Raw genomic sequence first — 144,179 nt, forward strand, 5'->3', positions numbered from 1 at the left:
ACCGAGCCACCCCAGCCCCAGATGTGCCCGGCTGCTCTGCAAGGGTGGAGGATGGAGCAGGGGCCCCCCCAAACGCCGAGGGTGCCCCAGCAGGGAGCGGAGCGCGGCTCCCGCACCGCCCGGGGCCACCAGGAGCCGTGCGAGGCGAGCGGGCCCTCCCCGGCGGGAGGGAGGGCGGGAGGAGGGAGGGAAGGAGCGGGAGAGCCGGGAGAGCGGAGCAGGAGCTGCCTCAAATGCTTGAAATAATTCCGCTTCCGTTCAGAGCCGGGAACAGCCTCCCACGGCACCGGGGCCTCGGAGCCGCCTGCTCCGTCCCGCAGCGCCGGCGGCGGCTGGCCCAGCATGGCAACGTCCCCGCAGAAGTCCCCTTCTTCCCCCAAGTCCCCCACCCCGAAATCTCCCCCCTCCAGAAAGAAGGATGACTCCTTCCTGGGCAAGCTCGGCGGCACGCTGGCCAGGAGGAAAAAAGCCAAAGAAGGTAAAAATTAACAGGTTTGCATATTTCCTGGGAGTTACCTTACTATGGGGGGGGGGGGGGGGAGGGAGGGAGGAGACAGGGGTAGAGGAAAAGGCTCAGGGGAGCGGGAGGAAGGGGCTGGCGGGGAAAGACGTGCGGGGTGGGGTGGGCAGGCAAGCGGCGAGGGAGGAGCCGCCCCGGCCCCGGCGCTCCGCCGGCTCCGTGAGGGGGCCGCTCCCGGGGCCGCTCCCGGGGTCTGTGTCCAGTGTTTGTGTGCGGGGCCGCTCCCGGAGTCTGTGTGCGGGGTCTGTGTGCGGGGCCGCTCCCGGGATCCGTGTCCAGTGTCTGTGTGCGGGGTCTGTGTGCGGGGCCGCTCCCGGGGTCTGTGTCCAGTGTTTGTGTGCGGGGCCGCTCCCGCGGTCCGTGTACGGGCCCGGCCAGGGAAGGAAGGAATGAAGGAAGGAAGCGCTGCCCGCAGCGGGCCGGGCGGCCGGCGGGCCCCGCAGGCCTGGGAGCGCACGGGGGATTGTTTTGGCCCCGGCAGGATTTGCCGCCGCAGCTGGGGTTTGGACGCCCAAAACCCGGTGCTGTAGCCCTGTGTGAGTCATAAGGCGGCGTGTTGGTGTGCGGTGCGGCCAGCACGCAGCGCTCCGCGTAAGGCACGGCACTGATAGGAGTTTGATAGCAGCGATCGCTCCTCGGCGGCTCGGAACGCAGTTATCCTTGTTATCCTAAGCAAAGGACTTGCCTCCCGGCAGCGAACCTTCACAGAACGCCGAGCGTGTACGGCAGTCTGGTTCTTTGTCCGTACTTGTGAATTAACACCCACCCCCCCGCTGGATTTTCCTGTTTGAAATCCCATGAGAGAGAGAATTGGAATTTAACCTTGCTCACCCATCGTTTTCACTGCTGAACTTAATTTAAATGTGATGCAAATAGAGACAACGTAGCAGTCACTTCAAAACAGTTCTCCGAGCAAAATTCATTGCTTGCGGGTGTGAAGAAGGGTGTGAGGCTCAGCAGCCCCTTGCTCCTCGTGTGCACATGGGCGCTGAAGCCTGACACGCCGTGTTTCAGAGCAGCACCAGTGCTGTGGGCAAGGGTGACACAACTTGGGAGAGTACAGCTGCTCATTCTGTAACTAGCACGTCATCTTTCTGTGATGTACGGTCTTGCTTTTCAATTAAATCCACATTGCACGGTTGTGCTCACATTATTTGGCTTTTTCTGGTCATTGCAGATGGGCCAGATGTTGATGGAATAGTAAAGAATGACAACTCCATTAATTACCTATTTTTAAAAATTATTCTGTTAGAGTATTTATGACTATTAGCAACACTGAACTAGCAACAATCTTCCTTGATGAGTCCATGCTGTAGGTATCTTTAGAGATTTTTAAGTAAGCCTATTTGTGGCAGTTTGAGTATATCCATTATATTGTTGTTAGTACTGTTTTTACTATTAAATGCTTTTTTCCTTAGTGATGGATATCTGAAGTCACAAATCTCCAGCAAACCATTAGAGGCAGTAATTGCTTTTATCCACCATCTTGTAATCTTACAAAAAGATCTCCTGTGAAATGATACTTCTTCTTATTAGTGTATTGCATGTATTGATTAAAACCTGCACCTGCCATTTCATTATCATTGTCTATGCTTTTGAAATTTTGAAACTGCATTGTCCTTGTCTTTTGTGTTTCCCAATTTTCTAAGGTCTTATCTAAAAATAACTAGTTTAGGGAGCTGGGATTTTTTTATTAACTTTGTAAGGACTGTTATTTGCTGATGGACAAAAATGTATTGTGTTAAATTCACCTTAGTATCCTTTTTACTTGGCTGTGTATTTGTGACATTTCTCTGGTGGAAGCACATATAGAGGTGAAATTGACAGTATGCTATCTTATCTTTCTGTTTATTGATTTATGGGTTTTAACACATTCAGGTGGCTTCAGCCTTACTGTGAAGCCTGTCCTCTTTCTTACTTCCTAATTTTTTCTCTACTAAAAAGAAATACAAGTTTGCAAAGTATTAACGAGCATTGGTCTTGCTGGCTGTGGCCCACCTAGGTTCCATCTTAAGTTGGGCTGATTTTTTTTTTTTTTGGTAGGGCTCCAGGTGTTTTTGAAGCCTAGCTAGGAATTTCAGAGGTCTGATTGCTTGTTTGTCTAGGATCTGAGCTTTGGTGGTTTTTTCCTGCTTTAACCAACCTATGGCAGGTTTCCTATGGAGTTCGGTCTTGGTCATAGAAGTGCAAGTGGTTTTTCAACTGCTTACTCACAGGATGTATAGGAAAATGTTCAGAGTAAGTCAGGATAAATGAGGGACAACTGAAAATTTCCATGTCTTTCAGTTGGTGTAAATTCTGCTGTTACGTAGAGGACAGAAGCATACTGATTTCCTCCAGTGTTTTACCACAAGGTCTAAGAACTGGTGGTTTTTAATAGTGCAAAAATGTTTTGTCTCTTGCAGGGACTATGCTGGTTACACTTTAGTACCATCTCTGCTATATATGTAGTTAACTGTTGTAGGCGATCCACGATTACACATCTGTGAGTTTTGTATTTTTGTCATCAACAGGTGTTGTGATCATTGTCAAAACTACGTTTTTTGTATATTGCAACAACAAAATATACGTTTTTGTATATTGCAACAACAGAGCCAGTGCCAAAATGCTTCACCAAATGAAAATCCTTTTGGATCTGAAGTGACTCTATGATGCAGATTATTTATGAAGAGAGTAAAGTTTATGTAGTTTTAGGTGTAGCAAAAGTAGTTTATGATACAACATAAAATGCAATTTCTGTATTGATATTAATTTATATGCATAAATATATATATATATAAAATATATAGCAAACCTTTGCTTATGCATTTCAAAGTTCTTGGCAATGGTAAGAGGTCCACCAGTGGAAGAGGTGAGGGAAGTCTAGATAAGTGAAATGAATTCTCTAATATCAGAGCACAAGTTATTGAGCAAAACAAAGAGAGTAACCTGAGATACCTGAGATATCACACATGATGTAAGCAGGGATTAGTCATACCATAAGACATATGTTAATATGGAAAATACATTGCCATTAAATATTAGAGAGTATTTGATAAAATCTGGAATTTGTTGTTGTCTGTCACATAGAGCCATAATCTGGTTTTCATTTACAACATCTCATCACCAGTGGTGTAATTCAAGGATGAGAACATTCTACTTTGGTCTTCCCTGTGAGAGCATCTGCAGCTGCATCTTTAAATGGAGCATACATTCTGTTGAGGTAGCAAAATTACAAATTATTAAGTATGTTTGGAATTAATTAAATTAGCTTTTTAGGCATTGAGAGAATTGTGAACAAAGACTAGAATACTTGACAGCCTGTCTGCAAACTGAACTGCAGTATGCAGAAGTTATTTGTGGTTTTTAATAAGGTTCTACCCCCTTCATTGATGAAAGGCATTTAAAGACTGGCTACCCCATATATGCTAGTGAAGGATCCCAGTCCTTATCTATCAGGAGTTCAGATACATGACAGAGCTCATCATATGAGCAAAAAAAACCCACAAATCAGTTTCTGTAAGCTTGTTATAGTATTCTGTACTGTGTACTAAACATGTCTTTAAACACATGTAAGAGGATAACAAAATGGCCTTTTTTAACAAGATGGGGAGGGAAGGGGGGATTGTGTTATCTAATGAATTTTTCATGGTGGATTTAGTAAGGTCATGTGTTGTCCTCGAATTTTCCTGGCCTGGCAATTATAAACACAGAAAATTTCCTCCCCTAATAGCTTACCTTAGTGGAGAATGTAAAGAATTGGCCCCTGACATGCTGATAAATCTGTGACACGTTTGGGTACAGAGAGTGAAGTTCAGAATTGCTTAAATTGCAGAGGAGCAGATGGGAAACGGACAGCTTGAACCCGTGAATTTGGTGGAGAGCAATTGTACAGGCTCAGTCAGTTTTCCAATTGATGTGACATCAATTTCGGTAATTTGACTGCTCTTCTGCCTGGTTTATTTGGGGTTGATGGGCAGGAGAAAGAATGAATTTTCTGCTGTCCACCACTTAGTATATTTCTTCTTTTTGTGTTTGTATTGTTTTGATTTAATTTTGGTATGTGGGGGTCACAGTAGGCAATGTGCCTCTCTGTGTGCCTCAGGGAGGAGTATATTAACAGTGTAAAATATTGTAAATTCTGGTGGTTTTTGATAGTAACCTTAACTTTCTTAATCTTTACTTCATGTATTTTATGGAATAATAAGAAATCAGAAAAATCTAAGATTACAAAGTAAGAGTAAATGTAGGCTGATAAGAGCTTTTCAGGTGTTTTATGTAAAATGGTTGTCTTTCTGCAATCCATGAGTAAAACGCTTTGCTGTGTGGCTCACTGACAGAAAGATCATGCCTTGGTCTTGCTCTGGGTCTTTTCCAATGGAAATAAATTTATTTCTTGGTGTAGAAGAAGTGTTCTGCTAGATTCTTATAGACTCATTTGCTTTGGACCTGTTTCTGCAACTTGCTGCACAACAACTGCAAATGACTAGTTTTTGTGTCAGTAGATGTTTGTGCTTGTCTGTTTCTTGTGTGAGAGATTCCAGGCTGGCTGAGACACTGCAGGCTTTTCTTTTTCTCTGCTCTTCCCTGATGCTGTATTTAAAAGCAGGAGCTGGAAGAACTGATCTGTGTCCTACCATCATATTTGCTAATGCATGGCATGAATGATGAAAACGAACCACTGGGCGCTAATTTCATACTGGTGTTTAGAGGATGGCATGTGGTGTCTCCTGTGAAAAGGAAGATGTGGGAAAGGCTTTATTGTCACTCTTGTCAATGCTTCTCACATTCTGCCTTTCACTGCACATATCAGTACATCACACCTAGGCCTTCTAGTGCCATCAGAGTGGCTGAGCAGCTGGTTTTGCTGTCTGACACGAATGTGTTTCTCCACCAACCTCACTGCGCAGGAACTGGAATGTGCTCAGAATCTTTTCCCTGTATTTTGTGCCGCACATTTCCGTGTTCCTGGTGGTGCTGGGCAAAACCTGTTAGCGTCACCACTGAAGGAATTATTGCCTTGGAGCAAGTTCTTTTAAGTAGATAAAATACTTCGGTTCTGTGGAAGTGACGTGGACAAACAGAAAAATGCTCTGCCCGCATGGAGCTTTCTTTATCCCCCCTTTTTTAATAGCCTCTGGCTCCAGTTGGTTCAGGGAAAGACATGAAAATACTGTGAATGCGTTTCTGAATCTCAAAAGTAAATGATAATCCTAAAGTTATTCTTTAAAATTCCTTATTTCAACCAAATATTTGTGCAGGGCCCAGTCTGGTTGTGCTCGGTCCGTGTATTTCACATACAACTCAAATCTGCAGGAACATGTGAGTCCCAGGTGCCAGCTTTTTTGCCAGACATTATTGAGTGCATATGCAGAGTTATGCTATCATGGTAGAGCTGAGTGTGTGCAAGCCTGCTTTATGTGAGTGCCTCCCAGCAGGTGCAGAGGGGTTACATCACACAGGTACGGGATTGTGCTGGCAGTGTTGAGATTAACAAGCAGTGCCAACCTCTTGTGAGCCAGAGAGGAGGCAGAGGAGCCCGTGATGGTGGCTCACTGGAGGCAGGAGGAGTCATGCATGCAGGGAGGGGATGTGTGTGAGGGGAACATAGAGCCAGGCTGTGCATGATTGTTTTCTGAAACTTACTCCTGTGAGGTGTTTTGGATGCCAGAAATGTTTTTTTTTTAAAGGAAGGGGGTGTGGGGGCTAAAAGTGAGTCTGGGTCTCCAGTGTCTCCAGTGGCCCACATGTGAATCACGTAGGTCATCAGAGACATCTTGTCTTCAGAAATCATAAAATACCTCTTGTGACGTCTGTTAGGATTATGAAGCTGTTACGAAGCTTACACCAAATTCTGTTGGTTTGCCCTTCCCTGTTAGTATTGTAAAGAAGGCATTTCTGCCAGGTACCAGGGCCCTGGGCTTTGATCTTCTATTCTGACCCAAAACAGCCATGAATTCTACTGTTCTCTGACTACCTGCATGAGGGCAGCAGAGCCACTGGACTCCATCTTTGCATTTGACTTGCAAAAGCAGCCTAAAAAATGCCCTCCCTGCAGAACAAATAGTTTCATACTGGCCTCCGCCTTTCTCACGGAGATTAAGATAAGGACAGTTCAGTTTGTTTGTTATGTCACTGTATCCAAGATCAAGTACTTCCTACTAACTTAATCCAGAGTTCTGCAGTATTTTCGAGCAAAATGTTCTTGCTGTGGGTGAAATCAGCAGCTCCAGGGACACAGTTCTTTGTGAAGTGAAACTTTAGAAAATCAGTGGTTGAGGTGTACCTAAAATTGTGTTGCTTTTCCACCTACTGCTTCTGTCCTGCTCCTTTTCCTCCCCACACCAGTTCCTATTCAAATAGAGTTGTTGTTGTTTCCCTAACAATAAGCTGTTTTGTCAGCTAAACTGCAGCCAACCCCAAAAGAAGACATCCTGAAAGGCCACTTGACTCTGCAGGTGGTGCAGTCAGCGCTGTGCTGGAAGCAGTGTTATGCCATTTTGCTTCAGAGAGGATGAGCTGCAAGGCAGGCTATTTTGCAGTGCTTCACTTGCAGCTCTTCCAAATGTGGGGCTGGGCTGGGGTTGAAGGTGTAGCTTGCTCTCTGCGTGTTCTGTGTGCCTTCTCTAGCTCCTGGTAGTTCCTGTGCTGCTCTTGTGTGTGTGGCTGTAGTTGGAGCACTGAGTAGCAAAGCCTTGCTCTCCACATGTATCATCATGCATTTTCTGCTTGGTGTGCTAATACTTGCTAATAGATAACGTTATTTGGCTTGAATACCCTTGTCCCTGTTGGAATTGGGCGTGTATGTGTGTTGAGTGCCCCAGAGAGTTAATTCACTTTAGTGACCAAACTGAAATACAAACAAAAGATGTCTTGGACCAAAAGCAAAATCAGATCAATAGCCTTTTGTGAATCCTTAGTCTACTCTGCAACTACCCCTTGAAAAGCTGTGCTCAGGCCAGAGAAAACCAAGGGCCAGAAAAAATGCAGGGATGTGACTGGTCAAGAGTGAGTTGTGCTGGCAGTGCTGTATTAGGAAGATTAGCCACCATCTGTTCACCCAAATCCTGCACCTGGCTCTAGACTGTGCCACTGTTCATCAAGCAGTGATCTTTCTCAAAATATCAAAGAATTGCAGGATGAAATAACAAGGCTTTACAGTCTCCCAAATGCTCTGATTTCCTTTCAGTTTTGTAGCAGTCCATGGAAGGTAATTGCGTGTAGTGCTATGAAATGTTCTGATCATATATGTGAATTTAATACAAAATTAGAGAGCACGTGGGTCCTGACTTAGTGATACTGCTTTCCTTTTAATCCTTGCACTTCTCTTCCTGACTTCTTACTGATCTTTGTGTCAAGCAGCACACAGTTTTGACAATATGTTACTTTTTCTTGGGTAATTATTTTTGTGAAAGAAAACACCTGGAATATGAATTTCTGTGAGTCATTCTTGGTAGTTGCAGTTGTGATTAAGTCCCTATGGCTTCTCTGATTCTTGTTTAGCATAGAGCTGCTCCTGTTTGCCCTTCCAGTGGAGTGCTAGAGCAGTCTGTGGCACTGACCCAGTGATGGGTGATATTAGCCTTTATTCATAGTGAAACCTATGAAATCCCACTTGGGAAAAGGGACTTTAGGAGGACAGGGGGTGCAACAATTGTCAGTGAGCACTGTTCTCCATCAGAAGCTCTGGACAGAGACTGAAGGGTGTGGTGGAGAGAGAAACAGCTCCAGCCCATTAGTGATTTCCCAGACATAAAAATACAATCTCACACTGCAAAAGCTTTGAAAGAATAAAAAATTCCAAATGTAACCTAAACATTATAATTTCCTGAATATTCCTTTAACATAAGATTGATAATTTTTTAATGGAATATGTGTTCACAAGAAGAAAAAGTCTGCCACCACATCTATCTAAATCTCCTTGGGAGTTAATAGCTCTTTTCCACTAGCCATGTTTCTTTGATCATTTTCATACAGTGCTTTCCCATATCTACTAAAAATACCTAAAACTCCACGTTACCAGCAATGGTCCCTTTTCAGACAGCATGCAGGTAATGATTGCTGGGTTCTTTTCTGATAGAATTTAGCAATCCAGCTTCTCATTTACTGCAGAGGGAAAATTGAAGTTGCTTCTGATGATGGGGCCATTTCTGGCCTTTCTGGGTTCTAAGAGGTGCATGTTAATGTGGCAGTGCTGTCTTGCCATTGCACCTGCAGTTCTTTAGCCCACGCTTCATGGTTTCCCTGGAATTACAGTAGTGGAAGGCTGGGTGTTAGCTGATTACAGGGCTATGGCTGAGCACCTTCCTGGGACAGGGACAGGCAGGTGTCACCCTCAGCAAACACAGGGACAGGGTGCAGGCAGCCAGCAGAGCATGTGTGCTGCAGGGCTGGAAGTTCAGGTCAGAATTTCCCAGACAAGAATGCCTGAATTGCCATGCCCTACTTATCCAACTGTGAGCTGGATTAATGAAAGGGAGAGTTTAGACAGAGTACATTTAGAGTTTAGACTTTGGGTACATTTAGCAGGAGAAGATATGTTTTCTTTTGTGTCTGTACAGGTGGTCCTTTTGAAGCAAGCCAAAATAAGCTTCCTCACCTGGGTAACGGCCTGAATAGGTTGGCAGGGTGTGAATCCATTTTCAACACATGTAAAGAAAAGTGTAACAGTTTGCCAGTGCAGAGCCTTTCATTTATTTTTTTTTTCTTAGCAGGTTTTTTCTTTGGCCACTGAGTTAGGCAGAGGCCTAATTTTTTTCTTCTTTTTAACCGTAGGCAGTTCTAAAGTAGCAAACTATTAATAGTGAAATATTGGTTTAGAAGAACACTAATGCACTGGGGATTCTAGAGCAAACGAGGCAATGCTGTCAATGGTTCAGATTGTTCTTAATTACAATAATGGCATTATAGGAGCTGCAGTTGCTGTTGGGCACAAAAGAAGATAATGATAATGTCAGAGTGCTCAGAGTAAATGCAGTATAATGTATTGCAGAGCTGAATTCAAAAGATGATATGCCTAACTTGTCGTCAGAGTGCATGAAGAAGAAGAATGGTAAAAGGTCAGAACACATTTTGTTGTAACTGTGTAGTTCAGGGGTTTGGATTTTGTGGTTTGTTTGGAGGTTTTTGTGACCTATGCTTTCAGGTTTAAGAAGAAATGTCAGGTCTCATGTGTTTAAATGGTAAGTATTAATTTTATTAGAAGGTGTGATCACATCTGTCCTACCCACTTGGAATAAAGAACATCACTCTTGCTTTGAGAAGGAAAGGAGATAGCTATTGGCTCAGTACCCTCATATCCTCAACACATTTCATATTGATCCTGTCAGAATAAAAGAACAGGAATATGGCAGATTTGGCCCCAAGTCAGGATTTGCCCCAGTAGCCTCTGGAAGTTTGTCCAGTCCTATTTGATCCATGTGATCCCTATTTTATAATGAGACCAAATAAATTCAACTGTGGCTTTAGGCATGTTTGAAAGCTGCATTAGAATTTTATGGCTAGAGGCCAAATCTGAATTGCAGCACTTCTAAACATTCTTATGCTGTGCACTCAAATTCATTGCTGCAGAGGAAGAGACTTTGCTGTTTGACTGCAAAGTAAAACTCGCAGCAGAGCAGCTCGTGGTCTCGCATTCTTGTCACTGCTTTGTTAAAATTCTCAATCACACATAAGGACACGTAATACACTGGAAAATAGTGGTGGTATTCCTCATTATACCACGAGTGTTCCAAGTGACTTCGTGTCTTGCATAACTCGTAAATCCTCACTGCAGTGGTGGGTTGAATTGGAAAAAAAAAAAAAAAATCAGCATCCAGTTTATTTGCAGCTTTATTATCTTGTTCATTTTTAACTGCCTTGAAATAATTACCCGCAAATAAATCATCTTTAACACATTTGATATGGTTACTCCCAAACGAAATGGTTTATGTAGAATCCGAATAAATGTTTTTTAGGAGTTGTTGTCCCATGCAGAAGATGCCAGCATGCTTTTCCTCGGCAGACCGGAGGGTGCAGGTGCTCTGTAGGGCACAAGGTGGCTCCAGCTGACGAGGAAAGCTGGTGTGAGCAGCCCAAGTGCCAGGAATGAGTCCAGAGGAATCGGCTGCTGCTGTGTCAGAATGGGGCTCAGCAGATCTGTGTGCACGCCTGGTATTCTGAAAATGAACTGAATCTTTATGGCCTTTAGCAGAAAGCCGTGTCCAGCCTTAGAGTCAGACCAGTACATTTAGATTGCATTTGGGGTCTTGTATTTCGTTCTTGAAGGAGTTCCCCCAGTGGATTTTATCAGACGTTCTCCTTTTGCCCGAGTAAAAGGTAACAATTCTGTGCAGAACAGCATTCCCAGAGTAAGCTGTCAAAATAAACAGGTGTACACAGTGAGAACACAAATGTAAAGTAAGCGAGGCAGAAGATAGGACAGAGAATGAAAGCTTAATGAGAAGGGGGTTGGGGTTTTTGGTTTGGGTTGTCTGGGTTTTTTTGGAAACAGGTCATTATAATTTAATGGATAGATGAGAGAACAGAATAAGTTGACAATAAAACCCCATATTATAAACAGACAATCAGAAATGCATTGTGTCTGTTGTTGGTCTTGCACTCTGTAAAACAGCATTTTTGTTTTCAGAGTCTCTTAGAAGCAAATTGCATGTCCATTGCTATTTCTGACATAATATTAGCTGCTAACAGTCTGCCCTTACACAGAACATCTTCGTCTGACTGAAACACCTGAGAATTTTAAGGTGAGATCAGAAAAGGAAAAATGTTTGTTCTCCCTGCACCATCTGCTTGGGCAACTGAGGCAGAAAAGGTGAATGAATTTGCTCATGTGCTTTTCTGCAGGCAAAGAAGTGGAAGGAAGCAGTGCTCTCCTCATTTCTGTGTTTAGTCCTGCTCCATTAGGCAGCTTTGTGCCATTCACAGTTTTTGCTGGTTTTTTAACTCTGATGTGTGTCCTGATACAGTTTAGATTTTTATGTGAAACTGAACTTTTAAGTGGTTGGGTTTCTTTTGTTGGTTGGTTGGTTGGTTTTTATATGTGAACTAGGTAGACATTTCCTGGGGTTTGAATTTTTAAATATGCTTTACATACAGTAGCAGCAGGAATTCTATTTAATAGATATATGAAGAAATAACATTTCTTAATGTGATCTTTTGACACTATCCCAAAGAAGGAACGCTTGGTTTTAAGAGGTTTAAGATGTTTGACTTAATAACAGTCTTTCTCAAAGTAATGTCAGGTGTTAAAAAAAAATTATAAATCTAACTTCGCTGTATTATTTATTTTAAAAGTCTTGAAGTGTATAGTTTTCTTCTCTAACATCTAATGTTAAATACAGTGAAATAGATTAGGTACCAGACCTACATAGAGTTAATGTTAAAACAGTGCAAAGCACCCTTTTGACTTTATAAATTCTTTGTATTTTCATTTTTACAAATTAATTTTATTGAAAGTTAGCTGTGGGCATGATTCTAATTACTAGCTCCCCATATTAGATGTTATCCCTTTGTTCTTCATTCAGACAGAACGCCCATTAGGGTCAAAGAAAGTTTTGACTGAATAAGGAATACAACAACTGGCTGTAGTTTTAGTACATGTAGGGCCAGATTGTGGGTCAGGGCCAGCTTAAAGTGTACAGCTCCAGAGATTCCACATCTTGTGCATAATAGGCAGATCTTTCACACTGTTATGATGGTACTTTATTAACATGTCAACTACGGAAGAAAAAAAAAACTGACAGTGTTTTATGGCCGCTCAGAATCTTATTAGCACATCTTGGTGTTTTGTGTTTCTGAACTGAAATTATGCAAATATGTCTTCAAAAATATTTCCCTGTTTTCATGAGAGAGCAAAGAAAATAGAAGTAATCAAAAACTGGTATTAAATACTCAAATAGTTCGGGCAATTAATAAATCTGCCGTTGCAGAATAGAAGGTCTGTGGGCTGGAGCTGGCTCTTAACTTAATGTTAACTTACATTTAATTAGCCAGACCAGATGGAAGCTGGCTAAGCTTCGCATGAAGGCTTGTGGGAGAAAGACATAATCTTCCATTTTGTCAAAGGAACTAATACCACAGATTAAAGGTCGGTGTTCTTTTCAGAATTTAAAGACTGGATGCACTGTGGCTGACAGCAAGAAACAGCAAGGGCACTAACAAATTAGCTTAACCCCTGGATGACTGGCGAACCAGCTCTGCTTCATTTGCTTCCCCAGTTGAAACCATCAGTTTCCAGTTCCAGTAATAAATCCCAGGGAGATAAGAATGTCTGTAAATTTTATTCTTTTGTCAGGGAAGTAGAGTTGCATGTAGGCAGTTATCATGGCTAGAGAGATTAAGTTCTGGGAAATGTTTTCTTACTCAACGGAGTAAAACTTCACTGTTCAGATGCTAAGCACTTGGGATCAGTCTGACAAACCACTTAATTCCCCGCCCAACAATGAGCGTCCAAGGAGACAAGTCAAGGATGCAAGTCAGGAAACCATTCATGGCTCAAAGAGGTACATACATGGATCATGTCAGAGTAGGCAGAGCTTAAGGACTAAATCAGGCACATTCTCTGCTAAGGCTGGGAAATGTAGTGCAAAGAGGGAATGGATCTATCAGACAGCCTTAAGGAAAGCTGCAAGAAATGGCACATTTTTAAAAGTGGGGAAATGAGAGTCTATTAAAAAAAATGGGAAGGGAAGGGAACATACCAAGAAATAATAAAAACTTAAGAGTTCCTATGAAACATCCCATAATTCTGCAGAAAATAGGGTACCCTCAGCAGTAAGTAATAATTACTACAACTTTAGTCTGCCATCTTTGTGTATCTTATTTACAGTGGAAATACCTGTGCACAGTCTAGCTTGGGAGAGGAAGCTGGGAAATAACCTGCTGGATATAAATGAAATGACCTGGAAGCTGGGAAATAACCTGCTGGATAGAAATGAAATGATGAAATAACCTGAGACTCAAACCTGCTGTTTGAGTCAGGTTTATGCCTGTGTTCATGTACAGCAGTAGAGAATTAAATACCTGTTGGACTTTCCCAGCTGGAATGCAGGCACCTGTAGAGCTGGTAGGTGTCTTTTGAACACCAAAATAACATAGCAGATCTAGGTGCTTAAGTTCCACAGCCATAGCCAATTAAGTTCCCACAATATCTAAAATCCACTGGTAGTCACAGTGTATTTTTAAATACTTAAAAACAAGCCTTTCAAAACATTCTAGAGCTTGCTTCTGCATTTGGTAAACTTTTTTGCTACTAGACCACCTTGCCTAGATTGTTGCGTATGGACTTTCCCACGATGGCCACTGCCCATTTGGTGGTTGTATCACTGAAATGAAGTCCCTTGGATGAGGTGGGGTCAGTTCTTACAAAGAGTGGAGAATTTTGCACATCTCAGTTATTAAATTGTGCTTGCTGACAGTCCCAGGAGAGAGGGCTAAGTATCTGAATGAACATGAAAACTATGGAACTGTGCAACCTATTTATGATTGCCTTGTGCAGATGGAGATTTGATATGCTGAGGTGAGAAAATCTGTGCTGCTGTTTAATGTAGCTTTTTTAGGATGTGGGTAAACGTAAGATTCCAGTACCACACTCTGTAAGGTGCACAGAGCAAAAAAAATATTAATTTTACTGTGGAAAGCTCTTCTACTGTGTCAGCTAAACTGGAGATTTGGAATCCCTCTGAGTACTCTGAAAGCTGTATGCACACGTATTTATGTTGATGCTTTCATCTCTTTTCTCATTTTGAAATAATTGCATCCTAGGGATGGAAGAATTATTTCACTAGTGCCTTCTTACTAGACCACATTTATATACAGTTACCAAGTGGTGGCGATGGAGATACCACAGTTATTTTCCATTCTGAGTTACTGACACATTTCAGATACTACTTGGGGACAAAATATTTGAATGGAATGCTAAGTTTTAAAACCATTGTTGCTACAAATGACAGAATTAGCATTTACTTATCAAGTAGCTCATTTCAGCTGTTATAAAAGCAGAGAAGTGTAAGAGTAGGTAGTGCACTTCTGGGAGAGGTGTAGGTAGTATGAAAATCTTTCTTTTGCTTTCCTTGTCAGGTAAAACTTAACAGTACATATCTAAACTCTGAGAAATGCCCATATAGTGCAGCCCAGTAGGATTTGTCCCAACAGGTACATTTGAAGAGAACCTTTCTGAGCAAAGTCATTCATCTGCCTTTGATAATTGTGTTAGACACCTTCAGGTGTGGATCACACTCAGTATTGTAAGGGCACGAGTACAAATTCTACTTTCATTAAACTGAAAAAAAAACACTGCTGAAAGCAGAAGAGTTTGGGAGCTGCCCTTTTCAGGGAAGTACTGTGCAGTATGAAACTTGCCAAAAACTAATGGATTGTTTGCAGGAAATTGGAAGTTAAAGTGCATGAGTCAGTCTACTTCAAGGCTGAACAGTTTCCACTGAACTTAAATAATGAATGCCAAAACCTAGAGACAGTACAAGCAGCTGCAGCAGTTTTCTTTACTTGTTTTATCCAGGCACTGTAAGGGATTTTATGTTTAGCAGAGTCCTCCTCATCTTCTAGTTCATCAGGCTTTAAAAGTGTTACCTACATTGTTGTTACTGACATGGAAACCTTTGCACAAGAAGCTGTAACCCAAGGATTTTTATTTTTGTTTCAAAGCAGCTACTACAGCGTACAGACTAGAATGTGCAGTTTCAGGGATTTCATCTGCAGGAAACAACTACCTACTTTGTAATGACAACCAAAAAAGGAGAGGATAATTTTTTTCCTCAGAAGTATAGATACATGTTAGCTTCACACTTGTCAAAATATTCAGGCCATTTCCTTCCTGGTGTGTACAAGGATTTCAGTATACCTAAAGAAATATATCAAACATTAAGTGAAAGACAGAATCATTCTCAATAATTTTGATTTGTGACAGATCTTATGCCCAGAGCATATTTGTTCAATAGACTACTTTTTACCAGGCTACTAAATGAATCTAGTAGGAGTATGGGAAAGGAATGGGGTGTTTGTGTATATGCATGTGGCTTAGATTTCTTTAATTTGAATTAGTTATCTGATGTCTGTGCACGTAGAGAGTAGTTGAGGGTATGGATGGCTGAGCAGATTCTTTGTCCTGTTCTGTGCTTCTGTTCTCCAGTTCTCTCAATATTCTCAACATTTCTGACTTGGAGTGCACCACAGCTTTGGGACTTTGGGTCTTATCCTCATGAGAGATGCTCCAGGTCACCAAGCACCTTTGTGGCCCAGAACTGGGTACAGCACTCTAGGTGTGGAAATGCAGGTGCAAAGCTCTCCCCAGTGTCACAGTTTTCCACCATGCACAGCATCCATGCAGCTCTTCAGCTGTGGTATGGACAAGAGTATGGGCATGAGGTTTTAAGAAAATCTCAAGTATCTTAAGTATTTTGCTACATGAAATTCATATGTTGGCTAAATGCTTCTTGATGAGATTTAGTCTGAGTAACCTTAGCATTATTTAGAAAAGCAATTAACTACTTTTTCAAATAGAGAACAGTCCTGAATCAGGAGGAAAAAAAATATTTTGGTTTTGTTTTCTTCTTTTCTCTCTTTTCAATTAGATGGGAACATGACTGAGGTTTTCAAAGGCAACTGTAGACTTCCATTGTGCTGAGTCAATATAGCACTCTGTAGCCAAGTCTAGAAAGGTGCCCACCTAGAGGCACCTCATAAATAATGGCTACAGACTTATCTGTGTTCATTTACATGCATGTAATTCCTTTTACCCCTCAGTTTTAATCTGAAGCTCTTTTCTGGCATAATTTACCATAAAGGCCACATGAGTACTTGCACAAGAAATGATGATCATGTGGGAGTGAGATTGATTAACAAGTTTGGAGCAAGGTGCCTCTTTCAAAAGCAGTGGCCATGGCAAAGGTTCTTGCATTAGTTTGGGATATTTAATTATTGTGTGCCTCAGTTTCTAGATGTGTGAAGTGGAGCAGTGACGGGGATTCAATTTGGAAGAACCTTTGAGCTTTCTTGATGAAAAATGTTAAGGGTTATTAAGTGTGAATGTGGTGAAAGGCTTAGCAGACAGGTGTGGATTAAAGAAATGGTTTGAAATCCAGTAATTTAGTTCTAGGTTTAATTGAAAGTTGTAATCCCAGCAATTGGTGCCAGTGTCTTCTAGGATTTAAATCCAGCGCAGTGGAGCGTGTAATTTAAGGCTTTACAGAACAATATTAGTGCTTATATGTTTATCACTCAGCACGTGTTAGCATTATTCCTGTGGAATGCTCTTAATTAAAATCCAGGAGCTGCTTACAGTGCATTTGATGCTCGCTATCATGAGCACTCAGTCGAGTTAGCAGCAAAATAAATTTAAAGGAATGATTTTTCTCTGAGCTACAATACAAGTGGCAGGAGCTTTTGTAACCGGTGTTGTCATGAACGCACGGGAGGTTTCAGCAGCAGATTCCTTGTTAATCAAATGACTTCTGTTTTCATTTTTCAAATCCTAATATTAGCTCAAGTAGGAGGAAGGGGACTTTCAGATGGGACAGCAGAAAACAGGATGCTTTAGCAGTAAAAAAATAGCCCTTAGGGCAAGTCTAACATCTAACTCTGACATGCTTCAAAGCCAGATTTGTTTTGGAAGAGTTACACCCAGAAAAATCTCTTGATAAATGGGTGAAATCTGTTGCTCTGTTTTTGAAGGGAAGCAGCATGCACCAAAATAAGTGTTTGGTAACATAGTATTGCTTCTTTATGAAATTTTGCATTGTTTTTTGGGGCCTGATGCTTGATAGATAGAGTTAATTGTTTCAGCGTGAGTAACCAAAGTTTTGAACATGAATTCTAACTTTTTGACCCCATTAATCATAAAACTGTCTGATCTTGCTTACTGTAACATTGCTTTTTCTTTTCAATTGATGAGTCATGAGCATATATTAAATACAATTTCTTTTAAAATAATTTTTTTAAGTCCTTCTTGCATCTTAAAATGATTTTGTAAGCCAAGAATTCAGCATATGTATGTCAGAACATATTGCAGTGGGCTTATGATATATTAGCTTCAATGAAAATTAGATCTAAATCAGAGTAGACTTTGAAAAAGGGTTGTGGGCACATGTTTTTGGGAGTGGCTGGAAGAACTTACTGTAGGGGAAGGTTCAGACCTGTGTGTGCTCTACCTAGAAACCAGATAGGCTGATGTTTCTAGTTAAAGCAAGATGCAGAATTTAAAGCAAAGAACCGCTGAATATGAAAATTAATTTTTGTGTTTACACAAAAAGAAAAAATCCGACTATGGTCTAATTATTTTTCTTTGCTTTCCTTTCCAAAAATATGTCTAGAAATTAAATAAAAAGCATTGAAGTATTTCAACAACCAGTTGGTTGTGGGGTTTTGGTTTTGTTTTGGATGTTTTTATTGTTTTATTTTGTTTTGGTTTTTATAATGCCATTAAAACTTCTTTGGAGGATAACAACCCTCTTGAGGACCAAAGCCCTGCCCTGTTACAGCCAACGCTTCGGGGCTTTTTAACCCGCTCTGTGCAAAAGAAATCACAGAATTGAGAAATCAGGGAGCTGAGTGAGTACCGAACAGAGACCCACGACAAAATCTAATTGTTGCTCAGTTTAAAAACAAACATGTCTTGAAGTCTGTGGCCTTTTGGAAGTGTAAGAATGTTTAACTCCTGCGTGTCTGTTGTGCTGTAAGCCACGAGCTGGCTGCCATTCTGTATTCCAGAGCCTCACGGAGCTGAGGTGAGCCCCGGCACTGCTCCCCTGGGCTGCGAGTCCCCTGCTGGCTGGGGAAACTGAGGCACAGAGCCATGGGCTGGCCCCTGGAGGACGGGGCACAGCCAGCTCCAGAGCTTCCTCTGCTCTTTGGACTTTCGGGATCACTGTGCTCTCCCTGCTGCCTCGCCCTCTTCCAGGTTGTTTTGTTCCTACGCTGCTTTCACATTCTTCTCCCGGAGACCAGCCACTTGTTAATTTATCTACAGATAAGAAATTGTGTGTACAATTAGCAAAAGCCTTCTTTGGTCGCATTCACCCTTATCCCTCCCCTCTGTTTTCCTCTAGTTCCTGGTGACCCTTCTTTGACTTTTATTACCTTTTAAGAAGTGGCAGAAGCAGGTCATTAAGTTAAAGTGAATTATGAAATATTTAACCCTCTTGTCTCCCCTCTGAAACACCAACCCCACACATACCAGTTCCAGAAGCCCATGGAGGGCTTTTTTTTATAGAAAAATTTGATGTCTGAGTGTTTGTATGTAGCCTGGATTGCAACATACATAAGATACAAAAAGGATATAAACCAGAAACTGAATTTTCTCCCTGTCTGAATCCTTCATGCCTCCAGGACCTCTACTTTTACCATTTTAAAAATGAATTTTGGATAGGAAAAAAAAAAAAACACTGCGGGGTTCCACACTTTATTCAAGGAGTTAAAAGTCTGGAGCTGTGCTTGATGAGCCAGATGGTCTTCAACAGTAACATTGTTCATATTGTTTAGATTATCCTGTTGCAAGTACAGTGCCTCGTTTACCTTTTATGGAAGAAAGTGTGGAAAATTGACCACAGATGTAAGTAACCAAGAATGATGGCTGAGGCAATTCTTACCAGGCCTCCCTCTCTAACACGCCTGATCCAGCAGATAAAAATAAATAGAGAAATGTGAGGCAGCATGAGAAATATCTAGTGTTACCTATTTAAGTGTTTAATTTGAGCTGTGCGAGCTACTAAAATCTTTATTTTCTTAGACTGAGATTTCTCCATATTGAACTGGTTTCAGTCTTTTGGTGTAGGCAGCCTGAGTGTAGATTTTTATCCAGGTACTAAATAGCACATCATTATAGATTTTTTTCCATCCTGGTTGTAAAAAAAGGGTGTGGGAAGAAGCCAACTACGCTGACCTCAAACACAGTTTATGGTCCAAAAATCTTCATGAGAAGATCGGTACCCTTTTTGTGCTGTAATGAGAGAGCACAAACTCCCCATTAATATTGATTTGATTGGTATCAGAAGCAAAGGCTGCATCAAATTAATTAGAGGTAGCTCATTGTTACTCCTGATAATGGGCTGTTGAATTAGTGAAGCATCTTACAAGTCAGTTTCAGATTGAAATAAACTTTTTTAGACAGGTATCTCTTTTGTGCAATATCTGGAATTGGAAGGCTCAACAGAACAAAGGGAAAAATGCTGCAAATGAAAGCAATAAAGCCCTGGTTTATAAAGTCCTTTTGTCTCCTATCACTTTTCTTTCTCTCCCTCATTTCCTTCCTCTTATTAGGAGCTGCTGTCAAAGTGCATTTACTTATGGCAAGTGGTTCCCTTCGGAGCCCCTGAGCTGATGCTGCTGCATTTGCATGCAGGTGCTGCTGTGGTGGGGCACAGCTCTGGCCTGGCCTCTCCCCTGCCCTGGTAGTGCAGAGAGAGCTGTGATTGTATAAACTCACAGGTTTGCTGTGCGAGGGGCCAGGCACTGAGAATCTCCTCTTTGCTCTTCAGCTCAGCTTGGCTGCCTCTTTCACAAGGTGGTAGATTCCTCTGACTATTAAAGGCAACGTCTTCCCTTTCTTGAACTAACCTTTGATTGATCCAGGAAATATATATATATTTTTATTTTTTTTTTTTGCCTGTGCAGTGCTTTTGAATTTGGTTCTGCCTACACTGGTTTCTAGAAGCATAGACTATCAGATTCTCTTGCTAATATTGTTTAAAGACTTTTCAGAAATTGACAGGAAGAAATGTTTTACAGGGAGCAGAAAGGGCTAGAGATTATGGTGAGAAATACTCAATCCAGTAATGTAAAATCAGCAGTTAACTCTGGGAACAGATTTCTAAGGCAAAGTTCAAATGATCAGTCTAAGGTGCCACTAAGTGGGACGAGAGATAATAATTTTCATATTTTTAATACCTGCATTCAAAATTTGATAAATTAGACCGACAACATGGGACACTGTTTTTCATCATTTACCTATCTGATTCTGCTCCCTGTGGGATCTGGAAAGCAAGATCACTTGGACATAACAGCTCTGGCTCTATGCCTGCAGCTGTAGGGTGCAGAAGGGGGAAGCTGTGGGGAGCAAGTGGCAGGAGCAGCACCAGAATGGGAGATGGGAAAGGTGATAACAAACACGGGCCTTGGAAGGGGAGATGGACAAGGCTGGAGCAGCGCTGAGGAGGTGACCAGCTTGAATCAGGACAGTGGGTGAGGGGAGAGGGATGTGGGTGAGAGTGATGGATGTGGGGGACTGCTGCTGAAGGGGACCGAGCCTGTGCCTGGGAGCCAGCAGCCTCTGAGCACTAATCCTTTTCTGCTCTGAGGCTGCATGCAAATTCTCTTTCTTTTCTTTTTTTCTTTGTGTCTGTTCTCATATTCATGAAATAGTGATAATGGCCATTGTCTGCATCAAAGTGGTATCAGGAGGCTTAAAGTGCCATTGTAGTTCTGAAACAGCAGAGATGTGTTGACCTTCCTTTGTGCCCACAGTCGATAAATGCTTACCTCAGTGACAAATTAAGGGTTTGCTTTCTTCTTCCTGAGCTACCACGGCTATGAAAAGGGTTTGGACACCATCCTGTACTACGGCAGACTTGTTAGCTTAATTGCAATCGGGCTGCACAAGTAACAAAGGGCAGGATTCGCCTGACATGCCCTGAAGTACTAATGAAAATGGAAACATTTGAAGAAAAACAGAAGCTTTCAGGTCCTGCGTTAGGATTAACTTGCTCACTGATGTAACATTTTGCAGCCGACTTCTAAAACTGATCCAGATCTGTCAGGTCAGGTTTTGTGCTTGAGCTGATTATCCAGCAGGGAAACTTCACCTGTGTTTTAACTCATTCAGCCTAAAACTTATTTGAAAGATAACTGAAGTCCAAATGTTACAGAAAATCGTTTTATAAAACAAGGCTTCCCAGGGATGAACACAGATTTCCATCTAAATAAAGCACCTGATTCACAAGACCCCAGAGATTTTCCATTTGATAAAGCAGCATTATTGATCTCTGTTAGTACTCTAGAGAGATGAAATGAAAAGGTTTTCATTGTCTGGGCAGGACCAGTCCAAGAGAGCAAAGAGGATAAACACCAGTGTCACACAAACTCCCCAGACTCTGATGAGTGAGACACTTTGCATTTGCTGTCTTGAAATATATTACAGAGGCAAGTGCTGAAGACACAGAGCTGCAAAGAATTTATCTGTGGAGATAGATTTTTACACCGTTATTCAGTGAAAGGACCCTTTGCTGAATTGCACAGAAAGTCAGGCAAAGAGTGCTTAATCAGTGGCAGCTCACCACTACAGCAATTCAGAGCTGGTCCCTGCATGGTCAAGTCACATATCCATGGCTAGAGCTGTACTGTGGTTCTCATGGGGCTGAATCACAAGGGAAGCAAATTATCCCTTTCAGGTAGACCCTCCTCATAACCTTGCAGCTGTTGTGGTAAAGGTCAAATAGGCCATAGAAAATGCAGGTTTGTGGATCCAAAAGCCCCACTAGTAATGCTTAGAGAAACTGAAAAGTCAGCTCTTTTGCTGGTTCTCTTCAAAGCTTGAAGAGAACTTGTTGCTCCTGAATGAAGGGAAGTCTGGTGGAGCGAAGCTGTGCTGCAGAGGGACTGTGAATACAGAGAGTGGTTTCTCAGCAGGACACGAACCCAAAGCTCCAAAAAGCATCACTTGATTTGTAGAGCAGACTAAAGCCTTCTAATGAACAGCCCTATGCAAATATTACATTTTTAACTGGTGTACCCTATTACTCACAGATATGCTGGGAATTTCCTTTTTAACAAACAATGCCTGTCTTGGTGGAAGCCTGTTTCCATGACTAAAACTATGATGAGAGCATCAGCCTAGTATGGTTCCAGGAATAACCTACACATTCAGCTCTACTCTGCCAAGAACCCAGAGACTGGTTATTGAGATGAATGGTTTTGGTTAATGTGCACCACAAAGTAGGAAAAAAAGATGCCTATATATTTTAGATAGATAATTATCAAGAAATTGTGTATAAAAAATAATAATGTATGGTAGGGGAGTAGAAATATAAGCCTTGAACTTCCTATCCTGAAAATATAAATCACTGCAAGTTTTAAAGCACTTGCATGACTCATATGCAGAGGTCATAGACCAAATTTGCTGATGGAGGCAGGATGAAACAAATTCGGCTGCATTTTTATGATATTTTTCCTGCTGCTCTTGGCTTTTTATTTACCCAAAGTAATATAATTTTCCAGAGAAGTGTAACAAATCCAACATATGGAACTGCTATCCAGTTCAGTGCTTAGGTGCAGAACTGAATGGGAACAGTGGTGTGTCAATAAATAGCTTACTGCATGTCAGGCAAAGGAGTCTCTCAGGAGCCGTATTGCCAGCTTGGCAGGATTCTGGAAACGGAATCTCCAGTGGAACTGGGGTAGTAATGCAGGCACTGAACAGGGCCCAGGCCTAGAGGAAATCCAACTCCAGTAACATGAACTCTAAATGGAAGGCAGAGAGAGAGTAACAAGAAAGAGGCACTTGTTAATGTGCAGGTCTATAAATCAAGGGTTTTTTCCTCTTGCTCTAGCACAAACTTTGAGCCAGTTTAGTGCATCCCTGAAAATCAGTGCTTTTTCCACTTGAGAAATAATGTCATAAAACTGAGTAAACTGTTTGGTAATCATCTGTGTTGCCTATTTCTTTTGTGCCACAAGAGAAATCAGCAGGAGTTATGATTTAGGTCTGATCTGCATACTGGATTTATGCTGCTGAGATTCTGCTGACTTTGAGGTTGTTTTTGTATTTTCAGTAGCGTTGCTGATGTTTAGATTTTGATCCAGCATAGCTTAGAAAATGAGAGAGTTATTCCTGCATCCAGTTTAAAATGTCAGCACATAGGAAGTCAAGAAGTCTGGCTCCAGGTGAAGGTTTTAGACCTGAATGTGTCTTAATCTAATGGCAGGGAATGAGGCTGGCCTGTTAAGAGAGAGAGCCTGTATTATTGAGTGTTCCAAATGATCCCATTTTGTGTGCATGTATGGTTGTAGAAAAGATGTTGTTTATGATACGAGGCATAAAAAAGTGTGTGTATTTATAGGTACAACTTCATTTTCTTTCTCCTGTGTGTTTAGGAAAAAAGGCAATGGGCCTGCCTGTGTTGAGTAACACTTGGACCTTGCAAGGTGCATTGCAAATAATAGTAACATTCTAGGAGAGCTGGAGTTCCTCAGGTTCTTGTCAATGTATTTTTTGCCATATGTCAATTATATTATAGGTGAACCGTGTCACATCAGTAGTATGTTATTTTTCAAGAGTCTAATTTTCTTGCATTTGCAGCTTAGATCTAGTTGGGATTGACCCTTCTAAATGACTTTTGTCAGCATTCATGTGTTATTTGGGAAGGACACCATTTTAATTTATGTCTAAAAACATAACTCTGATATCTACCTTCTCCCTTTGCATCACACAGCCACAGTGCTGGAATTCTTCACTTTTGGATTTTAGCCCTGGTGAGTGGAGAGGGGAGGTTAAATGTCACCCATGCCCTCAGTGCCACCCCTGAAGCCCCACGTGCCAGGCTCATGTCATCCTCTGGAGGGCAGGGGAAGGCAGAAAGGCAGTTTGGAGACACCTTTTTCCTCACTGCAGTTACACCAATAGATGCTGGCACTGCCAGGGATTTCACCTGTAATTTCTTGGTAAATGAGCACTTTGTGTGACTCCCAGTTTATGAGACTCTCATTTCTGCTTATGTATAACATGCAAGGTCTGTCATCTCTTCTTCCATTTACATTATTCCTGGCATTTTAAATTCAGGTAGATTAGATTTAGACATTTTGTAATGAATCTGCATCATTTTGTGTTCTGCTTGCTCCTGAAATAGCCTGGGGGAACCTGATAGACACGATTTATGTGTATCATTTAGAGGCATAAGAAAGCATCTGATTGATTTAGTCTTTCTTTTGTTAGCTCTTTCCTATAATTCTAATCATCATTTTACTGTAGCATTACACTATTGAGGAAAGTATGGGTTTTCAAAGGCAGGATGCTTCCATATTTAGAAGTGGTGATGCCTAAAGGAGAATGGCTTGGAGGTCTTTACAGCAGATTCTCTGCTGGTTCTGGTGTAGCTCATATCGTAGTTTGCAAGGTAGAAAGATGTCTGGCATTTATTTCACCAACAGTAACTTTAATTAATTAATTTTTTGTATTATTTCCTGACCTCAGCAGAATATGCTGTGGGTAGGATGCTTCTGTGCAGCACTGAGCTCTGCTGCTGCAAAGCTGTTGGTGTGAAAGCAGACCTGGGTGCTGATGCTGCAGCGCATTTCCCGTGGCAAGGGGGAAAAGGGACTGATGAGATTTGGCAACGTTTGTTTCTGTGCTGCTGGGATGCTTGGAGTATTCCATGTGGGTTTTAGTCTCTGTCACTTTTACACAGAGCAGAGCAAAGGAGACAGAAACATTAAGGACCTGACCCTGTAGTTTTCCAGTTGGAATCAATCAGTATAAACAGTAAGGCGAATTCTCTTCTGATATCAGTCAGTGCTCTTCTGTTGGCTTTAGTAAGGCTGTGCCCATTTGCAGCAGCTGAGAATTAAGCAGTTGCTCTCCTCCCAGCCTTTCTGATGACTTAACATCATTTTTGAAACATAAAAGTCCTGTTTCAGGTCTGGGTTTTTGGCTTACGTGTTTAAATTGAAGGCTTGTCAGTTCTCATGTGACCAGCACTCTGAAGATCTACAAGTGAGGTTAGGTGAAACTGTGGGTTTTTTCCTTACTACTATCTGGATTTTCTCAGAACCTAGATAATTTTATCCCATTTGCATCAAACATTCAGGTAACTTTAGAATCCTGCATCTGTATTGTTTCTAGGGAAGCAAAATAAAATTACAAATGACAGTAATTGACATTACATGCTTTAATTGAATTTCCTCCTCTGTGAACCAAAACCTTTTAACCAAGTATTGCAGTGCTATTTCTGTATTTATTTGTTACATGGGTTAATGTGCTATGTGGCAGATCCAGTATTTATCCATTTTCACAAATTAAGCTATCAGTGTCATGTTGCCTTTGAATTGTTTCCTGTATTGATGGCCAAAACGGCTTGAATAAGACTTTAGTCCTCCCTGGCTATATTTCTGTTTTTCAAAGCTGAAAATTGCAGGGTTGAAAATGAGCCCTTAGGAACAGTTTGGGAAACTCTAGGCCCAAAGCATCTTACCAATGTGCTGGATTTTCTCCCTGCAGTGATCTCTGCTAAGGGAAGGGAGAAGTGCACAGGCTTTTTGAAAGGTGATGTTGTTGTTGTCATATAACAGGAATTAGAAATCAAGCCCTGCTTGAGTTTATGTTTGTGGCCAGTGAAAATGAATTGCTGAGAGAAGGAGTAGAAATTCCTCTACTGGGTCCCCAAGCTGTGCACTTCAGACCTGCTGAAGTTTTCAACTTCGTGCCCTGTTATACCCTCTGAGAAAAGAGCTCTGCTTTAGCTAATTTGCAGCTTTCTTGCTCTGCTGTAACCTCACCTATTATCTGGGCATGATCTTTTGTCTGCTTCTGTAGGTATAAAAACTCAGTGTAAAAGAAAAAAATTTCATTTACTATTTTTTTGTAAAATAATTACTTTTGCACGTGCAAAAAAATACCACTTTATGAACAGATGTAAATAATCACTTATAAAATAGGTTGAATTGATGATGCAGGTAGCTGTGACTTCAGACTTAATGAATTTTCTTAATATATAATAATTTTCAGCATCCTTCTTGACATTTCAAGTGAAGCATTGTTTTCCTTTAGCTGTACTTGTGTCCCAAACAGGATTGCCATAATAAAGTATGTGGGACACTTATGATTCTATTCAGAAATTAAGAAAAGGAAAGCTTGGTAAAGAACTGCCAGCTCAGTGTTGTCTGTAACTGAATGCTGTTATTCAGCAGTCCAGCAATGCAGATTTTCAGTGCCAGAAGGCAATGGGGCTCCAGGGGTCAGAATGGGGAACCCCATTACTACTTGTGAGTGCAGCATGAAACAGAAATGTTGGCAGGGAAAGCTGCTTTTAGGAGTGACCCAAAAGCTGCAGACCAGTGTGTATCAGCAACTCCTTAGAACTGGCAAAGAATGTGATGTCAGAACACTGATGAGAGCTCTGAGGCTTCTTCTGCAAGGAATCACATCTGATAGGAAAGCCGGGGCAGGAATGTTGTGAAGCACAGCTGAATAACCCTAAACAGTAAATATCACTCACTTCTCCATACTTGTCTTTTGGCACAGGTATTTTAAATGGAGTTCCATTGGAAATTAGAAAGGTAACTACTTTGCATGATTTAGAAACGAGCCAGGGATGTGTCACTTCCCTCCTCCTGCTCCAAGCTGAAACAAGCACTTAGACATTTTATAGCTTCTGAAAAGTTTTAGTCTGTAGAAAACTTCATAGGAATCCCAAGTAAGTAATTGCTTTAGATTACATTTTCATTACTGTCCCCCTTTGGAAGAACCCATAGACCATAAAACTAGTTTATTTCTTACCAGTAGTTTCTTATTTTTTTGATGGCTCATACCTCTCATTTCCTCTGCTTTTTAGCTTTTTATATGCTTTTGCCTGTTTCAGGGCTTAGTCCTTGTTCCATGTGAGTGTTGCTAATTATTTCAGTAGGGAAGTATTTGTAGAGAAAAAATACTGTGATCAGGATCTGAATTTGGTAATATTTGGTAATATCATGCGTGCATCTCAATTCAGACAACAGGATTCAAGTAACTCCTGTTGATCAGATTTTGTTTCACAACAACAAAAAACCCCAAAAAATTAAAAAAAAAAAAAAAAAAAGAGAACAAAATTTCCCATCCAATGTTGCAGTGTCTATGCATAGACTTTTCCTATGCTTTGAGGGGACCTGTGACTTTATTCAGTTACAAGGGGAAAAGGTACAAGTTACCCAGAACAGAAACAGCCTGGGATTGCTAAAAACGTGTGTTTGCACTTGCCCTTTGAGCACTTTGTTTAGTTGTATGACTGATAACAAAAGCACACAACCACAACTGCATCCCAGCCTTCAGAACACAACTGGCCAAGCTGCAAAAAGCAGATTTAGTTTCTTTTGCAGATGGTCTATGAGTCTCATGTGGCATCATATTAAATTATATAGGCAGTCAGTCGCTTGCTCTGAAGCGATGCTCTGAGCCAGGAGTTGTGATGTGCTTGGACCATTCTGGTGGAAAACAGGCTCGAAAGCTAAACCAGCTCCTCTGAAGAGAAGCAGAGCAGGGCCCTGCCAGGGGCTTCAAACACCTCAGGGACTGCAGTTCCCCATGGGATGCACTATGAGGGTGGCCCAGCGACCCTACGATGGGCTGTGGAGCATTTTGCCCTAAAGGTAGGAGCCCAGACCGACTCATCTGGTTGTTTTGCTTTTCTGGTTATTGCTTTCTGACCCTGTATTTTTACAATGGTAGTAATTTTTGGTTTGTAATATTCTGAAGATAAGAATGAGAGTTTATTTTCTTCTTGCTCCTGTCAGACTTTGTTTTTCCTGGGTAAAAGAAGAAGAATATACAGCAGTCTGTTAATGTTATTCCATGAAAGTATTTCTGCAATATGAAATAGAATTAGCTGTATTGTCCTGTGATGTTTCATAAGATTTTATGTTTCTATTAGCTTCATTTTGGTACAACTGCAGTCTTTGGGTAACACTGGCTCCAGTGTGAAAATAGTGATTTTTATCAGCTGAATTTCCACTCAGGGCAAGTTGTCATTTGTAGTCAAAAGCATGCTTGGGATAGCAATTTTCAAATGGACTATGTCTTATGCAGTCAGTAAGTTTTAATATTTGTGCTTATTAAAATGAAAACTGCATGGTACTATGCACTTTCTAAGAGGAATAATGACACAAACTCACAACATCAAAGCTAAAGGCTGCAGATTATTTTGGGGAAACTCTAAATGTGTTAGTGCCATAGAGTAAAACCCATTTGAGGTTATTTATGTCGATGATTGAGTTGCAGGTTTAGGTTTGCCCACCTGCAAAGTGAGACAGGACATAGAGCCACAGGTACTGTTGATGTGATTGTTCCTCATTATGAAATTGATGCATTGGCAATGACAGCAACCCAGGAAATGCATTTAACAGGTAGGAGTTCACCCAGGGATGTTTCCCTTGTCTGACAGCTCTTGACAGGTGCTAGCAAGTGCTGCTCCAAAATTCCAGCGTGTTTGAGATCTCTTGGAAGAGACAGTGGCACTGCATGTGCAGTTCAGAGCTGGGGCTTTACCCTTACGATGCTGGTCTTCAAAGAAACACCTCCATCAGATGAACAGTTCAGTCAGGTGGTTTGTTTTAGACAGGGCATTTGGAAGTTGGAGCAGCTGTTTGATTTTATAAGGAAATAAGCAAAATTAGGAATGCACGGAGGGTACCAGGCAGGGCCCATGAAGGGCAAGCCACAGGGCTGGATGAAAATCATTACTGGTTTATATGGAAAAAAGGGTGTTTTCTTTGCCATGACAGGGGTTTGGAAAGCAAAAGGTACAGGTATTCTGGCTGCTCTGTCAGGCTAATGTACATTACAGATGAGCTTTTAAGGCTGTATTTTAAGTGCCAGGCGTCCATTTTACAAGTGCAATTTGTCTCCAGAAAGGAAACATGTAGATGTGTTCTTTAAACTAGAATTGTGTTTTTTTCTATGCTGCAGAATAAGGATACTGCTGTTTTCTTCTGTTAAATTAATTAATTCTGATTAAGGGATTTGAAAACCTAGGCTGGGAAGTGTTGATTTATTTCCTGTGCAAATTGAGAACAAATTCTGCTTTCCTAAGCCAAACACAATTTCTAGCTTGTGCTACCAAAGTCCTGTCTTGCATCATCATCTTACACTTTTGTGTAAATGTGTTTTAGGAGGGTAGCACAGCTACACTATTGATCACACCACACTGTGATTTATGCCAGCTGACCAAAGTCCTCCCTCTAGGCAGGGATTTCTACAGACAGCCCTGATATATCTCATCTCTGAGCTAGCCCTTAGTGCTGCATGGCTGGAAAAGCAGAGGGGCTCCACACATGTGAGTGTGCAGCTTGGTAATGCACACTCGTGTTCCCTTTCTCAGGTCCTTGCTGTAGCAGTCAAAGCCTGAAGCTTTTCTGCTGTCAAATGCACGTTAACCTCAACATTGGCCAAGAGAACCCTGAAGGGCAGTTTAGTCTTCAGGATGCTAGAAGATATATTTCTTCCATTTTAAGGTTTCACTTGCAGCCTGTTACCAAATCCACCCCTTTTTCTTTCAGAATGTAGCTGGGTTTCTGTTGATCCAGCCAAAGCCACAGCCTATTTTTGCCATGTTGAAGGCCTGTCTTTAGATCCCAATTCCCAAATTAGATCCTGGTTCTGTCCTTGACTACAAACTCCAATTCCCTAGGACATACTGCAGATATTTTAAGAAACCATCTGTGTGTTAGGCACAAATATTAAACATGGCAAGAAATTTAAAATCTTTCAAGTCAAGGGGAAAAGCAGAAGTAGATGTTGCAAGTCAATTCTGCTCCTGAATCTGAGAACCATGGTTAGATACTCAGGACTGACACAGAAGGCAGCAAAAAAATGGACTCCAAACTGCCAGTTATGCAAATAAGTAATATATCTACATATTTGTATTAATTATTATTTCAATTTCTTATCCCATCTTTCTTGTGTTTGGTGTTTCTCCTGCCTTGGTGTCGACCCCAAACTTCATCCTGGTCAATTTTGATAGTAAAAAAAGATCTTGAAGCATGAGAAGCTTTCATAAAATACTAACGTGGTTTTGGTTTTTTTGGGTTTTTTTCCTTCTGGGACGTAGAAATGCTTGGCCACTTATTAAAAATCTTCTAATCCTTAGTCACAGAGTCTTTCTTTGAAGGTGATGAGATGCTTATCTCAAAACACAAGTAGTTCCAGTCACTGCAGTTTAAAAATGGGGACAATGTGTGACACATAAACCAGTTTGTAGTCTCTGAGAAGGAGCTTTAACTTTCCAGTAAAAGTAGTCATTTTTCTATTTCTTTCAAGAAAAAGCACTCATCTAGATTGCTGAGATGCAGTGGGTCTCTCTTTAACTTTTTCTCCTTCAGAAACAAGGCTTATATACACAAGAAGAAAAGAGCAAGAAATTCAGGAAATCCTCAGCTTGCTACTAATGTGCCCTCACATTCCTGAGAGCTATTTTTGGGTTTTCTCTTAGGAATAGCTAGAACTTGTTGAGCTGGGAAAGACTTCTTGGAACAGATCCTTGGTTTTGTCTTCTCTGCATGAGCTCTTCTTGTTGATGTTGGAATAGCTGCTCTTAGCTGGTTGGTGATTCACAAAATGAGGCAAGTCAGCCCTGTAAAATCTGCTTCTCCTCTCCACAATGTTTGGAAAAAAATTGTTGCAGCAAGCTGGTGAACATGTAAAAAGGACAATTGCCTCCAACTTGCACCAAAAGGTCTGTCTGCCTCTCTTCTGGGTATTACTACCTGCAGATTTGTTGTAACTTGAGAAATATCAAAATGTCAGTGAGGAGGATGCAAATGCTTTCCCTTCTGCTCTGTATGCCCCCAAGTACTCTGTGTTATGCTGAGATCCCTCAGTAAATCAGTTCAGAGATCTCTCAGTCCATACCTCAGTAAGCTGGAAATCTTAGCTGTCAGAGGATTTGTTTCCATAAAGTACTTTGCTGTCAAAGGATTTATTTCAATAAAGTATTTTGCATGTAGGGATACTACGTGCAGACCAGCTAACAACCTGTACGTTTCTGTTGCACAAACACCCTACCAAAGTATCTGGGGCTCCTTGGAGTTTGTTTTGGGATCAGATTCCACACAGCACATTTTGATAAGAACTTGGAATGGTCTCAGCATTTCTCATATGCGTGGTTTGTTCTTCAGTGGGAATAAGAACCAGCATCAATTGAACTCTTGTCTGTATTTGATCCCCAAATTGCATTTTGGGATTTTTCAGTAGGGTTTTAAACAACTCCTGTAGGGTGACAGGATTTTCAAAATGTCTGCAGATACTGCTTAGGTATTTTAAAAGACGTATTGAGAGGATGTGCAGAAGGAATGAATGGAATGATTGGCATCTGTGTTAGCTTGGCACTTCACTGCTTATTACCTCTTAGAAACTAGAAGGAAATTCTGGAGTTCTGAAAGAACCTTCATCCCAAATGAAATGAGAAAGCACGGAAGGCTTAATGAAGCTGGCAAAAGAGAATCACATGTACTCTTTTGAAAAAGGACTGAGTTTGCTTCCTGATTGTTTTTTACCTACCCAAAGCAGACATCTGTCTGTCTGTGGAGGGGTTCTTTCCCTGCCAATTGCAAAAATAGAAAGGAACAGCAAACTAGTCACTGAAGTTCTTGAGCGTGGTTTTGGACTTCAGAGAAAGTTCAAGGCAAAAGGCATTTAATTTGTTTTGCATACATGAAAATCAAATCATAGCATTTCTCCCATCTTTTATTGTGAACAGCATTACTCCTGTTCTTTTTGTGTGCATGCCTTGTTTGGTTTAATGGAGAAATAAGAAAAGAAAATAGATTCTTTTTTGGAGGCTGAGTACTAATGCAGAAACACTAAAGGCAGGCACATTGTTGTCAGCCAGTTTGCATATTTATTTACTTCTGCAAATGGTTGGCTTGGAGTCAGCAGTTAATGGAATGAGAATGATGTTCCTGTACAGATCATTTCCTGAGAAACATTTTCAATTACAAACATATCTCTGCTTTTCTTCCCTCATTTGTTATGTCTTGGAGAATAAATGGGGAGTAGCATTTACAACTTAAGGTTTATGTTCTGAAGACAATTTTAACAATGATCCCCACATAAAAAGGCCCTTTTGTAGTTGCAGACATATGTTTATGATGTTTTGTGCTGTGAATATCAAATTTCTGGTGGACGCTGTGTCACACTCTGCAAACTTGTAAACATCTATAAATCCATTGGATCATTTTAGTACCATGTGTAATGCAGATTTATTGTCTTTTGTGTGGATTTCTTTTGTTTCGGAGTTAAAGCTGAGCTGCCAGAATCCATGTTTAATGAATTATGTATTCCAGAAAATTAGGCAGTACTATTTTAGATTAATATTTTCTTTTCCCTTTGTGGATGTATTGGGTGCACATGCACGGGTATTAGAAATTAACATTTTGGATAGATGGCCCAGAAAGTAATTATGTACATTTGCTTGACTAAATAGTATAATTCTATAGAAGCCTGAACTATGACTTTCTGAACATGTTTTTGTTTTCTTTTTTTTTTTTTTCTCTCATTCTATAGCTGTCTTAAGTAATTTTGGTCAGTTTGCTCATTTACCATTACAAATCCAGAATTACTGCACTGGAATTATATCAGTTTATAGAACTAGAGTATGTGAGAGGGAACAGGAGTCATGCTGAGCCAGTGAGCTGGTAGAAATCATCACAAATCCACTGAGATCTGTGTGGATACAGTCATTTACACTCAAGTCTGTATTACAGGCTATCCAGGCAGTAGAAGAACTAAAGCTGCTGTTGTGCACGAGTGGTTACAAAAGCAAACCATCAAGGTCATGGGCATTTACCAGAAATTTGCACCCAATAAAGGGAATGTGAAACCAAAACCTGATTCATCTAAATTTGGCTCAGCTATAATTGAGTGTTTATCTTATACAAGAGCAGTAAAGACATATTATGCTGAAAATCAGCATTTTTCTAAACTGGCTGTAATTTCTGGCTGCATGTCTAAATGTATGTAGCATAGGCATGCATGTTTGAATGTGGGCATACATACAAATATCTAGGGTTATTCTGGCAATATGGTGTCTGCAGCTAGCCTTCCAAATGGTGCTTGTTCCAGGAAAAAATAGCTTAAGACAGAGACATGACATGTAAAGCTGCTACCTACTGTAGCAGTTTAAAATATCAGGGAGATTTTGACTTTCTTAGAGAAAGCTTAAACTCTTGGAGTCATATGAATGTCAGCAAATCTCAGCTTCCACAAAAAAAGAAAAAAAAAACCAAAAACAACAACCAAAACAAACAAACAAACAAACCTAACCCAATGTGCATAAAACCTTAAAAATGCTGAGGATCTTGAATGGAAAACCCTTATGCTAGAGAAAGAAAGAAAATTGAAGACCTGCAGAAATGTTATATATGTATATATGTCTGTAGGTGTATATGCATCTATCTAAACCTCCTGGATTTGAAAGATTTGGGTTAGAAGCAGTGTGGCATTGTGCTCCTCCAAAATGGTTTAGTTCTAGTTAATTGCATACTTTCAGGATTCATCCATTCCTGTCATAGCATTTCACTAATTTTAATTTGGTAAGTACAGAACAGTTACATGGGGAAGACATGGCTGCAGCACTCAGAGGAGAGGCTGTTTTACTCTGCATCTTGTTGTATTTGTTTCATGATTCTTCTGATGGATATAAAATACATCTAAACCACAGAGAGCGTGGTGATGTGGCATTGCTGAGCTCAGTTAAATAATGAGATGTGTTTCATTCAAATCAGAATAACTCTAAGCCCTGAATACTAAATAGGGCAGCAAAAAGCCTTCAAGCACACAAAATAAATGAGTAAAAAACCCAAATGAAACTGTCTAATAAATACAATGTGGAGCAACAGGCTGCATGTACTGGAGGAATTAAGGCAATTTGAACCGTATGGGCAGTGCTGCACTCTCAGATGTGCAGCTCCAATGGCAGTTGGATGCACACATCACAGGGCAGGCTCTGGCTCGGAGCACACGCCTGGATTTGATAGCATAGGTTTATGACCTCGTAATCCTAGAGCATCTAAAACAGTAAGAATTCCATCCAGCTTAAAATAGCTGCTGTAGTTGCTGTTGATACAGGCTCGAGGGCTCCCCGGCTCTGGGGCCAAATTTGGTGCTGGCATGATGGGAGGAAGTCTGTTGACAGCTGATAGCAGTGGAGTTGCACTTGATTACATCATAAGAAATTTGGCACGTGGAGCTGAATCAGAAGTCTGAGCAGAAATGTCCATTCCCTCATCCAGAGTTAAAACTGGGACTTCCACATTGCCAATCCACAGAGATTTGTCTGGCCCAGATGTAGCTGTTGCTTTTCAGGGTCTTGCTTTAAAAGTGCCTTCCCCCAGTTCCACTCAGCATGGTGACTGAAAAAAATCCCTGAAGGACTGGATTTTGCTGTCATGGCCAAAGAGATGAAGTCCCTAACCTTCCCAAGGCCAGCACGATGAGCGTAAGCCCCGTGGTAGCGGATGAACTGGGCTGGATCTGGGTCACAGCAGAGGGTGAGAACACAAAGGGGTCTTAGCTCTAATTGCTGGCCTTGTCCAGTGGCCAAGCATGCCCTGTGCCCAGCACACAGCCCTGGATGCTGTCCTTCACAGGAACTGCCACAGCTCCCAGTGCACTGCTCTGGCTCCTGGCAGCCTGTGTGGTAGAGATGAGCTGCTGCAGGTACATCCCATCCCCTCCTCCCTTCCTGGTGCCTTACACTGTAAGGCTTGGAGTGCAGCTCTTAAATGATGCTCCAAAGCCACTCCTCAACGTATTTCAAGAAATTAGATTATGTTATGTTAATTTCTCTATTAGGGCAAAAATTGCCCCAATACTGTGTTCTTTCTTTTTATTAAAATACTAAGTTGCTGAAGTGATTTCCATGAAATTAATTAAATTAATGAAAAGCAGCTGAAAAATGGACTCCTCTACTGAAACTGTGGTATGCAAACTCTTAACCTCAATCACATATTTGTGGTTGCTCTATAAACATCTAAGTGTATAGCAGTGATTTGTCATGGTATTTTTTTGATGGAAAGTCTTAGAAAGTGAGGCTATACTACACTACATAAGACATTTTCTCTCAGTTTGCATACAGCTTGATATAATGCATGTGCTTACCTGCTCCATTTAGTAGTATTACTAATCTGCAGTTAAATCTTTGCTCTTCAGTATTGGGAAAAAAAATGAAAAAGATGCTGTCAGTCTCAGGGTTTCATTCATGCCCCATGTTTTTTGCTTGTGGGGGACAGGAGGGCAGGAGGAGCCTTTATTATGGGACTAATACCAGCCTGGGGCATGGGTTGTCCACTGCAGAAAGCAGAGCTGAGGAGGAGCTGTCCTCTCTAAAAACTGGATCCATCTGGGATCCTTGGATCACCTGGAGGTGTGGTGGGTAGGTTCTGCAAATGGCTCTGGCAGGTGTGCAAAATGTCTGTGCTTACAGCTGTGTACAGAAAGCAGAGCCTAGCCCCTGCTGTGCACTAAATATAACACTTGCATTCTAGAACACGTCAGTGTTCTAGTTCCCCATGTATATCTATTATTGTCTTACTTGTATTTTATGTTCACTCTTCATGCAAAGATGTGGCAGGGGTTTGTTTGCTTTCTCTTATTCTCTCTGAAACTATGATGGAGGTCATGTTATTAAAGGTAGAATGATGTGCACGTTAGAGGACAGGTATGGCAGGGTTCAGTGGGCCTTGTAAATAATTCCTTACATAACCTTCAACCTGGAAAGGTCCACTCAGTCTCCTTGGAGAATTGTCAACAAGCTCTGCCAGCGAGCTCCTCTTTGGAGAGAGGAACCAAAAGCTTTCACTACTGTCCTTCACTTGGAAAATGAGCTGACTGCTTTCTCCAGTGTGTCTCACCCAAGCAGAGCATCCAGCCCTTTGGGCCAGGAGAGTTCAGTGGAGGCAGTTGGCTTGAATAGATTTTATTTACTGTGCTCCCTCTTGGGACTGATGGGAAAAAATCCCACGTTTTCTGCCTAGGAAGCTTTGTGTGAAGTCCTCCATGAGCTAAACATTTCAGAGCAGAAAGACCTCCACAGGGAAGCTTTTTACCCGCTGACATCTGCCCATAACCATTTTGAACCAAAAAAAAAAAAAAAAAAATTAAAAAAAATCAAAGAGGTTAATGAAACCAAGAAACCAACAGTGATTTTCTCTAAGGAGTGCTAGCAGTTTCAACAATTGCCATTACTTAATGTGCAAGCACTTCCCGAGATTGTACATGCTAGACCAACTTCATCCTTGCCATAACTCCTCAGAACTCAGCGGAGTTACATGAGGGATTAATTTGGTCCATTGCTTTCAGCAATCAGTTTTAGAGAATATACAACAATCGAGGGAACTGCTATTGTCAGCATCGGTTTATGACTCTTTAGAGCTGCTCAGTATTTGTATATTACAGATACATAAGCAGGGTGAGTGTATGGAGTGAAGCTATGGGTTCAGTGTTGAAGGTGGTGGATTTTTCAGAGTTATTTTTGTACCATTAAAAATAATAAACATTCTAGCAGCCATTATTGCTGTGAGTCTTACATAGATGCTTGAATACAGCTACACAGATCCTTGAAGCATGCACAGAAACATTTCATCTGGCAGACCACAAAACATTTCATGAAGCATAGAAAATATTTGGAAATTTCTAAGTCCTGTTATTGCACCAACTGACTGATGATCATGGTGTTCATGTGAATTTAGCTATACTTACTGCACCAAGGAAGTAAAGCTGACTTATGAGGCAGCCATGAGGGCAGAGACAAAAGAAGATCTTTAGAGTAGTTCTCTGTTTTCTTAAAAACCAAATTGTCTGTATAATTTTCACAATAAACTGAGGAAAGCATCAGCTGGTACATCTGAATTGTTGGATGGCGAATCTTGCATCTGCACATAAGTCAGATGTTTCAGTACATGTCAGAAGCTGTGGACAACTGCCTGAATCTTTAGGCCATATTCAGGATTGTTGGATTAAGTTATTTAAGTTTAAACTCTGGCTGGAACAGATGAGATAAGAACCAGTTCTGTTAAAGGTGTGTGCACTGGAATTTGAGTGGTCGATGCAACATTATTTCCTGGTCATGGCTAAGACAGCGAGCCCCTTTCCTGGTTTGGTAAATCAGCTTTGCACTGATTTCTTGTTCACAAAGCAAGGTACAAACGTGCGTGATCCCCGCTCTGGTTCCCTCCCTGCTCAGTGCTGGGAGTTCTTCCACAGCACAGGGTTGTGTGTTGGCTTGTTGGTATTTCTTGCCCTCTGTTAGGGAGGCATGTTTGGGCAGTTTTGGAAGGGTTTTGTCTTTGCAGCCTATTAAAGTTTGGGTCACCCAGGGGAATGAACAAAGTTGCTCTGGCCTGTACTGGGTACAGAACAAGAGACAGGCTTCCCTTTACACCTTCCTTTAGTCTTTTCTTCTCAAGAACATTGATTTTTGCAGAATGTGGGGACTTTGGCTGTCTGAGTAAGACCTTGTCCATATTTCCTGACAACTGCTGGCATCTCCAAACTATGGGGTCTCATATTACTTCCCCATTCCTGGGGAAGTTCTTTTTCAACCGCGACTCCACACTAAGGCAACCCTTCTGAGGGTTCATCATCCTACGCTGTGTCTTGCTGCTGTGATTTCTGCTGAAGAAAGGCCAAGAGCACAGGCCAGAAGCATCCTGCAGCCTGCTCCAGTGCAGGTCTGCACTCTAGACACTGCAGACCCATCAGCATCCTGGGCAGCAGAATGTGCTGTGTGCTGCACCTTCAGTCCAGAATCGTTCCTCAGCCTGGTGACTCCTGGGTGGGTGGGTACACTGCCACACCAGCTCTTCCCAAGGAGCTGAACTTGAAGCATCTCCAGAGCCATGGTGACATGCTGAGAGCAGTAACCATCTCCCTCAGCTGAAATGATTCATTAGTGTTAAAGTGTCAGGACCATTAACATGCAAGTGAGCCTTTTAAAAATTTGAGGACAATGGGCCATGTCCTGGAAAAGATTTGAGGTAATTGTGTTGGTTCCAGCACCATTATCCATGAAAAATGTACTCACAGAAGTAAAGGTTTGTTGGCTGGGCCTCCCATTTTTGTTAGCTTTACTTTATTGCTGTAGTTACACGCAGTGGCTTATCTAATAGAGTCATGTTCTTATAAAGAAATTAAGACAATTAATGCTACTTTTAGTGAGAGTGAAATAGTATGTAAAATTAAGTTGAAATTTGACCAAGCTTTTCTTTTTCTATTTCCTAGTGTCTGAATTACAGGAAGAAGGAATAAATGCCATTAACTTACCTCTCAGTCCCATTCCATTTGAACTAGACCCTGAGGACACTATGCTAGGTAATTCACAAAAATTTTACATCTCAACATGAAAACTTGATGTAAAACGAAGAGTTGTGCCTGGGATAGTTTCTAATGTTTCTCTCTTAAACCTTCCAGAGGAAAATGAAGTCCGAACAATGGTGGATCCAAATTCGAGAAATGATCCAAAATTACAAGAACTAATGAAGGTAATTAAAGCCTGTAAACCCTGTCAGGAAAATGCAACTATTTTTAATGCCATCCCTGCCTCTTTCACTTGAACACTTGAAAGCACTAGTTAGATATTAATTAGTTGGAACCACATGGTATGTACATCCCAGTGGAATGGGGAGGTCATTTGTGGCAGTATCTTTCTCTAGATGTGGCACAGAGAGACTTAAAAGTTTATATTAAAATCCTGAGTCCAGAGTCTCTGTCCCATCCCACCCCCAATCAAAGATCACACTGATTTTCCCTTGTCTTTGTGATTCTTGGGGTTAAAAATTTAGCAGGATGCTTCATTAAAATCAACTTCTGCACCTTTTGCTTCACAATAAGATGTTAAAATGCTACTGAAAGCAAGGGAAAGATTTCAGTCTAGAAGATACTGCATTAATTAGTGTTTGTCTAGACCTTGGGGTGCATTGGCACAGCCACCTCAGGTGAGTCCTTCTTGAGTCTTTCCTGTTTGCTCCTGAAGGTATGTCAGACTGTATTTTGAGCCACTGCAGCTTTGGTATTCTTTCTGCTAAGAAAAATGACATGTGGTTTAAATTGGAAATGAATAGTGTATAATACTGCCAAATTTGTGTTTCCCACATAGGTATTAATTGACTGGATTAATGATGTGTTGGTAGGAGAGAGGATTATTGTGAAAGACTTGGCTGAAGACCTGTATGATGGACAAGTATTGCAGAAATTATTTGGTAAGAAAAAATACACGTGCACAGTGTTGAGGCACTTTGTCAAGAAGTGGATCTCTTGTTCCTGCTCAGGAGCCTCGGTATCATCTTACATTTATGCCACTAAGTGATATAAAAATAGCATTGTGTTATGAGACCCCTGAGCAATGGGCTGTGTGCACAGCCCTCGTGGCTGCAGTGCAATGTGTGGTGCTCTGCAGCTGATGAGAACAGCACAAAGCCTACCTGGGGTGCTGCAGAGGGAGGGCTCTTGTCTTGGCAACAGTATTCAGTCCAATTAAATTTATTATCTGCATTTGGGCTGCACAGACTTTGCCGTGTTACAAGTGGAAAGTAAGTTTGAAGGCAAGGGCATTCTCAGTACCATGGTGGATGTTTTTAATCTCTGCTCATTCCATGCTATAGTTTCTTCATCGCAAGGTTCCTCTGGAAAGTTGGAATTTCTTTCTGGTTTGATGTCTGGTTTTTAACATGACTGAGGTAATGGTGCCCAGTGGACTGCGATCTGAACTTCAGCTGAGAAACAGATAGAGAAAAGAAGCTGCTAATGCAGAGTTGGCATGTGCTTTTTACACTGTTGGCTTGAAAGCCATTTTCTTAGTTATTACAGCTCATAAAGTCTCCAGTAAATTTCTTTCCAGTATCCTAAATGAATCTTGAAACATCATGTGAGCCTTTCTAATAAAGACTTCACAGACTATTCCCTTCTATGAATGGTTAAGCTGTGGAATATGTTGTGATGGACTGGATATGCCCAGACTGAGCAATTGGATTGTCATGGGCAGACCTCCAGTGACTTCACCCAAAATTCAAAAAATGTGTATCAGGCACAGCCTGACTCTAAATATGCATACAATGATCTAGCACTTATTGATTGCAGAGGAATCTTTTCTACTGCCCTTAATATCTTGTGGATCAGGTCTCTAATTATTAAATCTTCAGTCTTGTGGTGAGACTATGCACAAAGTGATTTCTGAGGAGGTGCAAGAAACCTGTAGAGATAGCAGCTTTTAGGCAGGATTAGGAGGTTGCTGGATTAGGAGATGCAGTCTCTTAGGCAGGATTAGGAGTTAGCAGTCTCATAGGCAGGATTAGTAAATAGTGCTACTTTAGGCTGGTAGTTTAGGCTCACTCACTTTGGGAACATGCTCAATTGGCTTTGATGGGAACATGATCAGCTCTTATAAAATAAGATAAATCTTAAATAGATACTCTTCTGTAGAACTAAATTGATAAGTGACCAAGCATTTTGTTTCTGGTGTTGTCACCAGGGAGCTGCTATATTTTCTTTGCTTACTCTTTAAGGGTAAACAATAAACCATGTATGTATATACATAACAACTGTACTAATTGTAACGAACCAATTCATAAGGTATTTTAAAATCTGCTGCAAATTTTGAGTGCAGAAAATGGCTGTGGTTTCATGGAGAGAAATTGCCTGAGGTTTTAGGTGTTTTCATGAAAACTTGTTTGCCTTTCTTTGATGCGTCCTCTGCCTCTATGAATACGGAATCACTTCAGTTTTATCACTACTAGGCCAAGTAAAATTTTTATCTCCTGCATCTGAGGTAGAAGCTGGGAGGCTGAGACTGATGAAATAAATTTGGTGTGTGTTTCCTAGGTTTGATGGTCTGCTGTACAAGCCACTTGCATCTAGAATAACCTTCATCCAGAAGCAATAGAAATAATGGGCCTTATTTCCAAGTCTGGTGCTTCCTAAAGGGAGCTGCAGCAAACATTTGTTAGCCAGTGGTGTGGCATAGAGCAATACTTGGCCTTCTCCTTGTCAGTGTGTAACTAAAGGCAAAATGTGAACTTATCTTTAGGGGCTCAGAAGTGTGGAGGGAAAGTGGCTCTGGAAAAAAACTTAGATATAAAATTAGGAAGTCTGATGTCTCTTGAATGTACCTCTGGATGTATGGAATGTCTTTGTGTTCTTCATGGAGCTGGCAATTTTTTTTCCTTCCATTTTTTCTTCTATCACTTCAGAGAAGCTTGAAAGTGAGAAGCTGAATGTTGCAGAAGTTACTCAGTCCGAAATTGCTCAGAAACAGAAGCTACAGACAGTGCTTGAAAAGATCAATGAAACCCTTAAACTCCCTCCAAGAAGCATTAAGTGGAATGTTGACTGTAAGTTTTGTGTTTGCTATACTGTTCTCATTTGTTGACAGCTGGGGGGTCGTAGGTGTCATCTGGGGTTCTGAAATATCCAATGGTAATGGATGGCTGAAACCTGGGATTTATGGTAGGAACTGCTCTGAAGGGCACTTCCAGATGTGCCACTGTCCTCTTTACTGGTGCTCAGCCTTCTCTTTCAGTCAGGTGTCTTCTCAGAGACTGTCCAAGTGTGGTGGCTTTGCTCAGAAGTCCATGTGTGTGCCAGCTTAAGTTTTGTGTTGCTAAATTGATTGGTTGAAACAGGCAAGTACCTGCAGAAATGCAGTAGATGGACATAAGGAGATTTAGGTCCTAGAACTCTGTGTGAAATTTGCAACCTAGATATGAATAATATTTCTGATCATTTCAGGCAAAGTCTGAATGACTAGTTTTGGTTACAAAACTCTAATCAAGACTAATTCTGTGCCCTTCCTTGTCTATTGTATGAAGAATGAACATAGGAGTATCTAATGTCTTCAGTGGCCCAACACAAGACGCTTCAGTGGATATATATTGTGGAAAGCAGGTTATAAGTTTTAGAGAATTAGGCCTCTTAATCTGTTTTAAGTTTGGTTTTCAGAATAATTTCATGCTGGTGAATACCTTGACCAGTACACCACATTTTCCCTGTCTCCTGTACCTGCCTTGTGCTGAGCAGTTTTGTATCCTGTTCCATTTACAACAAATCAGTTAGAAGGAGAGAAATATCTCAAGGGAGGAAGAGTGAACATTTGGCAATTTGACTTTCCCCTTTCTGTGGTCCTGCTGAATTTTTTGTCCCCTTTCTTTTTTCAATCTGCCCTGAGTTTTCTTTCCATTCTCTGTGATGCAGCTGGAGGCGGGGTGTTTGGAGTGGCCTGACAATTTAACTCCTAGTTTTAATTTAATGTTTTACATGTGTTTTAGAGTTGGAGTAGAGATAGAGAGCAGCAGCTGTGTCCAGCTGTAGCACACACCAGTGGTAGGCAGACAGACATCTTTGTAGTGTTCTGCTAAAGCACCTCATCCCTGACCACGGGCACTCCAGCAGCATTTGCCAGCAATGCCACATTTTATATGAATGTGTATCTCCATGGCATAGCTGAGACTTGCACTGTAAGATTATGAAGAAGGATATTTTAGTGAATCTGATTGTGTTTCAGCAGTGCAGTGAGGTAGTCCTTAATGATGAGTTCAAGTACAAAAAACGTAAGTGCATGGCAGTGTCAAAGATCTTTTAGGAAGACTGCTTTGGGGAATGCAAAAACGAAATAGAAGAAGAAGAAGAAAGGCAATAATAAGGATTGGAAATTATCCACATGCATGCCAATGGTTTGGTACTTGATCAAGGATTTCCTACAGTTTGGCTTTTGATATCTTGTAAGTTGTGTTAGTGTTAACTATCCATATATGAAACCTGCTGCAAAAAAAGCTTCAATAACAGAACTAGAACAACTTCATGAGGAATGTTTGAGTCATTGAGTTTAATAAGTTATTGCTTAAGGCTTGTGCCAAAACAGGCTCATTTATCATCCTGCAGACATTGTGACACTTAAAAATGAATAAGTGCATGTTATGAGTACAAAAATATCTCTCTGTTAGTCCATAAATCCTTATTGAAATAAAGGGAATAAAAGAGAGGCAAGGAGAATGCAGAGACAGCACTTAAACTGTTGTACATAAAATCTGGCTTTTGGATTAACTTTAGATTTCCATCTCCATGAGCCTGTGGCTCAGATGTTGTAAAGAGTAGTGCGTGGTGCTGATGCATCTTGCAGGAGAACACTACAGCCAGTGCCTTAAAGGTGCCCCCTGGCTCCAGGTGGTAAGAGGAAAAGAGTCCCATAATCCCTACATCCTAAGCAGAAGTAAAAATCTGTGCCCTAGTTACTTTGCAGTTTGTAACTTGTGCTTTTAATATCTATTTCAGCTGTTCATGCTAAAAGTCTCGTAGCGATACTTCATCTTCTGGTTGCATTATCTCAGTATTTTCGAGCACCAATCCGACTCCCTGACCATGTGTCCATTCAGGTGGTTGTTGTGCAGGTAAGAGGGGCCTTAAACAGCTCTTGGGAGTGTTGTGAAGTTGACTGAGGGGTTTCTTGAAAAATGCACCTGGAGTTTCTGGCTGGGCGGGCACGCGTGTGTCTCTTTGGCTGACAAGGAGCACACATGCATCCTCCCTGCTGTCCGTGCTTCAACCAGAAAAAGGCAGACTGAGCTGTGCCTCACAATCTCTTACTTTGCCTGTGAAGTGGCCAGACTGTGACAGTAAAAATATATGAAACATTATTATTGTTGGAATGTGTTCATCTCCCAGAATTATTATTTTCCCCATTTTCTGATGCTCTTCTCACTTGTGTAGAGATTCAAATCATTCTTGGCACTGAATGATGAATTGTCACTGTTTATTACACTCACATTTATGTTAGGTGACTAACTTCTTTTTCAGCTCTGTGAATGCTAATTTAATCTGATTACAGTGTTGGTTTTCTCAAAAGCATGCAAAAAGATCCCCATCAACTAAATCTTTTGTCAGTCTCCTTATTAGAGCCTCATCCATTCAAACTCTTCATGTTTTTCTGTTCATCATTTTTCTTTCAGCTGAACTTGTGCTTTCTCTATCTTATTTGTCTTCTTCCCATTTAATCTGCTTTTCTTTCTCTCCAATTAACTTTGCCTTTATTTTTCACACTGCAACCGTCTTTATTTATGCCTTTTAACTGATGTTACCCTGAAGTAACTGGTTGAAAGAACTATTGCTCAAGTTTTGTGTGGCTGAAAATCTGCCAGACAGATCTGAGAAAGTAAACATTCTCTCTTCTAGAATTCAAATAGGACAAGTTTTGTAACTTAGGGAGAAATCTGAAGGAGAGTCTCTGGTAAATATGTCACTGATGTCTGGTAGTGACTCATTGACTCAGATTCTGCTTCATGGGTTTCTCTACAGATGATGAAGGAGAATCCCTGGGAATCTGCACTTACGTGTCTAAGGCTTCAAAGAAACCTAGTTCCTTTGGCTATTATAAATGTATTATTTACACTGGTTTATCTCAAAGTTCCACCAAAACCAGCTTAAGAAATCTGGAGTACAGTGAGCAGGGCCTCTTCATGATGAAAAGCCAAAAGAGAAAAATAATACAGTCCTTAAAGAAAGAACCATAACCTCTGCTGTCATTCCATACGTCCAGACAAAATTCCAGTTGAAATCAGTGGGCATAAGTGTCCTCTTGTTAAACAGGCAACAGCAAGTCCACTGAAGTCAGTACAGATAAACCAATTTAAAACAATAAGTAGTGGGAGAATCTGGCGCACTCTTAGTTACACAGCTGCAGCTCAGGCGCCAGTGGTTTGCACTGGAAGCAGTTGCACCAGGATAATATCCAAGTAATGTCGAAGGAGATTTTGTCCTGCAGACCCTGACCTTGGTGGGAGCCAGTCAGTGAAACTCCAGAGCTCTGCTGATTCCTATTAACAGAGGGTGAGGGCCAGTATATTTACTGTAATTGTTTGAGACATTTCTCATTTTTATTTTATGGTGTGTGAGGGTTTTGTTTTTATTTTTTAAATCTGTCTTTGACATCCTGTGGGACTGATTCTCTAGCATGCATCGTGTACCCTTTGAACTCACAAAAGTTTTAATCAACCATCAGCAGATCCTAATGCTTAATTTAGTGGTCAGACTTGCACACCTCATGTTCTAAACACTCATGCATTCTGTAAAGAAAGATCAAGCCTAGGGAAGCTTAACAGACTATGCAGTAGCTGTTTTAAAACTCTGCTATGTATGGTTTGATAAAGAGAGCAGGAGAGACAGAAATAAAAGAACAAAGTACTTTTATTAAGCCTTTTAGGAAAGACTCCCTTAATTCATTTCATGATTTTGTTAGGCATAGAAACCCATAAAATGCGAGGGTTGCTGTGTTGGCTGGATATAGTTTATTGAAATAGAAAAAAACATATTTATGAAACAAAAAATGTGCTCGTGTCCAACAGGTAATCAGCCTAGTTCTTATGAAAGCTTGTTTCCTTTGGCTGTTTTGTACAAAAGCTGTTAGCAATGAGAGTGATACAAAATCTGGGTTTAAGCTGATTTAGGAAAAAATGTGATAGTTGGACCTTTTTTAGCTACTCTATTATTTTCTTTTCCTGCCATAACAGTAGAATAAATAACTTTGAACAAAGCCCAGGCTTTGTTTGATCATATCTACTGAAATGACTGAGAGCTTTTTTGGAGAGCTGGGTCTTGTCATCATTTTGCCTCTTCTTAAAAATTATGTATTTTTACCATCCACAAATGGTTAGATGACAGATTGTTTGTGTCCAAGAGATGGAAATCAGAGAGTGTAAGAATGCATTGGCAGAGCAGCCAGAATGGCTTCAGCATGTTCTGGGGTGCATAAACTACTCTTAGGCAAAGCTAGGAAATTACTGAAATTAGATGAGTGTGTAGATCACAACCTTAATCAGAGGTCATTGGTACTGCTACCTGGGAAGGTCTGAAATGGTTTGGAGCAGCACTGACCAAATAATGGCAAGGTTTTCAGACTGGGACTTTGCAGGGGAAATGAAGCAGTTGGCCCTCAGTTACATAAAAATGCTGACACAAAAGGAGGTAAGAAGAGATCTTTTCTATTTACAGATGTACTACTCCAGTTTCAGATTTTTTTTTTTTTTCCTGTTCTAGGGAGTTACCAGTTTTAAATGGTAAGTGATTAGGAATATCTTCAGGGCCTTCTATGAATTCTTTCAGCTGTGAGGGAAGAAAATGCCAAGCCTGTTCATTAAGGTCTTCTCTCATCACTGGAATGCATGTCCAGCTTTTCTTTTTAATGGAGAATCTTAATTCATGCCTCTTTTCTCAGAGACTTTCAAATAGTTGATTTTTATGGTTTGTTGGTTTCAATTTTAGGCACTGTTGCCTTTAAGGAACATGCTGGATATTTCAGTCCTCAGCAGCACCTCTCTGTATTTTTCAGGAATACTGTGTCATTCATTGTCTAGTATAAGACAAACCTCACAATAGGTGACATCAGTGTTAGGGTCAATTTTGAGGTTTTTAAAGAGCAGGAGATTATGAGAAGCAGCCTTCAGAGAAGGTGCTTAGACCAGTGTTTTAAGGTCCATTCTGCTGGGAATTCACCAGTCTTTTTACAAATCAGAAGTACAGGAAAGTCTGTCTTGACATGTGCTGATCAAGTAAGTGTCCAGGGGATGCACGTTGTATTTGGGCAGTGTGGAAATCCCATCAGTGATAGTGGTCAGGTGCCAGACACAAAACAAGGGCTTGGGATCATTTTGGTTTGGGTTTTTTTTTTTTATGGTTTTTGTTGTTATTGTCAACAACAAGATTAAGGTGCAGATTTTTTTATTTTCAGATATTAGCTGCAGTTTATCAAAAAAAGGAAATATTTTTAATATCAGTGCTGGAATATATTTCAGGCAGTTTTTGTGTGCTTGCAGAGAGAAGGTGTAAAGCATTAGAAACCTTTTTCTGCTCCCATATTTCCAGTCTGATCACTGGAAAATACAGATGGCATTGGTGTGGTGCTCAGCCCCTGTGGGAGACGAGAGCAGCAGGGTTCTTGCTGCACAAGGCATGTCAGAGTCATCATGAGGAGGAAATACAAGTTTCCTTTCACCCTGCAGCAAAGGGAAAAATAAACAAAAATACCAAACAGAGTGGAATTCCAAGTTGTGCTGGCATGAACTAGATTGCAACTTGGAGTTACTTCAGTTAGTACTGGAGACAGCACTCACTGCTGTCTGCACAAGCTGGAGGTGGAGGTAGCCCTAAATTATGTTATTCTTCTTCAGACTTTGAAGGTGAGTGATAGGCAATGTCCCTGCAGCTGGTCTGTGCCCTCTCTTCCAGTATGTAACACCCTGGACTCCCCTCTGTCTTTTAAGTGCTCCAGGGTCCTCCCTGAATGCATTTTTCACTTTGTGCAAGATATTTAGAAACTGGACTTTGAAAAATATCACGGAAACCCCCTGAAACTGCCATCTAGCTGAAAGGACAGTTCACATTACTCCAAGTGCCAGTCTGGAGTGACCCAGAGGGCCATGTTCAGCTTTTCTTGCAGAAATAAATATATTCCTTGATATATTTTAGTAATACAGTGCAGAAGGAAAAATATATCAAGAAATGTATTTTGGTAATGCAGTGTGGAAGGAATAGGCAAGCTTGGCTCAGTCCTCAGCACATCATACACTGAGGATTGCCTCAGGCAGGGATGTGCTGTCTTCTCCAAGGAAGGGAAAAGCAGCAGCCCCAATTCACATGCCATGAAGGATTTTTCTAAAAGGTTATTCTCCTTTTCTCTTTTCCACATAGATGATGAGTCTAGGACCAGCATAAATCTATTTTTCTCATTTCCTTGTATGACAGGGAGTGAAGAATCATGAGTAATTGCCTAATGTCTAGACTTGAAATGGAGTTGTCAGCATTTGCCTGACTTTTCTCTATGTACTGCAAATTTTTGGTAATACCAGTGAACAGAATTGACAGAGAGAACACAAAGAGAGGCACAACATATGTGTGGTATTTACACCGGCCCCAGATGAGTGTAATCAGCAAACTGAAACAATGTCAAACTCTTCAAGTGGCTTCATTTTGCAGCTGACTCAAACAGCCGTGATTGGAGTTGGCTTCTGCCGCCTTGGGCACAGCCTCTGGACAAAGACATCAGAGTCACTGCTGGACCAGGACAGGAGTGTGAATGGAAGCTCCATTTTGGTTTCTGTCAGAAGCCAATAGAGCTCTTTGTCTGCAGAGAAAGGAAACACTAAGGCAAAAACAAAAACAAAAACAAAAACCACAAAAAAAACCCCAAAAAAACCCCAACAAAACAAACAACAAAAAAAGTTTGAACAGGGCAAAAAGAACAAATAGCCTGGGAACAAAATTTTTGCAAAAGAGAAGCATGGGCACCATCTGCCAAGCTGTTCATTGAAATACAGGGCCTAATTCAGCTCACCTAGACATATCTCCACTAAAATACTTACATATGTGTTTGGGTGTTTCAAATGTCTTGCTGAATTGGGGCCTTTAAAAGAAAAGTGAATTAAGAACAATGGAGAAAGGAAAATAAATACTTCCTTCTACAGGTGGAGTTTCAGGTTTCTTGTTAATGTATAAAAGAGTTCTCTGAAATACTTGCAAGGTAAAATAATATATTACTGAAAATTTGTATAAGAAAAGTTCTTATTCTGCAGGTTTCTTATCTAATTTTGTTTGTGGATCACAAATTTTTACTGTACCCTAAGCATTAAACTCTACTGAGAAAAATGTCGCTTTTTTCCTTTTTCCAGAAACGAGAAGGAATCCTCCAGTCTCGACAAATCCAAGAGGAAATAACTGGTAACACTGAGTATGTCAACACCACGTTTGCCAGCAGTTCAGTAATTGAACACAGATGTGTCTCAAAAATTCAAACATTTGCTGATATTTAGCTTTCAGTATCGGGGTTCCAGGGAAGATGATGCATCAGCCAGTGACTGTATTTTAGCCTTTTCAAGAGCTGCAAACAAGCATCTAAAAATACAAAAGAGGGAGGAAATAGAGAGGTGGGGAACTAAAAGCAGGACTTTAGGTGTGTAAAATGATGGTAGTAAGCCTTGTATGTGCCATCTCACTGAACACTTTGTAACAGAAAAGCTATTCCAAACCAAAAGGGAACAGTAGTAGAATATCCAGGTTTCTAACTGAACAGGGAGAAGCTTCACTACTGACTTATTATTAATCTGTATGGATTTATGTGTGATAGTTATATGAAGGATCAACTGGAGCAAAATCCTGCAGTCCTTAAGAACCTATCCCAAGCCTTGTTTGGGCTGGATTTCTGTTGTGGTTGGTGTGGTAGATGCATCTTGAAAGCAGAGGGAAAAGTTTTCACAAAATCAACAAAAAGCCTTCTTTACTCAGGCAAGGTGTGCTGATTTGGTTCAAAGTAGGGACTGTGAGATCTGGCCTCCTGTGAGACTTTGGTGAAGACAAGAGATGATATACTGATAGACTCCAGACTAACCCTGGAGTAACTTGGTGAAGTTATTCACAAAATTCTCCTAATTCCATGGATCTACTCCATAATTCACCAAGCTGAAGATCTTACCATGTATGCTGGGTTTTGTTGCAGCATGATATCTGTAAGTGAATTATATGTAACTGTTTTGTTCTTTTCCTTTTTTTTTTTCCCACAGGGCATTATCAGGAAGGCATGGTAAGTTCATTTGATTAGTGTCTCTTTTCTTGAGGCAGGCAGAAGGTACATGAGTTCTGCAGTGGGTGGTCACTTTGATCAAGTGGCAAGAAAGGAGAGGATTTCAAGTTGCTCTGGCAAATATGCACCACAGGCTGTTGTGGCAGTTAACAAAAGGGGAAAAAAAAAACAATGAAATCACATCTTTAAAACACATTTCATTGCTTTTCAACACATGTTAATTTGCATATGCTTTGTGGTTTAACCTCCAGAACATTACTGCAGTGGTATTAATGGTCCTGAGTTCCCAGCATAATGTGAAATGGTGTCTTATCATGAACCAGCTGGTGAATGCTGATATTCTACATCCACTAGCTACTTATACTTTAAAGATAAAGTATAAGTTGAGTCATTATTCAGCGGGCCTGCATGCCATGCAAGGTCCTGTGCCTTGTGTGTCTCACTGCCAGGATTGAGGCTGGTCAGTGGAAAACACTCACCTGAGTCTTGCTTGGTGTAAAGTCTGCCTTCTACAAACGCCTTTGCATCTACTCTAGCTTTTGTTTGTTTTTTTTTAAATTGAGGGAAATGAATGTTTGTTGAGTCATTTGCTGTTATTCAGGTGATTGTTAAAACACAACAAATTGCTCAGAAAAGGCTCTAGTGCCTTTGTATATATTTTTCTGTTTTCTTCAGAAAGCAACTGCAGTAGCACTCCAGCACTACCTTAGGTTGGCTGTCCTGCTGGTAGTGCCCTAAATTGCATCTGAGAATGGCCCAAAACATCTATACAAAGGACTGTATTGCTGATGTATAATCATAAACCTGCTTGAGATGTTTAATAATGCAGTCAGTGGCCCTTGGGGAAAATCCTTCTCTGTAGATGTAGTGACTAATGTAAACTCATGTTCTTCTGCAGAAAATGATTTGGTTACTTGGTTGTCTCTGTGTGACTGTTTAAGATCTCATGCATATTCTTTGCTCATTTTTGAGAAACAGGGTCTTTAGGTGATCCAAATCCTACCTGAAAATGATGCTTTTTTGTGAATAATAGAGAATAAGTTAATAGCAGCTTGCAGCAAGAGAGAAGAATGCAAACTACTTGGTACTTGGAATACAGAGACTATATTGAACCATTTTGCTGTCTGTGTTGTCTCAAATGAATGTGTCTTTCAGTAAGTGTTTATTCTGCACTGGAACAACTGCTGCTCAGTATATTAATGGCACTGAATGTTTTTCAGAAAGAGATGCATTCGACACTTTATTTGACCATGCCCCAGACAAGCTCAATGTAGTGAAAAAGGTTGGAAGGTTTTTATTTTTAAAATACCTAATGTGTTCGTGTGCATGCTTGCATGTATTAGATGGTGTGGATGTGGTGTGTGTGGATATAATGTATAACTGGCATGATTTGCATACATTAAATACAGTTAAGCTTTATGCTTAAATACACAAAGTCATGATTATAATGTTACTTTTTATTTAATGTTTAGCAGCATGAACTTAACTTTGGAACATGGAACAACATATAGTTATCAAAGTTTCCATCAGAAAAGTTCTCACAAAGTGTGTGTTGAGTAGAACCCAACTGGTACATTGTCTGTACTGATGCCAACAAGATATCCAGTTTACAGCTGCCAGAGGTCTGACCCTGGAGTATTTTGGCTGCTGTCAGATTTGAGTGGAGTCCAATTACTGACTTCCCCACAGTCTGCTAAAAATTTTGGGGTTTTCTGTGTTTTAACAATGTATTTCTTTTATATATATCACATTCATTTTATTTCAGTTCTTCATTCTTGTAAAAAAAAAAAATTAAAACAATTTTTAATGTCCCATTTCAATTTCAAAACTTGGAGATTGTGTTGCAGTCTCTTCACTTATGCAGATTCTCTTCTGAGTGGAGCTCATACTGCTGGTGTTAAACTGCTGCCCTGCTGAATTGGCCTTCATTGCACTGTTTTTGTATTTCAGACTCTCATCACCTTTGTGAACAAGCACCTGAATAAACTGAATTTGGAGGTGACTGAACTGGACACGCAGGTAGGATTTTATAGCCTTTCTTAAAGGGGAGAAGTAGTTGCACTATGTTATGCACTGTGCCCTCAGCTTTATCCAGAAATTTCACTGAATTATTATTGAAAATGTTATTTCAGCAGGAAACCCTTTCTAAATACATTTGTACAAAGAAGACCCTCACCAATTAAGCGTCTAAAGCAACTTTGTACTTCCATTAGCATAAAAATTAATTACCAAGTGCTGCCTTCTGGGTGCTGCCAAGTGCTGTAAGGAAGACCTGCTTGTTTTGGTCAGGCAGGAATTGGGTGCCCCTTGGTTTGCTCCAGCACCAGGCTGAGCAGTTGTTTCCTGCCTACCTTTGCACAAGCACGCAGCCACGTGGGATCACAATGCCTCTCTGTTCAGGGGGAATTCGGGGATTTTCGAGAGCAAAGCTACTCAAGTGTACAGGCAGCTGTACAGCTGGGCTGCAGGCTTGATTGCACCACAGAAATAATGTGCTGCGTGCTCTTCTGTCTGGTTCTCAGCTGCTAAATTGGCTGAAAAGAAGCTAAAAGAAAAGCTTAGCCCTGCTGTATTAATACCTCCCCATGTGAACAATTGCAGCAGTTATCATAAGAAAATCACGGGGTCAGGCAGGAAGGGATGGGATCTGCACTATCAAAAAACCCCAGGTGTCTTCAGGTCAGGCTTTATTTTATGTCTTGATCCATGTTGTTAAGAATCTCTGCTTTATTTACACACCTACCAAGCTGATAGAGATTTTTTAAAGGTAAAATTAAGATTTAGGTGGAAATTGTGTGTAAGGGCTTTCAAAAGGGCATTCCCTGTTTCTGCTCATTGCATTGTTTACCTTGGGAAAAACATTCAAATGTACCTAGTAACTCCTTAAAGCATTTATCTGAAACAGCATTCCCTGAAATAAGAGGTTGTATTTCCATCAGTTGAAAGAAAATCACCTGCCTCAGGAGAGTGATGGGTTGATAGACCCATAGACCTGATGCCACTGGGGTAGGAGTGGGAGGGCTGGGACAAAACCACAGAAACATGGAATAGTTTGTGTTAGGAAGGACCTTAAAGATCATCCAGTTCCATCCCTCCTGCAGAGACACCTCCACCAGACCAGGTTGCTCAGAGCCCCATCCAGCCTTGGTCAATTCCAGGGGTGGGGTGTCCACTTCTCTGGGCAATCCTGTTCCAGTACTCCATTGTTCAGTGAGAAAAGCAGTGAGCTATTTTTCAGAAAATGTACTGAGAAATGGTTTTTTTTTTCACAGTTTGCAGATGGAGTGTACTTAGTCCTGCTAATGGGTCTCCTAGAAGGCTATTTTGTTCCCCTGCACAGCTTTTTCTTGACTCCTGATAGTTTTGAACAAAAGGTAAATAGATTTCATTTTCCTGTTAAAAACAAACATATAGATATGTGTAGTTGTAGAAGGATAACACAAACTTTTCTGCAGAAGTTTGATGCTAATAGCTGAAATCAAGAAAGCTGAAATAGCTTGGAAATAGCTGAAATACTTGGAAATACTAACCATTTCCAAGTATTAAAAAAAGTCAGTATTAATACTTAACTGGAATAAAACAGAAAATTATATTAATGATGGGGTGGTTAGCAAGTATTAACAGATTTTGGCAGCCATTGTGTGGTGCTGTCATTGAACAAGACCTACTGTTCATTAACATATATAGAATTACACACAAGCACTGATGTCAGAATTGATTTTTTTTCTGTGTGTCCAAAATCCAAGAATTTAACATTGGAAAGGTTTAATGGGTTTTGGAGACATAAAGGCATATATGTACAATGTGTCAATTCAAGACCAGCATTACATCAGTGTCTGTAGTTATCCAGGCAATTCATCTGTCTGTTCAAGAGAAGAGCACTTCAGGGGCCATCATGTTCCAATTTTTGAACTTGTAGGAGGTGGGCTGTGCTTACTTGTAACAAGTAGTAAGTTGTAAGTCCTTGTAGGCAATTTTATTCAGGGCTGTGTTAGTTCATGTTAACTTTCAATTACCTTTATCTTTCTGCAACCACCATCACCCAGAAACAGCAAAACAGATTGTCTGGATTCCAAGGACCAGATACAGAGCCCTGACTATTTTTTCCTTCTGAATATCTGGGTCTGCAATTTTAAATATATAATGTCTTGACCATTTGCACTGCTCAGAGTTCACAAGAGTGACTGCCTTTGTTGTATTGCCAGGTCGTCAATGTATCCTTTGCATTTGAGCTAATGCAGGATGGTGGATTGGAAAAACCAAAGCCAAGACCAGAAGGTACCTGTTCTACCTTTTTTGTATCTCCTTAAAAGTTTGTGTTGGCTCCAGATCTTACAAGGTTACAGTGTGGCTAAATGAAGGTTAAATTAATCCAGCAGCAAAAGGCAAGGTACATTTTGTAGTGCTCAAGAACTCTGTATTTTAAATGCACTTTTTCAAAGGTTGCAATGCTTCCTTTCTTCATTGGCCAAACACATGCAGTAATACTCCAATATTCCCTGAAAGAAAGAGAACACAGTTGTGATTGGTGTCACTGACAGATGTGAAGAGCTCTGTTTGCTCCATTTTCCTCCATCTAACATTTTCACACCAAACCTTGAGTATTCCAGTAACTAATAAGATTTTCACAAAAGAGGGAGATGTTGTGGAAGAAGAATTTCAAATGTTCACATACATGCCTTTGAATGCAGGACCTAAGCATGCATATTTAAATTAGATGTAGAGCTGGGGACTGACAGTAGAATGTGCTTCAGGGAGGATAAAGGTTTTTCTGCTGACTTTAGGAGCATTGGGATTTCCATTCCATTAATACACATACAGTGTTTAAATACAGCTTTTCAGGCTGGAGACAGAGCCCTTGATTGACCAGGTAAATGGGTGTTTTTGGAGCTCCTCCTGTGAGAAGTTACCACTTCTTACCATGCAGGAGCTGGGCATGCAGCTTCTCCTCCCCTCTTCCCACCAGGAATGATATCTGGCCTCCTGCTGGTTACCTGCCACAATAGTCAACATAGCTGTGTCTTTTCAAGACCAATTTCAGATTTACATTCCATGGTGCTCACAGTCTTTTCCTGCCACAATATTGGATTGTCATTCCCTGAGGAGCTGACATAAGCTCATGTCAGAGTGTTGCTTCTAACAGTCAGAGCTCTCAGGAGATTCAGGCACTCGTTGCTGAATCGGGTTCTGCTCTATTCAGGGCTCTTTCCATCCCTCCCATCTTCCAGGTTATAACAGCACACACACACACACAAAATAATGCATCTCAGGATTGAGCCTGTGCATTAAATCTGGACCTACCCAGCTTGGTGTTTTTACTTCTTTTGATTGCTTGAACTCCTATCCACAGTCATGCTTAAGTGTACCACTGGTGAGTGTATCACAAGCCTTTATGTCTGAAATAGTCAAAGTGAGAATGGGGAAACAGTGAAATCGAGGGATCCAAGTAAAACACAGAGTGTCTGTGATCCCTTACTCCCCATGGATGGTTTAAAATTCTTATGGCATTTAATTTTTCAGGTATTTATTGCTCTAGGGGACAGCTAATTTTTCCAGTATAAATCAAGCCATAAGGATATTTCAGCATATATAAGACATTTCTTGTGCAATTATTGAAATGCTTAATATGAAACTTCCTGCCCAAAGTGAATGGAAAAACACATCTGTTTTATGTGTTGTTACATTGGGCACAATGCCTGTACTTAAAATTTCCAGTGAGCGAAAGAGTATTGAAAAGGATCTTACCCTAAATGTGTACACTAAATACTCTTTGAATTCCTACACTGTTTCTTTGAGGTTCTTGAGGAAAAAATATGCTGAAAACTGCTTTAGAATATGAAAAACATATTTAGTGAAAAAAAAAAAGAATGCAGTTAAATAAATGAGTATGAAAACCAATGATTTTTATGGGGTCAACAGTTTATTTGGGTTATTTGCAATATAATTGAAAAGGTCTTAAAAAGCTTTCTGTGACCTTTTACTTTAAAAATGGCTGGAACATTAATCTGCTGAATCTATAACGAATTCATTTACAGTTTGAGCTTTTTCAGAGCTCCTTGCAATGTGTACATCAAAGCCAAACTCAAGTTTCTCTTCTAGAACCTTGCAACCAGTGAAATGTTACATGAGGTTGATCAAACCTGTGTGGTTTGATCAATGAGCACATGGAAATAACCCATCTTTCTCTGGCAGTGTGCTTCTTTTACTTTGAGCCCTTCTGTAGAATTCTGTTGTGGTGGTGGTATCTCTTTTTTTGTGGTGGTGTCTTTGTAAAGACCTAACAAAGTTACTTCTTTAATAACAGAAGTTCTGTATTTGGAAAAAAAAGTAATTCTGCACCTTGCTGCTGGCCTGAAAGAGGAAACTTCTGATGTTGCATGCAAACACTATTACAGATTGCAGTGGGATGTTGTGGGGGCAATGCACCTTTCCTGCAGCTTTTGGCATTTCCTCTTCATTTTATGCCAAGCATTTTTCATCTGATTTATAAAGAGGCACAAACCCATGCTGGCTCTGGTTATATAACTGTGCACAGGCCTTGAGTGTTTCCACTCTTTGTCCATGGATGTAAATTCAATATCTTTAGTTGGCACACTTTAGGACACCATGCATGGGTTTCATTGGATTAATTATTCAAAGTGTGACCCCTTCACAATCTGTGAGAAACTTCAATGTAATGGCTAAACTCTGATGACTGCAATACACCATTTACTGGGCTTGCTTGGAGGTTTTGGCCAATTCCAAGAGCCACAGTCAGGAATTTGAGTTCCTGTGCACTCAGCAGAAAGAGATAGGACAATTCTAATTCCACTCTGCTCTTTCTGAGGGCAATTCTGAAGCCCTGTGTGAGATTGACTAAAGCACTAGTGTAGCCTGCTGCAGTAGTACTTGTCAGTTTGTTTTATAGATTTCTTGTGAAATAATATTGACTTTCTCAAGAACTGCTCTTTGAAACAGAAGGTATTCATTAGCTTTTTGTTTCATATAAATCCTTTACTTTAGATGTTGAGTTTCTGAAGACAGATTCAGCCATGAATGTCAGCTAACTCAAAGAATTTTCAGATGTTTGTTCAAGGAGCACTTGTACACCTAGCTTCTTTAGATCCTCTGGAAAATTTAAACTTGCCTCTAGCTATCTTGCTGAAATTAGGCCTAGTAAAGGCTGTTGCAGCCCAGAATGTGCCAAGTCCCATAATTCTTACATAAGGGGAAGGCTCCATTGGTTACTGCCTGATGACTTTTTTTCAAAGTCATTACTTTTCAGCCACAGCTGTCTGAAGATGAAGTCATAGAAGTGTGTATAATCCTGGGCACACTTAGGCTCAGGAGCATCTGAGCTTGGCTACATTTCATCATCATCAGCAGTAGCTATTTGTATCCCTAACTAGAAGTGGCTAAAACACCAAGTTTTGAGTTGCCAGTTTGAAAATTGTGTTTTATTGATATTTCTATTCTTTTTTGCTATCCTTGTGATCTAATGTTCATGGTTATTAATGTGAGCAAGGGAAAGGAGTAGTGAATGGGCACTTTTTTTCTGGAAAACATTTGGAGCTATTGAAGTTACTAATTTGTCTTCCCTTGTCTTTTTTCTAGATATTGTAAATTGTGACTTGAAGTCTACACTGAGAGTACTGTACAATCTGTTTTCCAAATACAGGAATGTGGAGTGAAGAATTGATTTGAGTCACAAAGGAGTGTTCACAAAGAAAACATCCTAACTAGCATATCTTTCATCAGTGTTCCTCTGCATCTCTATCCTAAAAGGAACAAAACCATTTACCTGAAGAATTTTTGGTTATTGATTGATTATTCTGGCACTACTATTTTCACAGTAGATTTAAAACTAATATAACTCATAGGGAAAAAAGGGTTTGGGGGAAGGTATATGGGTATATTCTGGGAAAATTCATGTCTTGGTTGTCTTCACATTGTTTTTAATAGGTGAGGCAACAATGAAAAAAATTTAGTAAGTTTAATTCAAATCAGCCTTTGGAGCCAATCATAGTAATATTCTGTACTGAGTGCTTAATTATTTTATATATATATATATATATCTTTTTGTAATCTGGGAAGGGGAAGAGTATTTTCTATCCATGATAAGACAGTTCCATTCTAATTGTGAGGAATGTGCATGGGGAGAAACAGTTAAATACACTTGTTCACATGACAGCTAAGAAGAAGAAACTTAACCTGCTGAATATATAGTTCCAGTGCTATTATTAGGCTTTCATTTTATGGGTACAAACTGAAGTGGCTACTCATTCCTTCAGGCTTACTATGACGTGATATTCTGCTTCAATATGTGCTACTGAGCACTCCACAGACCCACACTTCGCAGCTTGTCACCTGTTTTTGTTCAAGGAAGAGATCTTTTTTGCAAAGAACACTTTTCAGGAAGACACACCTGTGTAATACAGCTTTTCTATAATATTAGTATTATTACATAATTTTAGAAAGTAGAAGAATGGCTTGTTTTTATTTTAGCAGTTTAATCAGAGGATTATCAGATTGCAAGTTTAGATTGATCGCTAAATAGAATTTAGAATTGTCCCTTTGGTTGATTTTATGATGAATGGATGTTGCTGCATAATCTTCAACACAAAAAAATGAGATTCATTTTCTAGAAATGGCCAAAACTATTTCCATCTGCAAAGATTCCATTAGAGTGTAAAGTTCTTTGGTGATTTTACATGGCTACAAAGATTTTTTTTTTTAATTTAATTACCACCGAGATGTTATCTGTTGGGTTTTAGCTTTAACAAAGACACAAAAGGGAAATGGGAGTTGATTCTTCCCTTAGACTGGTACCAAGCACCAGTTATGCTTCCAGAGGAAGCTGGTAGAGGCTGCCTGGATCACTTCTGAAACAAAGCGTTCCATTGCAACCACAAATTCTCGAGATCCTGGTTTACACAGTCAGGAAAGAAATTCCTCAGGCTGAAATTCCTTGATAACTCTTCAGAAATCTTGGGACTGCTTAGTGCAGGAAGGAGACTTGTTAACAGCCATCCAGTTGCAGCAGAACTGGCTTAGGTCAAAGGAAAAGCCATCTGTCAGTTCTTGAATCGTCATCAGGAGAAAGGCAGAGCTGGCAAGGACACTCAGAAACAGCTGGATGTTACTCATGATGTAAAGCATTACATAGTTTTCCATTTTCCAGGGCTTTTTTGTTTTTTGTTTTTTGTTTATGTAGAGCTTTTCAGTATAACATTAGCACAGAGGGAACTCCAGCAATTATTTCCTGTCTTTGCTAAACACCAGCTGATGTTTAGTAATAAGGTGATACTGACTTCTGCTGGGGGGGCTACGAAAGTATTTTCCTGAGAAATAATATGAACTTTTTCAAGGGAAAGTCAGTATTCAGTTCAAAGGACAATACCTGGATGTTGTCTGATCTCAGAAATTATCTGATTGTAATAAGCACTCTAAATATCTTTATTAAAATATTTTCTTACCTGTGTGTTTTAACCGAGTTTCTGAAATTAGAGGTACAGGAAACAGCAGTTATTTCCCCTTTACAGGGAGAAATAGCTGGACATTTTGACCTCAATGAAAATGAGCATTTTCATTATATCTTTAGTATCTGAGAAGCTAAACAATAGGAATTAACCAAATATTTTTTGAGCAAACTGAGACAGAACTTCTCATGTATATATTAGCAGCAATTTCAGCTTATTTTAATGTTTAACATGCAAGTTTTTCATTTGCACACCTAGAGGTAATTGTAATAGCTAATTAAAAAATGAATTATGTTTTTTCTGCAGACCATGCTCAGCTGTAACACTTTTACATTTCAACAGTGCTGAAAGATTTTGACAGCCTTTGTTTTCAGGAGTGCACTTTCTTTAAAGAGGAGATTTATATGGGTAAAGTGAACAGTGAAACTGTTTTCTTTGCCAGGACTTGCAAATAAGTATTTCTTGTGCTATATTGGTATAACATTATTGGAGATTTATCTGTCAGACTCCATTTCCATCCTTATAAAACATAAAGCTGAGACAGAATTATTAAATCCTCATGCTGAAATGCAATAATGCAGAACCGTAGAAGCATTTAAACAATATCCAACCTTTCCACAATTATCTATCCTATGGTAAGAATTTATGTAAATTAAAATCTGATATATAAACAACAGTGTCCTACGTAAATATAGATCCATGTGATAGTTTTAACACACACAAATAGTATATGCTGCCATGTAGGAGTGGGTCACTGCTTATATTTTTGACAGTGTAGATTTAAATAGCTATCAGATAAATAATCTAATATAGAGATTATATCTAATATTTATTGCTTTGATTCAGAATATAAGAGAAATATAGAATACTACTGTAGACAGCTTGCTTTTCAGCAGTTGGTGTAGGCCAGTCCTTTCCTTCAGGGAAGGGAAAATTTATCTGGGCCAAATTCTGCCCCACCTGTGTTTCTTTTATTCTTGGTACATAGCAGTGCACCCTGACATGCTGCTGAAAGAAGAATTCTCCTCGCTGTTTATATCAAGGTAGAAGCTGTTTAAATTTTAGTCAATCCCAGGTTTATTTATAATTGCTTAAAATAATTAAGTAGACCCAAATGGATGGATTTAGCTCCATGAGCAGCCACCTGGAGAGGCCAGTTCCTCTGGTGGTCCCAGAGGGAGCCTGTGGTCTCAAGGCTGCTGTCTCAGCACTCTGGATCCTAAAGCCAGGTCGGGTAAATCCAAGGCCCTGCCTGAGGATCTCCTGGTGGTATTGGGATGCCACCCCCCAGACCAATGTGCCTGTCTGTTGTGCTGTGGCACACAAAGGCCCACAGGCAGCTGAGCCCACCAAAAAGTGGCCAATTCTTGGCCTGCCTCGAGTAGCAAACAAGCAGTAAACATTGCTGCTGCTGGGGCATTGTGAAACCACCACAGTCCTTTGACTTCTGATTCATCCATTGCATCCAGCAGTATGGTATCTAGGTTTCTTCTGTGGCTGGAGATGGGCATCCTTTCCCTCTTGATGGATCCTGGCATGCTCTTTCAACCACACAAAACTTATTGTTTGTTTGGTTGTTTTTTTTTTAAAGAGGAGCTACAGATTTTTCATAGTGTGTCAGCAAGGTGTTGTCAAAATGCTTACCTAAAATCCTAATATCTTGAGGTCAGCTCCTTTCAATTTCTTTCTCAGCTGACTGGCTGTTATTTGCCATAAAGAACAAGTCCTGTGAAAAGGAACCTTTGCATAATTTTACCCAAGGCACACTCATAAAGCCCAGAATTGGATTGCTCTGTATTTCTGATGGGGTCCAGATGAGCCAAGTTGCCAATTAAATGCACTGACTGCAGAATATGCAGTTCTTTACATTTCCTAATCAGGAGTAGCTCCATGTTACAGAGGGTAGCAGCCCTTGCAGCTCCATAGCTCAGGAATCCAAGTGGACCAGCAGGAGCTGGGTAAGGTCCTAATCTACTGCAGTGAATTGTGGACCAAGTGGCAGGAAATCACCTGAGCCTCTGTCTTACAGAGCGTTGCAGTGCTGGGGAATGGTTGCATTCAAGCAGACCGTGATGATTGGGGTACTTGGTTGGCTTTTGTTCATACTTTTCATTCTGGAAGTACTGTTTTGAATTGATGTTTCAGATTATTTTAGCAGACACCTCACTGCAAGCCACAGTGTTGTAAAGCAGAATGGCTTTTAGAAGTTTATTTCATTAGATAAAGTTATATGTGATATTTAGTATACTAGATGCCAGCCTTAGGCGTAGTTTTTGTTATTCTTGTCTTCCCCTTAAAACAACCTTCATTAATGGCCAAGCATCCAAAGAGAAAACAGTGCCTTGAAGACCTCTTGCAAGATTTTTACACTGTTACCTGTAGTAGACTTCTGTCGTTTTATTGTAAGAATTACTGTGGGCTTTCTCTTTACAGTCGAAGTACAATTACAGACTGAAGAAATCCTTTGTAAAAAGTTACAATTAGCTTGCATGAAGATATTTTATTTTGATTTGTCACATGAAAAATTGAGATAGTATCACCAAAATTTTAAAATTCGGCATACCTCAGTACCCACAGATTTTCCAAAGAGGTTTTGAGTCGTTCAACATTTACAAGGGCTAATTTTATGTATTCTGAAAATATTTTGTGTGAAATTGTTTCTGCAAGAACGAGATTTTCTTTTCTGTCTAACAATAATACCATGCACTCTTCAACAATAATAGACTCATTGAAACATTTGGTCCTCAATTTCAATATCAAACTAACTGAGAAAAAAGAATATTTTCAAAATTTGCTAAACAAGTATCCAAAAATAATTATTGGTTTAAGTTAAGCTGCATTGCCTTCAACTGCAGAGTTAGTAGTTTTCAGAGAATATATGTACTCTGTAAGTAAAAGACACACTCTTGCTGTTTTTTTTTTTCCTGTGCTTTTCCTGAAACCTTTTGTTATGATCCACAATAAAATTTGCACCTGAAAATCAACACTGCATGTTGTTGTTGGGTCAAAGGATGAGTTTCTGACAAAAAATTAGGGAAGCTGTGTTTTTTGTGTTCTCGAAACTTCCAGACCTCTCCATGCACCCAACCCTTTTCCAGTAACCCCTTTGTGGGTGTGCAAGGTGTTTATTATTATATTCTGTGGGGGCTGGTGACAGCTGAACGTTGCTGGGGTTGGCAAAAGCAGTCATGTAAACATATGTTTGAAATGATTAACAGCAGCAGGTCAGGGAAATGCTGTCTTCGACTCAAAATAGCAAAGAACACCTTTACTTTTAACTTTGTGGTGCTGAGCACTTCAGTGGGGATATCCCAGCTGGATATAATGCAATTCTCTGCAGAGCAATTTTGTTAATTTTGAATCTAACAAAATGTTAGCAAAACATTGAAATTATGTTGTCCGTGTCAGAAAATAATTGCATTTAGGAAGATTTTGAGATCTGTTTTTTTATAAACTTGTTTTTGTTGCGACCCTTCAGTGCAGGAGCTTCAATGCAGAGCTTGGAACCAGTCCAAAATGTAGGCATCTAAAGTGCTCCAGATCGACATTTATAGCCACTGAATTACTGGCTGGAATCCAGAAGCAGGTGTTTGATCTTTAGGTCTGCTTGTAAAGCTGAAACCACCAAGCAGAGCTGCCTAATCAACAGGGAACCCTAAAGACAGGGTGAGTTTTAATGCCAGTCTTCAATCCCAGGGCTGGAGGGAAGCAATTCTGCATGCTTAGGATCCACGTTCTTAACCCCCACCACAGGCACTTGGAGCTTTTGTCCTGATTTTTGTGGTTTTTGTCCTGAAGAACAAGTAGACTTGCTCTTCTGCAAACATTGCAGTACAACACAAAGGTCACGGTCTGGCTACCTCAATCTTTGCATTGCTGTTCATGCAGAACATGGCTGTTCTGCAGCCATGGGAGTCATTCCTCCATCTTTTTAGAATCCTGCAGTATGAAATGAAGGTGAAATGGTGTTGTTACTATTGTTGGAGGGGCACTGTTGATGTCTAAGCTGAAGGGAGTGTGCAGAGTAACTCCACATTAACTGAGACAGAAGGAGAGCAGAAGAGGGAGCACAGCTGGTGATTAAGCTGTTGGAAAGGTGGAAAAGGATTTGGGGGAAGAACCTGTCTTCTGGGCCTCCTCTAAGGCCTGCTCCTGTATTTCAGTCAATCATAAGTTGTTAAAATTCCCAAACATATTTTGAAGAGAAAACAGACTGGCCTCTGTCTTGCCTCTGTTTCACTGCAAAGTTCCTGCTGAGCTTCTACTTTCTCTCCTCTCTGCCAGGACTCTGCATAACACATATGTAATGGTACCCTGAATGCATGAATGGTGATGCTGTGATAAAGTGCTTGTCTTGAAAGGCTCACAGTCCTGCAGGAGTGCAGGAGGAGAAGAGCTGTGCACTTCTCTAGCTCATGATAGGAACGATAGGTGTGGATTAGGGACCCAGTGCCCCTTTCTGGACCTTTCTGCCTTTAAGCTGTGGTGTAAAACAAGGAGCTAAAGAGTGAGCAGTGAGGCTGGTGTGGGTGCCAGTCCCCAGGGGCAAGGGGCCAGAGGAGGTAGGAAGGATGTTAGCTTAGGAGATTTCCACATTTCTGTGGTGGAGATGTGGGTGCTCAGCGCTGGACCACTGAGGTGAGTAAATGTGTGGATTTCCCAGGTGTCTGGAGGAGGAATCCTTCCCCTTGAAGTTCTGCAGGGCCATCATCCTGTTGCCAGCATTACAAGCTGCTTGCATGAGACTTTCCTCTCTGTGACAGTAACTTAGACACTTCCATGTGCATATTGTTACAATAATAGAGCTTTGAAGGCGTCAGTCCTGCATTTCTGAGCCTTCTGTACCTCCAGATCTTTCTGAACTGTTTGTTACAGCACTTGAATAGACAGAAAGGACATCATTAGAGCAGGTCTGTGTCTCAATGGCATAAAAACCTTGTACATCTTCTGTCTGAAACCAGCACTCACTCTAAACAGTCATAACCTCCAGCTTATTTTTTTTCTGTTATCAGGACAAATTAACCCATTAGCTGCACAGACTCTATTGTGAGTCAGAGGTATGTGACTCATGTGAATAGAACCCATTTCTATTCTGGTTTTAATTAACTTGGCCTCCACCCAAATCCTCCTTAGAAAGGAAAGATACTAGATTAGCTGAAGTGTGTGACACATTTTTATGGTTTGTGCTAAACTTACATGTGTATTTTTATGAGATAATGCTACAAAAAAAAAGATTCCTATGAATGCATTAGCCTGAAAGGTAAGTGACAAGACTGCTGTATTTGACAGACTGTTAAAATCTTGTAATTAATCTGGTTGGATAGTTTGCCTTGCAAACTATAAGAACAAAAAAAAAAAAAAAGAAAAAAAAAAAAAGAAAAAAAATTCAGAATTCTAGTACACTGGGAAAAATTTCCAATCTTGATTCAGATAAATAGAAAATGATTTTGTGGTGGTTAGAATTTCAATAGAAGTACAGTCTTAAGGTGGCACTTCCCATTGTGATTTTCAAAATTTTGCTGCCTGAGATTTTTTCCTTTCTTTCTTTCTTTTTTAAGATAGAATGTAAAGATTTGGTCAGTATCCTTATCAGTATTCCGAATTGGATCATTGTGCCTTCTCTTTATAATTCAATATTAAAAATCAAATAAACTCCTGAAATTTAAATTACAGGGAGAGTAGTCTGAGCCACCACTTAGAGAAATATCGAAACAGAAGTGATACTAATTATACTTACACAAGTTCAGAAGGATCAAAATAAAAACAAGGAAACAAAAACACCCCTCTCTAATCCTGACAGAAATCAAAACGTGAATCTCACTTATCACTAAACTTTCCTCGTGGCACTTTAGGGATTCTGAATGCAAATGGGAAGCAGGCACTCCGAGATTGTGGTGGGGTGGGATGGCTCTACCGAGTATCTAAAGAAACAAGCACAGAATAAAAGCAAAGAGGCTGAAGGGAAAAGAGAGAGGAGTCTATCTTTCTGTGATCACTTTATAGTTTGCAGCATGCCCATATAACATGAGAAGGATGGGCCAGCTGGGCATAAACTATCCCAGACTGATAAATTAATCAGGAGTGGGCTCTGTGTGCCACCAGCTGTCTGGTGACTAATGTTAGGTTTCTGCTCTGGCAGGGCCCAGGTTACCTGGAGGATGAAGAGGAGAGCTGGAGGGAAAAGGTCAGGTTTTAAAGGAGGCTTAGTTTGAGGAGCTCTGAAATGAAAACTTGCATGTGGACCACTACTTCCCAGACTCTGCAGTCCCACAGTTCAATTCCAGTGTCTTAGAGTGCTTAATGGAAATCTGCCCTCAGCTCTGCCTGCTGCCCAATTAGTCCTGATAAAGCCCTAACTCACCTTCTCGTTGCCTAAGTGGTGACATTAAGCCTTTCATCAAGGCAAGGAAATTAAAGGCACGTAGCAGACTCGGCTTCATTTAGCCAGAGCTTCATGTCCAGACCCAGAGATTTTTCTGCCTTGGAGGAAACAACTGTCCTCCCATGCCAGACAAGGTAGTGTGGCAGTGAATTGTTACATTCTGCACTTCCCAATCACTGTAGAAAGTTACCCAGGTGCTAGGAGGCAGAGTTAGGGCACAGATTTATCCAGATATTGTAAACAGTTATGCTGCATTGCAGGGACCTGTGTGTTCCTCAGCTGGAAGTTTTGAGCATTAACTTCTGAAATTCCATTGCTGATAACTGGATTTTGCTTTTCATTTTTCCTTTGCTACAGTGGATTTCTTATGCCATCATTGGTTGAGGTTGGATATACCAAACCTTTCTAGATTCCTTTTTTATGCTTGTAGCAATGTCCCTCTATTGGACAGAGCTCCTTTATATAATCTATAAAACATTGTAGATCTACATCAGGGTGCAGAGAATGATGTGATGGTTTGACAGTAATGGGCAAATTTCTCAGAGGCACCTCTCCCTCCTTTGGGGATATTTGTACAAGGAAATCTGCATCAAACCTCAGGATGTTCCTGTTACCATGCGTGCTCAGAAATGGAAAAGATCCAGGGCTCTCCTTCACTTTGTACTTAAGGAATGTTTAGTTGTGCCACTAGAAGGGGGAAAAAGCATTTGCACCCTGATGTGAGAAAGAGGATGGATCTCGCTGGGCACAACAGTCCCAGCACCTTCATTAAAATATTTCTCAGCAAACCTATAATTTGCCTTCTGAGCACTTAGAGGAATTTAAGCTGAACTATCTTGTGCTGCTGGGTTTTCAATACTTTAACCCCAGAAGTCTTGTGATCCTCTGTTCTCTCCTCTAGTGTGACACAACCTCACCAGAAATTTTGGTGTCAAGACTATTAACTTCTACTGCTTCTTAGACTTCTTTCCCAAAGGCTCAGTTACCCAGGCAGACCTCTGGGATGGGGAATGAAACACCAACAGAAAACTGTTCTCTCAAGCCAGACAAAATTTTCTACTAGGTGAATTCCCCCAATTAAAAATCAGAAGATTTGTTTCAAGGAATCAAGGCACACCTGTTATTTAAACACATTTTCTCTTTTATTACTGACTTATTAAAACTCACCATTCTGTATTAATCAGCATTTCTTAATTAACATAAAATTCCCAGGGTTTGGTACAATTCCACCACCCACAATCCAGTTCTATGCTGTTCATTTCTATTTAGACTACATATTGCTAGAGCATGTGGGATTATATTGCATGCTGCAATTATTTTCAGGGAGGACTGTGACACTTGGCCTTGATCTTGGCTTTCTCTAGTACAGAGCTCTGTAAGTATTCTATATTTATTTATAACTTGCTAAGGGGAACAACAGAGGCTGCCTGACACTGCACTCTCTTCTTCTTTAGATTGTAATTCTCGGATAGATCTCTCAGGAATTACAGGGAGGAGAGCTTTGCCATTTGGAGAAAAGGTCCTACAATTTAATCAGAACACAATTTTAGCCAACTAGCTAGTTCAATCAGCCAGTCCAATTATGGTGTGGGTTGAGCAAGACTCTGTGCTCAGGGTTCCCTGGAGTTGTTTGTAGTTATGAAATCAAAATAAGAAATGAGGTCAGTTATACTCTATTGACTCCTAGTCCTGCAGCTTTCAGACTGTACAGCAGCACGACTTTGCCTAAATTTGTGTTGGGCATCTCACTGCTCTGGCTGGGCTTTGCCACTGGTTGAAAGCTAAACTGGGAGTGCTCATTCCAAGTGGCAAGTTACAAATGTGCTTGTCCCTGGGCTGGCACACATGGACAGAAACCACATGGACTTGTCTCTTTTAACCCTCGCAGCGCTGCAGGTGAGTGCTCTCAGTCCCATGCTAGAAGAGCTGCAGCAGCTGTCCCATCACCATCTAAGAGCCACAGGTACTTTCCTGGGTGCCACTGGTCATTTCCTGACTGGCTGACTCTCCTCAGATCCTATATGAGCCTTTGTACCAAGTTTTCCTAACTGCTGTAACCCTTCAAAAATTCCCAGCTCCCCAACCCTCCTTCATCTGTTGGTTCTTTACCACCTACCTCATTTTCTAGCTGTCCCTTCTCCCTGGTTAACGCAGCTACTGAACTCAACATCCAAACAATCAAAACCATGCAGCTGATCATGCCCTTGTTTCACCAAACCCCCATTCTTTCCAAACTGTTCTTAAACACCGTGCCATTCCTCTTTCTTTTCTCCACGCCACATGAAAGTCCCTGAATGGTTTCTTCATCTGGCTGCATGTAACAGCTGATAGAACTTCTTATTTCTATCATCAGCCTCTCATGTTCTATGGACACACTCAGGACAATCTCTCACTCATCCTCCTGCTATAATTTTACAGGTAGGATTGAAAGAACTGTATCAATCCCTTCTTGCCACAGCCCAGCACATCCTGCAACATAATTTGCAATACCTTCTTCTTTTCTCTTAAGGAATGTTTTAAGAAAAATATCCAAATTCTGAGCCAGCAAACAGGATGTGGGCATTGCTTCATTCATGGCTGGTCAAATACGTGTCTGCTCTCACAGACTGAAGTTTAGTGCCTGCACACCATGAAGAGTGTGGCTCCATGTCTCTGCCCATTACACTGCAGAGCAATATTAAATCCAAAATGTGCTGGGAGAACCTCAAAAGAGCCTGAGCTTGGATATCTCCCAAGTGTTTTGGTGTCTTGTGTGCACTTACAGAAGGCAGAAGAGAAAACAGATCCATAGAAGTGCTGTTGTTCATCCCTATCCCTTTAATTCTCTGTTCCTGTCCATTTAAATGTAGTTTTAATTCATTCTTTACTCTTCACCTCTCCATTGCTGATGCACATTTCTTTGTGCTCACTGCCACGGATTCACATGGTTGAAAACAGTCCCCTTGTTAAAAAGTGAACGTGAGATTTGAGGAAGTAACTGTATTTCTTATAAGTTAGTTAAAAAAAAAAACCCAAAAAATCAAACCCTGTGGAGTCTACATATATGAAGGTAATGGAAGTTAGGAAATTAAGATGTTACACTTCTCACTTGAAGTTGAGTTGCATTTGTGTCTATGTGATACTGTTGGTTGGGTTTTAAGCCCACAAAAACTGAGTGATAAAACTTAACTTCTTTCCTAACAATGTCATATGCACCTGAGGACAGCTTTATCCACAGATCCCCCTCTGAAGTTTCCCATTTTATGAAATAAAAGTTGTGTATTTGCATGTCTAGAATAAATTCCCCTGCTCTGCAGAAGATGAAGCTCCTTTAAATGGCTTTCCTCCTCTTTTGCAAGTCATGTGTGCTTTGAAAGCTTTGCAGGCTTTCCAAGACCCTTCCTCCTTACTGCAAAGCCAGCAATTGTCTTTTCTCAACACCACTGGGCATGGGCCAGGCCAGACTTCTGGAAAAAAGAAATTATATCTTCTGTTAAATTATCCTCTGAAATAAGTAGATTATATGGTATGATTTGAATTATTCAAAGAAGTCAAAGATATTTGTATAATATTCAAAGATATTTGTGTAATGTAATGAAATAAAATTGTATCTAAACATGTACTTTGCTAAGTTTCAGTTAGATCTTAACGTTGGAGAGTGATTTGGCATCTAGGATAGCATGAGAATTAATTCCAGAAACAAGATGTAATCAGTTCACCTTTCTTGGCACTGTATCTTGCTAAATGTAAAAAAACCTCTTTTCATTTACTCTATAATTATCCTTGTGTATTCTTGAATGAAAGCATAGCAAAGATCACATTTCTGGCACATTTGGGAGCAAAACAGTTAAATTACTAACAAATAATGTTTTGTAGTTTGTATGAGAGCCAAGAAGATTAATGAAATGTTCATGAGAGAGTCTGGCAAGTGGCCACATTCCTATGGGAACATTGCTGTAGTGAGGTTTAACGGAGCATGAGGGACATTAAGAAACAAATGTGTGGGAGTTTTAGGGTGAACTGTAAATGATAAGAATCTAGTAAAACTAGATAGTGTGTGTTTTGCCTTTAAGGCTTTCCAGTGTGCCTGTGTAACATTTCTCATCCTTATCTGAAGGCTGTGAGGAAGATGAGCAAAGTGCACCCTCCTTGGGTTTTTTAAGAGCAGCTGTCAAACACTTGAGCTCTGCTGACTTCTTTGAATGTTGCAGCAGATGTAAAGTCATTAAACAAATGGCTACAAGAAATAAGTCTTCCAGCCTGACTAGAGTTTTTGTATAGAAGCTCCTCAATTTGCTGCTTAATCTGCCAGCCTTCCCAAAACTTCCATACGCTTTGAATGGCAAAAAGCAGCGTTAATTTCAATCTTTTAGACAAGCCAAGGAGAAGCTGCATTATGCAGTGTTATTTCTATTTCTGCTGTTCCACCACCTCCCCTGTCATAGCAGTTGTCTCTGAGATACATCCTCATCGACCCTGGGTATCCACTAACATGCTGTATTTCTGTTAAGGTATTTAATTTACTTTTAATCAAAGATAAGAAAACAAGCTAAGTTCCCCATGTTTCAGAAAAAAATCCCCTCTCTTCAGTAGATTGCTAACAGCAATCAAACACTTCTCTTTATCGTACCAAAAGATAAGAAAAATGGAAAGGTATTGATTTCCCTGGGAGCTGGGCAGGCACTGAGACGTGTGTGGACTCCAACAATACACTTCCTAGAGGTTTTCCAAATGAGCTAAAATAATCTTCAGCGATCATCACGGGCAGCTTTAAAGTGAAGAAAACCTGTGTCCTTACTTACCTTTCCACTAGATGGCAATGGTACATGGTAGTTACGTGTACTTTAGGAGAAGAAACCTTTAAAAACCGAACATTTTATTAGAGGTCTGAATATCTCTTTAAATGAGGGCAGTTGGGCTGTTAACATATGCGGGAACTCAGCTGTCTCAGCACTCCCTGTCTCGAGCAGTTAAACTAATTCTCTTTTTTGCGTAACAAATGCAATATCCAGATTTAGAAGTAACGGATGTGGATAATAAACCTATTCAAAAGCAAACAGAGAGCTGTGGTGACGAGGCTGTCTAACACGCCAAGGTTTGTGTTAAGTTCCTACTTCCTCACTAAATGAGGCACCTTTTTTTGGTATTAAAATCAACAGCCAAAACAGTTCTTGAAGTCATTGCATTCACTTCAGAAGAGTTGTGTTAGGGATGTATGTGGATAAGGGATTTTGTATTGCAAAATTAGAAGTGCACGCTACTGTGTGAGGAGAAGAAAAGACTAAATACTGTGGTGAGTCAGAACAGCATCCAAAGTGGGACTCCTTTGCAAAAGCTGCCCCCAAAGCCATTTGGAAGCATAACATCTTAAAGGAGGTGATGTTGGTGGAGGAGGGTGAGAGGGAAAAGAGAGGCACCAAAAAAACACCCTTTTTTTAATGTGCCCAAATTTCTGAAGAAATGCAATGGCCATTGGGACAGATGGGATGTCTGAACTGGTGACTTGGCATCTGGAGACCATTTGAGGCCTGCCTGTAATTCAGAACACACCACGGCAGAGCGTGACAGTTTGTTGTGATGCACATTAACCATTTTCCTGTGAAACTGCCCAGAGTGCTCTACCTGACCACAGGACCTGCTTCCCAATGTGGGGATAGAGAACCTGTGCTTATTAAAGTGTTCTGATTTAAGGAAAATCTTTGAGGCAAAATCTTTCACGCATATCAGTGTAGAACATTTGTCCTGTGCTAACCATGTGCTTCAGACTGGAAATTTTTAAATAGATACCACCTACAGAATTTTCAAATTTGTTTCATGACAAGACAAGATCAAATTCAAAATACAAAAGTTTAACTGCCTCCTAGCCAGAATGTTGTTCCAGCAAGATTAATAACCAAATGTACATTGCTATATAGAGATTTGGGTTTAATTACTGTTTTAACTTCATTTTGTATTAACAATTCGTCATACTACTATTCTTATGTACATCTGTTTCTGGTTGTAGCAAAGAACCAGACAGTTACATTATTATCAGTGAAACATTTTGAAAAGCTTTTGATTGGTTTAGTTACTCTGTTATGACTGCTTATGGCTTCTGAAATGGAGTACATACTGAAGTTTAGGCATTGAACCATGTCTCTAGCAATAAAATTATTTCCTCTCATTATTCTGCCACCGTGTTTCCATCCAGACCATGGCTAATTTACTTGGACTTTTCAGACATGCCCACTTCACTGCCAGTGTGAAGCATTCCCTAATGTCTGCCTTCAAGGCAGAGCCAAGCAGGAGCTTGAAGCAGTAGGACTGTGGTGGTCACTGGTCTAATTCAATCTGAGCTGCTGTCCTACATCCTTGAAGGCCTAGTGCCTGCCAATACAGGTAGGAATTGGCTGCCCAAATACCACTGAAGAACCAGGCTTTTGTTTGTTTACAGCCCTCTAGATTGTTACTTCAGCGTCTTTGGAGGCCAAGGCCTCCTATGAACATCCACATCTTCTAACATTTGACTCCTTGTGAGTTTCTCAGGATGTTCAGCAAAAACCTTGCCCTCTCCTCCTGCTCCAGCCTCACTGCTGTCAGCCTGGTCCATCCACACACAGGGATGCAAACACCCCAGCAGCCTGTGACAAGGGGGTGTTTGTCAGGACAAGGGGCTGCCCCTTCCTCGGTGCAGAGCTCGGCAGAAGCTCCAGAGATGCCAGCTGTGCTTCCCAGCAGCAAACCTGGAGCCATTCACATGATCCACGGCGGGTGTGCAACCAAGCAGGGCCAAACGTGCCAGTTCCCACTGCTGCTGGCTCCTGCAGGGACATCACACACCCTGAGCTGGGGCATTTCCTCCACTGGGCCCTGGTGGATGCTCTTTTGCTTTGTGCTGATGTGTCAGTGAAGGGTTTGCACAGCAGCCTCTTCAGACTCCCTCTGATGTTCTGGGGGAAGGTAAAAGGCTGCACTGCAATCTTTCAGGCTTGGAAGCACTTCACAGATTCCTTGCTGCATGATGTGGTGGTTTTCGTCCTGAGAGAGAAATCTGGACATAGAACCCCTCTCTGGAAGTGTCAGGGAGGCTTGCAGAGTCCCAGAGGTCCTTTTGTGCTTCCCAGAAGTCCTTTTGTGCTTCCCAGAAGCTTCATGCTTACAGCTGTGTTACATCAATCCCTGGAGCTGTTGAAAAATCATGTCTGCAGTTGGTGGACACGGCAACACATGACATTCTGCTACATTTAGGGAAAAAGAGGATTTTTGTACAGCTCAGCTCTAGTTGAGGGGTCTTTGCAAAAGTCCCAAAATACTGTCAGGCAGAATTAATATCGCTAATGCTGTCAAGCTCAGAGACCATTTTTTAGGACATAAGTTCAAGAAAGAGAAACAAGCAGTTAAATCCTATGATCAGGCCCCATTTTGCCAAGTGAAGAGAAATGGATTTCATCACCTGCTGTAATAGACCCAACCCCTCTTGTCAAAGTGGAAGCTCTGGCAGTGCTTTAAGAATGATGCTCCTGCATTCTTTTGGTTCTTCTTTTTTTTTTTTTTGGCATCTATTGACTTCTGCCAGCAAGTGAAAAATGCTCTTTGGCCATGAGGAAGTGGCAATTCCCAACATGTTATCCTGTCATTACCTAGATTGGTGCATATGGCTCTACACACAAAAAAAGACCACTTCTTGTCAGTGTGTTTCTAATGACCAGACATTTAGGCAAAGGAAGAAGTCCTTTTTTCTTCAGAAATTCAGGGTAAAAGTGTGCCACAAAGCGTGGGAATTTTGTTCTAGAATACTTTCCTCTCTCAGGAAAAAAAAAAAAAAAGAAAGAAAAAAAAAAAGAAATTAATGCCTCTTGCAGGATCTGTGTTGTATACTTAATTCTGAGCATCTGTCTGACATCCACAGTTTCCACAGTTAGACCAGAAAGCCAGAGAATAAATTTTAGAGCTACAGCCTTCCAAAGAAGTCAGGAGACCTTCTGTAGCCCTGTGGCTCAAGCAAACATCTGAGGTGGCTGTTTGCAGGGTGGCTGCCCCAGCCCAGCTGGTGGGCAGTGGTGCTGAGGAACAGGAAAAACCCCTTTCTCCTCATGCTGGGGAGTTCATTTCAGCTTTGTCTCATGCTTTTTTTCCTAAAGCCTGTTTTTCTGCCTCGCCCCCTGACAGTTTTACCTATTGGATTACAAAAACACTCCAGCAAATTGACTTTAGGAAATGCAATGGTCAGGTGTTATTCTTGGACCCATGTATAGAACTCTAAACACAGACAGGTATATAAAATAAAATATCACAAATATAAGTCAACATCAAGGATTTTTAAGGTCTGGGTCATTTTTTAGCATAAATGTCGACAACAATCCTGCTTTTGATTTAATGAGAACTGTAGCCTCAGATCCCTGGGTCTGATTTTGTCTTGTCTCAGCCTTATCAGAAGTTATTTCAAGTGTCAGTATCTGAATGTATTGATGGTGTAATACAGAGTGAAAACCCAGCACCACACAAAGTGAGAGTCCTTGTTTGCTTCTTGGACTTCATAGCTGAACAAACTCCAGCACATTCTTTTTATTTACTTTGCGTGACTGTACAAATTCACTGAGTTTAGGGAAAGAAACTTAGTTGAGGAAAGAAATTTGGAGGAATATGATTAATTCTCACAAACAAGGTGTGTCCAGCCACGGCACAGAGAAGAAAGGACATTAAACTGATTCTGCCATCGTGTCTGCTCTTCCCAGCTCATCTTCGTGTCAATTTACTTCCAGAACAGTGGTCACAGGGATATTTCCTTCCCTCAGCTGGTGCATAAGATGAGAATTCACTCGGCTCTCCCTGAAGACTGGTTGGAGGCACGACTCCAGAGGGGGCTATGCTTGGTTAGTCCCCCTTTGTGCTGCTACAGGGGGACTGCAGCCCCAGCACTGGCTCCACGAGGCTCTGGTGTCACAGATCTGCCTGTCACTGCTCTTGGGCAAGAGCCCACTGCTTGTTAATCCCCACTGTGAAGAAGAGGTGAGTGATACATCTACAGCTAAGGTTTCCCAAAGTAATCTTTACTAATTAGTCAAGAAAATGAGTAAGAAATATGTTCTTTTCCACAGAAGGCTCTAATCCCACTTGACTGAGCAGTATTAAGCAATCCTATCAAAGAGAATGTATTTTTGAAGCAGTCCTTGGGGCAAAATTAGACCTTCAAGAATCAAAAATAATGAGAGTTGTAAGGGGGAGAGGCTTTTTTATTTTTAGTACCAATATTAAAGAAGAGCCTTTGCTTCTGAGTCAAGTTCCCATGCTTTTTCATTATGTTCTTTGGCTGAAGTGGTCTTTAGATAACAAATGTGTCAAGCTGTTCTGTCTCACTAAGTTAGAATTAGGTTATGTCTGTGCAGAAGAAAGTTTTGGAATAGCTGCAAAAACAATTACAACGCTGCTTGATTCACTGATGATGTTAATTGTAAATCCATATTAATCTAGGGCTGGGCAGGAGCTGCCAGAAAGATTCATTTTCCATGTAGCATGACAGATGCTTGTCTCCTTTTCCTTTTTTCTGGTGCCTTAGACCTTGGATATCTCCAGTATTTTCTGAAAGCATAAACAGTAGCCTGAAGCAAAGTTGCAGTTGATAGGAAGGTTGCAATAGCCTATATAAATCTCCTTACATGACTTCAGCTCTCATAAAAGCAGCTCATAATATTTTAATCATAATCTGGAAGTACTTGAATACTAACACATAGGAAGTACTGTACCAACAGCCAGTTTCTTACTTAGGAAACTTTAAGATGAATATTTCTCTTTTTTTTTTTTTTGATGTGATTCTTAATAAGGAACAGATAAAAATGGAAGATATTTTTTTTTTTTCAACTCCACTTTAAAACCAAGGTAGAAAGTTGCTCTTTCCAGTCAGATGCCACGTCTCTTTCTGTTTGCAAGAGTTTTCAAACTCTGTGTGTGCTGCTGAGCTATGGCAGCCTATTTCTGTGGGAATTATTTCTGTTTGGAGCTGTTTTTGCAAAAGCTTGTCGATGCTTGTGTTTTACTGTGCAACTGTTAAAAGCTGCTTGGATTTTGACAAGCTGTTCTAGGGCTAAGGGGAGCATGAAAAAATGCAGCTTACTGGTTGGTTTTATCTACTGCAGATAGATGGGCTGGCAGGTTGTCATGTGGGAATACCCATTTCTGAGCAAACTTGGAGATCCAGAGGCAGGGTGTGGGTGCCAGGAGCTGTAACTTTGGTGTGGGCTCCTGGTGTCACCTCTGTGTGGCCACACCACCAGGGGCTGAGCCAGAGGTGAGCTCTGCAGCTGCCTGACTGAATGGGGGGAGTGGGAGTGATGGACCACAATCCCACATATCCCTGCTTCCAGGAGAGCCACTGAGATAGGAACTGCTGCTGGCAGATTGCAGCGGGGTGGAGAAACAAAGTGTAAAGCCCTGTGTCTCCGGGAAAGCCCACGTGAAAAATTCAATCAATTTTGGTATATTGCTGAAAAATTAGCAGTTCCGTGGTTGTGAGACACGTGAAGGTACTGATCAATGTGAATGGGGCAGTTTATAGTCACAAGGATCTTATTAGGCTCTCTGCAAACTCAGGGAGATCTTGCTGTTCCAAAATATGTTTGAATCACATTTTCTCCCCAGGCATAAGAGCTAAAAAGTTGGGGGAGGGGAGGGAAGTGGTTAATGAATAGCAAAGATGGGTGCAAATTTATGTCACAGAAGTTGAATAGAGATCACAGATCTTCCAGGCCCTTCTGTGGCTGGCACAGACAAAGGAACCACTAAATTGTTCCTGTGACAGAGACTGCACAGCCCGTGAAAGGGTCCTATTAAGTGTGCTTTTACCCAGAACATTTAGGACTGTAATTGCTGATGCAAGCTACTTGGCACAGCAACTGACAGTTCATTCATAACCTGGTGGTTTCTCCGTTAAAAACTTGCCCCCTAATTAGTTCCTGTGAAGGTACTTTATGGAATCATAAAGCCATATTCTTGTGACTTCTCCAGTATCACATCTGACCCGGGCTAGCCACAAAGGACTGGAATTCACCAGTCTGCTGAGCTGGAGCTGGAAGCTGTCTGGGGATGGCAGAAGAAGAAGTCAACTGCTCTGTGCTCTTTCCAGTCCTAAAATTAAAGGCTGGGCCAGGAGCAGCATCAGCCAGGGCAGTCAGCCCCCTCCAGCACCCGGGTGGTTGGTGGGGAAGTGGAATGCATCCCTGCAATGCAACATGGTGTGAAGGCCATTCATTATGGTGATGCTGTGTCCTCTGTGGTTCCCCACACTCAGGTGAGAGCTGCACCTGTCAGTCCAAGGATCTGACCAGGATTTATTTTGGTGGCTTATGATTCCCTCCAGTTCTTATTAAGGAAGTCAAATATATTTTCTGCAGCTAATCTAAGGATAAACTGGCTTTCCTTTTCTGCTGTGCTTCCTCAACCCTCTTTTTAATATTCAAAGATAATAATGGACTGTCTCTACCGTTCCCTTGCTTTTGTTTTGGGTTGTTTAAATGAATTTCCAAGTCTTTGACCTTCTGCATCAGCAGCACCATCTGCTTGAGAGTGACATTTTCTTCATCTTGGCAACCAAAGACCTGGAGTTACAGCTCTTTGCACTTCTTTTTACCATGCAGCAAAAAGACCCTTTTGAAACCAAAAAAAACCCAAACACTTTTTACTTCTGTTGTTTCATGCTTTGTTGTTTTTGCTTTTACTTTGTTGTTTCATGCTTACCTGTGCAAGGTTTTCCAGTGCAATCACCCAGTGCCAACTCACCTTTGAGAACAAACTCAGAGCTGACTGTTGTCTGCACTGCAACAGCTTCAGCAGGATATTGTCCTACAGGGGCTGCACAATGCTGGGATTAATTTAACACTGCTCTTAACTCATGTATTTTGCAAGGGCTTTTTTCTTTCCCTAGATTTAGGGGCCTGAACTCCAAATCCAGCTGGGTCTGAAGTTCTCTAAAGGGTCATCTCTGCCCCACCAAGATGGTAGGAGAAGTTTATGAAGCTTGGGTGAGTAAATGGTTACTAAAGGTCTCTCATCTCTCTAAAATGTATCCAAGTGTCAACACAAACCTGGAAATCCTTTTGCCAGGTCTTTTTTTTTAATCTCAGTCACAAGCTTGCAGGAAATGCAGTTTTTAAATGCTTTTTTAGCTAAAGGTCCCATTTAGCCAAGTACTTTGTACCTGAATATTTCTGTAATGAGTAACTCAAACAGATGCACTACTACTACAGCTAGGTCTCCATCAGTTAACCCAAGTTTCTTGCTGTTACGTTATTTATTAAAATGTTTATTTCTTGAGTTGAAATTTGAGATGCCTATTAACACAATGTTATGAGCTGAACAGATGGCTATATATTTCTAACTCTAAAAAATATGTTATGCAGCCAATACAGCTGTCCTGCCATCCAGAGGAGTCATAAAAATTAAAATAAACTAAACTTTGCCTATTTTTTTTCATAAATATTCATAATAGATTTTCTGAAAGGCAGATTTTTTTGCCCTAGAAAAATGCTAACTTTCATAATACTTCACATGCTATGATAGAACATTCCAGGATGAGACATAACTGCAGATCAAAGTTAATGGTGACTTGCAGAGCAGCAGTTAAAAAATTAGGAGCTTGGCTTCCATGAAATGATCAAATACATCCATTACATGGGCAGAGGGTGCAGAGGGTACAGAGGATGAGGTGCTGGCAAAGTATCTTTTGCCTCATCAAGTGCAATTTCTGAACTGGAACTGGGCAGCACAACCCAGAGCCACTTGTACAGCTACTGAGGTAGCCTGATTTGAGTGGAGGAAGGTTTGGCTGAGGATTTCTCTGGGAAGGGGTGAGCTGAGGTGGTGTCAGGACCAAGGGGTCTGTGCAGAGTGACCCAAGCCTCTCCACGGGTGCAGGGAGCAAAAAACATGTTGGTGTTTCTGATGGGTCGCTTTTGGCCCTGCCAACTTGGCACTTGGCATCAAAGTAACTTTTTTTTGTAACCTTAAATGTTTTTATTATTATTATTTTTTTTACAACCTCAGGCTTTATGGGGTTTCTGTCAACCAGCTGCAGTCATAACAACAATAAAAATTGTTTTGTGGATGAGGGTGCTGGTAAAGGTCCTGTCCTGGCTGCCACTGGAGCTGAAGCTGCCCAGCTATCCAGGGGACAGGGTGGGAGGTCACACTAGCCAGCCTTGCTCCCAGAAGGAGCTCAGCCCGTGCTGGCATGACAGTAGCACAGAGCAGGTGAGCGTGCCTCTTCTACAGCTGAGGGGAACTGGAACACAAACAGGTTAAAAGATTCCTTTGAAGTCAACCCTCCAGCTGGTCCCACAGCCAGGAATAAAACCCACATTTCTGCAGGTTCCACCAGAGCATTTCACAATTATCTGAGGGTTTTTTTTCCCAATATCTGCCGCCAAGAAATGCACTGAGACCTGTTTGTGTGTGATTTCAATAAACCAGCCTGTGACTCCTTAGGGAGGAAATGCACAGTGCAAAGTTATGGACTGCAGAGCCTCATTACTCCAGTCACCCAGAGTGCAGCTCTGACCAAGGGCTGCTCCACTTCCCTTCCAGGGCAGGGAAATGCCAGCTCTAGTCCGATTCCCTTGGGACTGGTGCCTCTAGCATGAATAAGACACTACAAACTGCTGACAGTAATGTCTGCACAAGCTGAAGTTTCTTTATCATCGTGGAAATTTGGGAGCTGGGCTACACTGGCACTGAAGAGATATTGCAACCCAGACCACAACATGGGCTGGTTACCCTGCAAAACAGCTCTGTGGGATGACAGTGAAGGAGTTCCCAAGCCAGATTGCTCCCCTGGCTCTCTACTGCTCTGTGGGTTCCAGGGAAGGTGTTCTCATGCCCCGTCTGTGGGGCAGCATGAGGACACTTGAAGAGCTTTGGTTTAAAACTGCCCACTTCCACGGGCAAGGGACAGGAGAGCAGTGGAGTAACACTCAACCTGAACACTGATTTTGTTCTAGATGTTAAAGCAGTTACACCTGGAGTTTCACTAGGAAGCATTGTGGAGGTGCCTTCCCACAGATGTTACTGTGAAACAAACAGGGGCTTCTGTGCTCAGAACCAAAGGTGGCAGCCTCATTTTAAAACTGACATCTTCGGGGTAAAAAATCAGTCTGCCATGCAGACAGAGCAGGACTTCAAACAGTTTTAGGGAATCCATAGATGAAAGGAGGACTCTTTAATTACGTTTTTTAAAAGCACAATAGTGGGATGTCCTTAGGATCACAGCTCACAACTCAGCTGGGCTGGACAGTTTTGGGGAGCAAGAAGTGACAATATGTTTACACTGTAGCAAACACATAAGAAACAATCTTAATTAAATGATGTGTGATACCTTTTCTGTGTATTTTCTTTGGTATGTTGTTAGGAAATGGGCCAATTTCAGGAATGCAGTTTTTAATTTTCACTACAAGAGTGGGTAAGCTGATAGCCTTTACAAAAATATAGAGCAATGTTCTGGCGATAGAACCAGACCACATTGAGAGACACACAAAGACATTTTCTCTTAGGAAACCAGAAATGTTTAGAACTGCAGAACTGTGAGGGATTTCAGAAAATCACTCAGTCTAGCCCTGCACTGAAATGGGACCAAATGCTCCCAGACCACCCTGGCACATGCACATCCTAACTTCCCAAAAATTTCCTGCGAAGGAAGCTCCTCTGAGCCACCAGTCTGTTCTGGTGTCTCACCACAACAAATGTTCACTGCTGTGACAATGTTACACTTAAAACTTGGACTCAGTGATCCTTGTGAGTCCTCTCCAACTCAGAATACTCTGTGATACCTGTGAAATTGGCTAAAGTGCCTTTTAAACTTAAAATTTAGGACCTTTTTATATTGCTGGAGCAATGTAAAGGCTCACTACTGTAAGTGAAAGCAGGGTTCTCGGTTTCTGAGGACTTTTCCAAGGCTATGGACTGGAAAAATTCCCGAGTACAATGATGTTCTTGGCTGCATAAAGAAAAGTAGATCATATACTTCATATTTTCTCTGAGAGTGTTGTACAATGCCTACATTCGTGTTGTCTGGAAATAATAAAAAGAACTGCCTTGATAACAAGAGAGGGTGCAAGATTCTGAAACTATCTGTCACGTATTTTAACACATGTGCAAGAGACTTTTTGATGCAATTTAATTTTTCCCCCCCGTGCTTTCTGCATTGCATCTTCCTCCGTTTAACACCGAAGGAAAGCTCTCAGATGCTCTGTGGCACATCCCACATCCGCGTGAAGCTGTGCAGGTACAAACAGCCTGCAGCTCTCACCTTCTGCCTTTCTGCCCGCCCTCTCCAAAAGAGCAGAACCCTGCAGGTGACAACAGGCTGCAGTCCCCCTCTGGTTTTGCTGAAAACAGGACAGCTCTTTCCCGTGTCTCTCCCTCCCTGTGGATCTCCAGGCAGCTCCAGACCCGCTCCCGTGCCCCGTGTGCGGGGCAGCTGGCCGGGCTGCCGTGTGATGTGTGATGTATTAACCAGCTGCCCTGGCACGGGAGCTGCAGGTGAGGGTGTGCCCCGAGCACAGCCCCGGGCTGCAGGCAGGGCAGCTCTGCAGCTGCAGCAGTGCAGGCTCGCCCAGTGGTGCGGGCAGCGCCTCAACCAGCGAGGCGCCTGAAAATCTGCTTTGTTGCACGATGTGCCGTAATTGACAGCAAGGTATCTGGTCTTCTTCTAGAATGCCTGTTTTTAAGGATGTTTTCTCGCTCTGTGAATTGAATAAACCAGTTTTGCAATCTGCTGCAGGCCCCACCCTGCCTAACCCTGGCTAGTTAACCTGTAACTGATTGCAAAACTGGTTTGAGTCACACGCTGAAGAAAGAGACGTAAATTAGGTTTTTAATAGCTCAACTCTCCTCCTCACCAATAACATAAGCCGTCAGTTGTTAGAGGTGGTGCCATAGAAGAGCGCAGCACGTGTTGTCCATTTGCCACACTTAAATGGATCTTTTCATGCTTTTGGAGATTAAAAATTAGGCAGAAATAGAAGTCCCTCCCCAGTGCCGCAGCCTGGATGCCAGATTCATTCCCTGTTTGCAGGATTCACATGGATGCCATGGAAAAGCTCTGACATAACTGAGCAGCCATAGCTCAGCTGATGTGCATTGCCTTGCTAAGCCACTGCTACCGGCTCACATTTCTGAGCCACTGCTCATGAGATGTTGGTAAATAGCCACAAACCCTTCAAACCTGGGCAGCAGAACAAGCCCGTGTCTCAAACAAACTGTTTTTACTTACTGTTTTCTACTGGCCTGAATTAATGAGGCAGGTTAGACAGCAGTCACCTAGAGAAAAGAAAACAGACTAAGGAGGTATGGGCAGTGTTTCACATGTAGGATGTTTATGTTGGTGTGTTACTAAAACAACTCGATCCCATGCAAATTTATTTTCCCCATTGTTTTGCCATAATGCCTGGTTAGAAGGAGCCCAGCACAGGGACTGAAAATGTAAAGTCAATGAGTGCTCCTTCTGAGCAGTTGTTCCTTCCAACTGGCTTTAGATTTCCCATTGCCTCTGGCCCTTTTTCAACCTTTAATTCTTTTATTGCAAAAGGGAGCAGAGTGAGCAGGAGTTACAATGCAGAGGTACATTAATGCCTAATTCCAGTCCAGATGAAACCAACAAGAACATTTTTCCCAGGCCAAGTTGAGGCCACACAACTGATGGAGCCCCCTTACCTCTGTGAAAGGTCCACTGGTGGCCATGCTCCTGGTCTCATGGAAAGAGGAGGTTATATCCCATTTCAGTTCCCACTTGAATGGACAATATCCACTGTTGGATATAATACTAATCTTGCAAAGAAATTCTGGGAGAAACCCACTGCTTTCTTCTGCCAGGAGCACAGTAAAATGCAATTAATATCTCTGAAGGAGAACCTGCTATTCTGCCCTAGAGCAGCCTCCTGCTAGGCAGTGCTCCCTCCGTGGAGCTTGGAGGAGTGGACTTAGGCAGAGGAGGACATGAAACTTGAGTTTCCTTCAGTGCTGAGCAGACTGAAACTGAACTACTTTGCTGCAAGGGAGTGGATGGCAATGTCCCCTTCCTCCTCTCTGTGAAGCACAGAGGCCATCTGTCAGTTTGAAAGGCAGATCAGAGACACTCACCCTCAGCAGAGGCCACTGGGGCCCCAGCCACAGCAGGAGAGCGCCTTTCTCTGTGCCACACAAGTGTCTTTATGCTCACAGAAGGCAGGCCTCCAGCTGCTTTCCTCAGGATTTCCCTTTTAGCTGTACTGTGCACCTCTCATTTACCTGTGCTGAGTCTCACTGTGGGGCACCTGCCTCTTCCTGAGCATTGTCAAACACTAAATCGTCGGGCAGAGCTGCGGCACCCAGGGCTGGGGAGGTTTATCCTCAAGAGCATCAGCTCCCGGGTCACGCAGCCCATGCAGGGAAAACATTTTTGAAAAGAATGAAGGAAAATATATTCTCACAAAAAAAAAAAAAAAAAAAAAAAAAGGTGCTTTTGTCCAGGTTTGATTCAGGTAATTTTTTGTGTGAAGGACTCACATGAGCAGAGGGGTCACAGAACCTTTTTGTGCTGAGGGGTGGCAGGGGCTGATGTCCTGGCAGAGCTCAGGCAGGTACCACTGCCCTTTGCTAGTATGGACAAGACCAGAGGAGGGAGCACTGCCCAGGGAAGGGGTTACAGGCTTCGAATTTTGTCATCTGCTACCCAGGGTTTCTTCTTTACTTGCCTTTGGCTGCTAAAAGTGACTCAAAAGCCTTCACCTGCCTACAGCTGTGTATGTAAGGCCATTATTATTAATAAATCAAACTACTCCCCATTGCATGTGCTTGGAAGGAGTTTCACATTGCTGAATGCTCTACTGCAACTGAGAACACAGCTCCTCTGAGCTTCAGTTCTTTCCAAGAGTTACTGATGTCAGCTTGGAAATACCTCTCTTTTACAAGCCATTTAATTGCTTACTTTAAAAATTCACCAAAGCTCAGCTGGGTCCTGATTTTCAGTGAACCTCAGTTCTGTACCCACAAGGAATTTAGACGACCCTGTGACCTCGTAGTAAGCGGATAAATTAGAAAGATGACTTTTTCAAACTATTGATTGTACCTGGAATACATTTGGGATAGAATATCTTAAGGCACAAAAAAGTTGTACTCATTTAGAGTGTTTTGGAAGCTGACTTGTGGAATGGTTGGGAGCTTGGCTCTTCAACTCTCCAGAGACCAGAAAGTTGGAAGAACTACCAGAGCTGAGGAGAGGATTTTTGTATGTAAATTCTTGAGGGCAGTGTGGTGTGTGTGCTTGTATTAGGAAAGTCTGACGTGCTACAGGTGTATTTGGATGGTACTGAATTTTGCTGTTACCTTAGCTACTGTGAGGATTGCTCTGACTTCCCATTACAATTTCCAGTTGGTAAAAAGGAAATGCTAATGTTTAGGGCACAGGGGTGGCGTGAGGATGAACTGCTTTGTGTGTATAAAGTGCTTTGAACATGATAAATGTTAATGCAATTGGAAAATGCTGACAGTTATCATCCATCTGGGACTGATTATGAAAAATAACAAATTAATTAATTTCCTCAGGATCTAGAGGGTAAAAGAAGCATAAAACAGACAAGGTTGTGCAGGTGGTGGAGTAACTGGGCTTGTGAGGTCTCCTAAGATGAAATCACAGGTGAAATGAGGTCAGGATTCTCTGTGTTTATGATAAACATTTGTCCATTGCATCATCTCGTTGTTTGACACTACCCAGCTCTTTAATGACCATCTAGAGGGCCTGTGACTCCCAGTGTGAGTGTGTCCCACTTACCTGTGCCACCACTGGGCTGGGAGCACTGGACTCGTGCTCGTCCCTGTCCTGCTGACAAAGCCTGGCCATCCTGACTGCACAGCTGTTCCCCCAGGGCTGGGAGGCACTGCTCTTCCTGCAGGACTCTGGTTTGGGGTGGTCCTTCTCTTCCATGGACCACTCCAAGCTCTGGCAGAGTGTCCTGACTGGCTCTCACAGAATCACAGAGAATCACAGAATAATGAGGTTGGAAGAGACCTCTAAGATCATCAAGTCCAACCTATGCCCTAACACCTCACCTAGACCAAGTGCCATGTCCAGTCTTTTTTTAAACACATCCAGAGATGGTGATTCTACCACCTCCCTGGGAAGACAATTCCAGTGCTTTATTATTCTTTCGGTGAAAAATTTTTTCTTAATATCCAACCTGTACCTTCCCTGACGTAGCTTGAGACTGTGTCCCCTTGTTCTGTCAGTGCTGCCCGGTGGAAGAGACCGACCCCACCTGTCCACAGCCTCCCTTCAGGAAGTTGTAGAGAGCAATGAGGTCACCTCTGAGCCTCCTCTTCTCCAGGCTAAACAACCCCAGCTCCTTCAAACATTCCTCTCAGGGCTTGTGTTCCAAGCCCCTCACCAGCCTCGTTGCCTCCTCTGGACGCACTCAAGCATCTCAACATCCTTCCTAAACTGAGGGGCCCAGAACTGGACACAGCACTCAAGATGTGCCCTCACCAGTGCCAAGTACAAGGGAAGAGTGACCTCCCTGCTCCTGCTGGTCACACAATTCCTAATGCAGGCCAGGATGGCATGCCTGCCTCTCGATGAGATGTAACACATCATGAGCATAGGAGCAGAAAAGCCAGAGCAAAGAGAGCATTTGCAATCAGGATTAAGCTGCACAGCAGCCACTCAATCCACCGGAGCTCACAAAGCTGCAAAACTCTGAATTTTAAATACATTAAACAGTGGTTTTGATTTCAAGTAACACTGTCAGTCCAGTTACTGTTTGTCATTTCTGGAACACGACAGAAAAAGCAGTGAGAGAAGAGACAGTCTGATGCTGAAATGAAAAGTGGGGATCCTATTCTGATGATCCTTTTCAGCTAACCCCAGTGGGTCCTACATCTTCAGCTGACTCTTTTTCCACCCCTGATTCTAAACTGTCTTCCTAAATACCGGCTAGATGAAAAGCATTTGTGGTTCTCCTGTGGGAGGGATGAGGAAAGGTCGGGATTTACATGGTGATATTTACTACTACAGATTCTGTGATAGCCATTCCAGAAACTTGGTTCAGTGCTTCTCATCCCTCTGAGGTGAGCCCATCTAACTGCATACCCACACACCACTAGGATTTCCCAGCAGCTTTAGGTAATTTTTTCTTCCTTCATTACCAATCAACTGCAAATTACCCTTCATAATTTTCCTACCAAGGAAACCATGTAAACCTGGCCTTCAAGGATTAGTTGCAGCAGGGAATAGATTATCTCTCTTTAGATTTCCTTTTATACTCATTTGAACATCTAAAAAGTCAAGTTTAACAGGAAATGGGAATCTATTATTGTAAGAGTCCCTTTCCTTTGCCTCTCTTCTCCCTCTTTCCCCCTTTGAAAATGGGAAGACTGAATCCCACTAGTTTTGTACAGCCTGAGAACTGGTGCTGTGCTGTCTCAGCTCCCCTGCTCTGTTCAGAACAAACCCTGAGCTTTGCAGGTGTCTGGAACAGGTTTGTATTTTATTAGAGCAGAAGAAAACACACTGAGAAAAAAAATGAAGCGTGAGAAACTCAGGTACTTTTTTGCAAGTCTCATTATGCAGATGGCATAGAAGACTGTGTGACAAGAGGACAGATATCTTCTGGCTTCTTCCTTCTCAGCATCATCGCCCTTAACACCTCTGCAAACCTCAGACCTTCTCACTTCTGCTTCCTCTAAATTTTATTTACCATGTGTGATTCTACTTGCAGCATGAGTGGAGAAATGGAAAAAAATCAGTGTAAAATAAGGATGACAGTATTCTAGCTGTGCCTTCAGTGTGCAATCTGTCCTACCTGCCTTGATCATATATTGGGTACCCCTGCCACTCGCATGAAGCTCGGGTTTGTATTTATCAGAACTTCCAGTGATACTTTGGGTTTTGTATGGATGAGGACTGTAAAACAATTCTTTCATGTCTGGGACAGTTTGTTTCCACTTTAGACAGTTTGTTTCCACTGTCACTTGTGCTCCACTGGTTTTGGAAGCCTTTCCTACCATATGGCAACTGCTCCCTTAGCATGTGGCTTTCCAGGGATTAGGTGAAGCAGCAGCCAGGGGAGTCTGTGTCTGCTGCTTTTGGTGTCACAGGATCACATCATGTCCCTGGTGAAGCTGCCTGGCACTTTCTCTAGTGAAATACCTTCCATTTCTTGTGTTGAGATGGCAGAATGCCCCTGCCTGCAGAAGTCACCTGTGGAGTCATTTTGGCCAGCTGAGTGGATGCTTGGGAACGACCTTGTGCAAGAGACCGCGCAGCAGATGGTGCTTTTAAGTGCTCTGAAATATTCCTTGGATGTAGATTTCAGCCATGAGCCAAAGGAAGCCTCTAAGGGTGCCTCAGTGGTTAAGATAAGCATTAAGGTATCTTTTGTTTTTATTGTTATGTTATTTTTATTGCTATTTGTACTATTATTATTATTATTGTTGTTCATGTGTCTAGATAAGCGTGAAGGATTCCCAGAATAGAATTCCCACCTAAACCCCGTTGAAACCAAAATAAATTAGGTACTTAGATATTGAAGAGGATTAAAAATACCTGCACTTAACATCAAACAGCTGAACACCATTAGAAATCTAGGCTGAAGTGAAGGGAGAGAACAAAATACACCATTTGCATATTAAGCAGGCTGAAAAATGCTCATAAACCTGAATTTTTTATGATCAAAGAGATACTTTGGGAATTTGAAAGGGAATTTTTTTTCCTTTTTTTTTTTTTTTCTCCCCCAGCAAAAAAGGACAGTAACACCACAAAATTTGTAGTGCAAAATATATTTTTAAAAGCCCAACCACACAAGTGGCTTCGACAGCAATTTGTTTCAATCAGTGGCTCTAGGAATTATTGCTATCAGGAGAAGGAACGGGCTGCTGTGCCTACATTGTTTGCTTTAAAGCAGGACGAGAGCCACCCCATTTTGGTGTTAGTGATTTCATCAATGGAAGAAATACACAGCCCTGCACTCTGGTCATGTCATTTTAAAAAGCTCTCAGCTCACTTTTAGAAATAAGCACCCAGGATTGTCTGAAATTATATATTTCCACTCTCTGTACTATTTTAACTCAGTTGGACTCTGAGGCCGTGGTTCATGTCCTGGCTTCCTCTCGACTCAATTATTGTAATTCATTATTAAATTGTTATTTGTTTTCATTCTTTATGCTGTCTGCTGCTTTACAAAGCTCAGCAGCTAGATTTGTAATATGGAGAGCTCTGTTCCATTACATTGCAGCCTCCCCACAGCATTTTTTTGTTGGCATGTTCAGCAGCACATTGATTTGGATATTTAATTCTTTGCACACTATAGATTAACCCTAACCTAATGCAGTGCTTTAAGCATTTCCTGGGATTAGCAGTTTTCCTAATCTGAAGTGCAATCCAAATACAAAGTTTTAGAATTCTTGCTGTATTTGTAACCAAAACACTGTGTCCAAATGTTGTTGAGCTTTCAGGTTCATTCCAAATCCAAAATGGGCTCTGGATCTAGAATTTGCGAAGTCCATCTTGTTTTCATCAGCCAGTGCTCTCTAGGCAGATAAGAGTTTACTTATCCCTAGAGTAAGCAAGGAATTCTGTTACCCCCTGTGTCTTTGGGGGCTGTTTCATCTCTTGGAGACTTAAAAGCACCCTCTGGTTTTGGGTGGCTGGGCTGAAAAGTGTAAGTCGTGTTCCCTGTACCCAGTGCCCCCTGCTATCAGCGGTCTCATTAATAAAGGCAGAAGTGGTTCCTACATGTGAAGCACAGTCCAGCCTCCAACTTATCTCTACGCATGTTCACACTTGCCTCTGCCCCAGACTCAATAGGACTTGCACTCAAAACAGTCTTTCACTAACAAATGCAAGACTTGATAGTGCTGCAGACCTTTATTCTCTAATTCTTTTGCTTGCTTTTTCTGTCTTCCCTTACCTTACTCCTCTCATGGTGAAGCTAATTCCCTTTCCTTACTGTTGTCTCTTGTTTCTGTTATTCCTATTTTTTTCTTCTCCTAAACTACAGTTTCCCTTGCTCTCCCAGCTGGTTTCCTTTCAGCTGCTCTTTCTGCCCCATCAATTCCTTTTCTTTTTCAGCTTTTCCTTTCTCCATTTTTATCACCCTTTTAAAACTTTCTTTCATTTTCCTGCCTTCTGTCTGTAGTTTCAAAAATTGTTCTCACTTTCTCTGTCTTTTCTCTTTCCCCAGTCTCTCTCCCTGAAGTCCTTTTATTGGTGTCTGTCTCTTGAATCTCATTCTTTCCCTTTCTTACCACATTTTCACATATTCCCCACTTGTATGTCTCATTTCTAGCTGAGATAAGCATTTGTCCCCAGGAAATGCCCCTGCCTGGGCTTGTCCCAATGTCCCTTTGTTTTCTCCAGCTTTTGTAATTCTCAGCGCACCTGTGTGCCTGAAGAAGCCATTCATCAATAAACAGAGGGCAGGCAATTCATCAAAGTTCTGTCTATGACTGTGCTGCCAATGTACTTTCCTTCTTTATCCAGCAGGCCTCCAAAGCCTCCCCTGGCACCCAGACAGTGGCTGGACTAACAGGCTGATCCTGATGTTGCTTTACCTTGTCTTTACCATCTGTCAAAATGCACAGCTCTCTCCCTCCCCAGTACACCTTTTTTTTTCCTGTCAGAAAGACATGGGCATTCCAGGCATGTGTTTTTTGAGGTGACTGCCAATGTGGCGTGGCATGACAGGATAATCTCCAGGGTATATGAGCCAGGAGGCAAGAGAGATCCATGCTCGACAGAATTTCCCTCCCTCAGTGTTCAGAGGGCATGGGTTTTGTCTGGAGCTTTGCTGGCTGTGCTTTGCAAGGGCCGTGGTTTAGTCACCCCACTGGGTTGCTGCTCATCCTGGCCTCAGTTTTGGTGGTTTCATGTGCAGTTGCCTGGGAGCAAGATATTGTCAGGACCCAGCCTTGAGTTGAAAACTGTGGATTGTGGATGAACTTTTACATTTTGCCAGTGGAAGGCTTCCAGTCTTCCCCAATCATTTGGTTTTGCCTTTCTTCCATGGGAGAATTTCTTCCTCTGAAGGACACGGACAGAAAACTTCAGAACCTGGGAAATAGACAGAATTGCGTGAGCCTTCCCTGCTGCTTGCAGTTAACAGGAAAATATGGAGGCATCAGGTAAATTTAATTATTCTTCCACAATTCTTCTGAATTCTGAGTTGCAAAAGTGAACTGTCTGTCTGCAGATACAGCAAACAACTAGAACCTTGTTTGAGTCTGATTTGTGTCCATCCACAATGATGGCTTCAGAAGCAATCCTCTTTTTTTTTTTTTTTTTTTTTTTTCTTTTCCACAAGGAGAGCATGACCCTGCAAAATTTGCATCGCTTTCATTTGTGAGAACTGCTGTAGGTAAGAAGTTTCCAAACTCTGCTTATCCATTGTTCGAAGATTTGCTGCTCTCCCTCCACATGTACAGAGCTGTGATGCCTTTTGGGCCCTGCACATGCATAGAATTTAAGAGTCAGTATTCTTGGTACTTCCTTTGCAAGCCTTATGGGAAAAAAAAAAAAATCACATTTATTTAAAGACATTTCACATTTCTGTTCTTGCAGTGAGCATAGCAGAGGGAGTTTAAAGCCTAGTGACTAAAAAAAAAAATCTAGGTGTTGGGGGGCAATGTTTTGTCCCATTTTTCTGTTCCAACTTTGGAAAAGAGTTGGTACTCTTTAAGTGCACTCAGGAGACTATGGCTTTTGTGCAGACATCTGCAAAGTGATTGAATTTTACCAATTGTGCAGGCACTCAGACACTTATTAGACAATATTACCAGAGCTATTTGGAAAGAAGGAGTTGAAGAGAAAAGAAATTCTGCATGTGTGACGGGGTTTCTTGTAGCCTGTTTTGAGGAGGAGATTTTTCAGCCAGCGTGCAATGGTGCACATACAATTGCTTTTGCATTCTCACAGTCCTTTGACCAAGACCTGCTCAGACTTTGGCTTCGTTTGATATTGTAACTTGTTGGACACTTTTCTGCAGGGCTGCTGTAGCAGGTTTCAGTCAGTGTCATGTGTGTGACCAGTGGGAACCCTGCACCTTCTGCCCGTCATACACACCCTGTGCCTGCTCTACAAAGGTAAAAAAACAGCTGCAGCCTCCCTGTAAACTGCAATGTGAGCTTCAAGTGGCTCTTTTTTAAGAGGCTCTGGGGTCAGCCACAGGCTGCAAGGATGTCTGTTAACAGCACGGCTGTCTCACAGGATTGGTACTGGGAAAGCAGTGGGACAAGCGCGTTCCTGGTATTCCCAGAACGACACGCTGGGCATCCCTTCTCACAGTTGCAAAAAATTGATATTCTGGGCATTTATTGAGGATTCCACCAGCATGTCATGAACTTAGGCGCGGTGTGAACACGCAAGTGCTGCCTGGTGATGCCGACACATTGTTCCTCTGAGGCTGTAACGTGATTTTTGTGACCGCTCCGAACACGGTAGCCCTGCTGGGCAAACTTTCAAAGGTGGGTAAAAAATGTGTGGTTGCACATCAAAGTAGGCAATTTACTTCACAAACACCAAGGTGTCCAGTTATCCATTTTGCTTATGCAAACATGAATTGTCACAAGCACAACAGCTGTGCCTTCCCTGCAATTATTTCCATAAGGTAGCGGATTGTTAACGGAAGCAGACGTGCCTGTGATGCTGCTTGGGCAGCGTTTCTGGGGGATGGCTTGCACAAGACAAGAAGGGTACAGATAGTCCAGTGGCACTCAGGCTCACTCATCTGGAGTGGTGCAAAAGCAGCATTGTGAAATCTGGGTCTGGGGACAGTATTGTGAGAAAGGTCAGGATCTGGACTGAGGGTGAAGACTGGACACCCCTGGGCCATGCTACGTCCATGTCAATTTGGGGTGCGGTGTCTTCTCATCCCATGCTGCGGGGCTCTGTCGGGCCTTTTGGACACAGACCTGCGCTTCTTAGGGATCGGTGCGGGTTCGCACAGGGCTCTGCAGGGCACCCAGGGGTTGGGTGTGAGTGTGTGCACACTCAGCTTCCCCGGGGAGCCTCCCCGCCCGGACGCCACGGCAGACCCCCATCCCGCGCATCCTCTGCAGCTCCGTTTCACAGCACCGCGCGCCCCGGCCGGCGCTCCATGGCGGGGCGGGCGGGGCGTGCGGGACGGCAGCGAGCCCGGTGCCTCGGTGCCCCCGCCGGGCCCCCTCCCGCGGGCTCCCCTATGAGGTCAGCGCGGCGCGGAGGCCCCGCCCGCGGCCCCGCCCGCCCGCCCGCGGCCGCAGGGGGCGGCGGGCCGCGCTCCGCCCCGCGGCCGCCCCGCTCCCGCGTTCATTTCATTCCTCCCCTCATTCCGCGCATTCCTCGCATCGCTGGCGCCGCGCAGCCCGGCCGGGAGCCCGGCCCGCCCCGCCGCCGGCCGGGCAGCAACTCATCCTCCGAGGGCTCCGTCCGCCGGCCCGCGGCAACCTACGGCCGCGGTATAAATAGCCAAGCGGCGGATTAAAAATAGGCGCGGGGCCATAAATAGCCGGGGCGGCCCGGGGGCGGCGGGCGAAGTTTTGCCGTCGGAGAGCGCGGCGCGCTGGCGGTGCGCGGAGGGGGCCGCGTTGCGGAGGTAAGAGGGGCCGCGGGCGCGCACGCCGCCGGCGCTTTGTGCGGCGGGGCGGGGGGCCCGTCCCGGCCGGGGGCGGCCCGGGGGGGTGGGGGGCCGGCGCCCCCGCAGGTGCCGGGGCAGGCGGGCCGGGGGCCGCAGGCGGGGGGGGGAGAAGTTGCTCGCCGCGGAGTTGCGGCGCTGCGGGGCCGCGGCCGGAGCTGCAACAGGCGCTGCCGCCCGCCCCGCTCCGCTCCGCTCCGCTCCCCCGCGCCGCCGCTCGCACTCACTGGCCTGAGTCACCGCCCGGCACCGGGCGCGCTCACACGCCGCTCGCACTCACTCACTCACTCACTCACACACACACACACACACAGAGAGGCTCTCCCCCTGCTATACGCGCGCACCGATCCTTGGCATTTTTCACATTTTTTTGTTGTTTTTTTGTTTTTTTTTTTTTTTTTTTTCCTCTTCCCGCGGGGAAGCAAGCGAGCCGGGAGCAGCCCAGGCTCGCAGCGCTCAGCAGCCATCCCCGGGCGGCCCGGCCTGGCGCGGAGCTCCGCTCGCCGCGCTGCCCCCAGTTTTGCCTCCCTCCCCTCACTTGTTTTCCTCTAAAAGATGAAAGAAGGAATGTCCTTTTTCGCTGCTGCTTCTCCTTCTCCAGAGCTGCTGCTGCCGCCGCCGCTGCTGGTTAATTGCACATTCAAGTGGAAAATTTTCGGGAGTCAGCAGAAACATTGTATCCAAAAAAGACAAAGTCGCAGTTACAGCAACACCGAGGAGATTGTCCCTGGAAAACTTCCTTTCGGTAGGATCCGCAAGGTTTTTTGGGTTTTTTTTTTTGGGGTCTTTTTTTTTTTTGTTTTTTTTTGTTTTTTTTTTTTTTTTCATTTCTCGGCGAGGTTTTGAAGAGCTCCATCGCACAGCTGTCCCCGGCGCTGGTGCGGAGGGCCGGTGGCAGCCTTTGTTCGCAGAGGAGCTCTTTCAAAGGAAGTACACTTCCAAGGGGGAGGGAAAACTTATACAGTGCGCCTTTTGTACCCAAATTAAAACAAAGCGGCCCCCTCCACACAACCAAACAAAAACAGCGAGGCGAAATAAAGCCGAGAGGAGGAGGGAAATATCTCTGTTTTCACCGAGGAAAAAAGTTTGCGCTCCTGCTTCTGTTGAGCACGGTCCTAGTCGTGATTTTTCTCCTCTTGAAATCTGTTTTAAGTTGAGCGCTGTTACGAGTATAAAAATATTTATGAAACAATGAAATACCAGCCACCCACGTTTCTCAGGAGAGTTGTTAACTTATTAGAAACAAGTGCCTGCCTTTGATATGAAGAAATGAAAAGTGACCTCCAGAAGTGCTGGAAAGTTAGGGAGCAGTTCTGCCCTGCGCTTTCTGAATGTAAATGGCTCCCGGTATTTTGTTAACTGCTCCTTTCTAGGCAAGAAAGGGCAAGAAACATCAGATTGTACTGGTGTTTTCTGACTTAAAATAGCGTATGTAAGAAATATAAGCCGAAATGGCAGAGCCTCAGGGAGAAAAAGTACATATGCAGCTGTATTCCTGTATTAGCAGGAGCTTGTTTGCTTTCTCTTCGTGCTGATAAAGTTTGGAAACGCAGTCTTGCAGGTTAGCGGTTTTACAGAGCTGGGCAAGGGCAAAACTGGGAGCTGTATGGATAACATGCTGCTCTGCCTAGCTCAGTTATTCTGCAGCACATCTCATATGGAAATCTCTGTGGGAATGCCTCTAACAGGAAAATCCATGTAAATAACTACGTGCTACCTGCAACTGAATATGAAAACAAAAATGATGATAATTACATTAGGACTTAATTTAAAATTATGTAGGGTTCTTCTTACAACCCCAGATTGGGAATGTGTGTCTGTAATGTATGATGTATTCTATCTCTATAAATAGTTGGGGAATACCATTACAGAATATTAGATTGTACTGATGGTAAGATGGTGCTGTTAAAAATGACACAGACCTGGGTATTAAATTACTTCTGGGGGTGGGAGGGAAGCTTGCATGTTTGTTTGTATGTGAACATATGTATTTTTATATACACACATACACACACACACACTTTCTTTATTTGGGAATAGAAATACAGGAATTAATACAGTGGATATTCTTGAAACACAAAACTGAAGATTTTATATTTGGATCACGTTCTGAAGTTGCAAGTTTTTAAAATCAACTTTTTGAAATTATTTTCACGAAGGGTAAACATTTTAGAAGTGCATTTATTTTTTCACCTTTGTGGGAAAACACTTCTTTTTACACTGCACTGGTGTTTAATTAGGTCATAAAGAGTTTCCTCTACCAGTGGGGATAATTCTGCATTTTGTTTGCTCCAGGTTTTTATCAGCTGACCAAGCAGAAAATTTGGATGCAAAGGATTTCTTTCAATTTTATTTTTTCCTTAGCAATCTAGAAATACCTTTGGTAAGAACTTTATCGTTAAACACCTTCAATGTATTTTGAGCATCAGTCGTGCTTACACCGCTTTGGTGAAGCAAATATTATTGGCCTTTTCAGCCAGGAGAGTGGAACAACAGCTCTTGAGGTTCAAATTGTGGTTTTATATTCTCCACAGTTTCTTAGTCGGTGCAGAGTGGGGTGTAGAGGAGCACTGAAGCCAAGGAAAAATGTTGATTTGACAGGAGTCTTAGTAAAGACAGAGTGCGCTTAAAGGAGTTTTAATTAAACAGCTAGAAAAGAATAGCAGAAACTTAATTATGAAGTAGCCCTGGCTGTGAGTGTCCAGCTGAGCAATGATAGCGTGTTGTGATGTGTGGGGATGTGTGAGCATGTGTGTAGCGTGTTTGGTGTCACTTGGAACCAGTGGGTTTTTGTTGTTGCTGCTGCTGCTGGACACTGTAGTGGTTTTGGATATTGTTAAAGTGGTTTCTGGGCTTTGTTTGTCCATGCCTGAAAAAGTTAAGTTCAGTTGAGTCACATGCTGAGGAAAAAAAAAACATTTTTTCCTTCTTTCTTTTTAAGCTGTCTTTGTGATAATATTGTAAGCAAACTTTCAAGGTACAGTACAGGCAATACAGGAACAAAAACTTCCGGAGCTATAGAGAAATACTGGCATCTTCCATCTCAAAAAAAAAAGGCAAAATTTAAAAACATGCAGTCGTGTGTTATGATACAGCTGTCAGTTTTCAGTCTGTGAAGTAGGATGGTTACACTGCTGGAAGAATTGCACCAGAAGTAATCTGATTTTATTACAAGGCGCCTAAGACTGTTCCCAAAACAGTCTGGAGATTTACTGCACAGTTCTGGATGTGTGTGTTTAGGAGAAGGTTACTTTCAAACCTGTTATGAGCACTTGGTTTCTTACTGGATACACACCATATATATATAAATATATATATATATTTATCATCATCATCATATATATCACTCATTCTGGCTGGTATTTCTTCATATCATTAATATTAACCCTGTACCCCTCTGGAGATGGTTTAGAAGCTGTCTTTCTCTAGTGATTCCATTTATTTAAGAAGAAAATGTTGGCTGGATCCAGTCCTTGCTCAGGTTAAAGTGACCAGGATGACTCATAGGAATAAACATTTGCTGGATCAAATACTAAGATATTTACAGCATATGCTTTATGTCCATGGTTAGTGTGATATTTGATGTCTAAAGAAGGACATCTTTGATTTAAAAGAATATTGATTTGACACACATACTTTTTCAAATTTCTGCTCGGGGCTTATGTTCTGCTTAGCTTGTAATCTGCCTAAGACTTGAAGGCAAATTTCTGTTAACAGCTGATCATTCATTCCATTCAGGCTGTTATTCATAGCATGTGCAAATATGAGGAGAGGGCTGACTTCTTAGAAATCTAGTCTAAATTCAGGTTAATTCCATCAACTTCATACGGCCTGCTGCTGGATTACATTAGCTGTAATGAGGGTGCAAATTGGCCCTTTAAAAATGATTTTGAAGTCCCCAGCTCATCGGAGGGACCTACCTTTTAATGAGAGAAATAATCCTTTTTTCTAGGACCTGAGGTTTAATTTCTGTTGTGTCGCCGTGTTGTGCTTTGCCATTAGCATTTGTGTGAGCAGGGATGTTTTATATTCCTAAACTGCAGTCCTTTACTGTTAAAGAATTATTTGAATCTCAACAAAATTTTAGAACTTTCAGGAGGTAAATCATCTCCCTGCAAGCAAGGGCTGTTATAGGTTTTGTGGCAGTTTGTGCAAGTGCTGTATAAATTAAATTGCATCCTGTGATTTATGAACATATTAATGGCATTATTAATTGTAAAGCCAACTGACTCTGAGCTGTGCTGAAGACACAGTTTTAGGAAAAAATCTCTGCCATATATTCCCACTTTATGACCGTGTCTTGCTCTCCGTTCTTGGACAAAACTCCTTTTGACTTTTGCAAGTGGAACAAGGATGGAATAATATTTCCTGGAATAATTTTGTCTTTGCTTTTAATGATTGCTCATTTCCAAAACAGAAGAGAGTGAAAAGTTGCAGACTTAAGTCCTTTGAGGCAGCAACTTCAAATCTGCTCCTCAGATCTGTCACATAAAATTCATCTGTTTTCTGATTTAATACAACAAACCTCTCGTTTTTGTGATCCCACTGCAGTCACTGTAACTTTCATCTTGTCATTGGAAAACCCAAAATTTCTGTCTGTGTTGGTGCAGATTCAGCAACTTTTGTACTGGATCAGGTTATTAATATTCCACCAGAATGATATTAATTTCAAACTAGAGGGATTGAAAGTCAAAACCTGGCTCCTAACAACTAAGTGGAGTTGTTCTAGCCAGGAAGTCTCAAAGAGTAACCCATCACGGGCTACACGCCTCGTTTGTGGGGTGGGTTTTGCTACGTAGGTCTGGGACGCGATGGAAATCCGCGAGTGCGTGAAGGGTTTGCGGTTGCTTGCCCGGTTGGCGCAGGGCTGTGACCCCATTTCCTGGTCCCTCCAGCCTGTGCCTGGCTTGTCAGAGGCAGCCTGCTTTAGCTTGGCTCCTGCCCAGTCCAAGGTATCACCTACAACTTTGTGTTCTTTGTCTTCTGCTCGCTGTTTAGCGGGACAACGTGATTATTCCCCCTGCATCTTGCCGGACCTTTGCAAGGGCCTTCTTGGGTTTCTAGCACTTGTTAGGTTTTCCCTAAACTTTTTGGGTCAGAGCTGGTCTGGGTGGCAGCAGGAGCACACGAGCACAGAATCCAAGTTTATTTTCTAGCAGGTCAGGAGGTAGAACGTGAAATCTCCATGTGTGGGGAGGGGGAAGGGAGGAAAGTTTGGGATTATGTGTAAAACTATTAAAATGCTATTGACTGGGAATCTCAAACAATGACGAGTGCTGTTGTTTTTACAGATACATGAACTGAAAACTGCTGCTAATGATGGGAAATGTTAATTATGTGAGAACATATTGAACTTATATTCTCTGGCATGAACTTTTTTAAATGCATCAACTGTGCTGCCTTTTATGCGCACAGCTTTCTAATTATCATAATTCAGTACAGCTCTGGCTTTTGGAAAGAGTTCAAGTGCAATCTCAACTTAACATGAAAGGAGTTGTTTTTTTTTTTAACTGAGAATGTTCAAGAACAATTTGAAAAGATAATCTAAAAATGCTACATACTTAGCTGGGTATAAGTCAGAAAATAAATTTGTTCCCATAACTGCCTATCAAAGCACAACAGATTATTAGAACTGAAAATTATCTATTTTTCTCATTATGTCTTTCACACTCCTACAGAACACAGCTAAAAGCACATTTTCATAATTGAATATCATAGACAGACCTACTATATATTGATTGACAGTAGTTTTTATTTTGTCAATTTTTGAAATGACTGAGTAGGTCACCGTGTTGTTGTGAAAAGATTATTTCTTCTCAAATGGTAAGATTTAATTTTTTGAATAAAGCAGAAAGACAAGTTTCATGATACTTTTGGTATTAATGTGTTTCTGTAACATATTCAAGTCCCCTTGCAAGCGGTTGTTACTGGTCAGTTTTGCTTGTCTTTGTGGAGCTTGAGGGGCTGGTAAATACCAGGTTTTTCTAAAGCACTCAGAAGTGGTTTGGGTTTTATTTTTTGTTGTTAGTTTTGTTTTGATTGTGTTGGTTTGTTTGGTTGTTTTTTTTTTTTTTTCTTTTAAGGAGGAAAAGTAAATTTCATGTAACTTGCACTTTAATTGTCCTTTCAAAGATTTTTTTTTTTTGTATGTGATCAAATTGCAGGTTTCCACATCACACACTCCCCACCATTTCTTGCTCTTTTCCGTTACTACAGTACATGCTACATTTCTGAAATGCAAAGAAAGCCCCAGTGAAACAAAATGACTTCATTTGAGCTGGCACTTAAGAGTAGAATTCACTTCCATAGTGCTGAAATAAAAGAAGCCAAGTGTTTTAAATAGCCACTCCCCTAGGCCAGAGTGTTTTTAGAAAAGCTCATTGTCTAGATTTGAGCTGTAGCAGTATGCCTGCCTCTGTTAAATCTCCTGATCCAGACAGCTCGATTTCTAAAGTCGACATCTGGTTTACTCTTTGTTCACCTGTTTGAAAAAAAAAAATGCAAATAGGCGAGTGTGCCATTGCCCTAGAGCTCTGAAGAAAAAAAAAAAAAAAAAAAAATGCTGTTGACAGTTTGTCAAATAGTGCTTCCAGTCTAAGACTGCAGTAGCCTATTGTTATGCCAGCAACAGGCAACAGAAGTTGTGGCACCATATGGCCAGTATATGCTTCAGATAAGCTATCTGTTAATTTAGCTTATCAGTAGTGTTTTGATATGCTTCGTGTTTGAATCGCCAACCAGTATGGCCTTGGGTACTTTTGGTGCCAAATTATTCCTTAACGTTATAGACATCACAATTATTCCCTTGGTGGAATCTCTCACCATTCATTCACCTCGTGGTGCTGTGAACAGCGGTGCTTATTTTTGGAATTAGTTGGCATGGTTTATTTGTGGGTTTTTTTTTTTTCTTTTTACGTGGTTGTCTTTCTGTTGGGGGATTATAATTCAGGAATGACATTTTGGTTTTGAGGGGAGAAAATGTCAGAACAGACTTTGGAAGAAAAGGTAAATTCATAGAGGTTTAGGGGATTAAAGCTTCTGTTATGTGTATATCAAGTTAAAAAAATATGGTGATCTGGGACAATATTTAATGGGAAAAAAGAAATTTTATTCACACCTAATCTATTACGAATATCAGTGCATACATTTTTTGTCCTAAAGCTGGTTTACAGCTTAAAACAAAAAGGCAAAACTCTGTACACAGTTTTATTTTCCACATCCCTGGTTCTACCTTCATTCTTTCAAAAAAAATTAACCTTTAAAAACAGTCATGTCCCTATATCTGCTGTCAGCTGATCTTTGAAGATTTTTTTTCCCCCCCTGCTTTTTCCACGATCAACTGAAATGTTTGGAGAAGACTGGAAGAGTCACTTCATCTTCCCCCTGGCCCTGCCTTTCTTTGGGAGCAATTATTTTGTTGCAGGAGAAGTTTCCAGCCATAAATACAGTCTTCCATTCAGTGCCTCTGTGGTATCCTTAGGGCTGGATGTGCCTGTGCTGCTCTCTGACCTTGCAGCACATTCCTCTGTCTCCTGCCCCACAGGCTTGGTCTGGCTGTTCCTTGCAGGGCACCACAGCTGTCCCTGGCTGCCTGGAGCCTCCTCTTTCCTTGAGAATACACATTCTTGCTCTTGGTTAAGCTGTCCTGCCCTTGGATCCCTTTTTTTTCCTCTCTTTTTGCAATCCAGCTTGCCAGGTCCTCCTTCCCCTGTGTCCTCTGCTGCTGCTCATGGTCGTGGTGTCACCGTGGGGTCCCTTTCCTGCTGCTCCCAGCCCTTCCCTGCCCTGGATGTTGAAAAGAAAGGGCCACTTGTGCTTGCCATGCCTTTCATGTCCAGATCCTTAATAACCAAGAAAAGGACTTAGATTCTCTCTCAAAGAAATTTACAATCATCTTCTGAATCTGTTTGCTGACATCACTTTTTTAGCAATGAGAAGAGGTCAAAGAGAAGTAAATTTTTCTCCATTTGAAGCAGAGAAATGTGACCAATTTGAGCAGTGGCCATTCTTTACCATTTCACTGAAGTCCACCCAGATGAGCTGCCTGGAAAAAGGCAGGAGCTGACAAAGCACCCAGGGCCCAACTGGGTGGGCAGTGAAATGAGTGGTGATGCTCCCACCTTGCTGCTCTGCCTCAGCTGTTGTTGGCACCTGCAGAAGATGAGAAAGGCTCTCCCTGCCCTTGGCTTGGCATCTGAGGCTTCTGGTTTCTCTGCAGGGACGTGAAATGTGTGTGTCTGTCCGCTTCGAGCTGGCTTGTGGGTTACCCCCAGATTTTAAATCTGTTTTAAATTCAGGTTTAGAATTCAGGTCCATGGTGTGAATCATGCAGTTTGGTGACAGTAGTGTTTTTTGGCTTCTGGCTCATTGCAGGTTAGAGCTGTCATCTCTCATCCTGGTGTGATTAGGGCAAGGGTAAGCAAAGACCCTGGGAAAGGAGGGCTGTTGAGCCTTTCAGCTCTCTGTGGCATGTGTACATCTTCCCCGTGAGTTATTTCTAAGTGCTTAACTGTGAGAGGCAATTTTCAGTTCACTAATGTATCTAGTTACCACCCATAATGAGCATGGCTGTCTTCGGATTGATGGCTCCGTTTAAACATAACAAATCTATGTTTATTTAGTACCACAGGACACATCTTTGTGGGGGTTATTTTGATTAAGCTTCAGAGCCTGTGAAGTTTTAGCTTATTTCGTTTCTCCTCAACTTGGCTTTACTGGTGTTCCATTGGTTTCAGCCACTGCTTTGTGATAGGAAATGCACAGCTCCAAATAATGTGCATTTTGCTCATTAAATTGGCTATTACTTATGCACAGTAATTTCTTGCTCTGCTACTTGGCATATTTACTATATGCTTACTGAGCAGCTGTAGATAAGTACTTGAAGGGGCACATTTGGAAGACAGTTTTAAATATGTAGCTTCCTATGCAGATTCACTTTAGCCTCTAGCATTAGTAGTAATTTTTTTGCTGGTGAAACAGTGACCCATGAATAACTTTATCATCCAAAATCTCTAAAAACAATATGAAGAAGTCCAAAGGGTAGTAGAATTATTATGGTTCTTGGTTGCTTGGAAAATTAACTAATATTCTGGCTTCTGGGATTTTGGAAACAAATTAAAGAATCCTTTTTTAGGTAGCAGGCTGCTTTTAATGGTTCTTCTGTATTAAGGAGAGTACAGTATTGTAGGTTATTTATTTCTGGGCATGCAGTACAGGGTGAAGAGCCTGCAATTCAGCTTGCAATGCCTCTGTGCCCTGAGGTAAACTCTATTTCACAAAGGGAATTTTGATTATGGTCTACTGCGCTGCAGCATAGTGGAGGCTTCAAGAGGCAAGTGGTAAATGCTACCAAAGAAAAGCTGGATTGGAGCCACTGACGTCATCTAAGTAAATCTGCTGTAGGACTATAGCCATAAAATGACTGCCAGCCACGGAGCGCACTTTGGCCTTTTCTTGTCAAGTGTTTTAACTGCTGGTTTTTTCTTTGCTTTTCTTTTTTATTTTCCTCTGAGCAAGATGCATTTTGTTTTCTTTTTTTTTTTTTCCCCCTCCTCCCTTTGCTAGTTGTGCGCAGGGGTGAAATATAGAAATGCTTATGTCCCCCTCCATCCCCACCACGCTGCACCGAGGCTGCGAGTGGCTGCAGCTTGCAGTTGAAAAATTAAAAAGTAAACCAGTACTTTTCCATACATGAGCCTGGCAGAATTCAGCTTCCATCACCAGCTATTTTTTAGGTGCAAGAGCCTGGCAGTTCAAGTTACAGCATACTGATGAGATTTGTGTTGTGGGCAAAAAGGGTTTTGATGCTCTGGAAGGCGTGCTTTCCTCTGGAAGAACTCGGTGCATAAAAACGGCTGGGCTTGAATTCTGAATTAGCACAAAACGCAGGGGTGTGTGTGTGAGAGCACTTAAAATCCAGCGTTAGTCATTGCTTTACGATTGACCTCGGCAGTTTCAGTCACTCCTGAAACCAAACTTCCTTTACTGTTTGTTACCAGCCAATCTCTGCTGCTACTTTCTGTCCACAGCTAAAGAAACCAGGTGCATTAACAATGAATCTAGGATTCATTGATTAGGGCGTAGCAGTACCTGTACCTAAGGGTATCTCTAAAAATGCATTGATATCCCAGCTGCTCTCCATTTGGATTTCAGCTCTGTCAGGACTGCAATGAAAGTACTCAAGTGTTTGACAGTGGATTTTTAATTCAGCTGTCAGCATTCTCTTGAAATGAATTTCCAGGATGTTTAACACACCATTTTTTTTAAAACAGAGATCACTGTAAAAGACATTAATAATTATTAGCTCGTTTGTCCCGTGACAATATTTGTTTGCTTGATTCATGTACTTTTTTTTTTTTACTTTAAAATAAAAAAAAACTAAGCATCACTGTTTTTGAAGTTTGAGTCTTATGATCAGAAATATATTAAAACCAGTATCTTATCCATGAATCATTAGATGAGTCAGTTCCTGAAACCACTACAAGCCTCACAGCTCTTGGCTTGGGCTGAAAGCAGGAAATCCAGGCTTCAATAACTTCCTTTCCCAGTACTGGCTATAGCAGCGTTCGTGGTTAGTATATGCTGCTTTTGTAAGCAATAGGAAGATGTATGTCTGAGGAACAAAGGCACTCGAGTCAATTTGCTGAAACTGTTTATAATTTGTGGTCTTGATTTGAATGTCAGGATGCATTGGCATATACTGCATTCTGTGCTGCAGTACATTTTCCAGCAGTCATATTCAGCATGTGAAATAAAGGGAACACATTATGGGACGATTCTTGGACAAAACCCATCTAATCAGTTTTCCAGAAAACAGGAAGATATTTTTGTGAAATCATCCAACTCCTGAAGACTAATGGGAGTGAGAACTGAGTGCATAGGAGTAAATTTAAAATGTTTATTTAGCAGTTACTTTGTTTTATGCTTGTGCAACAAGCTATTTTTATTCTGTTTCAGTGCTCCAAAAGGGCTTGAAAAAAACCCAACCCCAACTTGGAACTTATAAAATAAAAACCACATGATTTGTTTTCAGTCTCCTTTTTTTTTTTTTTTTTTTTTTCAGTGAAAACTGTTTGCCTCCTCATAATCAAGGACACATTGATTGTCTCTGTGTCAGTGGAGCATTGTTGGCTGCAGAATCTGTCCTTTAAACTTGGAGTGCCTGTATGCTCTGACATCTGTGCAAGGGGATGAACTATTTACCTTTTGGAGCTAATGGGGCCAGATTCAGGCTTGATACAACATTGATCTTAATGTGTTTACACCTGGAAAGTGTTCAACCCTTTATGCTTTTCTTAAATATTATGAAAGATAGTTTGGTATCTTGTACTTATTACTTGGTTAATTTAACTCTAATTAATTAGCAGCACATAAAGGCCAAACCCACCTGGTTTAATTATTCTTTTTATTCTTCCCTCCAAGACATCATCTGTTTTTAACAAACCAGGAAGAATAAGAGTATTGAGAGCAACAGAGTAGCAGGTACTGCATTAAAAAAGAGAAAGTATACTTAGTTAAACTGTATATGCAGTATTGGTTAAAAACAAATGCAGAGCTCTTCTTTTAAACAGGCAGAACTGGGATTTTTGGCATGACCCTGAGCATCCAAGCAAGCTGCTTTGTTGAATTTGAGCGATCAGGATTTCTCTCAGAATACTTAAAGGGATGCTAGTGGTGCAGAGAGCGTTTAAAGAAATCAAAACCAGTGTAACTGCTCCATGATTGCAGTTCTCAGCAGCAGCTTCTCTCAGAGTGATCTGCTTCTGAGGGCCAGGTTTGATGTGAGGCTGAGGAGTGAGTGCAGTCACACCCCAGACACGAAGAGATGTGTGCCACGAGGCTGTGCAGTGCACAGCAGGGTGGCCTGGGCTTAGCACAGTGGGGCTGCATCAACACGAGACTCGTTTGGGGGGCAGGCTGGCCCGTCAAACCCTTCCTTCTCTGCCACCTTCCAACAAGGAGCATCTCTTCCTCTGGAAGGTGCTCGCATCACTGCAGGAGGATCCAGGAGAGGCATGCACCATTCCTTCCTTTCTCTGGGCTTTTTCAAGGGGTGCCTGAGTCACAGAGGCTGTGCTGGAGCCCCAGCTGTTTGTGCACACAGGAGGAGAAGCCTCCCTCAGGTGTGTCCCCTGTGCCACCCGGAGGCAGATGCTGGTGCTCCAGGGATTGCAGTGCTGGGCATCACACCACCCACTGTGGATTTAACTTGCTGCATTGTAATTAACTCCTTGTAATAACAATAATTATAATAATTAACTTACTACAATAACAAGGATGTTCTTCCCACTGCTTCTGCTTGCTGATTTTGGGACAGAAATCTCACTTCTTTCCTGTTTTCTGTTTGAGGGAAACTGTAAGTGCTTGAGCAGTGGAGAACAGCAGTGGCTTTTCACGGCATTAAAGCAAATGTAAAAAGAATTGTTCATGTTTGTGATCATAAGAAGTGCAATTTTCTATTAATTAATGTTAAACAACAGATTGTTTAACACAGGGAAGAAGAACAAAGGGAAAAACCTTCAAGTGGAATAAGCATCTAAAGTTTAGAATCAGGTTATAGTTGTGCTTGATTTAATTTTTTCCCCTTGCAAAGAAATGTAAATGATTTAATATTGCTTTTCTAGTTGAACAATTCTGAATTTGGGAATTGTAATGCATAAGATCTGGAGATACATTTTGATCGAGTTCATACGCTTTAAATGTGTATGAACTGAACATCTTTGTGCTGCTATCGATCAGAGAGATGTCCTGTTGCTCTAATGTGGATTTTGGTTTTGGATTAGAAGCCTGGGGCTTTGAATTGCTTGCTGTCTGTAGACCAAGTCATCAGTGGCTAGTGATTGATTCATTAATTAAAATCAATTTAAATGGATTTGTAAGCCTCATGTAACAGATTATCTTATTAGCAGCATGAGAAAGGCACTGTGATCTGCAAGGAATCTGTCACTTTAGACAAAATATAGCATGATTTTATGGGAGAATTTAATGAATTGCTGTTGCTGTAAGTGATCTATGCAAATGGAAGAGCCTTGCTTAAATCCTACATTAAACAGACTTCCTGTTGAACATATTTAATTTTTTTAAACTTCCTCCAAAATATTTTAATTGTGTGTATGTGTGTTTCTGTACATATTTGTGGTCACAATGACAGGTTACGTATTGTCAAGTTTCTGATATATTCTGATCTTGGAGATTTTTTTTTTTTTTCTTTTTCTGTAACATCTCCCTTACCTTATTGAAAAATATCCACAAGGAGAAAAATGATTTTCTAAATTACTGGAAACAAAACGACAGAAAGAACACACAATCCTGTCTAATCCACGCTCTGCCTGCTCAGCAGTGCTGTCTGGAGGAGACACTTTGGACAGCTGGAGGGGCCAGGTGGGCAGAGGGGACTTCTGGCACAAGTGAAAGCGTTGAAGAGGTAGCAATAAAAGCTTTCCTGGCTGGGAGAGGGGAGGCTTGTCTGTCATCTTTGCATTCATTTTGTGACTTCTTTTTTACATCAGGCTGTACAGCGAGTCATTGCAGGCACCTCTCTGTGTGTTAATATGCTCTGTGATCAGGCCTCAAGAATATCTAAGCCAAGGCGGCAGCAAAATCAATGGGAATTTTTGATTTAGTTTCAAAGAGAGCAGGGTTGTTGCCTCTAAATCATAGCCTTGCCCACAACTTTTCAGTAGTCTCAATACCATGTGTGCTTCATTCTGGTTTGCAACCCAGACTCCTTCAGGAAAGGAGATTTTTAATTGTGGGAGCTAAGTTGCAGCATCACTTTACACCTTCCTTCCCTAGCTTGTGCTCTCTGAGCATTTGTGATTAGGGAGCAAAGTGAATTAAATTATGAGATCACTTTTCCACTACAATGAAGCTTGTTTCACTTCATTTCCTCTGCTGTATTGAAGAGATGTAAGAATCTGTTGTATCAACTGAAAAATTTTAATGAACTTCTTAGGGAAAAAAAAACAAACCCTCACAACAAAATCTCAACCATCACAGAGCCCCGAATTGCCTTGCAGATATCATCCATTCCATGTGTAGGTGATCCTTCAAAGCAAAGCATTGTTGATGGGCTTTGTTTGCTAGGTAATCTTACTGTCATTCGCCGTAGAGATTACAAATCTCGAACTAAAATAGATGTGAGACTGGATTGACGTGGTAAACCCAGCTGTAACTGCATTTTGGTGAGATGAAATGCATTGCCTGAGATGTGAGGAACTGGTCATGGCAGGAAACATTTTTCATTGCTTGTGGAAAATCAAACAAGGTGTTTGGGAGATGCAAATTCAGTAAGATATCAGGCTTCCATTAAAATACTGCAGGAGGTCTTGACAGTGACCTCCAGTTTGCTCCATGGTTATCTCTTGGTACTCTCTGGGTTTTGGCTTTAGGGGGTGGGTGTTTTGCCTCACTATGCACTGCTGCCTATCAATCACTCCAGTAGGAAATTTGGATAATGCCTTGGAAGTGCACGAGGATGGTGCCAACTTTAAAAACAGCAGCTCTTGCACATGCACACCTTTGACAAAGCCTGAGACACTGCCTGCACCGTCCCTTTCCCTCCCTGAATCTGCAGCAGGTTGAGATGTGTGAGTGTGGAGGTTTGTGGCTGTGTCCTGCTGGGTCACTCGAGCCTGGGAACTTGGAAGCCGGCACTGGAATTCTGGGCGTGACGAGTTATTTCATCCTGGACGCAGCCCTTGAAACCAGGGAGAAAATCTTCTTGCCTTGCCTTCCATTAGGTCTTACATTAGCATGCCAGTTTGAAATTAGAGTAGTCATGCAACAATTATTTATTTTGTGAACCCTTTGGTTTGGAAAGGAGCAAGGGGACTCTTGAAATTAAAAGAAATGTGCTGAGTTGCAGCATTTTCTCAGAAGAGAGTAAGGCAGATGTGCTGCTCTCAGCTGGGATGGAGTTAATTTTCTTTATCGTATCGGTGTGGGGCTGTGTTTTGGCTTTGTCAGCTGGGGTTAAGCCACAGCAACATGACATAAGCAGGATGTAGCCCCCTTAGAGCAGCAAACTGGCAGAGAGGTAACTCAAGGTGGCACACCTGGGCCTAGTACTGAGTCAGGTGTGCAAGTGTGGACCTTCCCTTCCGCTGCTTCATCTTACACGTCCAATCCCTCCATTGTAGAACCACAATTTCGATTAATTGACTTTCTTCAACTGAATCTCTACCATAGAGTTCTGGCTAACAGGAAGAAGACATTGGTGAATAGCTTTTAAATAGCATACTATGTAACCCTGCCATTATGGCTTCGGGGAATATTTTCCATTCTGCTTTTGTCTGTAACGCGAATCTTGGTAACATTTGTCTTGTATTAAGGCTGCAAATATTTTTTTTGTGTATGTATGTTGTAAACCTTGTGAAATGTTTTTTTATTCTGCAAATTATAAATAGTTTAGTTGGCTCAACCATCCCTTTTGTAAGCACATGATTTTTTTGTAATAAGACATAGTTCTGTGGCAGTGTTGTACTACTGCAATTGAGTTGTACAGTAATAAAATTTCCATGGTGTTCTGTGAAGGTCAGTGGTATGCAGTTAATTGCTGGACCCATGACAGGTGCTGAGTAGGAAGTGTTGCTGTCCTAGACACTAAATATAATAATTAAGCTCAGGGCTTAGTATTAAAAGCATGGAAGATACATGATTCTCATTAACACGTAATTTTTGCTGATATTTGTTTTAACAATTCCATTTGTAACTTCCATATTGGAGGGAAGTGTCTGTTCTGAAGCTTGGAAGATGGGAACCAAATTAAGAGAACTGTGTACTGGAATGATTGCAGAATTTTTGGTGCATGGTAAGCCAGTCTTAGCCATGAAATTTTCTAGTTATCAATATATTCAGAGGAGAGAGCTGTGTGCCTTTGAAAGCTTTCAGAGGGAGATCCTGACCCCCACCCTCTGTGCCTGAATGAAGGTTGGTGGGCCTTAGGAGATGTAGCAGTTTACTTGGGAGAGGGTAAAGCTGTCATTAGGTGTGGGGATTCAGGTGAGGACTTGAACATCTCAGTCTTTTGAGTGGCCAGGTAATCTCTGCATGTTTTACGCTGTAGCTGCCCTTTGTGGGCCTAGTGGAAATGTCACTGGGCAAAGAAGGGGGAAAGCTTTGCTGGGTAAGGAGGAATGTATATTTGGAATCTGCCTAATTTGACTGCATCTGCATATCCTTTGGTTTTTCAGGCTCAGGAGAGTATTTTCTGCCTTACTTTAGAATATTTAGAAAAACTACCAGAAACAGTCAAAACGCAAATGTTTGTTTTGCCTGTTTTTACAAGGCGGTCCTGTGAACGCAGCCTGCCAGATCCCGTTGTATTTAACTGTGCTGCCATGGCATGGGGCTCACTTGGGGAACTGGAGAGCACTGGAAATAAACTGTGCTACATTACGGCGTGTGAAACTCCCTTAGCACGCGTGTCAGAGTGTGATGCAAACAAGGCATAATTGCCACGAGCACAGACTGAATGTTCTGCTGGAATAGGCCAGACTGAGCACAAAATGTCACAGCTGTGAAGACTGGGTGAAATCTTGGCTCCAGAGGAGACAAAGTCAAAAATGCATGCATTTACACCTTTATTCACAAAGTCAAATTTTGTAGAAGACTTTACTCACTGGCAAGCAGAATAAAAAAATGGAGGAAAAATCCAGTCTGTTCAATATCTCTCCCCAGTTTTAATAAAGTAGACTCACTTGAACTCATAGCCCTCTTTAGACAAATTGCAAAAGATAGTTGCTCTTGTTTCTCCTCTGATTTTAAATGTGCACATTTTATGGGAGGATCTGTTGGTAGTAACAGAAAAAGGCCAGTTTGCCTGGGCTTAGTCCATCTTTGTAAGAGCCTTGACTTGGAAAGTGGAGAATGGTTCCCTATGGAATGCTTCTGCTGTTGAAGGCATTGAAATGTGTTGTGAGTCCCAGTGGCTTAGTGCTGTGGGAAATAGTGAATTAGTGTTTCAGCAGAGGGTGTTCATAGATACTTCAATGTAAGAAAAACTTTTTAAGTGAGGCTTTAGAGGCTTTACCATTCCCCTTGTGAGAAAAACTTCAGTGAATAAAATTGCTGTAGACTCAAAATACATAGAAAGCTATAAATAGTTTGCAGCACCTATCTATATATCTCTGTCTGTCTATCTATTTATCTATCTATCTCATATACCAGTTTTGACCAGCCCTTAAAATCATTGGATTAGAGCTCTTCTAATCTGGTGATTTTAACATGCCTGGATTTTTTTTTTTTTTAACTGCTTCTGGGAAGGAAGGTGATCATGTGATTAAGGCACAAGTCAGGGAGCAGAGATTTGCATTTGGTTTCTGGGGCAGAGTTGAGAGAGGAAGCTGGGAGAAGTGATCACAGCTCAGATTACTGGTGTAGGGACAGTTGGGAAAAGTCAGAGAAAAATCCATCCTGATGCTTCGAGGGGGCAAGTCAATATTTGCAAAGTCATCTTACATACCTGTGTGGAAAGTGTTGTCAGTGTAAGTGATTGTATCCAAGACAGATTTCCCCGCTTCTTTACTTTACCCAATTTTCAGTAATTGGCTTGGAGTGGTGAGATTGAATGTAATTAAGTCTCATAATTAATTAATACGAGAAAGCCTACGCAAAAGCAGAATAAGTTTTTCGGGTCCATGATTTGTTCCCTTCTGTGAAATTGGAGTAATAATACCTTGTTACTTAATGCTCTAAGCAATAATTGGGTAACAGTTATAAAGTGCTTTATTATGAAAATGCATGTGAAGAACCATTTTTAAGTCAGAAATGACTGCATAGGTCTCAGTCCTTGCAGACAAGCTGATTCTCCTCTGAAATAACATTCTGACACTGGTGTGTCCCAGGACCAGAAAATCTATCATGTTCATATTTAAGGCTGCTCAAAGAATGACCACAGCTTTTTTGAAAGCTTTTTTTTTTTTTTTTTTCCTGAGAACTGGTCTTTTTAATTTATTCCCCTCTTTAATTAAAATAATTGTTTAAAAGTCCTTAGTTAGAAGTGTAACAACAGTGATTTAGATTTCCCACTATACTAAGTCACCAAACAGGCCAAACAATCATACACATAATTCAGGACATAAAATCTCAGAGACTGTTTTATGATGAACTGTTAATAGCCTGCTTTCATCATATGCAGTGATTCCAGATCCATGAGATGAAGGCAGCTTACAGAGCCCTGGATCCCTTCTGAGAATGACCCACACCAGCAACTTTTCTTTTTTGTTCTGTGTTGGTAGAATTGAGTGCAGGTGTTGACCTGGGAATTCACTCCACTGGTCAGACACTGAATGTGAACCAAGGGCTGCTTGCAAAAGTCTGTCCAGCAGCCTGTGTGCAGCAAAACCCACTTGTGCTGCCTGTTTGGCAGACTTGACCACAGGTGAACAAAGTGAGGAGCAAGCAAAATCAGCTGCCCAGGTGGGACTGGGGAAACCAAACAAAGGTCAGTGGGTCTGTGCTGACTGGTGTGTTTCTGGGAGTAATGCTTGGGCTAGGGATGGGCCATCAAAAAGCTCATGCTGGTTGCTCCCTGAAAAGGTACAAGAAGCCATGAAACTTGGCCAGGACAGTCAGGGCTGGAGATTTTCAGTGAAACTGCAGATGATGTGGTCACTGAGCCAGGAAAAGGCAAGCTGTCCAAAGCCATGCCCAGACCATACTTTTATCAGCTCCTTGGCTTTACTGTTGCGGCTGTGCAAAACTGAGGAAGTGCAGGGGACTCCAGAGCAGGAAGGACAAACTTTAACTAATTATCCTTCCAATTGCACAGCAAAGGGTCTTTGTGCCCAGCATGAGGCCAAGGCATCAGCACAGGGGTGAGGACCTGGGGAAGGGAGCTTGCTTCAAGCAGTCCCTGACAGCCCTGTGGCTCCTGGAGGTGTTCCCCAAGGGATCACTCGTGGCACTGGTCAGTGGAGGAGCTCCCAGCACTCTGGTGGGAGTTACACTCCAGTTACCCTCCGTGGGAGTATCCTGTGGTGATCCATGTGCCTGCTGCTGACCTCAGAACCTCCAGAAGTGTCTGACTGTGGGCAGCATGGGAAGGGCACTTTGGAATGTGCCTCCTGTGGATGCAGCACGACTGAAATTGAAGTGGTATAAATGTAAGTTTTGGAAATGCATAATCTTGTACGATAAAGTTTGGCAGAGAAATGCGTGGTTCTCTTTTATTGTTAGCTACATCCTTTTCCTGTGAGAGCTTAGGAGAATGTTTTCATACTTAACATGCTTCCTCTCTTCACTGTAGTTCATCTGCCAATCTGACCCTCCCAAGGAAAGTAAGCTGGCTCTGATTGTCAGACAGATGAAGGGAGCGTCATGAGGAAAAGAGCAGGCAAATTTACAGCCTAACCCTTTCTGTGGGCCGGGGTTTGGCTGGGTGTGATGCAGAAGGTGAGAGTCAAAGGCCATCTGTGTATCTGCCCAGCACTGTAACAGACGTCAGATAAATACACTGTCCCTTTTGTAAACTTCTTAAGAGAACTTCAGAGCGAGCTGTTGTTTATAATGGAGCAGCAGCAGCTGCTGCATAGCTAAATCTGCAAGTGAATTGCCAGAGTATATGAGCCTCTTGCTGTGCCCCTCATAAAACTGCCCTGAAAGAAAGTCATATTTATCTCAAAAGTGGCAGGCTTGGCAGGATGCCCTGGTAACTTTTTGCCAAGGAAACCTAAAGTGAAACTGTCTCACCCTGACTCCGCTAGATTTGGGTTCACCTCACCTCCTTTTGAGAGAGGCTGGAAGAAAGGAGGGGTAGGGGCAGAGGATTACATAGTTCTTTTAGATTTCCCTGGCACATTTCCACTACCCCACATGAAAGTGTTTTTTTTTTTAAATCACAGTGAAGCTTGAAATATATTTAATAATTAAATTAAGATTGTTCCTATTCAGTTTTGGCTTTGCTGAGTTTAATGCAGGAGTCAAATAACTACTGCAGACAGAAGAAAAACAAATGCTTGGCACTTTTCCCTACAAGGCTGAAAGTGAGTCAGTATCTAAGAAGGCTCCTCCATGGAAAATGAGAAAATAATCTTAATAAAAAATTCAAATTATTCAGATGAGCTGCTTGTAAATTATGCCCATAAATACAGTAGTTGCCACAATGAGAAACTTCTCTAACATTTTTGGCAGACATTAACTTGAAAATAAAGACTGAGAGATAATTATTATTATTATTATTATTACTACTACTACTGTCATTTTGGTTTGTGCTGCATTAGCATTAAAAGGCCCAAATAAGCATCCAAAATCCACTGTTCCAGAATCTGCTTTGCTGCAAAGAGACATTGCCAGCTCAGGAAAACTTAGTTTTTCAAGACAAAGACCAGGATCAAGATAGGGTCTCAAGGCAAGGGAATTTAGGAGTCTTGCTCAAAGCCCCACAGGAACTTGTGGCAAAATCAGGGTTTAATCCTGATCTGCTAAATTCCAATCCAGCCTTCTAACCCAAAGCTTACATCCCTGCTGTAAGCCTTTCGAATTCCTTAACAGGATGAGGCTTTACACTGCTGTAACATCAGGACAAGGTATTGACATCTTCTTAGGAAGGTTATACCAGATTCCAATTAAATAGATCTTCAGGAGGAAGTCATGTGACATCAGGACACTTCATGATTTTTTTCCCCCCTTTTTTCCTTACCCCCCCCCCTTTTTTTTTCGAGAAAAAACTAATATTCACCATTTTTTTCCTGAAAGACTACACCTCCTGCTCATAACTTGTCACACACTGTGGCGTGGGGAAGTGCAGCATCCAGAACCAAAAGAGGAAATGTGCTGATTTTGGCAGATGACCAAAATGACCTAATTTCTTTGCTATTGGAAGTTTGTGCACTTTTCTGGCAGGCAGCACAGTTAAAAATATGATTGCCTAGCTCCTAGTGTGTCTTCATTGAAGAAAATGCTTGCCAGATACTTAAATGCTTTATCCAAATCCCTCCTAGTAGCAGAATATACCTGACAAGGGCAGCTGGACAGCCTTGTCAGAGGGAGCACGGATGGGATTTGGAGGGCAGGGGAAATGGGATGAGCTTCCCGTGCTCTGTGGGTGAGTTCTGGTGCTTTTAGGGCTCTGCAGGTGCATGGGGGAGAAATGGAACAGCTCTGTCCTCACACCTGGGGCTCCTGTGCCATCCTTGTTCCTGCCAGGTTTTGGGAATGCTCCCTGCCTCCCCATGGAGCATCCCAGCAGCTGGGCCCCACACGAAACTCTGCGAGGAATTGGCTTTCAGTGGAGCACTGCTGCCTTCCTCTTCTCCAAATGAAGCCTGAGACTCTGGAAAATCCTGGTGAGTGATGCAGGTGGATCAATAAATGAGATTACTGTAGGCTTGTGCTCTGCCCAGAGGCTCTGCTGTGAACAAAACCTACCAGTGCAAAAGGCAGAGCAGCCTGACAGTCTGCAAGGAAAATGGGAATTATTCCGAGTTGTAATTGAAGAGTCAGTTGAAAATTAAGTCTTCTCCTATGTTAAAAAAAAAATAAAAAAATCTGAAAGTGGTTAATTATTCCAGGAAGAGAAAGTAATAAAAATCTGCATGGAAAAATAGCTATTTAGATCTGAATGGCGATTACGTGATTGTATCGGAGGCACAGATGCATGTGTACATCACAGTCTCCTAGAAATATGTAATCTTCCCTGAAGAACCTGACTGCAAATCACAGAAATCTTCTTTTACTACTTTCCACCCCTCCTGAAAATGTCTTGGGTGTGTCTTGTGCATCAGAAGGGGATGAGAGATTGTTGTTTGAAGGTTTGGCCTTGGAGAATGCAAGGGCCACTGAAATAGTTTGGCGAAGGAGTTGAGCAACAGCAAAAGGTCTATTTCCCTTCACCAGGTTAGTTGTGTAAGAGCTTTCTCCTGCCCAGCATGATTGATTCTCTTTTTTTTTTTTTTGGTTTATTTCATGGGGATTCAGCTTTTGGCAGCTCACGTAACTATTTTGGAGACTGAAAATAAAGTGACAAAAGCAAACCTGCTGCAAACCTGCAGATGTATTAATGGGCGATCACCTTGCAAGGAGCTTTTTCTGGGTAGACTCCCAGAATCTGTGGAAATATTTGAGAACTCCTGCATCAGACTGAGTAGTCTGGAATTAAATTATATCAGGCTCTTCCTGGTAAAGACACTGTGAAAAGACATTGCTGCTTTTGGGACATGGAACAGCTATGTCGTGATATTTGTTCCATCATAGATGCAAAACTTTCTGTTCCAATCAAAGCTTCCTAAAGGTTGCTTAGATGTTAGCTGTGTAATCATACAATTTTAGGTGTAACTGTAAATAGGTAAAAAACCTCAGCCAAGCATTCAGGTATTTGAAATAACAATCAATAAAAACCCTGTTCAAAGCTGCTTTCATGTTAGCTGAGAGTGACCATGAAATTGTAAACTGCACAGAAATAGCATATTCAAATAAGTCATTTATCATATTGCATGCACCATATGATACAGCTATGTGATGTTTTTAAAAGACAAGAGCCAGATTATCTTTGACTGTGTCACCAGATGGTGTGTAATGGGCAATAGAATTATGGATTATGAGACATAACTTTCACTCCTAGGTAACCTGACTGACAAAACCTTTGTAAAAACAAGACACTCAAGGACTGAGTGGATGACAGAAGTATTTTTTTCTACCTGCAAAAATTCCCCTTGACCAGGAAACAAGTTCATACACGTAGCCAGAGAAAGAAACAGGCAATCAAATTAAAATATTTCTACCTCACTCTTATTACTGCATTTTTTTTAGCATTAAAACCAAAATTGTTCTTTAAAAGGCTCTCTCCCTATTCATGTAGTTAAATTTCATTAATTGCTGTAACTTGAACCTTGTGGTAGTCTTTGTACAAATATAAACCTGGGGGAAAAAAAAATTGGAATCTTAAAATGGAAGGCCAAGCTGTAAGTGATTGGGAAAAGTCTCCGGTTACCTGCATGGACTGGTGTAAATTTTGATTTAGCAGAAGCTCTTGCAAGGACAAGCCAGGAACAGGGAAGCAGAGTGGGAGGGCCAGGAGCTTCTCTTCCTTCTCTGGGTCCACTCAGGGAGTGTCCAGGTGCTCTCCTGGAGTCAGGAGAGCTGCCAGCACCAGTGGATGGAGATGCCGCTGTGTTGGATTTCGGTGTCTGCAGCAGGTCAGGGGGGCTCAGCCCCCATCTGCCTGGCACCCAGCAAACCTGACACCTGGCCTTCCCTGAGAGCAGTGGGAATGGCAGGATCCTGCCTGTGTTCCCTGACAGCTAGGAGGCCTAAGAATAGGCACATTTCTGAGATGCACGCAGATTTGCATTCTGAACAGACACATTTGGTCGCCAGAGAAGAACTGCCTGCCCGGAGCGCTGGCAGCACTGGGCCTTTAAATTGATGCATTCACATTAAAGAGATACATTTAAATAATGCAAAGGGGTAAACTAGCTTGAGTTATGTGTGGTTTGAGCTGGGTGACTCTTACTGCCTTTTATGGGAATCTCTCATCTAAAGTCCTGCACAATTATCCCCAAGGGCAAGTATTAACCCCATAAAAGAGAGGATATCACCAGTTATACATCAGACATTATGTATCTGTGTGATGGCTGTGGTTGGCTTTGGCTGAGGATGGAGCTTTATTAGAGCCCGTGCTGGTAACTGGATAACGGGAACCTGGGTTGGCTTCCTTTATTCATGGAGCAGAGGGAAACTCCTTGGGCAGGGTGATTAACCCATAGCACTAATTAAGTGCTTGTATCATTCTGCAGTAATGAGGTGTTGTTCATAAACAAATGGGGAAAGAAGAAAAAAGGACTTACAGTGGCCTCATTTTTGAGGGCCATGAGCCTGGCTGTGCTTTGGTGGGGTGCTCAGTGAGGCTCCCCTGTGTTTGGCTGTGGTGCTGGGGCAGGGCCTGGGCTCTGCTCAGCGAGGCAGAGTCACAGACTCATTGTCCCCTCCCTGCCGTGGCACTGCCATCGCTACATCAGGATGACATCCTCAGCACCCCTTGTATCCCACTGGCCGGGGCCAGGAGTGGGAGCTCTGGCAGCAAGATTTGGTGTGTGCTTTGAGGGGCCCTTGGGGCTTGCAGAAGAGGCCCTGTAAAGAGATGGCTTGCACAGGGGGCCGGTGAGAAAGTTGTTTATTGGTGGGAGCCGTGCACAGGGCAGTGAGTTAGCACTGCAGTGTCTGATGCGTGGCTGCTGCTCTCCCACGGGCTGGCTGCCCGTAGCCAGAGCTGCCAAACCTTCCTTGGATTTATTCATCAGGTGATGTCACGAGTCTGGGCCAGTGTGTCTGCACTGGCCTCGGTGCCTGTCCAAACTGATCACTGGAAAAAACCAAAGTGCATGTGCAGTGGGAGCAGGGAGCCACAGCCTGCTCCATGGTGCGCATCCATGTCTCTGGTCGCACCTCAGGAAAAACACTGGCCTCTGCAAAAAGGGTTTGCAGCTTGTTTGGGAGCTGCTGAGGCTGTGTCCACCTGTGCAATACCACGTTAGAGCTTCTAACATCAGACAGCAGCAGTGTGTGTCCCCCAGTGTGCCAGGAGGAGAAGGCAAACACTGTCCCTGGCTGAAATGGAGCTCAAGGAGGGAAGAAGCTGGAAGCAGCCCTGGCTGAGAGCTGTCCAGAATGTCACAGCCACGGCCATGCCCTGCTGGACCCTGGCTGGGACCTTAACAACGTCCTGTCCAAAGCACAGGGGGTGAAATTCTCTGTGGAGGGATCTTCAGGCAGGTGGGAGGTGCTGGCCTTTGGCTGCCAGCACTGCTGTGCCTTGCCTTTCTCTCTGGCTTTTCCCAGCCCTGGAGACAGAGGCCAAAGGGGCAGAGCAGCAGTAGCACACACTGCAGGTATTTTTGAACCCTCGTGCTTTATGTTAAATCACTTTCTGCTCTCATTAATTAAAAGGTTGCTTTCTGTGCTTGATTGAGCTCAACTTCTCTCATCCTTTCCTTTTTCTGTATTCTCTCTCTACAGCTTTTCTATTTTCAGGAGGTAAAAGCAGGAATACATAATTACAAAAAAAATTCTTTGAACTTATAAAATGCAGGTTGCTTAAATTATGCAGTTAAAGGATAAAGAAAATCACAGAGCAATTTTAACAAATTGCCCTTAACTGTATTGCACAAACAAACCTCTCATAAGAAATCTTAGAAAGGTGTGTTTGAGGGTGTAATCTTAGCTTGTGGCTAAGTAGAGTTAAACTTGTTTTTCAAGTTTGTTGTGTATAACTTTCTCATGCTAAAGATTGTGAGCATTCCAGAAGGAAAACAGTTCATCTGTTGCAGGAGTTTGATGGTAAATGTTGATTATCTCCAGTAATTCTGGCCCCTGGTCCATGTACAGTACTTCACCCAGTGGCTTTCCTTTTGATGTGTTTTCTCATTGTCCGAGGTGTACAATACACCTGTGTGAATATTTTTATGAAATAACCCTGATATTTGCAGGTAGTGCAGATTTTTATATTCTGAATTATAAACCTTAGTGTAGCAGAGTGGACACAGTCCATACCCTTTCCATTCTTGTCACATGCAAGACAATTTGCCTGTGTGCAATATTGTCATACTCAAAATTCCCTTTTTAATAAACACCACTACCTCGGTCTTGGGCTCCAAAATCCTGTGCGGTTTCTGAATAGACCAACATCCCATATCCTTACTCCAACTTTAATAAGTTTTTTCCAGCATATACAATTTTGGTTGGCGTTTATGTAGTCTATGCAAGCTAATGTGGATAGCTGAAGAGTTGCCACGTACGTTTGTAAGGACTCATGATACCTGCAAAACCTTTCTATACAACAGCCAAGCTTACGTACATAAGAGAACTTGTTGATGCTCTATTACGGTTTAATTTGTTAATGAAACAAGATGGACTGAGCTCCTACTACACCTCTCTGGATGTTTGAGGCTAGGCACAATTAATTTATTTGTACTGTCTGTGTAGGCGTATGCCAGCTAATGTACTGTAAGAGCTTTTATCTTTATGTTCATAATGAAGAGGGGCAGGTTTTTGGCAACAAGACAAGGATTTTTTGATGACTCATCCTCTCTGGATTGTAAAACACTTTCTTGTAAAATCAAAGAAGAAAAGTAGTTCCTTAGAAGTAGGCTCAAGCAGAGTAGTTTGTCCTTCAAAATCGAGCTGCGAAGCAGAAAGAAGAAAGGCTTAGCTTGTAATTGGACCTCTGCTGAAAATTAAATCATATTTTTTGAGAAGATATTAAAATGTCCTTGGGGTAAATGTGCTGTAGGTTGCATTGTCAAGTACCTGAGTTTATGCTCCTTTGTCATTATTTTGGTGTTTTGATCACCTTGGCAATGCATTGGATGTTTGGTGAAGTTGCAGTAGATCTCCCTTCACAGTAAGTTGTACTGTTGATTTTCACCTCCCTGCTATCTAGGAAGAAATGTTGAGTCCAGGGTTTGGTAGAAGCTGGAACAGGGGTTGGGTGTGGGTATGTGAGTGCAGAGCTAAATCCTTTTCAGTGTAGCATTTAGTACTGGTGGCTGTTTGAGTGACAGGCTGACTAAATGTCAGCATCAGGCAAACAGGGAGTTTGTTCGTGTTCCTGCTTCGTGCTCCTGCTGATGGACAAGTGTGAGCATGGACTGTCCGAGGGACCTCAGTGCTAAAACAAGAAAGAGTAATTGGAATGCTTTAAAATGGGTAATTGCTTTATTTTGTGTGAGAGAGAAACCCTGCTTCTAATGAAAAATTACCACCATTATTTTACCTCACAGTACCTGTGCATGTTTTTACACACACACACTCCTGTCCACACTTCTCCCACTCACGCATTTGTTTTCTCTCTCTTTGGGAAAAATGGGAGAGTTTGGGCAGCAGAGGGATGTCCACGAATGAACTTCCTCAGTCTCCTTTGTGCTCCATCACAGTTCTCTTCCTGAATGACTTGGGTGATGAAGCTCCTGCTCCCTCTTATTAAGGTGGTGCTTATGCAATGCAGAGTGGATTAATTTAAATCCCTGATTTTAATCACAATTTAAATCAACAAGCAGAGCACTTTGATTTAAATAATTAAGTGTAATCTTGTTTTGCATTTTTGCTTTCCAGTTACTTTCCTAAACAAAGGCCCGGTTTTATTGGTCAATATAATTTGCTAACCAGAGCTGTTTGTTATACACAGTTGGGTTTCTCGAAGCACACGTGCACTGCTTATGGACATTTACTCACATTCTACATTTTTAGACTCCCCTTTTGCCAGAAAACAGTGATTCACCTTTCTTAGTAGAAATAATAGATCTTTTAGCCTCATGTGATTCATTCATAGTAAGTTGAATTCAATTAAAATACTCAAGAGTGATGTTTCAGGAGTGCTTTAGTGGCCTATGTTTGATGTTTCAGAATACAATGCAAAAATTTTTACTGAAATATATTGTGCTTTTAAAGCTGATTTGTTACACCAAACTGTTATCTACAGCTATGGCATTGAGCCCATTGGTTCTGAACACCAAGTGCCTCAAAATTTGTGAGCCACTTACGTAGTCTATAATTGCACATCTCAATTTTATTCATGAATGCAAAGAGGAAAACAAACTTTCCTGCTTTTCTAATTGTTTTCCTAACTTACAGGGAACTAATTATAAACTGAACTACCTGAAAATTAGGAGAGCTGTTGCTGTAACTTGCAGAAAAAAAAAATACTTTTGAAAAAAACCCCCAGGGCAAAGCTTCAGTAAGCTGTTTTAGATGCCTAGGCAGTGAAAGGTGTCCATTCAGTGGCCTAGCTTTCTCCAGGAAAATTAAGAGTGAGCAGTGACACATGCATAAAATCAAGTGAATTTTTTTAAAAACAAGTTTAGGATAAGATAGAAGTGGTATAGGTTATCATAACTTAATAGTTTAATTTGGAAAAACAAAAAAAAATGCAGTGGATAGGACGGTTGGTATTTTAATAATATATATTTAAACTTCTTTTACACTTCTTTTAATACAGGCTTTAATGTTCATGCTGGAGCACTCCTCGTCCATCCCTTAGAAACCTAGATTCCTGTTGTAGGTATCTTCACACCTAATTTCATGGCAGCACTTTTGGCCACACGTTCCTGGCTGTGACAGTCCATCTTACTCTAATGCTTAGCTCCTTAGGAACATCCCAGTCTGTACTCTGAAATTAGTGCCAGGGACTTGTGGGTGGAGTCAGAGAGCAAAAGATTAAAGGATTAACTATCCCTAGGTGCTACAGTGGAGCACAAAAATGTTAACAGCTCCATTCATAGAAGGAGAGAAGGGTGGTTTAAGGATTTGACGCAAAGTATTTAAATTGTAAATTTAGACTAATTTTGCTCTAAATGAGGGAACATCAGCCAAATCTAGATAATATGCACTCCAAAACATTATTTAAATGTTCCCTTCCACTGATTACTCATAAGAGGACTGTTAAGACAGCAAGTCTGTAATACTGCACATGGGAATTGCAGTATTTAGTATCATCAGGAAGTTGCACAGCAGAGATGGAAGCTTGCTCAGTTTAAGATGTCTGAATTTCCTTCTGTTTCTTCCCTAATTGTAGATTTTTCTCTTCTGATAGTGTAGCTAAGGAGTGGGAGGTTGATTAAATTTAATTCTGATTTATCTGAGTTCAGTCATGTTATCTCTTAAAATGTGTCTCTAAAGGTTAACAGTCCTTTGGCATTTTCATCTTTGCTTTCCTACCCTGAAGGAGAACTTAGTGGCCTGCACATCTAGGAAGTTGAAGATAGCTGGTTGTATTTTTCCATATCTACAAAGCAATATTATATCTGGATTCATATCTGCTCCTGGAAAATTTTTTAGGCTTAATGTTTAATTTCCATATGCTTAAAAGGGAAAGTTGTTCAATCCCAAGGGTTTCATTTCACTTCGCCTCCAGGCAACCTTTCAGTCAAGGAAAGGTCCAAAAGTGCTGCAGAGCCCCTTTTTTTGTGTTTTGCTTCCTGCCCCACGCGGTGTGGAATAAAAGCTGGGGACAAAAGGGTGCACGTGGTGCCTTTGTGGTGGGGCAGAGGGGCCGAGGTGGTGGAGGCACGTGGGGATGATGCTGCTGCTGTGCTGCCCACACTGCCCTGCCCCTGTGCCCCTCTGCCTGGGGCTCACTGGGCACAGCCTCCTTCCGTGGCTCTCTGCTGTGCTCGGCTCATGGCAAACCCCAGCAATCCCAGCCCTGAGCTCCCGGGAAGTGCGAGTAACCCCTGGGACCCTATCAGGACCTGGTACTCTAACATCTCTTATCAGAGGTCAATCACCCTGTGCTTCCCCAGTTAGGGAGTTTTCCAGAAACACCAGGCATCTGCAACGTATTTTGAATGAATTTTTACCTGTTACAAAGGTTTTCTTTACCTGAAAAGAAAGCAAAGGCAAATGAACTGATTTTGTGTGAGAGGATCTGGTTTCTTTCATGATGATTTTTTTAAAGTAGAATTCCAGCAGTCTTCTATAAGAAGACAAAATATTTCTGGAATGCAACACCTGTGCAAAGAAAATGAATTACCACGTGCCAAAATCCTTCAGTAAATGCTGTGTTATGTGGGTAACTTGACAAAAGTTTTGCAGCAAAGCATAAACATCTGCAAAACATTTGAAAATCTGGCCCAGACTTGGGGCTGCTTGAATTCTGTGGCATTTGTAATAATTTACTGTTCCACAATATGTAATTATTTGTGTGCACCTTAGGACTAATTTTCTTGGCAAGAGTAGAAAAAGGTCTACTTTATTAAAGATGTAAGAATGACTGATATCCTTTAGCTGTACAACTCCAGGGTCCAGGTTTATCTTTTCCCTCTGGAATGTATGTACTTGTCCCTGTACACTTGTCTGTGCAGCCTGGTGAGGAATGGGAAAGGGGCAGCAGGTTCAGTCCGAACTGCAGACACTTTTGGTTTTTTTTTTTTCTTTTTTCCTTGGAGAAGCACTGAGAGGATTGCAGTCATTCAGCCAACTGTGTTCAGCTGAGCTGAACTTTGAAAAAAAAAAAAAAAGAAACCAAAAAACTCCACACCATGTGTGCTTTTAGTGAACTCTGGGCCGAATGTTAAATCTTTGGAGTTCAGTGACAGGTTCGAGTGTCCAAGGCGTGAATCATCCATCGGCTGTGCGGCGGGGCATTGTCCTCCTCGGCCCACTCGTGTGAATAATTTACCCATGGGCTCATGCAGGGGGCTCAGCTCGGGCGGGTTCAGCGCTGCACGGAGCCGAGTGACCAAAAGAGCCTTTTCCGTGTCACTTTTCTCCCGGGAGGAACACCCGGACCGAGCGGTTTCACCGCGCGGTTCTCGCCCCGGCTTCCCGAAGTGCTGGCGATCTGCGCTCGCTGCCAGATTTCTAAAGACCTCAGCTTCCTGGAAGGCAGCTAAATAAGGGTCAGATTTTGAAAAGAGCTTAGCACCCAGCTTTTCAGAAAGTCTGGCAGCGAGTGTCGGAGCCGGGGCTCTGTGGAGATGCTGGAAGAAGCGCTGCCTTCCCCCACGCCGGGACAGCGCTGTGCGCTTTGCGGGGCTCGCACAACATTGTCCGGGAGAACAAACAGCACCGGGGGGAAAAAACCCCGCGACAGGGAAAAAAAAACCCACACTCTGCCTTAACAGACCCCGGGGGTCAGGGCGGACAGGCTCCTTTCCCTTTTTAAAGATTCAAGTCAGGCATTGTCAAAAGAAATAAACAAAGCAACATCATTTAAAAAGCTTTCGGAACAATAGTCTCTTCCACTTCCCTTCCTCATTGTGGAGCCCTGGGCCCGGCTTTTGTTTATTTTGTGCTGCCAGCCTCATGGTGCCGGATTGGTCGGTGTCTGATTTCATTCCTATGGGTGATGTCAAAAGCTGACCCAGAAGTTCTCGGCAAGTTTGCTTTTAGCTTTCAGTTGTTGTTTTTGTGCGTGTATCCGTGTGCACAAGAGTACTTTTCAGTCCTAGGAGGATTCTGTTACAGGCTGAATATTATTCAGCTGTGAAACTAATAAGGGATAATATTTGTGCCAGGAACTGCGTGGCTTGTTTCCTACAAATATTAGGAATAGCAAGCAATTCAGGCACGGTGATATTATGGAAGTTGTAATTAATATTCATTACAGTTCTGATATTACTCTAAGACATAAAAGCAAATTCAAAATCTGTACGAGAATTTCATAACACAACTGAAAATTGTGATGATTAGCTAGAAGGCTGATTTCACATTCATATTTAACACTAATACCAAATCTCTTTTTACAGATGTATTAGAACTGTAATGCTACTCTTTTTTACTGTTATTTTTATTCGTTGTCAAACTGACAATTTAAATATCACGTTCTCACAGGGGTGTGCATGCTACTGACAACAATATTCCATGGTTACTTTAATAGAAAAATAAGCTGTGTTTAAGGGGGCTTTCTGTGTGCTCCATGTGCAAATATTCCTATCTTTGTTAAACTTTGTTTTCCATTTCTCTGGCCTTAACACTTGGGTTTTTTTTTTCCTCCAGCAGCCTCCGACCTCTCTCTTGTGTTTCTTTTTGTTAGATAAGTAAAAGATGAGCGTTACTTTATAAGGACATAGTTTCATACCCTTGTCCTCTCTTAGAGTACAGTCAAGTTGCTTGTATAAACATGGACAGTTTTGCTTACTTTTTGGTTTATTCGAATGCCAAGTTAAGGTTCTTGTGGGTGTCCCCACCTCTGCCCCGCTCTTGTCACCTCCTTGTCCCTTTGCCTCTTTGCTTTGTACAACAACATACACAAATGTAGCAGTGATATGTAACCAGCCTGACAATACAATGTTATGGTCTGGGAGAATATTGTAAAATCACCTTCTCTGTCTCTCTCAATATGTGTGTGGCTTTGATAAAGCTTTGTTGTCGTGTGTCAGATTTCACAGCAAAATATGTTGAACAGGATTTGATTTGAAGAGAATAAAACATCCCTGTAGCGTTGCAAAATTGCATCCAGCAAAACATCCCTTGTTTTCCTGCCCGTGGTATTTTTTTTTTTAAATCATCAAGGCAAACAGAATTCTTGCCCTGAGATTCCTTGGAAGCAAGACACTTGGCAAAATTTGGATGCCTCAGAAATAGTCCAATATAAAGCAGCAATGCTAGGCTGAAGTACTTTTCACCTAAAGATAATTGATTGCACAGATTCAAGCACGTTATTTCAATTCCCTTAGCCTGGTTTATGGTCACGAAGGACACCATTTCCCCAGGGAAGGCTGTACAAGCCCACCAAGGCATCCAGGGGCTGGGATTCCAGAGGCTCTCCTCTGGATCACGTTGTGTCCTTGCTCAGTCTCCTTTCCCTTGGTTGGGAGCAGTTCCCATCCAGGGCCGGGGGCTGGCCTCGGAGCCTGCCTGGCCCAGCTCCAGCTGCATCCCAGCCTTGCCTCCCAGGTGCTCTGTTGTTTTATGATCGGCTGCTTTTAGGGACAGCCTCCCTCACCATCCCTGTCCGAGAGCAAACCCAAATGTTAAGAAGGAAAAATGATTTTATCTGCATTCTGAGTCTGTTTAAAGTACTGTGCTTTTTATGATTTCCATATGATTCTTGGGGATTTTAACATCAAAAGACCTAGATTATCCTAATTGGTGTAAGAGGTTGGAAAGGTTTTCTTCACGCTGGACTTAAAGAGGGTTCCTGCTTGGATGTTTTTGCACTGGCTTAGTCCTTTTGTGGCGTGAAAGCCAATTGCAAAAGTTAAGCAGATCCCCCCCCCCCTTTTTTTTTTTTTGCTTATTAAACTGAAATAACCATACTGTTAAGTATTAAAATGCAGAAGCATCATGCATTTTTAAAGCTTCCAGAAATAGCCTACAACGCATTGCAGAAATTAGTGAAGCCATACATGTAATGAAAAACATTTGGTAATGGACTCTGGATCACTTAGTGGCTGATTTACTGCCCGTCCTGTGTTTCCCCTCCTCTCCATAAACTACCATTTACAGATAGCAGCAGCGAGCATTTCTTGGAAACTTTTTTTTTTTTTTTTCCTGAGGAGAGAGGAAAACCCCTTCGGTGTAAAAGCGCAGCAAATGGCTTTGCACAGCTCTGCTCCCGACCACTGCTTCCCCCGTTTAGCAGGAATCCACCCTTTTTACCTCGAGGGCGGTTTTTCCTGCGGAGAGGGATCACGCCTGGCTCGCCGCTCCCGCACAACGCGCGGCTCTGCGGCGCACAGATGGCTCAGCCCGGGCTGGTACCTGGCCACAGCTCAGCCCTGGCTGGCCTGAGCGCTGAGGGACGTGCTGCTGCCGCCGTCCCCTGCTGCGGGGAAGGGCGAGACAGACGGAGAAAGGTCCGGGTCTGCTGCGTCCCTCCGTGTCTTGGCTCTGTGTGTTTGCACCTGGAACAGTGGCTGTGAGCTCCTCACCGAAATGCCCTCTGCCAGTCTCATGTCTGGGCATAAATGCCCCTCTGAGATGCCTCTTTGCTTCCTGGTGAGTTACTGGGTGAGCACTTAAGGTAAAATTACGCTCTGCTGTTCCAGCAGTTGCTAAGAGTCTCAAGACACAGATTTTTCCCCTTAGCCCCCTTTTGCACTTTGCCATACTTGCTGAAGGCAGTTTCAGTAAACTGTGTTTAGCCTGCTCACTACTGGCAACATCCTCTTGAAAAACTGGGCACCAGAAGTTGTTTTGGGGCTGCAAAAAATCTCTTTGTGGTTTTGAATAAAATCCAAAGCAAAAGAACAGAATTAAAAAAACCCAACAAACCAAAACAAAAAAAAAAAAAAACAAAACAAAACAAAAAAAAAAACCCAAGAAAAGAAGATGCAGGAGACAAAAGGGACATCTATGCACACAGGTCAGATTTTTCAGCATTTAACTAAATACATGTTTTGCTGTGCTGTAGTTTCTAAGCTATCTCTGTAAAACATTTACTTGTCTGGCTTTAATCGTACCCTTTGCTAAGTGTTTGCTATGCCCATGAAACAAAGCCTTCCTTAAGACTGCAATGAAACCATTAGTTAGGTTTCATTTTCAAAACAGCAAAAGCCAAAATGAAGTGAAACATTCAATCATCAATCGAGAATTAAAATAATAGCAGAGTTTCTAATGTGGAGTTCTCAGTGGAAATCTTGAATACAATCTGCAATGCTCTCTGCAGGTTTTAACTGATTTTGGCTTCTGTGACCACAGGCCTGAGGTCACAGCAGTCTCCTGATGTGTCTAACAAGTGACAGTTTTTATTATCTACATAATTCTTCTTATTTTTATTTCTGATTTTCATCTCGCAGCATGTAGTTACTGGACTATTTCTGCAATTATCTAGGCATTTACTTGCATATTTGAAACTTGCTTTTTCCTTCCTCCTCTTCAAAGGAAAGTAAATCATTGAAAGGAAAAGACTACCAGATAGATAATTTATAGAACAGGAAAAAAAAATCAAAAATAATAATAAGAAAAATAGAATCCTGAAGACCTTTATGAAGCAACCGTCTTCAAGAATGGAAAAAAGAATGAAGTGGAAAAGCAATTGGAATTTATGTGAAACTCTCAGAGGGCTCATAGACACATAACAATTCAGTGCTAAATGCCTGGAAAGAACATTTCCTAATTTTTGCCCAAAGAACTGTTGTTTGCAGAACTTAGAACATTAACATGGTGGGAGAAAGACCCTAGGAAGATGTGGAAGGAGATACAGCAATCCAGATACTCTGATTTTTTTTAGGAAAGGTTTTTACTAAATAGCAAAATACTGTGCACACGGTTTCAAGGGCCTGGGAAAGAAATCTTAAAGTTTTACTGTGAGACAGAAAAGACTGACACAATTTCAGCAGTCTGACTGAGCTTATAAAGCATGCCTGGGAAAGTCCCTCATGCAAATCATTCATAACCATGTTCGTCCAATTGTAAAAGCCAAGCTCCCTGAAAATCAGAGCAACTTCGTTGGAATAGGGTGTAGAAATTAAACCTTCTGTGCTTCACAGCGAGTATGAAGTCACTGACAAGATCTGACGCTTTCTTCACTTTGCAAGATAAAACTCATCTTTTCCAGCTCTGCGTGAATGTGTACATGTGTTTGTTTTTTCCTTTGTTCCCCATGAAATCACAGCACATATTCAAGAAAACTTCCGTGCGCTGCCAGGGCCGTGTGCCTCAATAGTGATTTCCCCAGTTAGGTGAGGCTGTGCAGTCCCCAGTGCTGAGACCGTTCATATGGAGTGTTGTGTCTCTCTTGGGCTGCTTTACAAAAGTGTCCTATCAGCTGCAGAATTCACGCTGAAATGGGTAAAACCACTAAGGATCAGCTCTCCCCACCCCACAAGGCCAGGGACAGGCATCTCCTGTGCAGCTGTCCCAGTGCTGCGTGGCTGATGCTGTGAGCCCAGCTCGCTGCTGACAGTCCTTCAGGAGCTCCATTATCTGAGAGAGGGGGGAGAGGAGGCCAGGCTGCAAGCCAAGGTGCCCTTCCCCTGCTTGGAATATGCTGAAAGCCTGAGAAAGCCAGAGGGGAAGGTTTTTTGCCAGCTCCTGACTGATGTAGTGGAGGGTGCAGGGCAACAAGAAGCCGCTTGTGGCTTCCTTAATCTGCATCCCCCAGTGCTGCTGTGGAGCTCTGCTTTAAGGCTCTGGTGAGAAATCCCTCTCAGCCCACAGCTGCTGGAGAGGAGGTTCTCTGCCTCTGGATCCATCCTGGACTGCCACAATTTGCCATGGATGTTACAGCAGAGACAGGAGCCTCCTGAAAATGCAGCTCAAATTACATTAAGTGTGGGAGATAGAAAGCACCTTCCTTGCCTTTGGGATTTCACCCTCTTTTTCTGGTGCTGATTTGCTGTGCAGGCAAGCTTGAAGTCACCAGTGCCCATGTACTCATTGCCTTCTCCCCTGGCCTGCTGGAATATCTGAAATAATTTAAAGAAAGGAACAGAAGATTCAAGGATGACTTTGAAGATTTTTTCAAAATTCGCCATAAATTTCCTGTGGTAAATTCCCAAGCCTTCCTCAAATCTTTTGCTTTCAGCATAAGTTGTCTAATCCTGGTGCTGCCTGGGAGGAGAGACCTATAAATTCAAATTATTATTCTGTCTTCCAAGGGTATAAACCTTTTTTTCCCCCCTCTGCATAATATCTAGGAAGGAGTGTAATCTGGACATGAAGCAGTCTCCTCAAATTTCTTCTTCAGCTGATCCATGGTGTTTTCTCTGAGGGAGAATCATCAGGATCCTCAAGAGGCATTCAGAGTTTCTGCAGCCCTGTACATCATTATTGTAGCCTGGCTGGGACAAAAGTCTTCTATCAAGGATTTTGCTTATTAGGAAGGAGAGGTCTGAAATCCAAAGTATTTTTCCCTTAGTTGTCTTTCTTTTTTTCTCGTATTTCAAGTGGCTGTGGCATAAAGAAGGTTGCAGAATCTTCATAAGACACAGAGGCTATGCTTGACAAGACCAAATCTGAGAAGATTAATTGTGCAATTCTAAGTAAACTTTTTAATTCTTTGCAGTAGCAAAATGGTTTTCTCACCCTTTTGTGCTGCGAAATGTATCCGGAATTTATACCATTGCTCCAGAAGAATAGCTGGACTCCCTGTTTAGGCTCCACAAGGAGCAGCCTGCGTGTGAGAGCCAACCCTCCACACACACTGAGCCCGGGGAGACACTGAGCTCCCCTCTGCCTGCATCTGCACCGTGGGGAGCTGGCACTCCTGCCCATCTTCCTCTGTGACCCCTCGTCTGTTTGAGAATAGAGAATGACCAGAAAGAGTTTGGTTCTGGTGGTATCAGACCTTTGCTACTGTTCTATGAGTTGTTTGTGACTTTACTAATGGGAACAAAATGATTTTGAAGCCCTGGACTCTTTGCTGATGCAGTCATCCCCACAGTGTGGTGCAATAAATAACCTTTCTTCCACATGGACGGGGCTGGTAATCAGTAGCTTGCTAGGTACTCCTGGCTTCTGAAAACAGCGTGCCCTTGTGGGAATCTGGACTTTCCATGCCCATTTTCCGTCAGATCTGGGAAGCGGCGCCGTGATCCTGTACCTCGTGTTAGCAAATCCACTTCTTGTTCTGAATTTGGGGCCCTGAGTCCCCTGTGGCACTGGGTGGCTTCAGTGGAACGTGTGGTGCCTGGCCCTTCCTGCACCTGAGGGTCGGTGGTTTGTGAGCAAGGATGAGCGTGAGGTTCTGCTCAGGAGGTTCTGCACAAGGGGTTCTACACAAGAGGTTCTGCTCAGGAGGTTCTACACAAGAGGTTCTGCACAAGAGGTTCTGCTCAGGAGGTTCTACACAAGAGGTTCTGCACAAGAGGTTCTGCTCAGGAGGTTCTACACAAGAGGTTCTGCTCAGGAGGTTCTGCACAAGAGGTTCTGCACAAGAGGTTCTGCACAAGAGGTTCTACACAAGAGGTTCTGCTCAGGAGGTTCTACACAAGAGGTTCTACACAAGAGGTTCTGCTCAGGAGGTTCTACACAAGAGGTTCTGCACAAGAGGTTCTACACAAGAGGTTCTGCACAAGGGGTTCTACACAAGAGGTTCTGCACAAGGGGTTCTACACAAGAGGTTCTGCTCAGGAGGTTCTACACAAGAGGTTCTGCACAAGGGGAGCTCCCAGCGTGTCCTGCCAGGGCCCTGGGGAAGGGATCAGCAAGCTGCCAATCCTACAAGGCAGGCTGCAGAGGCAGAGTCCAAATCTTCTTGTAAAGCAGTAGGAAGTGCAGCAGATGAAGTCTCAGCGTGACATTAATCTCTGAGATCTAAAAGCACAGCTGGTGGGTCTCTGGAGCCCTTCAGCACTGAGGTATGGCCTCCGAGAGGGCTGAATGCAAAAACATCCTGCTTAGGCCATCTCAGCCAGGGGAGAGCTGTGTTTGCCACCCAGGGCACGAGGCTCAGCTGTGCTCTGGAAGATGCAGGGCCCCTTGCTCACTTGAACCCCCTCCTCACAGCCCTCCTCACTGAAGGAGCTCCTTCAGTGAGCTCCTTGCTCACTGAACCACCTCTGTACAGCATTATTGTATATCCTAAGGTTTGGGCTGTCCCTGGGAGCTGTCCCCCCACATGCTCAGCTCAGTCCCCAGTGCTTTCCTACAGCTGAGGGGTCCTCAAATGTCCGTGTGCAGCTCAGCCCTGCAGAGCCTGGTGCCTCTGGTGTGGGTCTGCTACCACAGCAAGAGTTTCAAGATGTGTAAAACACATGAGGCTGCAGCTTCCTGGTGAATTACCAGCATGGTCCTCAGGTGGACAAAATTTATCAGTTACGGCCTCCTCTTTTTGTGGGGATCTGTAAGGGTAAACTGTGACTTTAATGACTCCACAGGTGATTAGTATGAAGTCACATAGGCAGCTAATGCAAGGTGGACTCAGGAATGATACCTAAAATATGAGGAAGGGTAAAATGCCATCAGATGCATGTTCTGGGCTTACACATGAAGTCCTTGGGTGAACAGATGTGGATTTAAATGCGTGCTTTCCTGTTTGCTTCCTGCAAAATCTTCATACGGGTCGTGGTCTGTAAAGCTCCCAATCTCTTGGGACCCAGTTGTCTGTCCTGGGGGTGGCCACTGTCACCCAGAGGGTGAGACTGACTGGGACATGCCTGCAGCCTGGGCTGTGGCACATGACTGAATGTGCAATTGTTTCTATCCGGTTATAAATCGTTACCTGAGTTAAGTTTCCTAATGAAAAGCAGAAGGGCTCACAATGTTTACCCTCCATCCGCTGTCATTTATAATTAGGCTGTAAACTCCTCAGAGCAAGAACTTGCTGCCCTTCTGTGCCCCTACAGTGCCAAACACGCTGGGGTCTTGATATTAGCTGAGCTGCCATTAATAATAAATAGAGAGTAAAAGGAGAATGTGTAAATGCATTCAGACGTGTAGTGAGGCTTTTAAGTATAATTGTTATCGCTGCAGATCTCCGCGTGGCTGGCAGCTGGGCTGCCCTGGGAGTGCAGCATCCCTGTAATTGGAGTCTGCACACCCTGCTGCTCCCCCAGAGCCCATCCCTGGTGGGCAGTGCCCAAACATCCCCACCAAGCACCCAGGGCATGGATACTCCTGAGTAAAGACAAGCCAGACAAGGTTTTTTTTTTTTTTCTCAGCCCCTTTCTGAGAGACTTAAGAAAGCCCAGGCTCATTATGTGAGGATATGGCTCAAGGTTAAGTAACTTTTCAGTAATTAATACATAAACACAGGGCTAGGGTTTCATCCTTTGAATCCCTGTGAAACACTAGGGAAGGGAAGCTCTCTGCTGGATGGGGCAAAGCACCCAGCTCTCCTTCACATCTGTGCTGGAGAGGGGAAGGAGCTGAGGGCAGGCTCCCTCAGTTTTCACCATTATTTTACCCATTAATTTCATTTTGCTGGTCCTCGGTGTGTGCCCTTGTTCTCTGCTTCAGTCTGGTTTTCATTGTTTATTTGGATTGGTTTGCCTTTTGGATCATGTTTGTGCTACTAAGGTTTTCTGGTGCCAGTTGTAAAAGCAGCAACACTGATTTTGAGAGTATTTGGAGCTTTATTTATGTAACTCAAGCAATTGCTGCTTATGGTGGTTAGTGCTGTAAATCCCAGAGGTGGGTAAGTTTCATAGAAGAGAAGAAGTTCCTGGTGTGCTGTAGTGACTTCTGATGGTGGAATCAGAGCTGAGAGTTTAAAAATTTTTCTTAGTTTGAATCTCCAGCGTTCAGGCTGTTTCCCCCCCACCCTCTGGTGAATTGTTCCTTTCAATTCTGGACATTATATTCTTGCTCTAAGAGTTCTTTAATTTCACATTCCCAGAAAATTTGTGTTTTAGTTTGGATCTGCTGCAGGAAGAGGGGGAAAAGTGTGGAGTGAGAGCAAGAATCATTTGGTAGTCACAGCTGTGAAACAGAAATAAATCAAGGTGGCAGAAAGGTGAGCTAGAGGGGGAAAGAAAATTGAAGAGTTTGTTACTGTAAATCCACATGGTTAGGAAACCCAACCATCAAACTGCAGCTGCAGTGTCAGAAAATTTGAATTACATTCCATTTTAAGAAGAAAAGTGTATTAATAAAACAGTGTGCAATACATCTTTCATGCACAGTGGAAATAAACCCATTTTTGAGCTCTGACTACAAATGTATTCATTGTAAAAGTAACACTCTTGTTGATCTAAAATCTCATACACTTATCTGCTGTCTTATCTATCTGTGGTGCAGTGACACTGAGCCAGGAAATGCTATTCAAAAAATAATTCACATGTGAGAAATAAGTCCTTGGCTCTAAGTCATAATGTTTCTCTACCAAGAGCCAAGCTTGCTTCTACTGTAATGTTCATCAGCATTTTTTAAATGCTTTCAAATAAAAATTTTTAAATGTCATTTGAGGAAACCAACAGCTATTCTCAGGAAGAAAGCCAAAATATAATTTCTTTTTTCTGGGTCATTTGCTGGCTCATTCCCTTTCTGGGTCATTCTTTTTTGCCTGGGTCACTCTCCCCTTCTTATTTGTATTCATTTAATATTAATAATAGCAAAAATAGTCAAATGAAATGTATTTGCCTAGGATTTCCAAGGATTTAACTAGCAGTAAGGTTTGAGGCTACTGGATCACAACCTGACTGAGCTTCTCAGTGAAGAGGAGGTGACAAATGGTAAAGAACAGAAAGGTTTAAAGAACCATATAGCAAATCAATGGCTGAGCAGGAGAGGAACCAAGAGCATTGAAATGCTTTCCTTGAGGTGTTAGGTTCACTAGCAACATCACTAAGTAGTTCAGGATTGATGGTCAGATTTCCCATTCTGACATTTGCTTACCCTGCAAGTCCAGAAATTGTTCTGGCTTAAAGAGATGCCTGCCCTGCAAGGACTGAAAAGCCTGCAGCCTGAAATTTAAAAAGAAAAAAAGTGCAGGGTTTTAATGGTGTTTGGTGGTGGTGAATTAAATTGTGAAATTTGAAGTCTCAGCTGTCAACATGAAGCCACCCTAAACCTCTAATTCGAAACATACTGAACAAGCCATGCTACAGGTGCTCAGTTTTCACTACAATAAATGGCCTTAAATGAACACTTGTGTATAGATTTTAGGAAAAACAGAGGTAATTTTGAAGAGCTAGTGTGATTGAACATAATTTAAATGTATAAATAATTGAGTTGGTCTTTTTCTGAGCTTAACTAAACATTTTGAATAGAACTGTGTGCATGCATGAGCATTAACTGTTCTTCCTAAACAGATTTTGATAGTAACCTTCAGATACTAATTATTAGTGTGTGTCAGAGAGAATAGGATGTGTTACAGGCATTCTATTTATATCAGAAATTTCAACTGTTGGCTGGTTTTAGGAAAGTACTTTTGACCACTCTGGGCAGAGACATTTTCCTTTTGTCATTTGAAAACATTATTGGCATTTTGTTGCATATTCTCCTTTCCCTGGGGAATCTGTAGAATTTAATGTATTTTCATATTGCCACAAAGCTATCTTGTTGGAGAGGCTCCTCTCTGCAAGGATTTCTGCTGGTGAAAATCCCCAGCACAGACGTCCACGTGGAGCTGGGCGAGTGCAGCATTCCCTTCCCAGGACAGCTCCAGCTGGGCGGCTCAGCAGGGGAAGATGTTCCAGGATCTGCTAAGCTCAGGCAGATCCAGGACAGGTGGTGGTCTCTGCCCCTCCAGAAGGCATCACAACTTTATGGGACACTCCTGAGAGGGGCACCCAGGGCAAGAGTCAGAGCTGGGAACCAGGAGCGGGGTCTTGGGCAGGGAAGCTGTTCTTTAGGCAGGTGGTGATTGCCCATGGAAATGGGAACGGTGAGCACAGGGGAGGAAGGGGTGCTGTGGCAGAAATGAGTGTGCTGTGAAATCACTATTTCTGTTAAATTTGAGATTTTTAAAGTCCAGGAGGTAATTCTCTTCAGGATTAGTTCCTAGGCTTGTGCTTTTTGTCTGGGTTTTTTGATGTTCTGTTTTCTGCTGCCTGAACCCAGCCATCTCTTCTTTAGCTCCCCTGGCGTCCAGTGAATTCACCATTCTAATGGTTGCCAGCAAAGTTATTTTTGTGGAAGATTGACACCCCCTGAAGCAGGATTAAACTACAGTGAACAAGGAGTTGAAATAGACTGGAAATATTAAGTCAGAGCTTAAGACAGAAATTGCTTCCTCAACAGGCAATAACTACAAGAGAAGTACAGAATAACTGCATAACTATTATACTGAGTTTTGAAAAGGCTATAGCCAGTTACTGCAGGTTCTACTTATGTCCAGCAATTAAAGATTGCCACAGTTTGGGATTGTTTCAGCATCTCAGCAGGAAAGTGTTTTCTACTACTTCCTTGCAGAAGATGCAAGTCCTGCTGCATAAAAGCAGCCTTAATTCTCATCTTAGGTGCAAGAAATAAATTTTCCACTATGGGCAAAGTGCAATCCATAGATCTGTCATTATCTCTGTGAAACAGTCATGTGGACATTAGTGAGCCAGTGCATTCCCCACCTGTGGGAGGACAGGTGTTGGAGGCAGGAGTGAGATGGAAGAAAGAAGCTGCAGTGTAGAAGTGCTCTATTAGTAATGCTCATTTCCTTGCAGAGAAGGCTTCCTTTGTAATAGACAGACGAACAACTCAGACTTAAAATTTAATTTGGCGGGTAATTTGCCCAAAACACCACTGCTAGCAGCTGGAAAACAAAATGAGTTAAAATACTTTGATTTGATGGCTACTGCACTTGCAAACAAAATTGTTGCTTTGATTTTTCTGTATACCCAAAAACCTGAGGTAGGTTTTCCAGTGCTGGCGTGTGATGAAGACTGTAGACATGTTGTGGCTGGTTGACATGGACCCCAAATCCTATCTGATCTCACACACTGGTTTCTGAAATCCCTTTCTATTTAGAATTGGTGAGAACAAGGCCAGAAAAACTGAAATTAAATCTCAGCCCTGTGGAGGGCTGTGGCACTGTGATTTCACCCCTTCAGGTTTGGTTCTTTTTTTTTTTGTCTTGCAGTTCTATGTCCCATCACCAGAAAACCACAGCCTTTCCCAAAATGAGCCTCCCAGTATTATCACTCCTCTATTTCCAGGCTCCTCCAGGGCTGATAGGCAGGGCCTTTTTGCAGCCAAAACAATTGCTAATGGAGATGTCAGGAGCTTCATTAAACTTGGAGTGATTATTCATATGTATAAAATGGCTCTGTGGTGTCAGAATCAGAGCCTGGGGCTGTAGCTCAAGTAGTTACACCAAAGCAGAATCAAATGGTTTTCTGCTGGTGTTGCCTGGTACAAAACCAGCACATTCAGGTAAGCATGAGACATTCACAAGCTCTGTAGCAGCTTTAGAGGGATAGAGCTCACAGAGAGTGCTTGGTAGAGTTTCTAAACTTGTAAAATGAATTTCAGTGGCAATTTAGCTCTTCCAACAAATGTTTGAGAGAGTCTGTGTGTGTGTGTTTGCATTTACACAAAGGAGTGTTTGTATAACATCTGCAAAGCAGAGAACAAGTGGGCTTGAGGGATAAAAGGTGCCAGCACTGGATTCCAGGGGTGGCTTTGGCCAATTGGAGGTTGCAGTTTGTCCAAAATTTGCTTTTCTCCTGCTTCATAAAAGAAAGGGCCTTCTTCAGCTTGGAATAGGGAAAGGGTTAATTTTGTGGCTGTTTCTTGTTTAAACAAATGCACCTGAGTAAATGAATGAACCTTTTACTTTACTGTGCCTTTTTTTGTACCTGTTTAACAGAATACTTAAATCATTATATAAAATATTTTTTATATAAGCGACAGTTTTATGTTACATATGAACCAGTCAGATGTTGGACCACCCTTCAAATAGCAAAGGTTTCCCCTTTCCTGGCTGAACTTAGATAAAGTTGTTCAAACAGGTGGTTTTCTGTCCCTTTCCCCACCTCACTCAGAGCTGTTAGAGTGAACTCTCATGTTTTTGCAGCCATTGTGGAAAAAAAAAACCTTTCATCCTGAAAACAAGTCATTAAAAAAAAAGAAAAAAAAAAAAAAAGAGAAAAATCTAAAGCTGGAGTACAAACCCAGTTAGTTATATGTCAGAAACAGAGTAAGAGAGCTATGAATGTGAAGGATTCCACCTGGTTTTGCAAATGTCTTTGTGACGTGGGAGCTCCAACAAAACTAGTGAGGCTCAGAGTGTCCAGAGGAAAAACTGAGTTTCAGAGCTACATCTAGACAGAACAACTTGCTGCCAAGTCCATCATTTGTGTGAGCAATGTGGTCCCAACAGGAAGCCAGTAACACACCAGAGATCAAGGGTGTACCTCATTCTGGTATTTATAACACTTGGTAGGTGGAATTAATAGTTCCAGTTTGGCTTTTGGGGTGCAAAATGAGAATAATTGCTCCGTGATGCCTGTGGGAAGGCAGTTAGAGCAAACTACAAAGAAGAGATGCTCTGTTTGCCCATGTGAAAGCCATGGACTGCATTTGCATCATTCATCTACCCCCAGGTAGATGGGACAGATGGGAAAAGCACCAGTGGATGCAGAAGATGGATAGTTCCAATGGCATTGAGTGTGTTTGTGCCTGGATCCAGGTCTGTATCCCAAAGCTGTGTGTATGGAGAGGAGGACAGCACTGGAGCTGAAGAAGGGCCAGTGTCTCTTTTCTTTGGGCTTGTGCTGTAACTGGTAATTTATGGAGCCACTGGGAAGGCACAGAGCCTCTGTGCACACTGAGCCCCTGCCTCAGCCCCCACGGGGTGACTGTTCAGGCACTCAAGAAACAGAGTTATTGCAGGTAAGCAAGAACTGCGCCTATTTTTCTGTCCCATTTCCCAGTTCTTGTACACCAAAAAAACTTATTGATCCTGACAGTCACACATACTAGTTTTTATTTTCTGTTCATGTGTGTTGGCAGCAGGATGGATTACAGTGCCCTGCCAAACACACACACCACGTGCATGCCCCAAGCAAAGCAGTGGCTGCAGACCTTGCCCTGAGGGACCTTCTGTGACCTCTACCTACAGGCCTTGGGTCTGGAATGTTTCTTACAGACCATTTTTCAGTGCCCAAGGACGGCCTTTGGCCAGCCCAAGCTATTTCGCTTGCTCTGGGAGCAGAGCCCCCTGCCCCAGACAGACAGACACACCTCAGTCACAGACCATTCTTCTCAGAGCTGAATCGCTGGTGAATGAGTGAAATATTGGTAATCCCCACTGCACAGTCTAGCAGCTTTTGCCATGAAGAAGTTCCAGCTGGAGCACAGCTGGGCTGAGCAGGCCACGGCGTTGCACTGGCCATGGATGTTGCCACTCTCGAGCCGGCCCTGCTGGGTGACAGGAGGTGCACGGTGACAGGAGCTGCACAGCCCAGCAGCTGGGTTAGTGTAGGAAGAATGGCTTCTCCTTCTGAGAGCTGGTAAATGTTTTATCCTTTCCTTTGCTTCGTGCTGGCAATTAGCAGAAGCAAGTCAGACATGGTGCTGCTCACTGATCTTCATTCCACTGAGCGCCAAGTCACGCTCAGAATAATCTTTGTTGGTTGCCACCACAGTGCGGTGTTGGAGCTGGGTTAAATCCCAGGAACACCCTTATAATTGAAACCAGCTGGGTGTAAATGAGCACTAGCACCTAGGATGAGTGTGGCTGCTCCAGTATCACATGGGGAAGGAATTGTATCTGGAGCAGCTGTGACCGTAATGAGATAGGGATTCACCAGCGGTATGCTGAGAGTCACCTCCCCGGTGATAACGTGGTAATCAGCACAGACCATGGACCACGAGCCATGTGCAGCCACTTAGAAAGCACTTTGGCATGCTGGATTGCTGCTCACTAGCCTGACAACACATGGTTGAAGCTGGAGCTGCCTGCAGAAGGCATCCTGGTGATGCAGCACAAAGCCTCCCGAGCCCGTGAGTGTGGTGTAGGCACAGTCAGAATCCAGTTGTTTCCCCACTGAGAAGATGAACCATTTTATTAATGGTATGAAATTAAAACTAATGGACAAGAAAACTGGGTTGGAGCTAATGACTCAACATCCTTATGACAATAATAATATCTATCAACAAAAGCAGCCTTTGGAAAAATAAATAAATGAAGCTCTCAGAGTGGTACCAAATAGACTTTTCACTTGCATAAAGAGTGCAGAGATGAAAGCTGTTTCCAAAGGGAAGAATTCCCATGTATTAGCATCAACCCACTCTTAGCTGAGTAATCTGTTTCTATAAGCAAAAAAAAAAAAGCAATTCAAGGAGAATGCATTGTTTCTCCTTATAAATAGTTCCCATAATCCTAATTTCACATTTAGGCCTATATGCTGCCTACTCTTGCTGATCTAAGTCACCCTTTGTTCAGAAAGTTTCCTCATGGTTTGTGAAAGTACACGTGTAAATCTTCTCAGATGAGCAGACTACTGACTTGCTGAAAGAAAACCATCACTTTACTGATGTTAAATTACATGTTTTTGGTATTTTACACACTGGCATGGCACTGTTTCCTGCTACTTTTGTTTGTACCCTGAGTGTGGTAGTTGAGGAGAAGGAAGTGCATCCAAATTCATTGCATAATGCACTCACCTCAGGAAAAAAACCATCATGTGTCTTTCACAGGTGCTCTGTGGCTATGGCTGGATTGATCATGTTATACCTGCACAGATCCCAAAACCAAATCTGAACTAGGTAGCTGGGAGTTAATAAATAGCTTGAATCCCAATCAAGAAAGGGTAAACTCAGTCTTAAGATAACAAAGCTAGTTTATATGAATGTCAGGAAGGACATGAAAGCGCCACTGCGTGCAAGTATTTGATCACCAGAACACCATAGCATCAGAATTTCTTCCTGAAGTGTTCTCACAGTCAGAGAAAACCTCTTTTTTTTCATTTCAGTGGCAAATGTGAATGGCTGAATTAGTCTGACTGAGTTTTAAAGGAATACTTTATCTCAGAAATGGGCTGCTTCTCTCTCCTGTGCTCTTTCTTCTTAGAGGGAATAATTGCTGATAAGTGGAACTTGTAACAAAAATACAATATAGAGTAATTTTAATCTAATGATTTCACCATTGGATGCTCTGTAAATTATTTACATTTTTATTCTTCGCACTGTGCTATATCCATTCCTCATAAAAAGAAATTATATATAAAGTATCTTAGATATAGTGTTTTCCTGAAAGTAATGCCATTTGAATGCCTTAGAGAATCATAAAAATCCATACACAGTTACACATCACCGCTACAAAATCCACTCTGAATTTGTTTGTAAATAAAAAAGTAATTTCTTTGCGTGCTTGCATAAACACTGCAAATATACTTTCACTGGCAAAGTAGAAAGATAAAATCCTAGAGAAATTCAGGCTTTCCACCAATTCCATATTTACTTTAATCAGTGCAGAAAGAGCCTGAGAAATGTGGATGTGATAGGGAAGGTCAGGCGGTTCAGCAGATGTGTGGTAGAATGGGGTGTCTGGGGATGAGGCAGCCTCATTTCCCAAAGCTCCCATGGACAGCACCAGCAGAAGATGGAGCCTTCTCCTCCCCCAGCCTGGTTTTCCTTCCCATCCTGGCTGCCTTGGCAAGCTGCCTCACAGGTGGCTGTAGCCCCTGGTGCCCCTGCAGCAGTGTCCAGCAGCTGTGCAGGGCTGAGGAGCTCCTCAGGCATCCTTAGGAGGAAGCCTGGTTGTGCTTGGATTTCTGCCCTGCAGCTGACAAAGCTGTCTGGTCACTGGGACATCTGGGAAGTCTCTCAGGCAGCTGGATTCCCCCGTGCCCAGCTTAGGATGTGCTCCCACTGCAGGCTTCCTTCTTTTGGGGCCTTTTACTGCTCAGTCTCACGGCATCATCTAGTTCATACCTCTGCCACTCTCAGGGTGTGAGCTGCTTCCTGAGAAAGAAATGCTTGTGTCACCTGCTGGGAACAGCAGCAGTTCCCCAGTGCCCCCAGAAGCTGATCACTTCTGGTGTGTGACTCTTGGTGGGGTCAGAACAACCCCCCAAATGCCCAGCCTGTGGTTACCTTGCTGCAGCTCAAGTTCTTTGCTTCATATCCTGTCCTTGGTAGGAATGCTTCTCTGCTTTGCTCTTACCTTTTCCTTATTTGAAAGTGGTTATCTTCTCAAATCAGTCTTCTCTAAATTTAAACAAACCCAATTCCTTTCCTGGTAGGTCATGTTTTCTAGATCTGATAACTTTCTTCCTCTGGATCCTCTCCAGAGCTTTGGCACTCCAGCTGTGGATTTGCACTGCTGAACAAAGCAGAAGGAAAATCCCATGGGCTTGCAACTTTTCAAGCCTTCAGAGAAAATATGCCATCTGCAAATTTAGCATTAGTTGATTTGCACTCATCTGCTCGTTGCCATCTTAATGTTTATAAAAACTTGTTGGATTCTTCGTTCCATTGTTTTTACATAACTGAGGCTAAGATGAGGTTGTTCATGAACTAAAAATATAATGTGTTCTTAAAAGTGTAATTTACCCCTTCAACACTTGAAATCTCTACCTCAAGAATTAAGATTTTTTTTTTTTTCTGAAAGACATGTTTTAGAAATATAGATCTGGCTGTAAGAATGATTTGGTAGCAGTCTTCATCTATTTATAGTGAGATGATCAGTGTGGATAACAACACTGGTGTTCAGCCTCAGAAATACCTGCACTTGATCCCCTTTGAGCAGACACAGTTTAGAAGACTTGGGAGACATAATGGGCTTTTTCCTCAGACAGCTCTAGGAATCAAGGCGTGTTTTCACTCATTCTTGTGTTCCTGCTGCAATATCTGCAGAGCATTCATCCTTTTCCAGGGATTGTTTGATAGTCCAGAGAAGGCACCATTTTGCCACCTGTACACTGAAATGCAAGGAAGTAAATTAATCAAACAAACAGAGAAAACTGTTTAACTTCTGGAAGACGCTGTAAAATAAGACCCAGCTCTAGTGGCTTTTGAAAGACAGCATTTCCATGTTAGTTCATTGTACAAATATTGAAGGTTATGAGAGGTATCGAGGCCGTAGCTCTGCACTTGTCGTACGCTCCTGTGAGGAGCCATTGATCTCAGCTGTTGGTCTGTGAGCAGCAGCTTTCTGGGCAAGCCCAGGTTTGCATTGCTCATAAAGTGAAAGGCATAAGAGAATGTTTTGTGTAGGTAAAGAAGCCATTCCCTTGAGAAGCAGTTGCAGACTATCATTTGGTTTGATTTAAGCGCGTTGGTTTGATGGGCTCTGACAACAGCTAGCCTTGTTTCTCTGAGATTTTAAAGTAATTTTTCAAGTTGCTTTAGTGAACATAACGACAGTAAGTCATATCTTGTAGCTCACCAAGCTGTCTTGAATAAAATATATTTGAATATAAAACATGTTTATAAAATCCTCAGTTTCCCCTAATGGTTTCTCTGTTCCTAAGAGTGACATTGTTTGACGGGGGGGACATACCTCCATCAGGCAGAGAAAAAGTGTCTTAGTGACCACATGAGGAAAACAGATATATTTAGAACTGACTTAACTGCACAGAGAAGAAAGCAACTGCAAGACAGATGCATTTGGTTTGCAGCTAAAAGAGTTTTATGCACAGGGGAAGCTATCTTGAAATGTGCAAGGCTGGTGTTAAAAGGAAAACTCTGACGAGAGACCACCTAAACTGCAGCAGTGTGCTTTAAGCAGTCTTAGAATGTCCAAAAAGGTGAGCCAAAATCTTTTGGGTTAGGCTTGTTGTTAGGTTGGTGTTAGATTTTTTTTTCTTTTTTTTTTTTCTTCTCTATTTTTTGTGGGTTTGAGGCTTTTTTTGGTTGGTTGGTTGGTTGGTTTTCTAGGTAGTGTTGATATGTTTTAATTTTGTTAACAGAAAGTGCAAACAGGGAATTGGTTCTCTGAAAGTTAACATGATAAAAAGCAAATACAGAACTCTTCAACTTGATCTGTCATGTGTACAATCTCTGATTTTGGCCAGGGGAGGTGGGGCTAATTGGCCCCAGGAGCTTAGCTCTTCCTCTGCTGAAAGCTGGCATTGCAAGATTTGGAGTTTGATAATTAGGAGTTTGCTAAAAGTCGGCTCACTTTTTAAAGTTCTTTATAAATTTAAATTGGATTGTAAATCGACATTTTTCATATGAGATTTATAGCTCGTTAGAAATGTGCAAAAAAGCTAATCTGTTGACAGCTTGTATTATTTTTGATAATCGTGCTGAACTCCAGCATAACAGGTCTGAAGTTTTTCATCGCAGCCGAGTCCTTCGAATTCAAGCTGAGGAGGAGGTGGAATTGCCTTTTGATACATAGAGCTGAGCTGGAAATGATTAACTGAGTTAGCTCATTTTTTTCCTGAAGTAAGAGGGAGCCATTTAGCAGTTGTAATACAAGGTTTTTTTCCTCCTTGGCCCTCTGGCTTGATCTGCAGTGTCAGCATTCACCAAAATGGAAATCGCTCCAAATAACCTTTAATATGAGAGGTTTTCTTCCAGCAGGCTGCTCCACGCCCCTATTGTACAGATGTTCTGAAAGGAACACTTGGTTATCTTTCATTTTAGAGGCTGGAATAGTAGCTGTGAGTGCCTCAAGATGATATCCAAGTAGGTAAAGAGGAATGGGAAGGGAGATAGCAGATAAGTGAAAATTCACCAGTAAACACAACGCAAGATATGACACGACTATCAAGTAACATTAATTACTTTAGAGCCTCACTATGTTCCTTGTGCATTTTAATTATTATTTCAGCATAATGTAATAACAAGGGCTGGTTTATAAGATGATAATAGGACTTGAGGCTATGACTGTGGCAGGTTTTGTAAGCAGAGGGTGGTTGAGCTGAGCAGAAGCTGCCCGTGGCTGTGCTGTGCTTTGAAAGCCATGGACTCAGCGAGGGGAAGGATTTCCTGCTGTAGTCACCTTTGGAAAACAGAGGCAGTGATGTGTCCCACCCCCTGCTGTCTTCTGGTGAAATGCTCATTGTGGTTTGGTCATGTGAGGCCAATAAATCCTCCAGCAGCCATTTTCCCCTCCACTATTGCAATAAAACTGATCCCTCCCCCTAATTATCCCCATCAACATTCAATTACCTCTCATTTACCAAAGATTCCCCTTCTCTGTGAAGGCTTAAGTGGACATGATTGTTTTTGTCAGTAGTTTCCCAGTATCACCGTGCTCATGCTTGGGCTAAATTTTGCATACAAGATTTAACTCTTCCGGGTGTTGAATCAACCCTTCAGCCTTCTGAGGATTATGAAGGATGGGGTTTCACTATTTTACCATGGTTTGCATCTCCCTTTGTGTAATGACAACTTAAAAAATTTTGTGCGCTTTGGATTTCCCAGACAGTAAGTGGTGCTTTTGGCCAGAGTTCTCACTCGCTTACACGTGTGTGGTTCTCTGTGAATCCATCTGCTCCCTCATTTTCAGTTATTAAAAGGTGTTTGAGACAGTGATTAGCCTGGCTGTTAGGGCGGGGAGGCACTAACATTTCTGTAAGCTGTGCTGAAATGTTCGAACCAATGCAAAGTCAAGAAATACCACTCTGTAGAGACAGGCAAGCAGGGAAAATCGAGTTCATGGGAGCCTATTTCACACGTACTGATCCCCCTGAGTTCCGGTTAAGAGCCTGGAGAAGTGGAAATACCCTGTGCTTTGGATGTCAAACTGGTAATGTTGGTTTGTGAGACTGAGCCTGCTCCCAGTTCCCCCAGCTGCAGCTCTGTTTTTTTGCAAGACACCGTGGCCTCCGAGGGACCGGACCGTCAGGTTTTGGTTATCTCTAGCGATTGGTTGGCTGGTGAGGGCTGCTGTAAATATTTCCTCTTTCAGGCAGTTCTCCAGCCCAAAGGTGGTTAGTCAGAGGTGTCATGGCCTTCCACGTACACCCTCCCCTTCTTCCTCCGTGGGGTGAATGCTGTTCTGCTGCTTTTCACCTGAGACCCCAGTGAGAGGCACATCAGCAGGAGGACGGAGGTCTGTGCAAGGGAAAGCCCCTCTATTCTGCCCTAGCAGAAGAAAAATCTTGTAGTTTAGGGGTTTTGAGTGTTTAGCCAGGGAACTGGATTTTTAACTGTGCTTGCAGCTCCGTGCATGCATGTTTGAACACTCCCATCCACTTAGATCAGTTAGAGTCACCAAACTTTTCCTTTTTTCACAATAAAACTGCATTATGCCTAGACATGTTGAGCCAAATCTGTTCCTGGTGTTATTTCACTCACTTCCCGAAG

The 144,179-nt window shown here is 42.1% G+C and overlaps 1 protein-coding gene across 2 annotated transcripts; it reads left to right on the forward strand.

Annotated features, from left to right (window-relative positions):
- Positions 1–226: 226 nt before the first annotated feature.
- On the forward strand, positions 227–62,236 carry PARVA (parvin alpha). Of its 2 annotated transcripts, none has more exons than XM_053980657.1 (13): positions 227–478; positions 38,463–38,552; positions 38,652–38,722; positions 39,337–39,439; positions 41,426–41,566; positions 43,503–43,618; positions 48,887–48,945; positions 49,775–49,794; positions 51,015–51,076; positions 51,745–51,813; positions 53,067–53,168; positions 54,000–54,072; positions 57,388–62,236. In XM_053980657.1, exons 1-13 carry the CDS (start codon positions 343–345, stop codon positions 57,462–57,464), a joined length of 1,119 nt encoding a protein of 372 aa, XP_053836632.1. In that variant the 5' UTR covers positions 227–342; the 3' UTR covers positions 57,465–62,236. The 2 variants fall into 2 exon arrangements, with proteins under 2 accessions (XP_053836632.1, XP_053836633.1); XM_053980658.1 differs by lacking the exon at positions 227–478 and adding an exon at positions 27,762–27,838.
- Positions 62,237–144,179: the final 81,943 nt, after the last annotated feature.

This window comes from Vidua macroura, chromosome 6, assembly GCF_024509145.1.
Source record: "Vidua macroura isolate BioBank_ID:100142 chromosome 6, ASM2450914v1, whole genome shotgun sequence".
Taxonomy (NCBI): Eukaryota; Metazoa; Chordata; class Aves; order Passeriformes; family Viduidae; genus Vidua; species Vidua macroura.

Bases quoted from the DNA above. Each gene is read 5' to 3' on its own strand.
- PARVA (XM_053980657.1), top strand. From the start codon at position 343: ATGGCAACGTCCCCGCAGAAGTCCCCTTCTTCCCCCAAGTCCCCCACC. The intron at 43,619-48,886 runs GTAAGAGGGGCC...TCCTTTTTCCAG, and splicing joins TTCAGGTGGTTGTTGTGCAG to AAACGAGAAGGAATCCTCCA. The intron at 48,946-49,774 runs GTATGTCAACAC...TTTTTCCCACAG, and splicing joins GAAATAACTGGTAACACTGA to GGCATTATCAGGAAGGCATG.